Source organism: Saccostrea cucullata, unplaced genomic scaffold (assembly GCF_032062105.1).
Source record: "Saccostrea cucullata isolate Sc308-1 unplaced genomic scaffold, CSIRO_AGI_Scuc_v1 ctg172, whole genome shotgun sequence".
In the NCBI taxonomy this organism is placed as follows: Eukaryota; Metazoa; Mollusca; class Bivalvia; order Ostreida; family Ostreidae; genus Saccostrea; species Saccostrea cuccullata.
In genome coordinates, this window is record NW_026932814.1 from 1 (window position 1) to 126,450 (window position 126,450).

The following is a 126,450-nucleotide window of genomic DNA, read 5'->3' on the forward strand; positions in this document are numbered from 1 at the left end:
CAGATGCAACAGAGTTCTTAAAACTCCTCTAGGAATAAACTGGGCATATTTCATACACAACAAGATTGCGACTTTTCCTAAGTATAATAAATAAAAGTAATATCTGTGAGAGTGCAAGGATGTATCAATCAAACCCATCCAAAAATTTGAAGTTTCAATAACTTTAAGATGAAATAAAATTTTTTAAATATATATTTGTGTGAAATCCTATTAAAATATATGTCATGATATTATGGGGGTGGGGATCTTGGTGGGTTGCACTGAGTACTTTGTCTGTTAAACTTATAAAATAATAGATTAATAAAATGATATGGTCCATGTATTTATCTTATTTTTATTTATAAACTAATTATGAATAAAAATAATCTCTCTCTCCCTTGAAAATGACTTAAAATTCCAATCCAAAAAATGTTTATTGGTGTGTACATGCATAAAGGTCCAGGATATTACTGGAGAAGAAATGGATTAAAATGAAATATAAATATATTATTTTTATTATTACATGCTAAGCGAGCACTCTACCACTTGAGCTAATTCCCCTACACAGGATATAATGGTAATCATAAATTATCTAAGAATTAGTCAGATCTCTTCCTTATTTGTGAGAAGTAAGCCATTGCCACAAAAATGATTTTCAAAAATTCAAATAGAGATATTGTTTAATGCGCGTGTGTCGAAAACCTTGTCTTTTATCGGCATATAACATGTATTAAATCACTTGCTGAAGGGAGAGAGAGAGAAGGGAGTGAGAGAGAGAAAGAAAAAGAAAAGACAGGAAAACGCGAGAAATGCCTTTTTAAAAATATTCTATGTAATTTAAATCGGAAGTATTATTTCATATTCTTTAAATAATCACTTGGCCAGAAAAATATAAATTCATTAAAATCTTCAATATATTAAACTTTTTTAAATGGTGGCCAATGTGTCATAATTTAAATCACAATTGTAATCGAACTTTACTTTTTAGAAAAAATGTTTTAAGATATAATAAAAATCATTCTTACACGTAGTTTCTCTATAATTGTACCCTGGCTTGTTAAAAATATTTCTTTAACTTTAATTTTGATTATAAAAGAGAAAATTTTAACGCCTAAATTCTTTTTATATAATTCTTATAAAAATGTAAGAGTTCGTTGGAGGTTCATTAAATTCTATAAATACCCTCATTTGATTAATGTTGGAAGACTTCAAAATGGCCTGTATATGAACAAATAAATTGCATTTCTTATCTTAAGTATCTTGATGAGATGTAAGTACTTGTCTAACAAGCTCATTTAAGGAGGCTAGGGGGTCAACAAATTATTTTTTTTATTAACCACCAGATATAACTTAAATTCTGGGATATGATATCTTAAGCTGTCAACTATCATTTGGCAAAGAAAAATTTCATAAATTTTAAAATTTGATCATTTTATTATATCTTTATATGGAGCTCTTCTTCTAAAGGAGATCAAAATATTCTGAAAATGGCCACAACCACCCAGCCTCTTTGAATAATATCTTAATAAAATTATATGAGCGACGTACTTATGTTGCTTATAAATTAAACTTAGGTTACCTCTCTCACATTTAATTGAAAATGATTTAATTATTTCTTTATTGATTCCTTATTTCTTATGCGGCAAAAAAAAAGTTTTTTTTCCATATTCCTTCCTGATCGTTAAAAAAAAGTGGAGAATCCGGGTATCGATCCCGGTACCTCTCATGCTAAGCGAGCGCTCTACCACTTGAGCTAATTCCCCTTCCATATTTTGACCTGAAGAACTTCTTTTCTGTAAACAACTCTCTAATTATCTTCGAGCACTTTGTGTCATAATCTAATCCTCGGGCAAAATTCTTTTTTTTTCTGTAAAATAATCAAATTACATTTTGTAATTATTGCAACATGAGAAAACATTTACATTTGTAAACAGACATTTTACGAGTTTACTATTAATTACACATCATTCAAGAAACACTTGAGAAAAAAAAATCACTAATTAAAATGATTTTTTCCCTCTTATTTGCAGGAATATGGTTCTTAATTATTATTCTAAAGAGGACATAAAGCAAACACTGTCTTAAAAGAATTACGTATTCAAATCTTGAGTCAAGTTGATATTTTCTGCAGCTAATTACAATGTAGTTGTCATTATAATAAGATTTACTGATGTAGAATGTTATAGCTTTCATTAATATGTGCACTGCAAAAAAGTCACAGTATACATGTAGATATAAGAACATTCAAATCGTATGTCTATCTTATCAATGTAAATCAAAAGTTCTTTATAAAACCATAATTCAACGTAATTAAACACTGATCAAACAATTAATATACCTGTAGCAAAAATCATATTTGGTAATTTTTGCGTAGAAAATATTCGCTGCATGGGCTTAAATTGCGGATGAAAGGTCAAACAACGCTGTAACTTGCAACTTGGAAGTTATATTAAAACGTGCTTATTTTTATCATTGAAAAAATAAGTGTAAAGCTTCACTGACTTAAGGTTTCTAACAAATACATTTAAAAAATTCATTAAATTTCACTACTCTACAAAATCCGTACGTAATAAATGCATGATAACTGCACGTGTATTTGTTTTAAATATTTAATTCATATGCTTCCCTTGTTATACCCCCGCTTGAAAAGTGGGAGGGTATATAGTGATTAGGATGTCAGTCAACTCCTCTTATACCACTGAATAAACTTTCACAGATTCTTAGTGACATAGTGTCATAGTGACTACCTATTTTACTTTTTGATCGGAAACATATTCCAGGTTTCCCACAGCAAAACATTGACACTTCCATTTTTCCTATAATATTGAAGGGTATTCATCTCTTAATCGCATTTCCTCTTATACCACTGAATAAAATTTAATGATATTTTCACAGATTCTTTATTGCATAATGTCATTGCGCAGCTCCTATTTTACTTTTTGATCTGACGCTTGTTTCGGGTCACATATAGAGCAAAGCATACAATTACTTTAACAATATGGGAGGCAGGGAGTATCATTTAGTAAGCTTATTGCTCACAGTACCTCTAGTTTTCTATAAGAATTTCGGGAAGCGCATACCAGACTAAATACAAAATTTGGGATGTAAATAAAATATGAAATTCATAAAAGTATCCTGCTTGACATCAACAAATTTTTCAAAAATTTATTTTCAACAAATTTTACTTAAATTTTCACAGTTAAAAACCTTTCTTTTCAAATGGTCACACGTACAAAAATGAATAGGAATATACTTTTCTCTCAGAAAAGTTACTGTTTGTAGCTCAAAACCACAGGAGTCTGAAGTTTTTATCGTCAACAAAACAAAACAAAACAAAAAAAAAAAAAAAATCCGGAAAAAATTTTCCCACCTTCAACAGAGTTTTTTTAGTTGAAGGTGGGAACAAAATTTTCCGGAATTTTTTTTTTTCTTTTAGATTGACGATAAAAACTTCAGACTCCTGTGCTCAATACGGAACCAACAAAAGAAGTGGAGAATCCGGGTATCGATCCCGGTACCTCTCACATGCTAAGCGAGCGCTCTACCACTTGAGCTAATTCCCCTGTTCATAACAATCATTTCCCGAGATAAACTTGTCAACTCTCTACTTAACTTCGAGCACTATGTGTCATAAATCGGATCTTCAGGCAAAAATTATTTCTTTTGAATAATTATCTTTCACATTTTATACGTATAACCCCACTTCAAATATGTTTTTTTATTTAACTTGAATTAAATGTTTAAAAATTTAAAAAAACAGTTTTGAAAAATGATAATAACAGCCTTATTAATAGGGACCTATATACATTATATGATATTAAAGTATATGCGAGGGTAGATCCCTGATAATAATAGATATTAAAAATGGCCTTTCCTTCCCATCATTATCAGGCCAATAGTTTTGAAATGACATAAAGGAAAACGCTATAGAAAGATCAAAATCTTTCACGTTGATACTTTTCTGTTGAAAATCAGTTTTCTCCATATATCCCCCGCTTGAAAAGCAGAGGGATATATTGTGATTAGGGGGTGTCCGTCCGTCTGTTACGCTATGGGCAGATTTCACCATAAATGTTTTGATAATCCAAGATATTGTTTAATTTTATAAAAACAAAAGTTTTTATCTTATCAGCACCAATCTTTTAAAAATATTGTAATTAAAGTGCGAAAATTTATGAAAATTTATGTCACATACGCACAATGTCACATACGCACAATGAATTATAAAGTCAAGTTAGTCAGCATTGATCTTCAATTTTAAAACTAATGTAAATGATGAAAAATCTTTTTCGAAAATTAAATACAAGTATGTAATGACCCTTTAGAAAAAAGATAACTATACATATTTTGGTATTGAAGTACTGAAATAAATAATGAAATTGGACAAACATTTACCATTTGTCAGCAATTTAACTATGTTTGGTTTTCAGTAATTTATATTTAGAGAGAGAAAAATAAAATTATCTTCACTTTTCATGACTTTTGGCACAGATCTGCAGATTATCGTTACGTCATTATTTCAAGTAAATGTGTCAGAAATTATTTCAGGTACTCCGATCCTCAGGCTCTGAAAATCACACATTGATTAATTGAAAATGCTCACAAAAATATCTCTGAATTCTCAAAGTTAAGTGTTTTTACTCAAGATAATTCTTCAAACTTCATCTTTAAAGTTAATGATATGATATGTGGAAAATTAATCAATCTCAAATAATTTTTTAGGAAATGCGAATGAAACACCTATTATGCATTTTTCAATTATAATTTGATAAACAAACACATTTTAGAAATAAAAATCTTAGGTATCCAGGCTTTTGAAGAAATTGCACAATTTTTATACTTATAAAATGCTTTAGTTTTTTATTTATTTACTTTAATCATTTTACAATGCATAGGGCATAAAGATTTTCCTTTTATTGCAAAACATTATAAATCACTTCTAATTTTATATCATGTTAATTAACATTGATATCTATGGTTAGATTAAAAAGAACCTCAATTTCTTTAAATTTGTAATTTTGAAATACTTTGACGCGGTGAAAATTTCTACTTTTCATAAGACCTTTCCGAGAACTTTAAAGAACCTTGAAGCACATTAATAGGTATAAAACGAAAATTGTTGCATGAAAAAAAAATAATTTCAAGCTTTATCTTAAGACTTTTTGAATTAAAGTAAACATTAAAGAGTTTTCCTTCTTGGCTGAGTATCGGAGTACCTAAACAGATATTTTACAAAGATGAATAGAAAGATAAACATATATACATGTAGTTACTAAAAAGGGAACCAAAAGGAAGTATAGAATCCGGGTATCGATCCCGGTACCTCTCACATGCTAAGCGAGCGCTCTATCACTTGAGCTAATTCCTCTATAACATATTTATCTGAAGAACTATTTTTCAGTAAACAACTCTCTACTTATTTTCGATCATTTTGTGTCATAATCCAATCCTCGGGCAAAATTCTTTTTTCTGTAAAATCAAATTACATTTTGTATTTATTGCAACATGAGAAAACATATACATTTTTTAACAGACATTTTACGAATTTACTGTTAATTATACATCATTCAAGTAATACTTGAGAAAAAAATTACTAAAATGATTTTTCCCTCTTATTTGCAGGTACGGAAGCCCGTTGAGGCCAGTTCGGAGAGAGAAATATTTTTTATTGCGTTTAATCGCAATAATTATTGCGTTTAAACGCAATCTTTTGCGATTAAACGCAAAGTGCTTTGCATTTAAACGCAATGATTATTGTGATTAATCGCAATGTTTTGCGTTTAAACGCAATAATTATTGCGATTAAACGCAATAAGAAATATTTTTTTCTCTGAACTGGCCTCAGTGTGCTTCAGTATGCAGGAATATGGGTTCTTAATTATTATTCTAAAGAGGACATAAAGCAAACACTGTCTTAAAAGAATTACGTATTCAAATCTTGAGTCAAGTACTCAGTAATTAGCTGCAGAAAATATAAACAATGTAGTTGTCATTATAATAAGATTTACTGATTTAGAATGTTATAGCTTTCATTAATGTGTGTACAGCAATAAAGTCACAGTATACGTGTAGATATAAGAACATTCAAATCGTATGTCTATCTTATCAATGTAAATCAAAAGTTCTTTAATAAACCATAATTCAACGTAATTAAACACTAATCAAACAATTAATATACCTGTAGCAAAAAACCTATTTGGTAATTTTTGCGTAGAAAATATTCGCTGCTCAAATTGCGGATGTTTAAATCTAGTTAAAAAGGTAAAACAACGCTGTAACTTGCAGCTTGGAAGTTATATCAAAACGTGCTTATTTTTATCATTGAAAAAATAAGTGCAAAGCTTTACTGACTTAGGGTTCCTAACAAATACATTTTAAAAAATCATTAAAATTCACTACTCTACAAAATCCGTACATAATAAATGCATGATAACTGCACGTGTACTTTTTTAAATATTTAATTCATATGCTTCTCTTATCATACCCCCGCTTGAAAAGTGGGAGGGTATATAGTGATCTGGATGTCAGTCCGTCTGTTACGCTTTAGTGTACCCATCTCTTATCCGCAACTCCTCTTATACCACTGAATGAACTTTCACAGATTCTTTGTTACATATAGTGTCATAGTGACCACTTATTTTATTTTTTGATCGGAAAAATATTCCATGTTTCCCATAGCAAAACATTGACACTGCCATTTTCCTATAATATTGAAGGGTACCCATCTCTTTTCCGCATCTCCTCTTATACCACTGAATAAAATTTAATGATATTTTCACAGATTCTTTATTGCATAATGTCATTGCGCAGCTCCTATTTTACTTTTTGATCTGACGCTTATTTCGGGTCACATATCGAGCAAAGCATAAAAGTACTTTAACAATATGGGAGGCGGGGGTATCATTTAGTAAGCTCATTGCTCACAGTAGTTCTAGTTTTCTATGGGAATTTCTGGAAGCACATACAAATATAACTTAAATTTTCACAGTTAAAAACGGAGCCAACAAAAGTAAGTGGAGAATCCGGGTATCGATCCCGGTACCTCTCACATGCTAAGCGAGCGCTCTACCACTTGAGCTAATTCCCCTGTTAATCACATTACTCTTCCGAGATAAACAACTCTACTTATCTTCGAGCACTTTGTGTCATAAATCGGATCCTCGGGCAAAAATTATATATTTTTTTTAATAATAATCTTTCACATTTTATACATATAACCCCACTTCAAACATCTTTTTTAAATTTAACTTTAATTAAATGTTTAAAAATTAAAAAAAAATAGTTTTAAAAAATGATAATAACAGCCTTATTAATAGGGACCTATATATATATTATATGATATATAGTACATAGATCGCTAATAATAATAAATATTAAAAATGGCCTTTTCTTCCCATCATTATCAGGCCTATGGTTTTGAATTGACATAAAGGAAAACACTACTGAAAGATCAAAATCTTTCAGGTTGATACTTTTCTGTTGAAAATCAGTTTTCTTCATATATCCCCCGCTTGAAAAACAGAGGGATATATAGTGATAGAGGGTGTCCATCCGTCTGTTACGCTTTGAACAGATTTCACCATAAATGTTTTGATAATTCAAGATATTGTTTAATTTTATAAAAAAACAAGAATTTTTATCTTATCAGCATCAATCTTTTAAATGTATTTTAATTTAAGTGCGACGTGAAAATTTATGTCACATACGCTCAATGAATTATAAAGTCAAGTTAGTCAGCATTGATCTTCAATTTTAAAACTAATGTAAATGATGAACAATCTTTTCGAAAATTAAATACTAGTATGTAATGATCTTTTAGAAAAAAGATAACTATAAATATTCTGGTATTGAAGTACTGAAATAAATAATGAAATTGGAGAAAAATTTACCATTTGTCAGCAATTTAACTATGTTTTGTTTTCGGTAATATAAATATATAGAGAGAAAAATTAAATCATCTTCACTTTTCATGACTTTTGGCACAGATCTGCAGATTATCGTTACGTCATTATTTCAAGTAAATGTTTCAGAAATTATTTCAGGTACTCCGATCCTCAGGTTCTGAAAATCAGATATTGATTAATTGAAAATGCTCACAAAAATATCTCTGGATTCTCAAAGTTCAGTGTTTTTACCCAAGATAATTTCTTCAAACTTCATCATTAAAGTTTATCATATTATATGTGGAAAATTAATCAATCTAAAATATATTTTTAGCAAATGCGAATGAAACACCTATTATGCATTTTTCAATTATAATTTTATAAACAAACACATTTTAGAAATAACTAGAGGTACTGTGAGCAAGGAGCTCACTGAATGATACCCCCCGCCTCCCATAATGTCCATGTTTTGCTATATATTGTTTAACGGTAATGTGTAAAGAGGAATAACTCGTCGTATCAAATGTTATTCAGAAGCGGGAAGCCAGCATATGTGATGTCATAGGTAAGAATATAATGACAATGTCCATGTTTTGCTATGGCAAACCTAAAATAAGTGTCGAATAAAAAAGTAAAATACATGTAGGAGGTGCACAATGGCAATATGTAATAAAGATTCTGTGAAAGTTTCATTAAATTTCACTCAGCAGTATAAGAGGAGATGCGGATAGAAGATGGGTACCCCAAAGCGTAACAGACGGACGGACGGACGTACAGACAGACGGACATAACGATTACTATATACCCTCCCACTTTTCAAGCGGGGGTATAAAAATCTTGGGTATCAAGGCTTTCGAAAAAATTCCACAATTTTTATACCTGTAAGATACTTCAGTTTTTATGCCCCCATAAACGAAGTTTCGGGGGGTATATATCCGTCTGTCTGTCTAGCTGTATCTCTGTCTGTCTCCATGTTTGTCTGTTTATCCGCAAAAACTTTAACCTTGTTCATAACTTTTGATTTAGTGGAGCTATGACTTTCATATTTCACATGGGTACTCCTTGTGACAAGACCTTTCTTTGGGTACCACCAAATTTGACCTTTTGACCTTGACCTTGGAGTTTGACCCACTTTTACATGAAAATTTTTAACTTTTACTTTGGCTATATCTTTTGAACAGTAGATACCAGGACAATTAATCTTAACATATGTAATCTTTGTTAAAAGACCTTTCATTGGATACCAACAATCTTGATCCTTTGACCTTGACCTTGTAGATTTCCGTACTCATGAAAAAACTTTAACCCTTGCCGTAACTTTTGAACGGTAAGGGATAGGGCTTTCGTGTTTCATATGTGTAATCCTTGTGAGAAGACCCTTCATTGGATACCAACAACTTTGACCCTTTGACCTTGACCTTTGAGACTGACCTACTTTAAAAAAAGCAAACCTTGACCATAACTTTTAAAAGGTTAGGACTAGTGCTTTCATACTGTACATATTTAATCCTTGTGACAAGACCTTTCATTTGATAACAAGAACTTTGACCCTTTGACCTTGACCTTTGAGTTTGACCTACTTTAAAAAAAATTAACCTTGGCCATAACTTCTGAACGGTTAGGGCTAGGGCTTCCATACTCTGCATAAGTATTCTATGTGGTAAAACTTTTCATTTGATACCAATTACATTGACCTTTTGACCTTGGAGATTTTTGTACTTATTGAAAAAACTTAAACATTGGCTTACTTTCAAATTTCACAATTGTTTTCCAATGAGAATAGTCTACTTTTGGTACCAATTAATTAAATTTGCATTTAAGAAAAGTTTAATCTTTGCTATGTTGCCATACGGGGGCATCAGTGTTTCACAAACACATTTTGTTTCTATTTACTTCAATCAATTAACAATGCATAGTGTATAAAGATTTTCCTTTCATTGCGAAATATTATAAATCACTTCTAATTTTATATCATGTTAATTAACATAGGTATCTACGGTTAGATTAAAAAGACCTCAATTACTTTAAATGTGTAATTTTGAAATACTTTGATGGGGTGAAAATTTCGACCTTTTATAAGACCTTTCTGAGAACTTTAAAGAACCTTGAAGAACATTAAGAGGTATAAAATGAAAATTGTTGCATGAAAAGATTTAATTTCAATTAAGCTTCATCTTAAGACTTTTTTAATTAAAGTATACATGAAAGAGTTATCCTTCTTGGTCGAGGACCAGAGTACCTTAACAGATATTACAAAGATGGATAGGAAGATAAACATATAAACATGTAGTTACTAAAAAGAGAACCAAAAGGAAGTGGAGAATCCGGGTATCGATCCCGGTACCTCTCACATGCTAAGCGAGCGCTCTACCACTTGAGCTAATTCCCCTGTTATCCATTAACGGTTGGATATACAAGTTTTCCAGAATTTTGTGTCATCCAATGATAAGATCCTCAGGCAAAATTTGTTTACATCTTCCAAATACTTATCCATGCTTTTGAAGGTATTATCTTCTGATGAAACATAGACCAGCAGGTGTATGGCTACCTTTTTTATTTTAGATGAAATTTACACTTTAAAAACATATAAAAGAAGAGTTCTGTTTTATTTTCTCCATTGAATGATAATTTTTTATCCATACAAAATTGTTTCAATTACAATTTACATCTCAGGTTTGAAATACAGCTATGTGGAAAATGTATACGGTTCGCAATAAGCGCATTTAGAGTAACAAGTTATAGTTAAAGTACATTTTATCGAGTGTATCATGGATAATCAATGGGGCGGTGACGAGTTTGCGAAAGACGCTTCTTGAATGTAATTCGCATAATTGTAAGACCTTGCTGCTTTTTGTAAAATGAAAAGTTTCATATACCCATCAAGAAGTATTGTTCTTTTTTATGTGTTTAAATGCATAATTGTACATGGATACCCCAAGGCGTATATCTTTCAAATTTTAGTTGAAAATGTTTTTCCAAATACGAACACTTTGGAGAGGTATAATGAATCAAAAACAAGGATATTATAGGCAATACCAAAACAAAACAGCTCTTGATAATTACTTGAGCCAATTAAAACACATTTTGTTGTTTATGCATGCAGTTGGTTATTTTTGGAGATATTACTAAAAATGTTCCATTATTTTGGACAATTTCTATGAAAACTGGCCACAGTTAACTAACAATGGCTAGTATTTTAGACACCCCCGAAGGTTCGCCTCTTTCATCAATTGGGAGAAAGACATCAGAGGTAGGCAATCCACTGTCCGTCTTAAATAATCTAAGGTACATGTATTATCACAGTAACTACTGATTCTTGAAAGGCTAATGTTTGTTTGTACGATAGTTGTTACTTCTTAAATCTATCTTAACTTTTATTTCAAATATAAATATGAACAAGCAATGGGAAATAGTAAAGAAATTTTGTTGGAGTTATAATATAACCTAGCTGCAGAATTGTAGCTCTCCGAAAAAATATATTGATGATATATTTTTTTTTTTTCGGAGAGCTACAGTTCTGCAGCTAAATATGACCTCGAAGAGCTCCGTATAACTCCTGACCTAGAGGACAGGAAGTTCACAATTCTAGAACAAGACCATTGCTTATCATAACTTTGCATTTACACGTAAATTATTTAATAACCAGGGGCAGGCATAATTTTTTTCCCAAATATTAATATATCTACTTAATTAAGCAATCAATGGAGTCGAGATCCCGCCAATTCAATTCAATTTATTCACTCAAACCATGTAAATGGTACATGAGGTAAAAAAAAAATATATACATATAATACAGTGGTTCTAGCAGAAGGTGATAACTAAGGAGAACAGACTATATTACTCAGTATTAATTTTAGAAATAAAAGTACATAATTTTTTCAAAGAATCCATATCATTTTGGCACATGACTTCACAAAACTTTTGATAAAACATGTATTTAGATTAGAGCAAAATTTTTGGTTCAAATAAACTTACCTCGGTTGGTTTAAAGCACTACATTCTAAGATATAATGATATTAATTTAAACTTTTTTGAAGATTCTTGTCACTATTCAACATTTGAATATATTGATCTTTTAATCTTTGTTTGACTGTAGCAGTTATTCATTCTACATTATATAAATATTGTTCGTGCACATACCATATATTTGATAAACCACATCTATCAAAAATCTTTTGTACAAATGATATATATCAATGAGTTTTTCATTTCCCCTTAATCATGTTGTTTACGTAAATACATATATACAATTCTTCACAATTTGTTTTCTTTTACATTCACAAGTTTTGCCTAATGTTTTATCATTCTTGAGTAAATATTTATGTGTAATGGAAACCGTCCAGTTTCTTCATAAATCATATAACTTGGAATGCTACTTTTCAAATTCAATATATGTTTTAAATAACGTAAATGTACTCGTCCTAAGATCGAGACATTTAAGTCGAAATTTTGGAAGTGGCAACCATACTCATTACACAGTGTACCTACGCACTTAGTATGTTTGCAAATTACCAAAAGGCAGAAAGGTTTTTCAAAGATATAATAGTATCAAAGAGCCTCGTGTAACGATGGAATCTGAGAACTGAAAAAACAATGCATTTGATAACTATATAATCAAAATAACCCCGGCTTAACAAGAATCCTGAACAAGGGTTCATGAAATTCACAATTTAGAGAGAGGAACATATAATGACAAAGAAAAGATTTTAAGAATATAAGCATTTTCACTTTTTTGCAATAGGGCTTCAGAAACCTGTACCAAAATTGGTTAACAGTTAATAAGAGAAAATGTTAAAAGGTTAAAGATTGAAGGAAGACGGACAAAAACAGATAGCAACAGGTCACCTAAGTGACTCGTGTCTCCTAACAAATCATGAAAAATACCTTATTAAAATATTTGGACACACGTGTTTTCATAAGAACAAATGTAACTAGAACTGTCCAATAGGGACAAATACCCCCGCTGGGTTTTTCAGAGTAGGTGCCAATTCAGAAATATTTTATGGATCTAGTAAGAGGTGTTCACTATTGTCTAATAAAGTGCCCCGCCACAGCATGATACGCCCATCAAATATTGTTTGATAATCATAAATTGGTTTGGGTGCAAGAAAATCAAGTAACCTTGATTAACAGATTGACACAGATTTCAATGATCTAATTTCCATTTCTTATCATGTTTAAAATATTGTACATACATCTCTAAGAGACTTACAGCGTAGGGATTAATTAAAACAAATAATACATCATATAATTCTACACTGGCTGTGTTAGAGCTTAACAAATATCCATCTGCAGCTTTAAATTGTTTATTGCATATTTTATGAAATAATGGAAATGCTACAGTCTAATAAAAAAAAATCAAAAATTAATTATTCTTTAGACTATAAAATTCTAAGTGAGACATGACTGCAATTTGTTGCAAATATTTAAAAATTGAAATGTAATTTTTTTTCAAAGTACACATGTATAATTAATTTTAATTATATTATACAATACTAATTCAGTTTTAATCATACACTAAAACATCAATTTGTTTTAATTACATTACATTAATTGAAAGATCTTTATCTGAACTACAGCCATCAAGAACTCTTAATTAACACAAGCAACTATAAGGCCATTTCTTTTTGCCCAACTCCCAAGAGCTGAATTAAGATAATACTGCATGATGCTCTTGCCAGTTAACACCCGACAATGAACTCATTAATTTCTCTCTAATTTGACATGCACATTTCTGCTATCAAAAATTCTCCTTGACCAGTGCTTGATAATTATGCCCATGGGACAAACTGAATTCCTCTCAAATCATTAACATTTGTTACAGAATTTGCTGTAAAGTATATGATAAAAAATAAGTTTTTACTTAATTTAGCATTTTTTAATAAGGATACAACTATATTTTTACATTTTTTAGGATTATGAAATTTAAAATTTTAAAGACTTAGTTTTTAAAAAAAAATCACTTAAATTAAAGGTCACAGTGACCTTGAAATAGGTCGGGACACACCGTCTACCCAAGATCCATAAATTGTCCAAGTTTGATGATTGTAAGTCTAATAGTTTTCTAGTTATGAGCCAAACAAAATCACCAAATAAAAAAGAAAAAACGCCTCTAAAATGCAGAAAAATCATCCAATCATGATGAAAATCCCAGGTGCACACCTTCATATGGTGAATAATAAGTGTATAAATTTTCAGACAAATCCATCCAACAGTTTCTGAGAAACGGTCCGGACAAAATCTTGTCTACAGACAGACGGACAGACGGACAGACAGACGGACATGGTGATTCCAATATACCCCCCTTAACTTCGTTTGCGGGGGTATAAAAATTTAATGTGTTCTCTTTAAACAACAATAACGATGTTTTGGTGGCCCTGTAATAGTATTTTCAGTTGTGCAAAAGTTTATATTAACCGTTTCATTCCAAATCTGTCATCAGGTGTATTTTTATATACAAGTCAATTCACTATTGATAAATAAACTTTTTTTCAAAAAAAAATGACAATGTTCTATTTATATACGTATTTTTTTAGATCAATAACCCATTTCCAAATCAATAACCACGACAAAATTTGAAGAAGAAAAAATATTCCCCATGCAAGCTGTTATTCAACACCTCAAAAGATTCCACCAAATATATTCAAATCTAATCTATTCAAATGAGGTTTTTCTTTGCGACAACACTGTGTAAACGTAGTGATCTAAAAACACAGTGACCTCGGTCTACTTCATAATGACGCTTTAATTCGGTTTTCACAACAACCTTCAATATTCAGATCGTGTGACATCTCCAAAGGCCAACCAATCGTGACTGTCCTAAGACAAGACCCCGGTCATTGAGGCTATAAATAGTTGTTCGTGTGTAGTATTTCAAAATTTGGGTCATTGATCATATTTATCTAATGTATCAAAAACTATAAATCTGAATGCCAACTTCTTCAATGAAAAATTAAATTGAAAAATTCACTAAAATTTTGTTAATTAATAAAAGTGATTTTTAGGGAAAAAAACTCTCCTTAAAAGAAATTAGTCTGTCATATATTAACTAATTAAACAATTTCTTTTATACTTTGGGGCAGAATTAGACGTGCTCTAGCCTTGAAGGACAAAATGATAAATTTACGTTTGGCTTCCTTTGCCTGCAAATAGACATCAGCAATGCCGACAGACGACAACCTTGAGGGCGCGCCAAAACCTGGCGACAATTCCCAGTTTTCTGTGGAGTTTCTGAAGATAACAGAGAGCTAGATGGGAGCACAATTGATTTTTGTCAGCAAACTGCGATATTTGTCTCGATTTACTTGTCGTCTGTATCAAAGAACTTTCTACAAGTACAATGTCCTACGGCCGGGATATTGTGCATTTCCTTCGAGTACAATTTTCTTTTAATTTTTTTTTCAATGATCTGTTGTGTACTTTTAACCATAACACCAAATTTTTTGTATAGACAATAAACATTATTTAATGGATAATTTTAAAAAAAAACGCATATATATGCAAAACATTTTACCAATTCAGTCCTCTAAAAAATTCAATCTTTATAGCATTTACATAATTTTATAATTATTCACCGTTTTTGATACTCATAATGACTTTTAAATCTTTGCAACCCATTGTGAGAAGTACAGAAAAGATTTTTTAAGAATATCAAATATCTGAATGGCCTTGGTGAACACAAAAGGAATTTAAATAAACATTACGTGGTTTGAATTAGCATCCATTTTCCTCCGGAGCTAAAGTTTAAAAACATCCTTCACTTAATTCCTTTTAATGCGTTTTGACATTCCATGACGTAAAATACCTAGATTTTTTTAAAGTGAAAAATTGTCTTTCTCTCAAAATATAAGTACCTGTCAAATGAAAATGTACTTGAACTTTTAAAAAATACAATACATAGAAAATTTTTCTTGGTGACAAAAATGTTTCTGAGCAAGTCAACCCCCCTTTCAAAAAACTATAAGAAACAATTGTCTTCGAATCTTCTTTTACGGTGGCACAATTTTTTTACATCCACTTCAAAGTCTGTACAAACATTTTTTTTCTATGACACTGTAAAATTAATACCTTCACCCTAGGGTGTATATCCACACCCAAGGACACGTAACTTACACTATTTTGTACAAGTTTATTGCTTCTTTGGTCATGCCCACAGTTCGCCTGGTGTAAAGCGGTTTTTTTTTCATAGAAAATAATAATTTCTATTTCACGATCAATCAAATTCCGTGGCAATGACCCCACATCAATGGGTAAATATCAAAATCAAATTATCATACAAATTACTATCTAACACGACGTTTCAATTAAAAAGATACATTCTGTAATTTACAACTCATTCTTTCCTATCAAAATACAAACTTATATAAAATTACTTTTAAGGGTGGAAAAAGTAGTTTTAGTTCTAAAAGTATTGAGAGAGAAAAAAATAAACGTACATAAAGTCTTGAATAATTGGCACATTCAAACTACTGCAGGTTGCCATCAGTTTAATTGCGTGCCGAATAATTTTTAAACTAAGTGCGATTTTCCAAGAAATCAAACGTTTTCAATGGGGCAAGACCTTGAAATGCTTTTATTGCTTGAAAATAAATACGACAGTTTAGCAACAAAAAAGACTTTAAAGTGTAGGAACTCTTCTATTTACTTTAATGAAAAAGAACGCTCCTAAACTTAACTTTTTCATGTTAACCTGATGAGCATTCGTGTTTGCAAGGAATTGTTACTACATAAAGCAGTTACTGGCCCTATTCATTCATAAACACATTTCATTCTTATTTGGTTATATTGATAAGCAATTTATTCAAACAATCATATCTTTTTATATACATTCATTTCTAAATAAATAAATAGCAACAATGTTACAGAAATCAATCCCCAATCTTGCTGTCCTCAATCTGTCGAGAAGCCGGAAAGTACACTTTGAAACTGAAGTCCGTCTTAGGAAAAGAGCCCTGAAATTAAACAATAAAACAAGTGCAATAAAATCTAATGAAAATATGGTAAAGGTCAAACTTTTAATGAAATTTAATCATATCGCAAACGATTTTTGATAAGACTAAACATCTTAAAATTTAGCGACATCCACCACAAATAGATAAATGATACAGAAAAGGACTTTGACCAGATTTATTGTTGAATAAAATTACATTCTATAGGCACTGGTTTAAAGAATATGACCTGTGGGGAGGAATCGTGATTTTAAGCGAACACAGCAAAATTTAACTTTAAAAGGCGAATTTTGCCCCAATTTCGGCAAAAAGAAACAGAACTTACAATTTACAAGAACAAACCCATGGATTCATTTTAAGAGTTGTTTCTTAAATCTGCTGAAAAAAAATTCATTTTATATTTCTTCCTCTGATAATTTTCCATAGTAAAATAATGTGAATAGAGTGCCATTTACTGGGAAATAGAGTCTTTACCAATACCAAAAAAAAAAAAAAATCACAAACATGTGATTCGTAAAAACTAAAAAAAAAATGTCTGACTTTGTGTCATTTATTCCGTAACTAAACGCTTAAACATACTTATATAAAATTGTGACCTGCAAAACGCCAATAAAATATTGAATGTCTTAATTCTAAACCAGCTAATTACATGTATATTCATTTGCATTTAACAACCCACAAAAATTCAGTATATTTTTTGCCATAGCCATAAATACAACCCGCCCCCAAACAAACAAAAAAATGCCACAAAAGTATTTAAGAATAAATACCAAAATTAAGACTGTCATTTTTGTATATTTTAAAAACATAATAAATAGTATACAAGAACACCAAACGATACATGAACTGAAATGATCACAATTATACAATTGCATACAGAGAGATCAAGAATGGGGACGAATTAAAACAGGTTTTATGCGTGAGTATGGGCATAATAGTCTTAATAGATAAATAATACAATTGTGTATTTTCTAGGTCGGGGAATACTTTAAGTAATACTTTTAATAACTGTACACTTTTTCAAGTTCGATTTTTCATTCTTTTTTTTTTCTAAATGTAAACGAAATTTTAAAACTTAGACTATAAAGCGTTACTAGATTGTACAATACATATCCTCAACAATCATAACTACGCAAAGGTCATTATAGTTATTAGATTTTAACAAATATTACAATAAATGTATTTAAACCAGACAACGAAAAAGTATGTACAGTTTATAGACACGTTTTTTTTTGACTGGAATAAAGAGATGAAAAACGCAAAATGAACAAGCAGCAGCAGCATCGGACGTGACCAGTCTTACCTTCGCTACGAATGATTAGAGTAGGAGTACTGGGGGTAGTACGAACTTCGGGAGGAGTAACAGCAGGTATAGTCGTGGTAAATCTCGGGTTTCATGGGACGGTTCACGTAGAGACAGTCATTTTTATATCCCTTTCCCATCAAAATTTGATGGAGGAAAGTGTCCTGCAATGGTGGACGATTGCACGGGCAACTGACAGACGACACGCTGGGACTAGCGAAATCGGGTAGGACGGGGTGGTTGGGAAAGTTCGTCGGGTGACGGTAGTAATATTCCGTGTGCAGGTTTGGTCTGGGGTCGCTCAGTAGTCGAGGTCTATAGTAATAGTTTGTTGGTTGCTGCATACTCCCTGACGTTGTTAACATTTTATATCAAGTATCGGGTATATTATGTTCACAGATTTTTTTTCTTCAAAAATATTGTCACCGGTTACAAAATATTCAGCATTACATCAAACTTTTCCTTGAAAGAAATCTCCTCAAAAGTTCCAATGAATTTATTTTTCTTCAATGAAAATGAAATTAAAATTTCCCTCTAAAAATCATATAACTTTTCATAACGAAGTTTTTCATTCAACTGACAAAACAAACAAGGTTTTCTTGTAATTGTACCGACATCACCATTTTTAAGGTTGGGCAATTCCAAAGCGTTGGAAGAATTTTTTGAAAGTCACATTTATAGAATTCAGTCAAGGATGCATCGTACGGCGTGTCGAAATCAATAGCATGCCCACGTGGAGAGTGGCGTTTTCCGGGTCAGGGTTGACAACACGCGATGCCATCTGATAAAAGGAACACACAAAAAAACTCGGATCCATTTTTAAAACTCTGACGGCAACGTAATTAGTATTGAAAGAATGAAAATTCTTTAAGTCCTTTTATTCACCTTCTTTATTGCTAGGTAATATCGGGGAATAATTAACTAAAACATTCATCGCTTCATTTGAAGTGTTTTAAAATAGTATAATACGATTAATATCCGACAGCGTTTTATCATTTTGCAACCTTTTCTTTTAATTAATCATATAAAATAATGGCGACAATCCTTCTGTTAATTTCTATTAATTGATACATGTACCTGATGGCGAAAATATATAATTTGTTAACATTTGCCATTATTAATTGATAAAGTGCATTGTTGTCCCCGAGCAAATTAGCTTTTCTTTGCATAAGGAAAAAATCAAATACTTTGAATCTAATCCAGTTTTTATTTCCTTTGCTTCCATATTCAGATGCGGTGAAAAAAATACACGAATACCCCAATAGTGATTTCAAACTGGTTCTGAATAAGTCCAAATTTTATTAAACTGATATTCTTCTGGGACATGACATCAGTTAAGAATTTACTGTAAACAAAATCCCTTGGCAGGGGTAGTGGCTAACTTTTTTCAATACCAAATATCTTTCAATTCAAACTTTTTGGGGTTAATTTTCTTATAACACTACCCTTTGCTGAAATGTGGGGGGGCCAACCTTCCTTTATATTTTCTATAGTAAAGGTATATAGGATACTACGCCCCTGCTTGGTTCCTTAAATTTGTTTCCTTTAAGGAAGTTGATTTTATTGCGTGGAGAGTCATACGTATAATTCTAGTTGTTCCCAGGCAATTTAAATCACTGTCATTTATGCATAAGATCCTATAATTAACAATTTCAATATAAACATACTTGAGAAAGCTAGGACAATTTATTACCCATATGACAGTTTTCTTCTCAACATACAATATCAATTTCTTGAGAATCTCAATTTTGGTCCTACTTATCAGAAGGATACGCTATCTAACAATAAACATTTATTGACTGAGGTCGAGGGCAACATGCGTTTTGTCGGACCCAAGAACTAAACTGTCTGTTTGAGGCCGTTAGGTCGAAGGCAGACAGTTTGGTTCGAGGGTCGACAAAACGCATTTTTCCGAGAACACAGTCAATTAATGTTTTGTTATACCTTTTATTTTAATTTTTTTTTTACAAACATGTATTTTGTACTGCCTTTCGCGATGTAACATCTGGTCCGTCACTTTTCAACACATACGAATGGAAATGAGATAAAGCTCCGCCCATTCCGTGACGTAAGCGGTCCAAAACCTCACTCAGCGGTCCAACATCGATTTTTTTTAATGCCCGCTCAGCAAAACATTAGAAATGTACGACTATTTTCCATATAGATTTGTAGAGGAACAATTCTTTAAAGGTATAACAAAATTTTGTGGTTGTTCTGTCTTTTTAGGGCATTAAAATTCAACGCTGACTTCCTATTTATATCGGTTGAGGATGATGCAGTTTATCCGCATTTTCAGGATGAACTTCTTGGAGCAGAAATACCAAGATCCTGTACCCCACAACATCTTATTTATATATAAAACTTTATAAACAATTAAGGAACATATTCTGAGTTTGAATGATTTTTTTTCCTTTTTAGATTATTATCAGCTATTGTTATATTATGCATCAGACCAAGATGAGGATATTTCAAGGGAGGGCAAGGAGATAGAAACAAGCAAAGGGAATTTTGTCCCCCTTTCAGAGGAGATATGGAAGAAGATCTAAAAGAAATGAAGATAGAGAAAGAAAAAAAGTCAACCTTGACTTTTCAGCTTTTAACCATATGAATGTCTGATCTTGACGTTTAACCTAAAACCATCAAAATCAGTAGGATTTTTCATTAGTTCAGAAGGAATTGTAATAAAATTTCATTGCAAAAGCTTCAAGGCATTTTGAGATATTGTCCAAAAATGTAAGTGCTGTTCACAGACAGACAGACAGTTGGAGGAACATGTCCAAATTAATTTTCTCAACTTTCAGTGAAAAAGGGAGCCCATTCTGTGACACAAGCGGTCCAACATCTCACTGACCAGTACAACATCTCACTCAGCGCTCCAACATCCAATTTTTTTTATGCCCGCTCAGCCAAACATTAGAAATGTTAGACTTTGTATTGGAATAAATTTTTAAAGGTATAACAATAATATATGCATATATCAATATTAGATAAATGTTGTACCCTATCATACAACATAAAATGAGCAGACAAAAAAAAAAAATTTTATGGAAGAATTTTAAATGCTTGTGTACTTATTTTAAACTGAAGAGATTCTATTTTAGCTTGAAAATAATATGGGCAAAAAATTAATAAATATAATGCTCTCATATTTCCTGTACTTTTTTATTATCTACTTTTTCAAAAGCTAGTTAATTATGGTAAAAATTTCAAAAATATTCCATTTTTTAACCCTATAACACATAGACCAACTTCCTAAAATGCATACTGGTCTTGCTTCAAGCACTTCCTGTTTCACCCCTTTTTTTTATTTAACCCTTTGAAAAGTAATTATGTTTCCAAATTTGAAAAGTTATTGGTCATACCGACTAAAGAATGTTTTATATTCCCTGGAGAATAATTTTTTTTTTGCAAATGGGAGTTTTTGCACTGCCTTAGTAATGTCAAAAGTGAAATGATAGTGTTTATTCTTCTAAAAATAATGATTTTTTTTAAGACAGCTACTTCACAATCTGATTGAAATACAGATCTCTAAAATAGCACAAAGCACTTTCTGATACAATAGTGAACTGTATTTTAATCAGAGTGGCTACTTCAAATTGCCATTTTTTTTTTATTACATTTAAACTTAATGTGCCTTTCCAGAATGGAATCATATTGAACAAGCATTATGAAATTAACACAATAAAAATATCAAATAAGATTTATCTAAATGTGTTACACTTATAGGCATTCATATGCAGATTTCAGGAATTTGAAGAAAAAAAATAACAGGTGACGTGTTCAGTGATTTAATACATAGCTCACCTCAACATTTGTGGTCTTCAAGTAAGGCAAAGTCCAACACTAAACTAATAATCTAAAAGTGTACATCCCAAGATGAAGCATTAATGCAATTTTGATCTGATACAGAAAGGGCTTGTAGTTACTTAGGATCAGACTTACACAAAAACTTTAAACTAGTCACCCATCCAGAAATTGTAATTCAAATCCAGCATCTGTAGCAAGTTTAATAGTGTTCACCCCTTGATGCGTCATCCATGCAATTTTGGTTCAGATAGGCCTTATGGTTTCTTTGCAAACTTTAACCTAGTCCATCATCTGGAAAATGTCTTGTCTGATCTTGCAGCTGAAGTAAGTCCATAAGTGTGCATCATCCATGCATATTTGGTCAATGTAAGGCTTATCAATACCATATAAGTAGAATTTTTAGCAAGGATTTAATTTTGGCATTATTAGCGAGGGTGCTGACATCGCTAAAACTGAATATCGCTAAAAATTAATTGCGTATTATTTGTAATAGCTTCTTTAGTAAGCACTTTTAAATCGTCAAAATTATTTCTCGCTAAAAATAAAATACCAGATTTTAGATAGAAATCGCTAAATTTGCGTCTCGCTAAAATTTCCACTTATACGGTACTTTAGATAACCTACTCACACAAACTTTTACCTGTTTACGCAATCAAGAAAATGTAAGTCAGATCCTTCACCCAAAGCAAGCCTGGAAGTGTGCATCTTTAAATGTATCATCCTTGCAAATTTGGTACCATATAGGAAATGAGCCCTGCACCAAAAACTTGAATGTGTTCATATATCAGGACAAGAGGCCCAAGGGCCACATCGCTCACCTGAGCACATCTACTAGGAAAGAGCACATATCAGATCAAAACTGAAAGTTTACTGGGGGGGGGGGGGGGGGGGGCTTGAATTTTAACCCTCCTGGGTGTTAAGATTTGAACAATGTACAATCTACACTACCTGAGGATGATTCCATATAAATAGAAAAATATCACTAATCATGGCTTTGAAGTACTTGAAAAGATTTTGAAAGGTTTCCCCATATATCCTTGTGTACAACTTTGGTCAGCCATTTTGGGCCCAAAACTAGCCCCAGAGGTCATGATTTGAACAAGCTTGAATCTTCACTAACTGAGGATGATTCCACATAAGTTTCGTCATGGCCCAAAGGTTCTTGAGAAGAAGATTTTTTAAAAAAATTTTCTACACATTCCTATGTAAAACTTTGGTCAGCCATTTTGGCCCCACCCTAGCCCCAGGGGTCATGATTTGAACAAACTTGAATCTACACTACCTGAGGATAATTTCATTTAAGTTTCATATTTCCTTTCTCAATGATTCTTAAGAAGAAGATTTTTAAAAGATTTTTCTTATATATTCCTATGTAAAACTTTGGTTGGCCATTTTGGCCCCACCCTAGCCCCGGGGGTCATGATTTGACCAAACTTGAATCTACACTACCTGAGGATGATTCCACATGAGTTTCATTTTTCCTGGCATAGTGGTTCTTGAGAAGAAGATTTTTAAAATTTTTTTCTATATATTCCTATGTAAAACTTTGGTCAGCCATTTTGGCCCCACCCTAGCCCCAGGGGTCATGATTTGAACAAACTTGAATCTACACTACCTGAGGATAATTTCATTTATTTTCATATTTCCTTTCTCAATGATTCTTAAGAAGAAGATTTTTAAAAGATTTTTCTTATATATTCCTATGTAAAACTTTGGTTGGCCATTTTGGCCCCACCCTAGCCCCGGGGGTCATGATTTGAACAAACTTGAATCTACACTACCTGAGGATGATTCCACATGAGTTTCATCTTTCCAATTCCAGTGGTTCTTGAGAAGAAGATTTTTAAAAGATTTTTCCTATATATTCCTATGTAAAACTTTGGTCGGCCATTTTGGCCCTACCCTAGCCCCAGGGGTCATGATTTGAACAAATTTGAATCTACACTACCTGAGGATGATTCTTCATGAGTTTCATTTTTCCTGGCATAGTGGTTCTTAAGAAGAAGATTTTTAAAGATTTTTCCTATATATTCCTATGTAAAACTTTGGTCGGCAATTTAGGGCCCACCCTAGCCCCGGGGGTCATGATTTGAACAAACTTGAATCTACACTACCTGAGGATGATTCCACATGAGTTTCATCTTTCCTGGCCCAGTGGTTCTTAAGAAGAAGATTTTTAAAGAATTTTCCTATATATTCCTATGTAAAACTTTGGTCGGCCATTTTGGCCCCACCCTAGCCCCGGGGGTCATGATTTGAACAAACTTGAATCTACACTACCTGAGGATGATTCCACATGAGTTTCATCTTTCCTGGCCCAGTGGTTCTTGAGAAGCAGATTTTTTAAAAATGCTATTAATTTTTCACTAATTCATAATTATCTCCCCTTGGAAGAGGGCGTGGCCCTTCAAGTGAACAATCTTGAATCCCCTTCACCCAGGGATACTTTGTGCCAAGTTTGGTTGAAATTGGCCCAGTGGTTCTTGAGAAGAAGATGAAAATGTGAAAAGTTTACGACAACGACAACAACGCCAACAACGACAACGACAACGACAGACGACGGACAAATTTTGATCAGAAAAGCTCACTTGAGCCTTCGGCTCAGGTGAGCTAAAAATATAGATTAGATCCAGCATCAGAAGCTAGCCTGGAGGTGTGCATCCTTGGATGTATCTTTTGTGCGAGTTTGGTCAACATAATACTCATAGTTATGAAACACACTAGAATCATCTTCCATGGGGCATAGAAATACTAGTACTTCAAAAGAAAATTACACCAAAAACTTTAACCTGGGACACCGACCACAAATCCAAGGGCATTACATAAGCTCCCATAACTTCATTGAGGTGAGCTAAAAATTATGTTAATATTTAACATGTTTAAGTTATTACAACATGATAAAGAGTCACACGAGTCATTATGAAAATTTATTTCAGTATGCAAGCAAAAAATCCAAATGATGTGTCCATTATATTTCTACACTGTAATTACTTCTAAATAAAACATAAATTAGAACTGTCCAAACGGGACAAAATACCCCCCGCTGGGTTTTTCAGAAGTCAGTTTTTCCATAAGAGAGATATGTATCAAACATGAATTATGAAATTTTCCTTCCAGTGACCTTGAAATTCCCCAAATGACCTTGGGTCAAGGTCATGACACACCCTTGGGTCATGGGCAATCTTTGTGTGAAATGAGAACCTACCAAGTTTACCAATAAGAAAGATATGGACCGGACATGAATTATGACATTTTCCTTCCAGTGACCTTGAACCTCCCCAAATGACCTTGGGTCAAGGTCATGACACACCCTTATGTCATGGGCAATCTTTGTGTGGCCCTCCATAAGAAAGATATGGACCGGACATGATTGCACAGACAGACGGACAGACGGAGAAGGTGATTCCTATATACCCCCCAAACTTCATTTGCGGGGGGTATAATTAATGAATCTTTGTCTAACAATGTGCATGAAATGATCCAAACATGATTTTTATGGGTATGGCAATAAAAATTCTAATAAGGTTATGATGTTCTAATTTTTTGTTCCAACACATAGCCTACCCTGTCCCAACCTACTCTACTCTACTCTCCCTCCCCAAAACATCAGTGGCCCTGTTCACAAAAAAAATCTTACGACTAAAACAAAAATTAACAAGAGGCCCAGGGGCCACAGCGCTCACCTGAGCACATCAGGCTTGAATTTACTCCCCCCCCCCCACTCAAGGCATTAATCATTTGAACAAACTAGAATCTACACTACCTGAGGATGATTCCATATAAATATCACAAATCATAGCTTTGAAGTACTTGAAAAGAAGATTTTAAAAGGTTTCCCTATATATCCCTATGTAAAACTTGGGTCAGCCATTTTGGCCCCACCCTAGCCCTGGGGGTCACGATTTGAACAAACTTGAATCTACACTACCTGAGGATGATTCCACATGAGTTTCATCTCTCCTGGCCCAGTGGTTCTTGAGAAAAAGATTTTTAAAGATTTTTCCTATATATTCCTATGTAAAACTTGGGTCGGCCATTTTGGCCCCACCCTTGTTCCAGGGGTCATGATTTATACAAACTTGAATCTACACTACCTGAGGATGATTCCACATGAGTTTCACCTCTCCTGGCCCAGTGGTTCTTGAGAAGAAGATTTTTAAAGATTTTTCCTATATATTCCTATGTAAAACTTGGGTCAGCCATTTTGGCCCCATCCTTGCCCCGGGGGGTCATGATTTGAACAAACTTGAATCTACACTACCTGAGGATGATTCCACATGAGTTTCATCTTTCCTGGTCCAGTGGTTCTGGAGAAGAAGATTTTTAAAGATTTTTCCTATATAATTCCTCTGTAAAACTTGGGTCGGCCATTTTGGCCCCACCCTAGCCCCGGGGGTCATGATTTGAACAAACTTGAATCCACACTTTAGTCTACCTGATGATGATTCCACATGAGTTTCATCTTTCCTGGCCCAGTGGTACTGGAGAAGAAGATTTTTAAAGATTTTTCCTATATATTCCTATGTAAAACTTGGGTCGGCCATTTTGGCCCCACCCTTGCCCTGGGGGTCATGATTTGAACAAACTTGAATCTACATTACCTGAGGATGCTTCCACATGAGTTTCATTTTTCCTGGCCCAGCGGTTCTGGAGAAGCAGATTTTTTAAAAATGCCATAAATTTTTCACAAATTCATAATTATCTCCCCTTGGAAGGGGGCGTGGCCCTTCATTTGAACAAATTTGATTCCCCTTCACCCAAGGATACTTTGTGCCAAGTTTGGTTGAAATTGGCCCAGTGGTTCTTGAGAAGAAGATGAAAATGTGAAAAGTTTACGCCGACGACGCCGACAACGCCGACGACGACGACGACAGACAACGGACAAATTTTGATCAGAAAAGCTCACTTGAGCCTTCGGCTCAGGTGAGCTAAAAACCATTCGCCAACAAGCATCTACATTATAGTAGATCACAAAAACTCTTACTTTTTCATTATTTAAACAGCACTGTAAATAACATCTACGAAAAAATAATATGTCTCTATTACACAAAATCTTACAGAAGTATGAAATTTTTATCTTAGTCATAAGAGTTTTTGTCAAAATGGCCACAGCTGACAAGGCTCAAGAATTCTTGGCCTTACAATGTGCAAAATATTAATATCCAGATATATATTGAATAAAATTCTAAAATGATCCTGATGCCCTAATTTACAATGAACTTTACAGTGAAGACACACTTTTTCTCAAAAGCTGCATTATTTATCATAAGATTTGATAATCCAAGGTCTCACAATGAAAAAGATATAGTATGACCTGGACATACCTAAATTAACAATAAAATTCCAAATTCATGTTAACACACTTTTGCTTTGTTTGCAGGTTAACATCAGATGGGGTGTCATATTTTTTTAAATGTGGACAGAACACTTTGGAGCTAAAAATGCTATAAACTGAATAAACCTTTCCCTCCACATGAGTTATCTGACATAATTCAATAGGATTTAACGTCTCATATAATGTGCAAGAAAAGAAAATCATTTGGAAAGATTTTCACATATTTTTAGCAGGTACAGTGACACAGATCATTAGAATTATCTTATTTTAATAGACTTGTGTACCAGAATTTTAAGAAAAATTTGGGAAAATTTCACCCACTTTCTGATCTTAATTAATCATAACATAATTATCATTCACTTGAATTTTAATATGTCCCACTGTGTAATATAATTGTGTTCCAAGTTTAATTATCTGAAGGAGTAGCATTTAAAAAGAATTCAGTAACCATCAACATATCCAAATATGGAGAAAATTCTTGCCTACCTGCTAATCCTAATTAAGGCCTGACTCTGAGGACAGAAACCCTAGATGGGCTGACTTTTGACCTCAGTCTCACATCGGCAAAGGGAATGAATACTGTGAAATTACTAATTTTTGTGGGGGGTTTAATTTTCATTGGGTACGTAAGATTACGAGAAAGCGTAATATTACAAGTTATCGTAATATAAAACTTATATTACAATTTTTCGTAATGTAGTTAAATTACGAATACGCGTAATATAGCAGATGTAGGAGACTATATTACGAGTTTTCGTAATCTAAGACAAATTCAAGCATTGCAAGAAACTGAGTGGCGGGTTGGCAAAGTATGACGCTTAATACAAGATGTCACGGGGGATAACTTGTACGATTCTTACTGAGATTTGAATTCAGTGTATTTCAATAAGAACTGCACGAACAGTTGAATTATGAGACGAGGGTGTGATTTTTAGGGTAGACTTCGCAAGAAAAGTAGGGAGTTCGGGTGATATAGACCAATGCGACATGCTTAAGCGAATATTGAAATTTACTGGAAAATTGGTCTTATCCTTGGGAAAATTCCTATAAAAGAATAATAAAAGAAATTGTCCACTCACCCATCGCTGGCGGTACTTTCTTCTTGAATTTCCATGCTTTCTGATAGGCGTAACTGACCAAACTGACCGCGTGCTATCAGTAGCCGTGGAATCTGATATATTACTGACGTCATACTTTGCTACCCACCACTCAATTTCTTGGAATGCTTGAATTTGTCTTGGATTACGAAAACTCGTAATATAGTCTCTTACAATCTGCTATATTACGCGTATTCGTAATTTAACTACATTATGAAAAATTGTAATATAAGTTTTATATTACGATAATTTGTAATATTACGCTTTTTCGTAATCTTACGTTTTTTCGTAATATTACGAATTTTCGTATTGGACTGGACTGGGTATGGAGAGACATATGAATTTATGACCACCACAAAATGTGAAATTATATATGCTTTCCTACTAAACATTTTCCAACCATGAAATCAACCATCCACAAAGGAATAGTTTTTCGTCAACCTTGAAAAAATGACCCTACGTAATTATGAGATTAAACAGTAGCAGAAAAGTGAGAATGAGATCAAAATTGAGCTTGTCTAAGTTGTATGGCTCATGTATGGGACATGGACTTTTTATTTTTAATTTTTTAAATAATATACTTTCACTTACAGGATTCATCACTGTGCAGTCTGCTGCTGTCGTGTGGAAGGGATCAAATTTATCAGCACACACCACAAGATCAGGTAGAGGGTAGAGTCGAAGTCCGTTGTCATATGGCCAGTAAACAGGGCAGACATGGAGAGGCAGGGGGCATAAGTGACCCTGACTTATCAGAGTCTTGGCAAACTGTAGAAAAGAAATATATTGTTTTCATTTTGTGTAAATAAAAGTGTAATAGTCTTTCAAATAAAAAAAAAAACAACTCAGTAAATATATGTGCATTCAAGTTTTGTCTTTTTTTTATATTGAGGTCATATTCATGCTTGAAACTTTTAATCCAAATTTTAAATCTTTATGAACAGTAGATAACACAGGTAAGTTAAATATATGCTCCATGCATCTTTAAAAGTCAATACTCAGTTTATAATTGAAATTCCAACTCTTGCTCTTGACATTAATTTTTTTTCTTTAATTTCATTTTAAAAGATTCATGTTTTGAAATCCTTGCATTCACAACAGTTTGATTACTCATGTCTTAATGATTTATATTGTGCCATTAATTTGTTTCATCTTTGGAACACTAGACACCATATAGTCTGATATATATGCATTACTAAAAAAGAAATTGACGGATGTAATTCATCTGTTCCAATACCTTGACCTTAAGTATTTAACTTTTTTTGTACATTAAGCTATTTTTGTTCATTTTATTAGAATTTAAATGAATAGTATGCTTTGATAAAATTAATAAAAATCTATGTAAACTTTACAAGGTTAAAAGAGGAGAATGGTGTTTTTGTAAAACTGCATGGTCCCAAATAAAGATATTGTGTATCAAAATGTTTTGAAAATCCAAAACAGAATATTTTGGTTTTGATTATTAAAGGTTGGGGATAGTGTGCAAGACTCAGGATTAAAATGGTTTATCAACTCTGAAAAAAAGTTTTTGGATTGACATTACTATTTTTAACTCTTCGTAAAACAAGTCAAAGCTTAATAGAGAAGAGGCCAATGGACTTTAGAGCTCATCTGAGTGTCATTTAACAACTTTTTCATGATTGAATAAGTTCTTGTTTTAAAGACAAATTACTTTTGGATTGCAGAAACATTGATAGACTAAGTGGTCATGAAGGACATGGGTAATTTTTTTTATGTTCAAGCAATAATCCTTTTAATTCTAAGTCATCTTTAAGCTTGTGGCCGTATAAAACAAAAGGGTTTGTCTACTCCTAGTTTAAAGACGCCCCAACCCCCCTCCTTCAGAACCCCTATTATTGTTTTCTGATATATCTAAAGAATAAATTGTTGGACAGATGCTGAACATAATGAGAAACAAGATGTGTTTGTTAAACACTGATGCCCCCATATGACAACTCATGGCAAAGGTTAAAGTTTCTCAAGTTCAAGTGAAACTCACAGTTCAAGGTCAAGATATAAAAAAAATATAAGATCTAATGAAAGATCTTTTCACAAGCAATAAATTATTGAAATATAAGAGGAGTTGGGGCAATCATTCATATTTATGGTCAAGATTTAATTTTTTTTTTAAAAAGATGGTGAAATACAAGGTCAAGGTTGAAAGGTTAAAATTTCTGGTACCCCGAAATTTTAACTGGTACCCTGAAAAAATGCTTGTCATAAGGAAAACGCATGTGAAATAAGAAAGCCCTTGCACCAACCATTCAAAGGTTATAGCCAACATGTGTTGGAATATCACAATCAGCTAGAACTTGACATACAGACTACTCCGGATATATTGAAATTCAGGGGACCATGCAAATTATTTCAATATATCCGTAATTCAATATAAGTGAAATTGTGAAGCCGCCATTTTTTTTATTAAAAGTTCAATCCCGATATTAAAATATAGAACCCTATCAAATTAATTTTGTCATCGTTTACCTATAACAGTGTACAGACTACATGGAATATAAGTCCTTGAAAGTTTAAATAAAATTGTTTCTTTCTTTTTTATTGATAAGACAATCTTCTACTTAGTTATTATTCCCCGATCACATCTATTTACATTTTGGAGAAAAATCACCTATGTCAAACTGTTCATCTTAAGTGTACTTGGGTTGATCTCTTAGCTATTTCAAATTTAGGTTTATCATTAGCCATTAACAATATATGTATTTAATTTGAAAGTTAATTTTTTTCTAGATCTGTGGGGGTTACTATGTTGCCCTTCAGCTTAAATACTTCTGTATGAAAACAACTCATTATCACCTGTGGGAACTGATCAGTGGCTTCAATATAAGCGAAATTTCAATATAGCCATTTCGGGAGGTCAACATTACCGCTACATTGCCAAAAATTTCAACTCATTACCGCTACATTTTTTCAGATTTTCGACCGATCATTACCGCTACATTTTTTCGGCCAAAAACAACTCATTACCGTTACATATTAAATCGGCCCAAAACAAATCATTGCCGCTACATATCGATATAGCCAGGTATGGATCGGTATATGAGTTCTAATCAAAAGAATTCACTCACTATCTACATGTTATCAGAATGAGTATATTTATATAAATAACTCTGCAGTCGAAATTTAATTACTCCGGCTTACTTATCGATGGTTATAAATTTAGAAAGCAACAATATGTCAAGCAAATGGCCTTCAAGGCTTTAGCATGGTGTAAAAAACATTTGACAAAACTTAAAATTTTATATATGAACAGAGCTTGATTTGAATTTTTTGTTGCGTTTTATGAAATCAAATTGATTTAAATAATTAAAAAAAAACATCCTGCTCAAAGTCCTACATTAGCCTCCCCGTGATGAGCAGGGGAAACGGGTCTCATGCATTTATAGGTTGTACTGTACACAGTGTAGCGGTAATGTATACTTTTTTATGTAGCGGTAATGTAAGGTTTTTTGTAGCGGTAATTACTATGTAGCTGTAATGAAAATTTTGAAAATGTAGCGGTAATGATACGCACCCAGCCATTTCAATATAACTGTTGTTTTAATGCAAAGAATATGAGAGTCAAAAACTGGGGATTTATTTTTATTTCAAAATAAGCCGAATTTCAAAATAAGCGAGTTCAATATAAGTGGAGTAAGCTGTAGTTTCCTTTTAACTTACATGTGTTGGAACATCGTTGTCAGCTGGAAACTTGACACAGTTTCGACACATCTTGGTCACTATGTCCTCTCTAAATATCACAATTTCCTGTGTACAGTACTGTATACGACAGGGGTTAGAGGTGAAGGTCGAATTAGGAAGCTTCCTCCTGACCTCCTCTGTTACAGAGTTAGGAATGGGAGGTCTGTAAGCAAGAAATACTATATAAAATACACAGCTATGCAGCATACATACATTTTAAACCACTTATAAAATAAGATAATAAAATAAAAAGGTAAATGTACATGTACATGTAATTTAATATCTAAAATTAATATTGAAAGCATTTAGTCTTTCTTAGAGTTATGCATCTTTCTAACTAAGGAAGATCTATACATGTACTTCTCTGGGTGTCTTGGAGCATAAAACAATTAACAGGAAATATATCCAGCAATCCTTCATATTCTAACAATAGTCTTCATCAATTGCTGTGCTTACCTTGGTAAAATTGTTGATGGCCCCGGGTCTTGTGAGCCAGGAACAAATATAAATCTGCTGTTCTCTGCAATGCTGGGAAACTCCAAGATTAAATCTACTAAGGTGTGAAAACATTCTGAAATGTAAGAAGAATAATTCATACAGCATTTATTAGAGCACAATGTATATTTCAAGATGAAATGTTCTTATGGTGTTACAAGTGCAAATATCTGAAATTTATTTCTCTATTCTTTATGATATGTACATTATACAAGAATACTGAAAATGTTGTTTCATCTGTTTAACTTTTCATTTATATCATTAATGTGTAAATGACCACCTTACAAACAAACAAGCAGAGCTGTGGAAAACTGCCGGTCATGCCGGTGTAACGTTGAATATTGACCCGAGTTGAAAATTGACCCGGGGGTCATTTTTCAACGTTGAATATTGAACCGGGGTCGTTTTTCAACGTTGAATATTGAGACCAAAAGTCGTTGAATTTATACCCGGGGTCATTTTTCAACAGCTTGATATATTTTTTTTTCTTACACCTGATGACGTCAACAAGTTGAAAATTGACCCTGTTGAATATTGACCCCACCTCAAAGTTTGAACATTTTTTTTAGCTGGGAAGTTGTTTTACGGGATTTATCAGTATCACTTTATTTATATATCGGTTTCAATTTTTTTCCCTTTTCAAGAATAATAGAAATAAACATACAGTATCACCCCGTGTAAACATGTACATTTTGAACAGTGCACGGTTTTAGTTATCTTCAAGCATGACAACTTTATTTTTGACAATACTTTCCAAAATCCATGGCATCCATAAATAACTACAAAAAAACGAATAGGGCATAAAACAAAAATCTTAAAAATCTGCAATCTAGAAAGTAGCCCTATATATATTGATCAGGTGGGTGGAACATCCCATCTAGTCAAATTCAGTATAAAAATAACAAAATTTATAGCCTAAAAATTAGAATGAAACACATCGACCAAAATGATTCCAATGATAGGTTATATTTGTGAAAAGAGCAATATAGCGACCATGGCATGTAAGTAATGCTGACTTTAAATATTTTAAATTGTTGAAATCCCTGTAACAATTAACTTATTTGTCGGTAGACTGTCTCGGCTTCATCGCTTTCGGACCATAACCTTGAGAATGAGATTATTCTTATTCTAAAACATTCTTATTCTATAGAATGTGATTACTGTTTGATTACTTGTTATTTCTATTACATTATTTGTAATTTGTATTCGATAAATTGCTCTTCCAATTACAGGAAAAGTGACAATATTATTCATATATCATAAAATTTACATATTTTTTTTTTCTCGAAAACACGCATTTCCTATTCGATGTCATTAATATTTAAAACAATCGGTTGCAAGTCATTTTTGTCATTCATATGCGATATTTTTTTTATTTGATAATTATTTGGTTTATATGCAATAAAGTTGTTGTTCGAAAACATACTAGCATCCATTTCTATTCGAAAAAATACGATTCCTATTCGATAAACTTCTCATCTTATTACATAATTTTATCTCTATGATCTCCTATGCGATGTTTTTAATTTTTTCTTTTTCAATAATTGCCATGATTGCATTCTGGGAAATATGACAAATTAAACTAGAATTGGTTGTAAACTCAATTAAATAGGAATGTAAAGTTTCACATTATTATCGAATATAAATCAATTTATCACATAGATTGACAAAACAAAATTTGAAAATTTTGGGAAAAAGGCACAAGTTTTCTCTCTTCAAGACTTAGAGACTATGGATCAGCATAAATTAAGCTGTTGCTGTTTAATATTAAATAAATGTGTTTCGTTTTATGCATTGATGGAGTAATTATAGAGGATTTAGTTATTCAGAATGCTAATTTAATTATTTGATTATGTCTCGTATCAATTTTTGACAAAGATATCCAATATGTTTTAATATAAAGTACATGTTGATCCTAATTAAAGACTTCAAGGCATTGTTACGTCTCATCAATTACGGAACATTAAAAAATATTAATACAAGTTGTAGTAATTTTTTTTTCAGAAACATCAAGTCATATTCTATATTACCTTTAATTGAGAAATCAATACTATTTCTGTTTTTACAAAAAAATTATCTCCATTTTAACACTTGTTCTATGAGAAAAACAAGGCGGGGGGGGGGGGGGGGGGGGGGGGGGGGGGGGGGGGGAGGAGGGGGATCGATGTCACTCACTGTAATGAAATTTTCTAAAAGGACTCCTGCAATATAGCATATGATCACAAGAAAAAATAGTCATAACAACAAAGTTTATTTTTAAATAAAATTTGTGGAAAGACACTATGAATTATTAAGTCACAGTAGTGAAAACCCAATCATAAATATGTGTTTTTATGCTGTTGAATTTTGAACCGGTTTCATGATCAAAATTCAACGACCCGGCTCAGTTTTCAACGGATTAGGGTCTAAATTCAACACCTTTGGTCTCAGTTTTCAACGTTGAAAAATGACCCCCGGGTCAATTTTCAACCCGGGTCAAAATTCAACGTTACACCGGCAAGACCGGCAAAAAATGCCTGTGACCGGTAAAAATGCTATTGATGTCGGCCCAAATGACCGACCTCTTTCTTTGTTAAAGGTTTTAGATTTTCCATTTTGATTTAGGCCTATCATCGGCACACTTCCCAGCTTAGTTATCGTACCTTATAAACGATTGCGCAATACTTTTTCTTTGCACGAGATCGAGGCTACAGGAAATGAAAGCGAAACCAGCATTGTTTCGCATGACCTATTAATTTACCAATGGCACATAATTTGTAAAAAACATTTTAAAAATTAAGATAAGGCAGGCTATATACATGTAGCTGGGTATGTGAAACATTTTGACAGAAAAAATTCAAACACAGTTGAGTAAAGCGGTAAACCTATAGTTCTTCCGTCGTTCCGACTGTCCCCGATTTCGTTTTTTTTCATCGATCATGTTCATGATGTTGGTATCTTTATTATCGATGCACAGAGTTTCTTGGACTCATTTTCAAGACAAAATACAATTCCCAAATGCATTAATGTTTAAAAAAAATTACGTTTACTTTGCAGAATTATCATTCATTGTTACCTGCTAAAAGTGATGAAATGTAGTATTGTTATAAATGCAAAAAACGAAAACGGAGGAGGATGGACCTGGAAATGGAGACTTTTTAAATTGTTTTATTAAGTAAAGTGTACTTAAGAAAATAAATGTAATGCTTTTCTTTTAATTTTTTGATTTTGCAACTTAACTATTTCGGACCGGCAAAAATCACTTCGGACCGGCATATTTTGTCTTCTTGCCGGTCCGAATGACTGACTATCTGAAAAAGTTTTCCACAGCTCTGAACAAGAAAAGAGTGGTGTGAAAATATAAAGTAAAACAAAGATCAAGTGAAAATATGTTTTAAACAGAACAATAATTTGATCACCCTCTTCTTAAAACACTACAATAAAACTCGGTTATAACAAAGTCACTGGGACCTATGAAATTACTTGGCTATATCCCTAATTCGTTATATTCATATAAGGAATTTGTTAAATATATATAACTGGGGATCCAAGATAACTTCACTACATCCATGAATTCGCAATATCCGTGTTTGTACTAAACAAGTTTTACTGTATGAATTACTACCTGGATACGACTCTATGAACTATCTTCACCTTTGAGAACTTTTGCCCTATGGCTCTCCTGAGGTGCAGAAATAAAATTACCACACAAAATGAAACATGTTGGAGGAAAGTCTGAATATCCTGTAAAAAGCATCCTTAATTTTTCTATCACCTGAAAAAAATCAATAATGAAGTGAAAACAAGTTACATATAATAACAGTTTTCAAGGTCTAAAAATGTAAAACACATTTAAACAAAACGCGCGGTATGATAATTTGTCGGCACGGCCAGGTGTGTTACAGGACCGAAGACATCCCAAAATATGAATTCAATGCTTATATTTACATTTTCTAATTTTTTCTATTCATAATTGCTTATTTCGGTAAACTTTAATGTGAATTTGGTGCCCTTCAAAACTGGTGTGCTTTATAGAAGTAAGAGCCTTTTGTGACGTTGCAAAGTTAAATAACGCAAACGAACATTGCGAGGAAAAAGTGACAAATTAATTTTAAACGCACATTTGTTGCATTTTTACGTTTAATTAACATGGTTAATATTTTTCATTTATTAATTGTGTCAAAAAATATACATTTTGGTGTTCCTAGAGTATTGAAAATGCATATAGTTCCTTCTGTGTATTCTAACGCGCAGTGACAAGGTTTCGCGCATATTATAGAGATTTGAACATCGTGGATTTCTAATGGATTTCATCAAGAAAATTACACTGAATGTAAATATTTGAATTTTGAATACATTTCACATGGAATCTTTGTGCAAGTGGTAGAAGACAATGGTGAATAAAACACAAAAACGCCACTTTCCATTACTGTAAACGAACTTTTATTTTGCATGCGAGAAATATCCGCGAGTTCCATGACCTCCTTTAACTTGCAAATATTAATAGCTATGAACCATTCATTTTGTTAAGGATTTGTAGAGAATGTTTTCTCAGTCGCGGAAATTAATCGTCGCGGATTGATTTTAAAATGACGAATTGCGAATAAAAGATGATGCAAATAATAGTTGGTTTACAGTATTTAAAAATTTGAGAAAATTTAAAACGATTTGGGATATGACCTACTTATATTTATTTGAAATGTCCTAGTTATTTGTCTTACCTTGACCTGGTCCAGCCAGACATCTGATAAGAACACAAACATGGCGTCTCTGTTGTCCTGCTCCACCTGTTTCAGTTTGGCTGAGGCTTTGGCACAGACACTGGACAGTCCACCGAAAAAATTAATGTTTCCAAAATATGCCCTGTTAAAAGCAAAATAGATTTTCTAAAAACATAAATAAATGTAGTTTCTTTTCATATGCATGCATGTATGTGTGCATCAACAAATAGAAAAATCTCCTTGGCATTTTGTATACATTACTGGACATATAACTTATAAAATGAGGCTCATAAATTGAAAAATCCTCCATCCTAGAAAATTTGTGATTTCATAGTACATGACTAGACATTCAAAAATAATTCTTGAAATGCCCTTGACTTTTACTGTACCTTGTGACCTTTGCTGGTTCTGGAGGAGGGAAACCAAAAGCGTTGACATGGAACACTTCATCCTCATACCAGCCCTCAGCCAGAACAAAGCAGTTCTCTGTGAACAGCCCTGTGTGGAAGTTCTACAGTACGGTCAAGAATGTTTCAGATTGACCAGTTCATCAAGAAACAAAATACTTTTACCATATAATCCTTATTGATCGCCCTGGGCGCTTAGAAAATTGCGAAAAAGGGGGCGGTTATTTTGGTATTCTCTTTATAATACTTAATGTCATATTTTAACTTTAAAAAAATCTTTGAAAAAGAAACATAAATTCAAAGAACCACTAAAATAATGTTTAACTTTAAGTGAAGATAATCCACCCAAATTATGCTAAATGATTCATTATCCACCGAGAAACTGAATAATAGACAAGTTTCAATTTCCCTTTCTTCTAATTTTGGCAGACTTTTGAAACAATTCTAAATGATTTTAATCACTGTACAGGGGGCCCTTATTTCCTAACAATTGAAAAAGACGAAGGGGGGCACTTATAGGGGCAGGGGCAGTTAAGAGGGATTATACGGTAATAGACACTGTATTATTCTTATCCATGCTCTGTTAACTGTTCAATCAGACTACAATATACAGTGTCAGCATATACATGTACTAGGAGACAAAATTTGTGTCAAAATAAATCAGGTGTTGTATTATAAAGGGTTGAGAAATAAAGGTTCAAAGTAAAAAGTGAAACAGACTGCACATGTGCCAGATTATACAGATTTCACTGTATGCACATATATCATATATATTTTAAATTCAGTCGGAACCTGAAGTCCAACTGATAACTTCTGATTCTACATGTAAACTCCTAAAGTAATATGAGGCAGAGTAAGACAGGCCTTTCATGAATAAATAAATTATCCCCCCAAAAAAAATCCAAATTCATTTTTATAATAACAGAAAATCATTAACATCAGCTATGGTGCTATTGTTGTTTGTATGACAGTTACTCAAAGGATACAGCATCACTGAGATCTACTTGCACTGCGCCTGTTGGATCCTCCACATACCATTTACCCTAAAAACCCATAAATTAAACATAAAATTTATTATGAATGTACCTGGCGGGGTGGGGGGGGGGGGGGGGGGTATTAACATACAAAAATTTAATGAATATAAACATAAAATGTATTTAGAATATGCACATTTGATCATTAAATGAATGCATTTGATTTTTTCTTCTGTATATCATTATAAAATTTAGAATAAAGGTACATTTTCTAAGCTCTTCTTTTAACTTGGGTTTTTTTTATGTCATGGAATAAATATCATAATATCTTTATTTTGTAATACATGTAGGTGACATTAATAAAAACATGTGCAGATAAAAGGATGGGATACTACTCGTATACATGGGATAATAATCAAAAACATGTGCACCAAAGTCCTAAAGACAAACATGAAAGATGAAAAGAGACAATAACAGTAAAATAGAAAACGGATAAAGTACATATAAAATATTTTAAAATTAAGAATTTTTTTTACCTCTCTAAGTTGTGTTAACATTCCAAGTACAATAATTTCCCCTAGTCTGGCAGTGCTTCCAAGCAAATACTCTATAGGTTTTAGCTGAAAACAATGTATGTACATATTTGTTAAATGAATGATAGCAGAACATGTATGACTCACCCATTCAGTTTTCACTGATGACAAGCAAAAATCACGGCCAGGAACACGTTAAGTTCCAAGACAGTACCGTTGTCAGAGACCTTTAAAGTTAAGCACTGAATATTGCTCGTTGTCATGAATTTACAGGTGAGGTTATGACAAATCCGTCCGATGTCATTACTTCAGAAGACAGGCCGTGAGCAGTTTTTCATTTTTTAAGTTAAATCCTTTTAACCAATGTCTGAAATTGCAATGGGGAACAGGACTGACACCCCTATTGATGTTGTATGAATTACAGACATTAAAATGAAGTAATAAAAGAGGAGTTTGCGTTGGCGATATTAAACCCCTGTGAAATGAAACGTGGATTTCATTCATTTTCCTCCTGAGATGTTATATTTTTTGTAAATAGAATATTATTTATATATACCAATTAGTGCAGTCAGTATTAAGACATGTTATAAGCCTTTGCAGAAAAAATAGAACAAATTAAAACTGAAAATTTCAAATTATTATAATTTATGTCCGTTGTCATGACAAGATACGAAAATTCAGTCCGTTGTCATCGGTCCGTTGTCGCTACTCTACTGTATGTATACACTTTAAGGAGGTCGATTTCAGTTTTTTATGCTTTGATAAATTTCAAGCATGCCTTCAATAAATGGGTGATTAGTCATGAGGAACTAAACGTATGTTATTTTCTATATTTCATATAATATTCAGCTTTTCTTTGTCATACATAAGGGCTTTTTTCCTTAAAAAACTAATTTCAAAGTGAAGGAAGAAATGCGCACGCTAACTCTCGATTCCCACCTACGTTTTGAACCCATTTAATTCAATATTAATTGTAATTAATTATATATTAATGGCAATTTGGCCATATTATATAAAATCGTTGTTTAATACAAAAAACAGTTCAATTGTACATGTAATTGATGAATTGTTTTAATAAATATGAAATTATCCCTTTTTCCAGCTCTTGAAAAAAGGGGGTATAAGATAAGAACACCATATTTTGAAATAGTCTTGGATATGATTAAATGTTCCTACTATCTTTTCTTATGTTTTAGGCAAATAATGATAAATATGTTAATAAAATATAATGTTTCAGCTGTAAATCGCTTCGAAATTGATGACAAAAATAAGCATTTATGCCTCCTATGAGAAATATCAGCCAGAAAGTGCAGTAAAAGATAACCAAACACAGATATTCAGTTTTGTCGATTATGTCATTTGCTTGAATGGCATAAAGTAAAATGTATTATAACGAATCATTAAGGGGTATCACCTGATATTAAACAAAACCGGATAAAACAAGTACATAGGTGCATGAAGGGTACAAGTGTGTTCCCCCTGAGACTGACTAGAAATTTACATGCATTGAAAATATAAGATTACTCGTACATGTAAATATTCATAAGATATAACATAAATGAGTTAATCCTTGGAGGCGTCCAAACAATTGCGCCAAACCCAGAAATTTATGGCAAGTTACTAATATAAGAAAAATACAGATTTTGACTAGAATGCAAAATAATACAAAAACGAACCCATAAAAAGGGTGGGGGAAGATTTTCATCGCACTAACATTATAACAGAAATGGCGCAACAAAAAAAAATTATTGGATTTAAAAAGTCCGTAACCATGGTAACTCTCCGACGGTGTAAGATTAAAATACATTTCTCATAGCGGCATATATTGAATTATCTGTGATAATATTGTTTTTTGTCTATAAACATATTTGTGATAATATTGTTTTTCGTCGTTTTTTTTTTTTTTTTGTCTATTATCGATAAGTTTGAATTTTTGAAATAATAGTCCATATTACTTGTAAAAAAGAATTTTTGTTTCACCGGGGAGGGGTGTGTGTTTTAAAAGTATTTTCCATTGATTCCTATTGTGAAAAACACAAGGTTTTTAGTTTTCTCTCTTTGTTTTCCCAAATAAGTATTGTTTTATGAAATCCATATAATTATCTATAAAAAAAAATCCTTCGAATATGTTAACTTTTGAAAATTGACTTGGCGGTAGGCGGGAGAACAATGCTTTCGTTCGCAGTTCTTGAAGATGAGAAAATATTCAAAGACATGCAAACGCTAAGAGCTATTATCTCAAAGTTAAAGATCCCAGTTAAAGATCCCAGTCATTAGCTCATATTTCTGTTCATTTTGAATTTCTTTGCCCATTAGAAAAAAAAAATCTTTTAGGAGTGAGCATCGTCTGTCTACCGTTTACACCCACCATGTCCTCCTTGTCTTGATCGGGAAATATACCGAGAAAAATCCGTCGACAATACAGTGTGTATAAGTGGCCTAACAATAATGAATTAGTATGAAAAACGTCAGTCAGCATTTGTCTCAATGATAAATTGTATTTGCCGACAAAATCATTGTTTCGACCAAAGAACTTTTGAAATTATGACTTTTGCAAACCAAGACTTTTGATATTCTTGTTTCAGAAACTTGTTTGTCAGTTAAAACCTCTGTATTTAAAGTACATGTATATGTATCCAACATTTTAATTTTGTTTTACTGATGATATTTCAGGAATTGTTAAACGTTTGCACTCTAGTATGAAAATGAATTGACTAAATAACATCACCGAATGGTTAGCATGTTAGCATATATACACTACTCTAAAGACGATCCCCAAAAAGATTAAAAATTTTCCCCAATATGCTTTCTTTTTCTTAAGAGTATACATACATTTGATCATTTTTAATATATATGCATTTTCTTGATCAGTCTGACTTATAGTAAATACCGGCCCCTACTATTTCACCTCTAACAAAGTGAAATAGTAGGGACTGGCTTTAGTCAGACTGTTTTATTGATAAACTTATATGTTAATTAAGAAAAAGACACCGGACTGGAAAAACTTAACACGTACTGACAACGGACGTTTTGCTCATAAATAACGATTTCTCAAAGCCTGTTCTCAAGAATAGGCTGTCAGTTGTCTAACACATGTAAATTTAAGTTTTTATTCATATTTTAACATAAAAGGACCATTTTGATAAATTTCACATAAGAAATATATAATTTTCAAGCTGGCGATCATGACTTCACACATGGGCATGTGATTGCCAAACAAAACTTCTCAAAATGTATTGTGGATATCAAATACATTAATCTTTGTATGGAATACTGAATGTTGTATCTGTTCCCCAAAATTTAAATTTAATCTCGAAATTGGTCAAAAACGTCATATTTTAGGCATTATTTATAAATTTTGTATGTTTTTAATGACAACGGACGGATATTATCATAACCTTAACTGTATTTTCATGACAACGAGCCATTTTCAGTGCTTAACTTTAAAGATTTCTGACAACGGTACTGTCTTGGAACTTAACGTGTTCCTGGCCGTGAAAATGAAACCTTGGATACTTATCAGAAATGTACATTTAAATTTTATTGTTTTCTCTTTTTACCTGGAATTTCTTTGCACTTTCATCCCTTTCTGCTCCAATGACAGGAGGAGTGAATAAATCATGTCTCTGAGTTCTCTGTCAAATAAGACGGTGGTGATTAGTAAATTATCACTATATACCGGTAAATAGAAGAGACTGTTCAGTATCATTCAATGAATTACTGAACACACAGAGCGCATAATGAACAAAATAATTCTGGAGTTATATTAATAAATTTCAGTTGTCTCTTGCATATTAATTGATATGTCTCAATTTTTTCAGTATCCAAGATCTGATACTAGAATAGAATAAGTGCATTTATATTCTTATGATATATACATGATATAAGAATATTAATTCAAAAAGTCAATTTCAATGTTCCTTGGAATTTCACATTACAAGAAAGATAGAAAACTGAAACATGTGTGAAGAAATTATGAATATCATAGATTTCAGTCTGTCAGTGTTCAAAAACAAATTTTTCTTAGAATCCAACAGATTGAGCATTTGTCACAAACCTGTTGAAGAATGGTATATCTGTCCAAAAACAGAGTCACTTTATCTTGTGCTGTTCCATGCAGGCAAGGAGGAGGTAACCCAAGTGTGGAATTTCTTTAAAATACAAAAAACATAGTTTTCCAAAATCAAAGTTTTGAATTCTCAAAACAAAAAAACTGACTACTGACGTACAAATTTTACATGCATCCAATGGAATAAGGAACAGTTGACAATAAACACTTTTGATGTATACATGATGTAAAATTTAAGAGCGTTTTTGAAGGAATGAAATAGCTTAATTGTATCAGGGTGTATTCAACATTTTTTAAAATAAATTTGATATTTTTCATCATTATCAACATACATTCTTCAATCTCACTAAGATACATCATTGCTCACTTTCTTTCATTTTCTTAATTCTCCCTTTAATCTATTACTTATTATAGCTCTATATCCTTACTGTATAAACTTCTTGCGATCTGCACTGTATGTATATCTGGGCACAGAAAAGGCATCAATGACACAGAAAACATTGTCTCTGAAAATCAGAAATATAAGTACATGTATTAAAGAACAGTTCAAATCAAAATTATCAACTGAACAAAAAATGAACTTTCCATCAAGAATTCCAAAGTTTGCAATCATTTGAATCTTTCTTTCTAATATACGACAATAAACTTCATGCTTTCCCTAATTTAATGTTACAGGTGACTCTCGATCTCTCGAAGTTCAGGGGACCGCAAGAAAAGTTCGAGAGATCGAAGGGTTCGAGAGATGGAAAGTTAATAAAATCCGGAATTTTCCGTTCCGATCAGCGATGTTCTACTATTATATATACTGGAAGTATATGTAAATAAAGTTATTGGACGTTTTCAATCGTATTTTACAGGTAATATACTTGATATCAACAACAATGATCGTGTTTTGAATAAATAAACGAATTCCTGAAGATTCAATAGTTATTTGTTCTTATTTCATAATAATTTGAAACCCGAATACAAGCAATTGTCGGATTGGCTATTCCGCGGCTTGATCGGGTCATTCACTGTGTTCACCATATTTTTCTTAATCGGCATTCAGTCCTTGACAAAGGAATTTCTTGTGCATTATTTGCCATACTGGGATTATGTTGACTCTAATAAAAGTACATAATCTATGGGAACTTATTGAAACGAACGTCTATAAATTTATTTTCAAAATTTTATCATCTCGGTTACAGGTCAAAATAAATTAAGATTTCGTTTATCATGTTTATAATTTATCAATAATAACCAATTAATTATATCAATTCACGGACGACCCACAGGTGTAGTGTCATCTATGTAAACACCCAATTAACACCTCCATGCCATCCCCAGGCGATAACTGTTTTTCCAGGTAAGTCCAGGCTCAATTTCACGCTTGATCGGCGTGTATACACGCACTATCAAAACTTCGAGAGATAGAGGGTCAAATTCAATGAAATACGTGTAACGGGACCAAGGTATTGGTTCGAGAGATAGAGAACTTCGAGAGATAGAAGTTCGAGAGATCAGGAGTAAATTTGCTTAGTTATATAGAGGAAAAAAACGGGACCGGAGGTTCACTTCGAGAGATCGAGAACTTCGAGAGATCGGAGTTCGAGCCATCGAGAGTCACCTGTATATGTTTTATTTTACCAAAAAAACTTTATCATGATCTCTTAAAAATGTCAATAAAATGAAAGAGTTATTTCTATAATTTCCCTCATTATCCCCCTACCCCTCTTCTTGTTCAGCGTTACATTCTTGAACTGCAGCTTCACAGGCGTCTTTTCCAATTAGGGAAGATTTCACTGGAACAACCAAAAAAACACAGGAAATTAATTACAAATCATTGCTTTTACAATGTACTTTATAACATGTATCACTTTTTTCTTCAATGATAGAGAGTTGACACTCTGCTATTATTTAGTATAAATGGAAATCAAATCATGACATCAATTGAAAATTTATCCTATCACAGCTACAACTGACAATTTTTTTCATTTTTTATCTTGGAAATTAATTACCCAAAATCATCAGTCTATTATTTTAATTATGTACTTTTTTTACAAAACAAATCAAGTTAATAGACCTGTATGGGTGTACATAATGTTTATATGCATCAACTTATACTGTAAATCACTTTCTATTCAAGAGGACCTTTACTGTAAAATCACTAATTTTCGACGGGTCAATTTTTCGTGGTTTAAGGAAAATATATTGTTTCATGGGGATTTGATTTCGTGGTTGAAGAATTGTTCAATGGTGATATAGGTGAAAAATTTCATTTCGTGATGGACATAAATTGGTGGGTCTCTTCATACCTTGAAAACCACGAAAATTAAACCCCCACAAAAATTAGTGATTTCACAGTATTTTCACATCATTACGCAGGATAACGTGCTCATGAAAATAGCATTCTTACAAACATAAGTATTCCTAAGGATTATTATACACAGCATGATACACGGAAGTAATCACTGTTTGTGAAAATTTAGTCTTGTTAATAAAGAGTAGATGTCTATCTCGCAAAATTTTTAGCAATTTACAGTACTTACAGGGTTGTTTCTGGATAATCTCAATCATCTTATCAAGAATCTCCTCTCTCTGTGTTTCTTCGACATGATTGAAAACTTCAATCAAGTACTTGCTGGCTTCACTGAAACAGAAAATTAAGACAAAATTTAGATAAATCAAATTATTTCTATTCAAGTTGGGTGGCGCCAGGCGAAAATTATTCATCTGATGGTCACCACTTAATTTTCTGGTTTTCTGGCAGCTACCATATAATTTTCTAGTGGACACCGGATAATTATTTGATTCCATCAGATTGTTTGGTTAACTGTCCTCTCTATTGGGCGCGGTGAGGCATAAACGAGTATGATTACTTCACATTGTGCTGAATAATTACCGACCTATTATCGTGTTAACCAGAACTGGACTTCTTTGTCATTTCTTTCAAGGAGTAACTGTTCTGTCATACACAGCCTCAAAACTTTCAGAACTTTGATTGCAATTGCGCAGAAAAAGACATTTTTCCAAGAGCGATTTTTTCATGAGTTGTTTTCAGATGAATTCAAAGTTGAAAATGATCACTGCATCAAAATGATATTTTCTGCACACCCCGAGAAAAATGCTTTTTAATATAAATAAATCAATTTGGTAGCTAAATAAAGCTACCTCAGGTAGGTAAATAAAGCTATGTAGGTAAATCAAGCTACGTATCTAAATCTAGTGATTGTGCCAGACCTGATTATTATTAATTAGTCGACAGATGCTAAAAATTATATAGCAGCCACCAGAAAGTATATGGCATCAACTACTATGGTAAAGTAGATACATCTTTATTTAACAATGAAGCTGGAATTGGAACTGCCTAAGGTCTGACTGCATCTTTATGAAGGCTAAACCGTCAAAATACCACCCAGTCTCTAAACAGAAAATATCACAATCGTAAGAAATATATATCAAAGTATTATATCAATTTTTACCTTCGCAGTGTTAGACCATGCATTTTAAACGTTGATGTTAATTGAGACTTTAATTTTGCAGCCATTTTAATTTCCCGCCAAATTAAGTACGTTGAAAAGTGTATCACAGGCAGCTTGAATATGCACCGTCAATAAAACTATTCAACCGATCCACTAGAACGAAAAGCAGTGTTTCAACAGAGTGTGGGACATAACTAATCTTTAAAATGCAATTATGATGAAAATCACTTTTATACAAAAGAGATCATTACAATCTTGATTGTTTACAAATGGAATACGAACCCCGATCTCGATCAAAATAGGCAAATCGGTATCTGCATTCAATCATAAAATTGTAAATCATTATAAACATTGAAAGTGAAATAAATCTATATGGCAAGATATCTGTTCCATTTAATTCATTTTCTTTTCTCGGATATGACATTTTCCCATTGCATAATAATCGAATCGGGTTCATTGTTTGTTATAATTTAACCATACAAATAAAAAAGATGGCGAACGTAGAGGACGCACAAGCACGTGTGCGAAATGCATTTAACGACATGATGGCAGCAATTGACAAAGATATTATAAGACAGAGACAGGTATGACATCCCGAAGAATCTTATATTTCGTCGTTTACGTTTTAACTCTATACTTAATTTTCTTATGCAACCATCTTAAAAAGGCATGCAAATTAACTAGAGTTTCCTCGAAAATACCGGGTAGTATGTGTACAAGTACTAGTACAACATGCATTCATGTTTACACAAATCTTTACCTTACAGTTGTTAACTATTTTGCTTTTTTATTACAATGAATTTTAGAAAATGAGGGAAAGGGGTAACATTATATTCCCTATGCTTTTAAATAAGTATTTAATGATGAAATTTACATATTGAATAACTCTGAGAATGATCCACCAAAGTGAAAATAATTACATTATTACAAGGGATGACTAAAGTTTACTGGTAGAGTCTGGTTAACTGTTAGCTGCAGATCTGTAGCCTTATGGTTTTATATATTTGTCTTTGACCATAACGCTACAGATCCCGTAGTGCAAAAAAAGTGCAATTTACGGCGCAATATTTTTTGCGCTCTTTTCTCCACTTTCCAGCATCGTTCAATCAACTACCTTTTAACTCCTAATTCTAGACACATTATTTAACTAATCTGTGTATTTTATCCATCTCCCAACCCTTTATAGTCGTCTATACAAATGATAAACTCGTTTGATTAAAATTATTTCTTAGATAACTGAAAATTCACTTCAAGCGAGTTTATTGCCTGTAGAGACAACTATAAATGGTTGGGAGGTGGATAAACTATACATATTGGCTACAAAATGTGTCTAGAATTAGGAGTTGAAAGGTAGTTGATTGACCAATGCTAGAAATTGGAGAAATTCCCCCCCCCCCCCCAAGAGCGCAAAAAATATTGCGCCGTAAATTGCAACTATTTTGCACTACGGGATCTGTAGCGTTATGGTCAAAGACAAATATATAAAATCATAACGCTACAGATCTGCAGCTAGTTAACTGTATAATACATATGCTACATATTCTGCAATGCAAATGGATGGCATAGGATTCTCTGCACATGGTTGGGGACAATTTCTCAACTTCCAGCATTGATCATTCAATCAACTACCTTTCATAACTTATTTCTAGACATATTTTTTAACCAACCAGTTTATCTTATCCACCCTCTAACCATTACAGTCATCTCTGCAGACCAATAAACTGCTGTTTTGAATTCTGTATCGGATGGCAGAAAATCCAAAACAATTTTTGTCAATCTGAAAGGTAATCGATTTACCAATGCTGGAAAGTAAGAGAAATTCTTCCAAGACATACACTTATTTTTTACTATAAATTGCACCCTATTTGCATTACAGGATATTTAGTAATAATTTAATTTTGTTTATATTCTAGTCTCTCATTGGTTGATTTCCAAAAAGGAACGCAAACCATTTCTTGATAACCTGGTTTGGTATGGGGACACACCCCCTTGACAACCAGCTGAATCATCTGTATCCATGCAGTCCTCTCATTTCCAGTCCATGGGGTTCATAAAAAAATCCAGATTTAATAAATGTGCCTTTAACTTCAAACAGTAGCTCACTCTTACCTCATGTAAACAAACATCATGGCTGCTAGATCTGTGTATCAGTTATTACGTCCCCTTGTTTCAAATCACTTCCGTTACTAGGGATGTATTATTGAGCGGCAAATTTGAACTCATAAAAAGCACTACAATTTTACACCCAAAGTTGTTCAATTATTTAAAAATTAAATTATAAGGAATGACTCTAATTCTTGGCCAAATTATTCGATGATAACCTGGTTTGGGTCAGTTTACGCTTTTTCATAATCCGCTTCGCGGATTATAAAGGGTAAACTGACCCAAACCAGATTATCATCGAATAATTTGGCCAAGAATTAGAGTCATTCCTAAATCATTAACTCCATTTCATGAAAGAAAATACATAAATCTAAAATTCAAACGGAAAAGACTTGTGTCAGTGGATATACCTGGTAAATAAGAAAGCTCAATCACCAACCTTTCAAAAGTTATGATCAAGGTTTTATGTTTTTTAAAAGTGTGTCAAACTCCAGGGTCAAGGTCAAAATTAATGGCACACAGGTAAAACCTTGACATAAGAAAGATACATGCAAAATACAAAAGCCCTAGTACAAACTGTTCACGTGTTATGGCACAACCTGTTCAGATGTTATGGAAAAGGTTCAAGTTTTTCAAAAGTAGACCAAACTCCATGGTCAAGGTCAAGATTGTTGGTTCCCATAGGAAGGATTTGTCACAGGACATTTGAAAGCCCATGTATTAACTGTTCAAAAGTTATGTCAAAGGTTTAAGTTTTTTAAAAAGAGAGTTTATTTCTAAGGTCAAGATCAAAAGTTAAAAAATATTTACACCCATGGAAAGGTCTTCTCACTATAAATACACAAATTAAATATAAAAGCCCTAGCACAAATTTTTCAAATCAAAAGTTATGGCCAAGGTAAGAGTTAGGTAAATTTTTATTAAAGTGGGTCAAACTCCAAGGTCAAGATCAAGAGGTCAAATATGTTTGAATCCAAAGGAAGATCTTGTCACTTTTAAAACAAAAATTGAAATATGAAACTCCAGCCAATCAAAAGTCATGGTCAAGGTTAGCATTTTTGCGGACAAACATACAGATAGATGGACAGGGCAAAAACTACATGTATACCTCACAAATCTTCAAATACGGGGACATAAGAAACATTTTCTTTCATTTATGAGCATTGTTTCACTATTAACTATAGACATTTTTTTCAAATTTTTATGCAGTGTACGAAATTAAAACCTAAATTTATTTTCAGGCAGACATGCATACTTGTGCAGCTAAATGTTACAGTGATAGAAAAAGTCCAATTGAGGACATTGAGAGATGTGCACAAAACTGCAATGCCAAGCTAATGGAAGCATCAAGCTTTGTTCAAAGAGAGGTTGAAGGTTTTCAAGTAAGTTTAGAAGAGCTACATGAAAGTGTGACAAAATATGATCAATTGGTATGGCTTTAAAAAAAGATTCTAATATATATATGAAGAACCATGATCAATCTCCCCCAAAAAGGGGATTATAAGCTTATCTCAATATACAGCTTACTCTACTTATATTGAACTCGCTTACTTTGAAATCCCGGTTATTTCGAAACAGAAATAAATGGCCAAGTTTTTGCCTCTCATATTCTTTGCATTAAAATAACGATTACATGTATATTGAAATCGGATATATTGAAATTATATTGAAGCCACTGATCGGTCCCCACAGGTGATAATGAGTTGTTTTCATAACGGTTATATTGAAGTACTCCCTGTCGGCTGTCGTTACGGTTTGTGACTAATTATGCCTGATTGATCAGTTGTTATACAAATGTGTGAATAATGAAGTTTTCACCTAATGTGTTTTTATACTGCGTGCTCTTAGATTCTTCACTGTTAAATTCTTTGCGTCCAGGTATATAATACGGACATATGAGACTAAACAGCTAAGATAATATAGTAACCCCCACAGATCTAGGAAAAGAAACATAACTTTGAAATTAAATACGTACTGTTAATGGCTACTGATATGCGTAAATTCGAAATAACTAAGGTATTAACTCGAGTACACTTACGATAAAATACAAGCAGCGTTCAGCAGTACTCATCCGTGTAAGTCCGCTGAATTTTCTCGAAAACATAAATAAATGCGATCGGGGAATAATAATGAGGGGTAAAGATTGTCTTTCCAATGAAACAGAAAAAAGAAATAAACTTTCAAGGACTCATATTCTATGTAATCTATTCACTGTTATAGATAAACGATGACAAATTAATTTGTTCGGGTTTGTTCTTCCTTGTTTAAGATAGGGATTGAACTTGTAAAAATGGCGGCTTCACAATTTCGCTTATATTGAATTACGGACCCCTGAATTTCAATATATCCGGAGTAGGCTGTATTTCTCCAAATATAAGGCCCCCAAACTGTAATCATAATTAAAGGGGTGTAACTCTTACTTGTATACAAAAAAAACATATGAAAGAAAAGTTTTGCAAAAAAAGAAAGGAACATATTATATTTTTTTCAGTATGAAAGTCCTATATAAAACTGAAGTATTTATTGTGTAAACTGACATTTTTTGAATGAGAACCTACCAGTAAATGCCAGTTTTCAATTTAACGTCAATGAGATTGATGACTCAGTTAATGTATACATGGTATCACAGTGATTTTTCCATCTTCTGATCAAAGTTTACAGTGTTTACTGACACACTATGCTTTCGCTTTACAGAATCGAATCACTAGATGTGCTATGGATTGTCAGGATGCTGCACGAGACAAAATTGGTCCCGATACGAAAGAGAGCGAAATTCAGGGCTATAAAGAAGGCATGGAGAAATGCGTTATTAATTGTGTGGACACTCATATAACAACTTTACCAAGTCTAGAGAAGAGGCTACGACTAGGACTAACCAAAGGAAAATATGACTGAAATTAACATGCTGTTAGATTTTTTTACAATTACTTAATTTACAAAATGCTACCACAATGGACATTCATTAGCATTGAAATAGATTTTTTTTAATAGAATGTTGGATGCTTGTGTTCATTTTACACTAGTAAAGGCTGTGTAGAGTTTTACGGCATATACATGTACAAGCAATTATTTTTTGTAAAAAGTATAGATTCATGTTATGTAACAGGGATCAGAATTTAAAACCAGCACTGAGCACAGAACAATAGATTTCTTATCTGATATATGAGAACTTTTTTTTTTATGTACATGTACATCATTCATACATGTTGATGAATTCATTCGACAACCAACATAACAAAATCTATATAATGATAAAAATAAATATTTATTTGATATTGTCAAGTCACATGAGACTTTTTGTGTTTTAATATTTCTGTAGTGGTGAATCTAAATGTTTTATCACACTTTTCACAGAAGTAATGTTTTCTGAGGGGGTTCATTTGAGCCTCCTTTTCTTCTTCCATCTCCTGAGCTTCCTCCTGCTGAGTGGGCTCAATATTGCGACTTTGACACTCACTTTCATGCTCGAGTCTCTCTTGGAGGGACACTATGAGACTAGCTTGACATCTGGGACAGACCCAGTGTCTCTGCATGTTACTGGTGTATTCACCCCACACACTGGCTTCTGACTCCTCCAACAAACTGAAAATTTTCAGAGTTGATTATGAGTACAGTTTCATCAAATAATCAACAAAATGCTAGTATAGTTCAGCTATTTTTTTCATTAATTTAATTGAAATTGGGTTAATATGTCCTAAGAGGAGAGAAATGAGAAGGGAGTTAACAAACTTGCCACAAGTGAAAGGACTCATTCTGTATTGAATATGAGATAACATTACAAATTAGACCTGATTACATTTAATAAAGGTCAAGTACACCAAGCTGGTGTATTCACTAATGTTAACATTAATAAGAATGTATGGATGAATATCTCATTGACAAAAGAGATGATCTTTTGTAAAGTTTTATTCCATAAATACAAAATATTAACACCCTCCCATCCCCCTTAAATATTTATGTATGTGTGCAAACCAGTTTAGCTTAAGTCTTATGAGAGACTTCTGGTAGACTCAAGATGATTTTTGTAAGAGAGATGTGTCTTGAATTATAGTCAAAGGTATTACATGTACAAAATTGAAGGCAAGAACATATTTAAGTGGGGCAGTTTTACGACCCTTTAATTTTTAACTGTGACATAATATTTTCATTTGAGATGGATAAAACTTAAAATAAAATCAAAACTTGCCAGTTATAGACCAGATAGTTATTGATCTGGACTCCTCCTTTTACTGGATGAGTTCGCACCTCAGAGCTGGATTTCAGTACACCTGTCAGTATATTACTGTTCCCCATACAATCTACAAATTAAAGGGAAGCAACAAGACTTTAACAATTAACTATGAAGTCTCATTAATCTGTTAATGGATTTAAGATTTTAATGAATAATGTTACCATAGCCATGGAAGGAGAAAGATTACATCAAAAAGTTTTGGTTTGATTTCTATGAAACTTGGTATATACTATATAGGTCTACAAATTTGAGTTAATACATAATTAAATTTTTATTACATTTATGAATACCAACACAGCAAGTTTTCTTGTCCAGTAAATGACTAGTAATTTTAACTCACAATGGAAAAAAAACTGCTACAAATAGTTTCAATATATCAGATGATTATTTGATTCTTGCCTCTGTCTGGTCCCCTGTATAGTCGGCTCTGCTCGGCGGCCATCACTCGACGGATCGCGTAACAGACATCACCGGACAGGTACTCGCTCAGCTTCTTAGCCAGAATTTTCTCCAGCTGCCGAGCTCGGGGGTTTATCTTTCTGTCTTCATCCAAACTTTTCATGGTATCTTCAAGATAATTGTAGCATTTTGTATCCAGTTGTGAAGTTTTGAAACAAGACTTATGACTTACATTTTAAAATAGTGAAATATATAAACTGATAGAATACTCATTTATTTAGTAATATTATACAAACAGGTTCAAAGGAAACAAAGATCAAAATTCAGAAAAAAAAATTTCCAAGACAATCGCATGAATAGATTTTTTTTTTTCCCTTTTATGTATTTTGCCTTGGAGTAATTCCCTTTGGTCCCATCTTGTAGGACAAGGTAGTGACTTTTCCTCTTTGTGCAACCAATTTTAAACATGCATGACAGAAGAATATGGTGGAAAATATTTACAATCTTGAAAGTATGAATTAAAAGAGGCTTTAACAAATATAATTCATAGGAAAAATAGTGTTACCTTTACCTCAGTAACCAGTATAACAAATTGAACTTGGTTGAATAATGAAGGGATCTAGGAATGATGACCTACAATATGGCAGCCATGAGGAAATAACTCTTGCCTAAATCACATCAATGGAAAACCATCTATATACAAGTACATATTGTACCTTGTAAATAGATTAAATAATCCTGCTAAATACAAGTTCGTTTAAATTGACCCTAATAAAAGTTCAATCTTATAAACTGACAGAGTGCAGGTTATACCTTCCAGTCTAAGCTTCAGTAAGTTTTGCCAGGTGGCTCGCAGCTGTATAACACTGGACAGAGTGTTGGATGCTGACTCCTCATCAGCAAACTTTATCTCCAGCCAACCATCACACACAAGTCTGTCATAACAAATCAGTCGAGTACAATGAACTGCCAATATAATATTCTAGAGATTTATGAGGATTGCTTTCAATGTGCTTTACATTTTGAGTAATCAGTACACTACATTGTAGTATTTTCATTTTCTTATCACACTTCAATCTCTCACTTTGTTAGTTCAAACACAAATAATAAAATAAAAAGGCAAAAAATCCCGTAAATAATTGTCTCTTACATCAGCAAGATATTGTACCAGATACACTTCTGAAATAATTATAGCCCTCACCTCATACATGAGGCATCAGTGTCAATGAAGTTGGAGAACATGGTGACTGTCTGTAGAGCTGGGACTCTCATTGTGTTGATTAGATACGGCTTGTTTGTTTCCAGTAGTGATCTGTCAATAGGATAACAGTCTAACAAAGTTTGTACATGTAATACACAACAAAATCTAGTCATTTGGAAATATTTAAGAATATTTACAAACACATTCAGACAGGAAATTTGGCAGTGTTTTAAAATGTGACTGAATCTACATGTACAGTCTCTATGAATAAAATATTATATGAAACAGATTTTGATTGTTTGCTGTTGAAGAAATACGATTTCTTTTCACTGAAAAGGGACATGGATGCAAAGGATTTATACACAAATACTGAGTCACAAGAATTTCCACAGTAACAGCAACACCTCCAGGAATAACCTACACATAAGCTAACAGCTGGTGATGATAACTGAGTTTTCCCCGTAGTTCTGAGGGACACTGGGGATCATGTTTTATCTCTGTAGACCTCAGAAGCTCTGGCTGACAGGCAAACACACAGGTAGGGTGAAGCAGCAGGAAAGGCTTTGTCTGAAAAAATATAAAGGACAGATCATGCATCTCAGAATTTTTTTCTCTCAAGGTGACTCCAAGTAAAATCCCATTAGATAGATCCACATAATGAGCTCCTTGTTCAAGACTACCTTTGAAGATTTTTTAGTTTTTGGTAGTTTCTAACTAATAAAAATTAAACCAATTGGTAAAATATTTTTCAGATCATATTATAACCTTGAACCATAACTTCACTGACCTTGGTATGAAAAGCCTGTTCGGATTCCGATTTATGGGGATTATTTTCGTCTGCTATGGCCACCTGTGGATAAAGCCCACTACACAAGATAATCTTTAACAAATTGATTTCTCCCAGGGTAAAACTTCTGTTCTTGTTGGAGGTTTCCTGTCAGAGAAAAATACGATTGTTAACTCTCCCGTTGTAATTTTTGAGGCAGCGATACACTGAATCATAAAAGTGAAAATGTAGATGTTCATTTGAGTTTCAAGTACCATAAATTAAAACTGAACAACAGTGGACCAGGTCTACTCAGGTGATTGTGTCGTACCTGTAACTTGGAGAGATTGTGAGAGAGACAAATTTCCGGGGAGAAATTTGACCGCGTCATCGTAAATTAATACCACCTTCTCATCATCACTGATAAAATTGAATACCACATTTCAAAACTGGAGAGATTGTGAGAGAAAAGATGTCATCATCTTCCTTCTCATCATCACTGATGACAAAATCCTACAACATTTCAAAACTCAGTATAAGATCATCATCACTAATGATGAAATCCTACCAGGAATACAAAACATATCAAAACTCAGTAAAAGATGCCAAATCCTACTAGATATATGCAACATTTCAAACTCGGTAAAAGATAGTCTTTGCCAGAAAACAACTTTTATGATTCATTTCCATTAATATGGTCATAAAGTTCCATTACCTTTTACTAAATAATTCTTTTTTTAATTATCACCTTATCTTTAAAGATTTAAGTCTAAGAGAACATGCAACATAAATTTTAAAATAATTTCAAAATCAATTTTGGTCATACAATATCTTGTAATAAAGAAGGCAATGATTACATGTACATCTTCCTTACACTTTGATTTGTATTTTTAAGAGCCAAGTAAATGTCTTACATCATCCTCTAACTTTAGGACTTTCCTTTTCTTAGCTTCTCTGTTCTTCTCTTTCTTCAGCTGCCCTAATCGTTTCCTGTCTCCATGGTGACGACGTCTCTCGTCACTTGTCATAAAAGCTTCCCTACCTTCAGTCTTCACCAGTAAATTATGGTCCTTAAAATGTTGATATATTAATATTTTAATTTTACCGATATTGATAATTTTAAAATTTGTATTTTTCTGGTGCCATTACTTTTGATTTGCTGTACCTGTAGAAGTTCTTTGAACTGCCCCTTCAGTTTCGTCATTTCATAAAATCTCTGTTCTTCCAAACCTCGTCTTCTACACCATTTTCTGGTATCCTGACCCTTTCCTTTCACCTGTTCTCAAAATACATGTATAGCAAAGTACATAAATCAATATAAATATAATTCACTATTAAAGAAGACACTGAACAAAAATTACAATTAATATGAAATGACTTTGACAAACTTTTGACAAAAAATCACTGTTTATATCATTTTGAAAGTGATAATCAAAGCTGGGAACAGGCAAACCCCTTTTTTACAGTACCACATTTAACACTAAAAAATATGTCAATATTTAATGCGAATGATCTAACCTGTATCCACTCATCAAAAGCATTCAGTAATGTAAAGGGGTCTCCATGGTCGGATTCTAGTGGTTTTCTTGTAGACTGTAAGTATTTTATAATTTAAAAGAATGGATTTCAACAAAACTTAAAGTTTAATTCCTCAATAAGAAGCATTACTCCTTCTTTGGCACACAGATATAAGAAATAAACTGTGCCTCTAGTATTTCATATAAAGAATATAAACGATGTTTGTGCATTTTTGCTTCCTTGTTAGAAAATTATCAAAACATCGTTCTTTTTTTAAAAGTCAAATGGTCTCATGAAAAATACTTTTCATGTTAGTGGGATGCCATGCACTTTTAAAAGAAAATAAGCTCAGCAAATAATTCCTTTGTAGTTACTTGAGTAACCTTCATGTTTATTTACCACAGCATCATAATCTGTGTGAGCTTTACTGGTAAATGGAGACTGAACACTCATGGCTGCTGCTATAGACAACACAGGATCTATCATCTGTAAAATTAGTACATGTACCATATAAATAAGTTTTACAATAACTTACATGTATCAGACAGAGATCCAAAATCCTTTAATTGTGCATGCTTATGATTTCAACGTACATCTATCACATAAGATATCTATTTTACGAGAGTAAACTCCTAATCAGATAAAAGATCATAAAAATTATGTAATACATGTATTTTCCAAGTTGCTAGAAACAGCTCTTTATGTTCCGAGAGAATTAGCAGGTTAAGTTTATGCTGTTAAGGTAGATTTCTTCCGATGTTGATATTAAAAGACTCTTACATGAAATATTGATCCCATTATGAGCATCTTTCCTATAATGACATCTACTGGTAACCGTGACAACATCTGACCAATAGGAGTTAACTTCTCATCCTCAGTTAGAGCACTCTATTAAAAGAAAATTGATTTGTGTACATTTTTGTGAAGAAAATTAATTTTTTTACAAATTTTTGTCGGATATACAAGGGAAAATTTTTTGGATACCCCAATACAGTCAATTCTCGAATTATCGCCATTCGATTCATCGCCATTTTCGCAATACCGCCATAATTTCCCAAGAACGTTTTTCCTGCTATATAAAATTCTCTTTATAACGCCAAATTCGCATACCGCCATCCGCCACCCTGTTTTCACAACAAACGTCCATTTTTAAGTGTCAATTATCTCGATATACTGCCACAGGTGCATGTGGTCAGTGAAGCGCGGCTAATTAGTTGACTCTATTCCTGTTGTAAAGCATGCAAACGCAGACAAGGTACATGCAATTAAGTAATTAAACAAGAATTAGAGAAACAATAATTATAACATGAACTGTTATAATAATTTTGTTTTCTGTTTAATAAAATCATTTAGTCATGGCTTCGCCACGAAAGCGGTCGTTGTTAAAGTACGCCGATCACGATATTATTTTGATGATCTCTGCTTTAAACAGTGCAAAGTTTGCTGGAAAAAATAATTGTACAGTATAAATTGTGAACGTTCCATCAACAATGATACCATAAACAATGAACATATTCAAGAATTCATTTTACTTATTATCGGCAATATATCACGATGATTGACCCAGTATTTTTTTTTTCAATATTGAACGTGCAGATTTACTTTCATATACAAATATTTGTCTTTATTTCATAACTGCACATTTTGTTTTAGCGAAATTGTACATTAAAAAAATTACTTGAAGTATTTTCAATCAGAAATATGTTTTATATATATGTACATGTAATAATAAGAATAGAAACGCTAAATGGTATTTCTAAGAACGATAACTCTACTTCTTTTTTTCTAAAAGATGGGAAATTCAATTCATCGCCAAATTCGTTATACCGCCATGATTTCTAAATTACAAAAGGTGGCGGTATATCGAGAATTAACTGTACTACATAATCTCAATTACATGTACTTAACAGGTGCAAAATTTATTGACATGCAAGTTAAAATTGAAACTCAACATTAAAAAAAATCCCAACAATTGCTCTTTCTGAATAGGCAGCTAAATACAGTCAACATACCTGTTCTTTCAGGAAGTGGACAGCATTTTCTATGCTACTCATCTCTGGTTCCTCTAGAAAAGGAAATCTACAATTAACAAAATTTAATTAGTATTATTTTTTAAATACTAGATTTTTAAGATTGGGTAAAAACATCGTTTACTAATCATATGGCTTCAAAATAATGACCTGGCATGATTTAATAACAGACAATTAAATGGAAAAACTAACAGACAGACAAACAAACAGGGCATAAGGAATAGATCTCTATCTTTGTTGTGTTGAAAGAGTGAATAACTATTGCTGCACATTTAAGAGTAACAACACTGAGACACCAATGTACATGCACAGTCTTTGTAGATCTTTATCTGTTGATATGAATTGACCATTTTTCAAACCTCTTACTTTCTGACATCTGGGAGCCCCATGGATATCATCTGTAAGATCAGTGAGTCTAGTGGTACCCTCTGTATCTCTGGTGTGGCGTACTCCTGGAAGGATTGAAAGTCTGACTCCTCATACAATCTGTAACAAACACCAGGGCCTGTCCTACCTAAAAAGCAAGAATTGTCTTATCAGCATTATATAGATATAACAAATACATTTATGACTTGTACATATTATATTATAAATGCCTATATATACACTATAGTGTACATGTACCTCACTTTTACTAAAATCTTTTATATGATATTGAATGTAAAAATGCAAACTTTTTAAAAGCAATGATTTCAAAAGCCTTTCTTGCATCCTTAAAATTCTGCATGTCATATTTATACATAATGTAGTCCAGTGGTGTTTTGTTTTTCTGGACAGAAGTTTAAGATTTCAACAAGTTTAAAGGTCTAAAGTCTCTCCATAACTTGTAATCATTACCTGCTCTACCCTTTCTCTGTTCTGCACTGGCCTGACTGATCCAAAATTCCTGCAGTCTCTGCATTTTATACTTAGGGTCAAAGGTCATTTCCTTCACCTGTAAAATATTAATATGTACCGTACATCAGATTTCAGGTCTATCTTTAATCCCCTTCAAAAGCATAGTGTATGTTCACTTCTAAATATATAGTGTGTACATGTAAAAGCATATCATCAATTTTTTAAATGTGTGTTACAACAAAGTTAATATATAATTGTATAAAGTTTGACATAAAAATGTATTCAGTGATTAGCAGAAACACATTTGTGCATGTAGCTTATATATAATACTTGGATAAAGATGAAAGCAGACCTTTCCAGAGTCGATGATGAAGCGAACTCCATCTATGGTCACAGATGTCTCTGCGATGTTAGTGGATACAATACACTTCCTGACACCCTCAGGTGGAAAATCAAACACCTGACAAAAATTGTTAAATATTCATTGCTAAACCTTAATGTTCTAATGTTCATGTTTGGCAGCTGGTCTTTACTCATCAAAGCATAATTAAACAATTTTTTATCAAAGATGAAATCACCTTTTAAACAAGGTTTGAAAACTGAAAATTTCAGTAGTTAGCAATTATCTACAAAATTAAATCTCACTTGAAAATTTTATATGACTATATACTGAAAGGTTGATATATTCAACATAAAGAATAAAACCAATGAATACATGTACCATAAAACATGCCAAGTGAACTTAAAGAAGGACAACCTGATACATGTCAGCCTATAAATATCAGAAAATTTTCAAAACATATTTATTACAATATGATCACACAAATGAAAATCGGTTAAAACTGTTTCATCAAAACCATCTTTAATCATTACAACAAATTTGAAAATCCCTCTCTTTACCTTGTCCTGTTCATCTACAGACAGAGCCCCGTGCAGTGGAAGCACGATCCACCTCCTCGTGTTCTGAGCGTACATCTTGGCAGCCTCTACCACGGTCATTATCTCAGACATCCCACTCAGGAAAATCAATAGATCCCCTCGCTCAGTGATAGGATACTTTAAAGGATACAAAGTGTTTTCTAAGATTGTAAAGTAATTTTTATTATTCACACATAAATTTATTTTCTTCAAATAACATGTATAAAAATTGCAAGATGGTAACCCTTCTCAATGGTTAATGAACAATTCTCAATGACAAAATTTTTAAAAAAAACAAACTAAAAAATATTCTTCAGACATGAACAAAATGTTGGAAACCATTTACTAACCTTTGTATCAATTCACAACAGTCAATAATGGTAACAATTTTCAATTGTAATGAAGATGCAACAATTCTAATTGACCAAATTTTCCAAAAAACAAACTAAACAAGATGTGTTTGTGAAACACTATGCGCCCCGCGGCAACAAAGTTATAAAATTCTTTTTTTAGCATATAGGTCACAGTCAAGGTCACAAGGTCATTGATAATGTCATTTGAAAGAACTTTAGTAGTGGAGTAAGCATACCAAATATGAAGTCAATATCTCCTATGATTCAAAATTTATGGCAAAAGAAAATATTAGCATTAAGGTCACAGTATTTGATGTATAATTAATGTGAAGTAAGCATACCAAATATGCACAGTTCAAAATATGAAATTTTTAGAACCTTCACAAGGTCAGTAATTGCCATATAAATCCAACTGTACAGAAGTACATGTAATATTAAACTGTGATTTGCATAAAAATCATAATTCTCGGATCTAAAAATGGGGTGAACAATATTTTTAAATATTGAAAAAATTAAAAACTTCATATTTTTCCAAATATGGTGTCAATCTTGCATCAACTGTCCCAAACTACAACACACCCTTCATCTTAATGAAATTTTTTAATCTATTTTGTGTTTTTTTATAAACATACTTGCCCATTCTAGTTCTCAACACTATGTACTTTTGCAGCTAGCTTGTTTTATAAAAGAAATACAAAGTTTACCCTTTCAAATCTGCATAATTCAAAACCCCAAAAGTTCAAGTCCTACATGTATCTACACAAACCTTGACAACAGGGGCTCCATCAAAGTAGCTGCTGAAGAGGTTAATATTAATGGTAGCAGACATTAACACCAGCTTTAGATCTTTTCGATGCTGTAGCATACATTTCATCACCCCGAGCAGGAAGTCAGTGTGAATGTGACGCTCGTGAACCTCGTCAATTACGATCACATTATACTGGTTCAAAAGTGGGTCAGTGGTCATCTGTCGAAGTAAAAGTCCTGCACATAAAATGAAAAGATTCAGTTCAGGGAGAAAAGATGCATTGAAAATTCTAAGACAACACACTAGTACACTCTTAATTCAGAGAAACCCAAAGTCCAATATAATAATATAAAATATGCTTGTATAAATTACACATTTTCACACTACTATTTCATGCACTAATACAAAGACAGAAAATCTGATTTACATACCTTCTGTCAGAAACAATATCCTGGTAAATCTTGTTTTTGTCTTTTCAAACCTAACCTATGTTTTCAAAAGCAAAAATGAATCAATTTAATATTTTGTACAAATTTATTTCTTTAATCTGAAACACTACTAACATGTAATATTAATTTTACATATAGATGTATTACACACTGACAATTACAAGACCTTATTTTTTAGGCCTTGCCATGACCTTATTGAATTATTCAATAAAAATATGTTTAAAGTATAATTACAAGACCTCATTTTTCCTTTATGACCATAAAGATCTTTCTCCTGTATGCTAAACAATCTCATAATATTTTATACAGCCATTGATTCACATGCACTGGTCCTTTTTTTTTACCTGGTAAGCCACTTCAGACCCATATTCATTCAGTGTCTCATAACCCACTCTTTTGGACAGAGATATACATGCGATACGTCTGGGCTGGGTACACGCTATCCCTGTGTAGCCTGCCGCTAACAAGTACTGAGGAACCTGTGTTATGTAACAGACATACAATTTTTTATGACAATCAAGATCAATGCTCCTTCAAGATAACATGTACATTTTAGTGTAGTTCACATCAATTGATCTGTGTAGCATACAGTACATGTTCAAATATAATAATTTTATGATTATATAATACTCATGAAAAAAGAAGAGTTTTCTCCCTTTAACACAGTAATCTTGAATGTGCTTTTATTTCTTCTTCAAGCTTAGAGTATCCACTCTGTTTCTTCTATTCTTTTTCCTTATCGTCGATTTCTACCTTAGAAAATTTTGATTTGGAGTGGATTTTACTCTTTTTACAAGGATTATCTCTAAAGATGTTGATTTCCCCAATGCCTGTGTTGATTTTTCCATAACAGTGTTAATTTTTTTTCCATATTCATGTGTTGATTTTCAATTTTACTTGTGTTGTGTATACCATACTTGTGTTGAATTTCTCCATACCTATGTTGATTTTTCCCATACCTGTGTTGATTTTTCCCATACCTGTGTTGATTTTCCCCATAAATGTGTTGATTTTCCCATATCTGTGTTGTTTTCCATATTCCTGTGTTGATTTTCTCCATACCTGTGTTGATTTTTCCCATACCTGTCTTGATTTTTCCCACACCTGTGTTGATTCTCCCCATATCTGTGTTTTTTTCCCATGCATTTGTTGATTTTCCCATACCTGTGTTTATTTTCCCCATACCTGTCTTGATTTTTCCTATACCTGTGTTGATTTTTCCCATACCTGTGTTGATTTTCCACATCCTGTGTCTCCTGCCACCACAACTATTTGGTTTTGTTGAAGTTTATCAAGAATCATTTGTTTGTACTGGAAAATTGGCAGATTTTCCTGATCTGTCCGGATCTTCTTCAGCTTGTTGAACTGTAAATTTAAATTAAAATCATCATAAGAAGATTTGGTGTTATCTGAATTTCATATTTTTCTTTCCATTGAAATTATATTCAATAATATGTAAATACAAAATGAAAGCTAAAACTTTAAGATTTCAGCAAAGAGAACTTTTTTTTAAATGAAAAAATTAAAATGATTTTTACAAGTATTTACAAAGTATTTTAGAATACCTCCAGTACATGGTATACACACCTTTTGTTTCTGTAGAAAGTCTAGGTAGTATAACAAGATGTGTTTGAACTGCCTTACTCTCTCTATGGTCAATTCTCTCTCAATTTCACAATCTGAAATATCACATACATTATAAGTATCTGGTAATTAATTTTTCTTCCTTTTTCCTCAGATGACTCTCCATCACTGACTATCCCCTACATGGTCTAGTATAATGTTTTTAATTTTTGTTACACATTCCCTCTCCCTATTATCTACAAGAAAACTTGTGACATTTACCAGCAAGTTTCCCTCGTCTTAGAAAGTCATCTACGTTTTTGCTGATGATTCCGATATTAACTCGGTACCTCTTGTCATAATGAAGTGGAAGCCCTAGCTTCCCTTCCTTGTCATCTTCAACCTTCTTACCTGAAAGACATAATAAGAGGCATATTCATAGAAAATATCCTTTAAAATGTAAAAAGATTTCTTTTGTGAACATCATTTTGTTTATTTAGATACATGTACTTTTAAGACCAAATGAATTTAAAAATGAACTCAGTGCTTTCGTGCAGAAAAAGTAAAACTTTCAGCAAATTCATTTTCATTAAAATGAACTGTAACTGCATTTCTGCTGAATTTCATCTTACTATGTACAAAATACTACCCGGTAGTAATCTAATACAAATTCTTCTGACTGCAGCAGTATAAATCCTATACTCTACCTGAATCTTTACCAGATTCATTTTTCTTCCTCTGGAAATCTTGATATCTTTTCAAAAATATCCAGAAATCATCATAATTTTTAGTTCCTCTGCAAACAAAGAAATTATACCTTGATCAAACATGGATCTTATTAAAGTTGAAAATATGTAAAAATATGGTCCTTTAAATTAAAAAATTACTATGCGCACTTAATTTATACTTCTCAATAATTTTCACTGAAAATCACTTTCTAAAACAATTGGTGCATCTCTTGGATAACAACAGTAAGCAAAAATACTTGCCTTTTTAAGAAACTGTCCTCTCTAAAAAATATTTTGTTGAGAGATGATCTGTAGTCGTGAAAGTTGAAATCAAAATCAACACTTTCCTCTTCAGCCTTTGTTTCTCTATCTTTATCATGTTTATATTTATCAGGTCCGGCACAATCTTGATTAAGCTATATAGCTTGATTTAGCTTTATAGCTTTAAGCTATTCAAAATAGCCTTATCTAGCTATTTTATCAGACCTTTTTTCTTAAAAGTGTTATTTCTTCAACAGGTGCAAAAAATGCAGTGGAAATATAAACTTTGAACTCTTCTGAATATAATGGATGTAAAATCACTACCAAATTGCATCTCCTTGAGAGACTTAGTACTCAAAATATCAAAATGTTTTGGGGCTATTGATGAATGACCACACAATTATTTCCTGAATGAAATCATAAAGGAGGTCAGATATGGCCAACAGGGTACTTGATTGGTAAGAGTTCAGCACAATGAGAAGCAATCATACTTATACCCATGCCTCACTGCATGCAAAATAGTGGACAGTTACTCAAACAATAGACATTCATATCTTGCTTAAAAGTATTCAACAGCAGCAATGTTAGAACTTTCTATGTTTTAGGTTGTATTTTTGATAGCCCATTGTACATATATGAATAGTCAAATATTTTGACTTTGAGAGTTTATTTTTTTCAAAAAACGTTTTTGTTAAGAATTGCATATAAATAGCTTTATCAAGCTATTTTGAATAGCTTAATAAAGCTATATAGCTTTTTAAAGCTATATAGCTTAATCAAGAGATTGTGCTGGACCTGTTTATAAGATGAAGACTGTTCCCTCACATACTCAGCATCTATCAATGTACAAATTAAAACTTTTAAAATACTGTCTGATTGTAGGATATATTACCTGATTACTGCTTTTGTATGGTTGAATCAACTGCAATCAAACTTCAATTTTATTGAAGGGACTAACGCCCAAAGAATTGAGAAAAAGTGGGGGAAATAATATAGAAAAAGTGGTTGGAACTTCCACACCACTTAATTTTGGCATATCCCTTCTAGACCAGGTCCAGCACAATCTCTTGATTAATTGTATAGCTGTATAGCTTGATTTTGGCTCAAATGTGTTCAAAAACGTTTTAAACTTCATTTAGAAAAGAAAGCAATACCTTTAGTGTTGTCTTCATCTTCGCTGTCTCTCTTGTATCCATATTTCTCCCCTTTATGTTTCTCTCTGTCGGCATATTGCCTGTCTTTGTGTTTTTTATGCTTTTTCTTATGTTTGTGTCTCTTTTCGTGAGAAAATGACTCCATCTTTGTTTATACCGGAAATAGATTTGGATTTATCAGTTTACCCAAATAGACTCAAAAGAGGTTCGAAAGGATTAATTTAGATTATAGTGTATAATTTTTTCAAAATTGTTTTGCAATAATATGAAAAGATACTAAATAAATCATAAAATATGCTAGAATATAAAAAAGAATTCTTAAAAATAGCTCAAGATATGTAATTTATTTATTTTTTTTAATATCATATTTCAAGAAGCCATTTTCTTTATTTCTTTTATTTCCATAAGGTGGCACAAAAAAATCTGATAGAATCCTAGCTCTTATCGCTGTTTAAAATCTCACAATATATGAAAACTAGCAATCTCAATTTTTTTTAATCTTGAAACAAAATTTTGGGAAAAATACATTTCTGACTACATTTGCACTCATTTGGGTAAATAGTCAAGCCTATTTCATTTTGTTCTTCTAGCGGTATTTTCGAAAAGGAAGATGGACGGAACAGATACTGATATGAAAAACCATCCAAGGGATAATATACAGGAGTAATTTTTAGTCGTTTTTATTATTAATTTAGCATTATTGATATTGTGTCATATCTGTACCAGGAAATTTCTGTATATCAAATTAAAGAATGATCGATAGTCTAGTGTAATGTCAGTAATGAAAGGCAGGTCCTGCACAATCTCTTGCTATTATTTAACTTTTTGACTGGAAATAGTGGTATATATTAACTTAATTAAGCTATTCAAATTAACTTGATAAGCAATTAACTTTGTGTTACTCATCGACCCGACAAACTCTTATTATATAACTCTTCCCTTTTTTTTATCAGCATCTGATCAGTAATAGAAATTTTCATTTTAGATTCCTAAATGCAGTTGAAAATCACAAATTTTATGAGGGTACAGAAGACATTGACGGAAAAGATTTGTCCGTCAAATTTGCTCAGCTCAGCCAGGTTTGTACAGTGGACTGAATCCTGTCAAAGATTGAGTAGGCCAGATTCATGCAGTTACAATGATCTGATGATGCGGTCCTACTAAACAGAGTACGCTAGTACGATAGAGTACGTTAGAATACCTAGTAAAATTTAATAATCTAATTCAATTAAACTACTTTCTATATGTTTTTCTACTTTAGTTTAATGTATTGAACATATATCTTAAATAGAATTCGTATGTTTTCCTTATTTTATGATTTATTTTAATTTTTGATTTCTGGTTACCATCTATTGTTTGATCCCGATCTAATTTAACTTAAACATGTTAAAATGTTTAAGAAATGAATGTAATATTTTTTTTCTTTGATCGATATGTATCAAAGAAAAAAATTGGAGTACAGGACGGAAAACTTCATCAATGCGCATCATTTAATTATTATTTTAAATTAATAAAATGAAAGTTTCTTTCACTTTTCTATTAAATTTACACGTCAAAAACAGTGCGCACGAATACATCACCATAACGTTAACGTTGCTGAAAATTCAAAATGGCTCTAACGATACTAACGAAAAAACGTTCTCAAATATTGTCGTATGATTACCAACATTCTCTGAAATAATTTACAGTTCTTTAACACAAAAACTTAACCTGTTGTGTTATCCCTCTGGGTATATTTTTCCCGGTAAGTTATCTTAGTTCGTAAATATAAAGGGAAGCTACTCAAATATCCTAACAGTTCTCGGTCACAGAAATTTTGGATTTCATTTGCACATCTGAATTTCAAACCAAATATGTAAATAAGTATCTCACAACCTGTCAATGCTGTAAAACCTGAAAGAGTCTGCTTCCGACTGTTCAAGATGAAAAGAATTCCGTCCTCATTCATGCACTGTCGTTTTTCTCAATCATTCGTTTCCCACAATTTAACAGATTTACGATTTTCCCCGCTTTGGAGTTTGGTAGCATAATAAAACATTTTTTCAGTTCTATTGTTTCATACCAGATATCTCAAAGTCAAACATTTAAGAAGAATATGCCGATTAAACGATTTCTTCCCTTCTTTCCCATAACTGTATTGTCGTCATGCAGACGATTTGATTTGTTTAGCAAAGGGGGATAATTCAAAATGAAACGAAAGTAGAAAATAAGTCAGGAACGTAACGGACAGGTTCCGAAATTCAGGAAAATATTTATTAAAGTAAAAGTATTTAATTATTCCTTCAAAAAGTAATCTGGGAGCGGGAATATACATGTAAAGACTGCCAAAGTAGTTCCGGCTGCTTAGTGCAAGAGAACTCTAGATTTTATTGATGCAGTTATCAAAAGAATTTTTTATCCAATCAGAATCAAGTATTTTATAGAAATTAAATGATTTCAATTTTAATGTGAAAAATATTTACATAATGCAATGAATTTAATGTTTGATAAAATTTAGTTGAAATGATTGAATGTGAATCAAAATAGTAATCGAGATTGGGGGTTTTATACTAGTAATCTTCTTGCATTGAATCATGAATGTCATGTTATTTTCAAGTCAAAATATTGCTAAAAACCAAATATTTGAAGCAAATATTGAAATATAAGGTAGTTTATAGTAATGTTTAAACAATTTGTATGATCATGAATAAATAATCTAATTGCATTAAATTATACAATTTTTCTAATGTACTCTAAAGTACTCTATCGTACTCAATTGTACTCTGTTTAGTAGTACCCCTGATGATGATTAAAAACATTGTACAGTACATGCAGTTAAAAGTCTTTTTCATTTGGAGAGATTGTAATAACCCTTAACAGCTGTTAAAACTTTATGAATTTTATTTATTTTTACTGCAGCTTTAGGTTACTCATGTAGTGGATCAGCTGTTCATATGTTTTTAAAGTGAAAAATATTTGCTTATTATTGTGCAGTGCAATGCTCAATGTTATAAATGTTACCCTTAAATTTTAGTTTTTCTTAATTGCAGTTTATGAATAGATTACTTCAAATACTGAGATATTATTTCATTTCTTTTTATAGAGGTTTTGGAAATAAATTTGAAAATTTTATATCTTATTAAGCAGTTTTAGAAAGAGATTATAAATGTAATTTTCTTTGAATAGGCAAAGACACAGATCAAAGAGGCTTTTTCATTACAAACAGTGTCCAAGGAAATGTTCCTCAAATATCTGTGTCAAGACTTCAACAGCTGGCCAACACAACAAAATCAGTCAGGTAAAATTAATGGTTTACAACAGAATCGGTTCTGCCTTAAATTAAAGGACCCCTTTGGTCCTTTTTTTTGTAAATTTCATGTTCTTTTACCTGTAAAAATGCATGTTTTGAAATGCATATAATTTTTGACAATTTTGAAGTTGAAAATTGATTTCTGCTAAAGCAAATATAATTTTTGTGACTGGAAGGTGTTCATTTACCCATACAAACTATAGGAATGTTTGAAGAGTTAAAAATGTATTATATCTATGATGATTTATAGAGGATCCACAGATGCAGGAGGTCTCACAAAAATTAAAGTCCAGTAAAGCTGCCATTGAACAAGAGAAGGCAACCGCAACAGAACTAGCCTCTTGTGCTGAGGATGGTAATTATAAGCTGTAATGAACAAAAATTTGTGTAATGATAAATACTAAATAGCTGTAATTGAACAAGAGATGACCTCTGCTAATGAACCAACCACGTGTGCTTGAGGATGGTATTTATGATAAAACAGCTGTAAAGCTGTAAATTGAAGATTCAAGGGCATAGTGTCTTTGCTCTGTGTGTCTGTCTGGTTGTCTGCAAGAACATTAAATTTGCTCATATCCAGCTAATTCCATGTTTTCCATTTGTAGGTTACGAAATGCTGAAGTCAAAGATCTCAAGCTTGAAAGAAATTCTTGTCAAGAGAGAACAGAAGGTATTTGGTTAATCTATCCTTTTGTGCCGAGAGTATTTTAAAAATAGTATTCAATGTAAGGAATATGACCCTGATAATGGTATCCTCTTTTACAGTATACATGTTTTATAAATGTATGTATAATGGATGTCTTATAACTGCCTTATTCTTTCATCTATGTACTATAACATAATTTGATATAGAAAATATCTTCAGCATGTTTATAGATTGCTGACAGGAAAGTTCATTGAAATGAACATTTTATACCTTAGCGAAAAGAGTTACAAGAGCTGAGGAATAAGATGAATGGTGGTGAAGGAGTTCCAAAGAATCTAAAGGAAGCCATTCAACAACAGGTTTGTAATATGTCTATTATCCATAGTAAGGAACTGCTGCAAAGAACAAAATTTTAAAATTGTGTAGCTCCAAACAAAATTATTATTTTCTTTAATATCATTGTGGAATATGACAAAGATTGAAAAATCAGCTCTACAAATCAATGAAGTGTGCTGTCCTCACTCATACACTTTATTGATAAAAAAGTAGATTCCATGTTTGCATCAAAATTTTTCAAGGAGTGAGATATAAACCTTTAAACAAAACCGATTTTTTCTTATGAGCATTTTCCACAGATTCACAATGCACATATTAATGATGACAATACACATGGCATTTAGAATTTAATTTTCATTATAGAAAGAGGAGAAAGCACGATTAGAGGCTGAGATAGCCATGAGAGAGGAAGCAAAAGTGGAAGCCAAAGTCGACCACGACAGACTACAACAAGACGTGACAACTCTCCGAGGGAAGATCGAGAGACAGGAAGAGGATATCCATAAATCTCACTCCGAAGCAGTCAAGAAACAAACACTCTTAGCAGAAAAAATCAAACAGTGAGTAGATCATATAACTGTATAAAGGAATGTTATACATTTTATTTAAATTATATATACCAATACATAGTGAATGATTTTTATTCTGTTCAGTTTCTTAGTTCACTTGAGCCAGTGAATCTTTTCTGATCAAAATGTATCATTTGTCTGTCCTCCCATCTGTCTGTTGTCTGTACACTTGACATTTTCAGCTTCAACCCCCCCCCCCCACTTTCTTTGGAAGAGGACAATGTAGTGTTGTTACTTGTATGATGCATGGCTTCCTGATGGTCTGATCTAATGGGTCAATCTGTTAGAGGTCCCTCATTCAATTCCAAACAGAGAGACAAACTAGACCCTCTTACAACATTGTAATGAACAATATCATCTGAATATCATTTTATCCTTATAAAGAAATACATGTAGAACTCTGTGAATACATTATGTAAAGCACTTAAGACAGGCATGATAGAGGTCCCAAATGCAATGCAAAGCAGACGGGTAAATCAATCTCTGGTACAACATTTCAGTGAACAATACCACCTGAGTATTAAACAATTATTCAATCTTTTTTAGGGAAACAGAACTCCATGAATACATCAGGAAGTTGTCTGGGATCCGAGAGATCCCAACAGAGGATGCAGATTCTGTGTGCCTGGGATTTGTTCAGGGAGAGGAAGAGGATCCCAGCCTCATTCTGACAATGCACCTGGCTGCTGATCCCACTGACAGAGTGTACCTGAAAGGAGCAGAGGTATGGCCAGTGTTTAAGTTGAAATGCATTTATCATTTGTATAAATTCTTGGTTCAGTGAGCAAGTGTGCCGAGAGATTTTTTAGCATTTAAAATTCTTACCATGTGTTTCAACAGATATACTAGTATTGTTATTTCCCCTTTTCTAAATAAAACTCTGTGAATTTAAAAATTTAACTTTGTATTATTGATACATGTATACAAGTCATATTAAATATTCCCAGTGTAAACAACTTCCACTTTTCCCAATAAACATGAAATGAACCTTATTGATTTTTTTTTTTTTTCTAATTACTTAAAATCATGGAATGTACATGTAAATATGCATATAATTTTTTCAAGTTGAAACTGCATTTTACATACAAACAAGGCTAAAAAAATATTTTTCACATTGATTTAGAAAAGGTTTGAAATATTTTAAGGTTAAATCTGGCAGTGGATATTATGTAAGTTCAGTGCTTATCTTTGCATTTTAGATTTACGGCTGAAAAAAGCACATTTTTAAAGAAAAAATGCATGAAAAAAGCTTCAGATTTCCTTATATTAGTTATTTTTTACAATGCGCTTAATTTTTTTTTTGCTTTTTTCTGTAATATAGTATGATTGTGATTTTTTGTTGTGATGTACTGTACATGTTTGTTTCCAACAGAGTTGAGTTCAGATTTATTTTGCATATATTGTCTTAAAAGTTTGACTATTCCCAAACAGACAAGACATATAAAGTCGTCCTGTGTTTCTGTTGTACTGTCAACACATGAATAGTTGTTGTAATTGCATATTAATGGTCCTATAACATAAAACATAAAAGAGCAATGGTGTTGAATGAAAGAATAAAAAGCATAGTACAAAACATTTAATAACCAGAGGAATATAAAGGAAAAATATAGAGCATGCCTTGTTTTACCTAAAACACATACTAGCTAAACTTTTAGATAATAATTATGTGTATACAATATGTACAGGTGAATGTCCAGTCACTGCCCACAGAGGAATTGATCAGAGTGGCCGTCCAGAAAAATGACCCCGTTTCCCTGGTTCGCTCACTAAGGGAGCTGTGGATTTCCTATCACCCTATTGTGTCGGAAGTCAAAAAGCTCTCAGAGAGGTATGATGTCAAAAGAATTATGGTGTAATGATAAAAAGGGATTTCCTGTTAAGTGAAGGCAAATTATTATATATCAGTAATCATAATGTAATTCTGATAATGATAATGTAATCTTGGTAGAAATTATGCATTTCTGGTGATAAGAATGTAAGTCCAGTAAAAACAATATACATGTTCCCGTAATTTAGGTAATAATATTCTACTGTTTTACAAGAGGTAAGGTCTAATGTTTGCAAGACAAATAATTCAACCAAATATGCATGTACAAATATGTGTATGACTTTGGGACGTGATAAACTACAAAGTATATTTTATATGGCCCTAAATCAAATTGTAAGATCCATCCATTTGTTAAATTTTTGTTTCACAATAGTTTCAGTACCGGTACTTTTAAATCAAAGGACATTAAATTATTTATATGAGATTGTTGACTGTGCGAAAATTTAGATTAAAAAAAAAAAATTAGCATCTTCTTGCGTTTGAATAATAATATCAAGATTAATTCTAACAATATGATGTTTTAATGATAACTTCTGTTAAATCTTACAAGATTATATTCAACAAATAAGAGGAATAGAATATTAAGACATCTGTGAGTTTTGGGATTTAAAACAGTTCAGAAAATTTATGATATAGGTTCATGAACATCAATGATCTTTTGAATTTTCTAGTTGACATTTGGCTAATACTAAAGCCAAGACCTTTTTTCCTTCAGGCATGCAGTTGATTGGATCCAAGAAGAGGGTGTGGTGAGGGTCCTTATGGGGAAAAGGGGGACAGTAATATGTACCTTGTCTGTACCCAAGACATACCCCCAGGAGGGTAGTGTTTCTCTGGTCAGTGTACATGGAGGATATGGAGAGGAAAACACTATGGATGTTGATGTTAGTATACTTGAAATACTTACAAAGTAATAGCCATAGATTTATACATGAATGAGGTCCAAGATTTTGTAATTTGTACATTTTTTTCTCTCTCTCCAGGAAACAGTAGAGAACAAAACACTACAACAATGGATAGACTATTTAGAGGCAAGATATGGACATTGTTGACAAAGCAGAGAGGAGGTTCTAAATACATGTACTTGTACCTGAACATTGTACATACTTCTAACATGTAGTACTTTAGCCTGTGTTAAACTCTTTCTAGAATTTATTATGGGTATTTTTGATGTAATTATTTCAATTGTAAATTAAACAAAATTTCTGTGTATACAGTCAATTCTCAAATTATCACCATTCGATTCATCGCCATTTTCGCAATACCACCATGATTTCCCAAGAACGTTTTTCCTACTATGTAAAATTCTCTTTATAACGCCAAATTCACATACCGCCATCTGCCAACCTGTTTTCACAACAAACATCCATTTTTAAGTGTCAATTATCTCATATACCGCCACAGGTGCATGCGGTCAATGAAGCGCGGCTAATTGGTAGATGCTGTCTGTTGTAACACTGCAAAGCCAGACAAGGTACATGCAAATAAATAATTTAATAAGAGTTAAATAAACAATAATTTTACTATGAACTGTTATAATGATTTTGTTCTCTGTTTAATAAAAATCATTTAGTCACGGCTTCGCCTTGAAAGCGATAGTTGTTAAAGTACGCTGAATACAATATTATGTTGATGATCTCTGCTTTAAACAATGCAAAGTTTGCTTTAGAAATAATTATATGGTATAAATTGTGAACGTTTCATATTTCACGACGATCGACCCAGCATGTTTTTTTTCAATATCAGACGTGCCGTTTTACATGCATACACATGTACTTGTCTTTATTGTACATAACAAAATTACTTAAGGTACTTTCAAATTTAGAAATGTTTTATATACATGTACATGTACATGTAATTATAAGAATAGAAACTCTAAATGGTACATGTATTTCTATATATATACTTGTTTCCTAAAATATGGGAAATTCAATTCATCGCCAAATTCGTTATAACGCCATGATTTCTAAATTACAAAAGGTGGCGGTTTATCAAGAATTAACTGTATTTCAAATTTGAAGATATATGTATATGCTAAAATTCTATTTAAAAAACAACAAAACATAATGTCACATTTTTTCCAATAGAAATTTAATATTATATAAACATAGGTAATCAGAGATTACAGAGCTCACCTCAACGAATGTTGTCTTTAAGTAAGGCAAAGTCACACAATTAACCAACAAAAAGTGTACATTCCAAAAATGAAAATATTTAAGCAATTTTGATCTGAATTACTTTGAAATAGACCTACATAAAAAAATTAAACTAGTTCTTCTTCATGAAAATGTAATTAAAATCCAGCATCTGAAGCAAATTTGAGTTTTCATCTCTTGATGCAACTTTTGTGCAAGTTTGGTTTATACAATGTTAAATAAGCCTTATAGTTTTTTTGGTAATAGACCTGCACCCGTAACTTTTACCTGGTCTATTATCTGAAAAATGTATGTCGAATTCAGCATCCGAAGCAAGTCCATTAGTGTGCATCCTAAGATGTATCGTCCATGCAAGTTTGCTCATTATAGGGCTCATAGTTTATTGGAAATAAAACATGCATCAAAAACTAACATTAAATTTCACTCATCCACAAAAAGTAGGTCAGATTCAGCATCCCAAGTAAGCCTGGTAGTATGCATCCTTAGATGTATCATCCATGCAAGTTTGGTAATTAAAGAACTCATAGTTACTTGGAAATGAAACCTGCACCAAAAACTTTAACCTGTTCACTCAACCGGAAAATGTAGGTCAGATTCAGCATCCGAAGCAAGCCAGGTATTATGCATCCTTAGATGTATCATCCATGTAAGTTTGGTAATTAAAGAACTCATAGTTACTTGGCAATGAAACCTGCACCAAAAACTTTAACCTGTTCACTCAACCGGAAAATGTAGGTCAGATTCAGCATCCGAAGCAAACTCGGTAGTATGCATCCTTAGATGTATCATCCATGCAAGTTTGGTCAACATAGGACTAATAGTTACTTGGAAATGAAACCTGCACCAAAAACTTTAACCTGTTCACTCAACCGGAAAATGTAGGTCAGATTCAGCATCCGAAGCAAACCCGGTAGTATGCATCCTTAGATGTATCATCCATGCAAGTTTGGTCAACATAGGGCTTATAGTTACTTGGAAATGAAACCTACACCAAAAACTGCACCAAAAATGTTAACCTGCCCCAAAAACATTAACCTGGTCATTCCTTTGCTGAAATTTCAGCATCTGAAACTTTGACTGGTTCAATGAAACACAATAGAACCGTCTTTCATGCATGTCTAATCAATATAAGACATAGAAGTACTTAAAAAGAAAACTGCTCCAAAAAACTTAACCTGGGACGCCGACACCGACGCCGACGGGGACGCCGAGGGTATTACATAAGCTCCCCCAACTTCGTTGAGGTGAGCTAAAAATTGATTTCAAATACAGGCAATCACTTCAATGTAAATATCATTTTCACACATTGGTTAGAAAATTGTTGATCTGAGATGTACATATTCATGTATTATAATAAATATTTATCACAACATAAATAAGCTTGGTTTCATGAGCTATACTTAAAGTCAGAATCGAGTTGGTTAATTTTATTGGATCAGAATAATTTATGACAGTTTCTGATCCTCATAAAGAGTTCATATTGGTCACTATGTTAATACACAATTCCAACTGCATACAAATGCAGTAATAATCGTTTTAGTAGATATTGCGTATTCATGAACAAAATTATTCATAGCAAAATTATCTTGGATCCCCAGCTATATAAATTTAACGATTCCCTATATGAATACTGGGTATATCAAATTACATAGTGAAGAAATTTCCTAGGTCCCAGTGACTTCATTATAACCAAGTATTACTACACAGATATCCACAAGCAATGCATTATACAGTCAAACCTTGTTATGTCAAACTTGATGGGGTCAAGAAAAAACAGATATCCCAGGATTCAAAATACATGTATATATGGTAAAATACTAAGAAATATGACGTGTAATGGGGATTTTAATATTTGAGATGTCTGTGTTCAAAATCCCGAAGTTCAATTGTATTTCATGGACAATTAATTTACATTGCTTTTCTGCTTTGGGTTCTCAAGTCTGCTCTGACAGTTCTAAAAAATATTGATTGATCAGCTAATTATCAAGACAGCTTCTCATCAAGATAACTCTAATAAGCAAGGATTTCAATTTTTTGTTCTTATTGTCACATTTTGATGTAAGTGGAGAGAAAAAAAAGCAAATGATTTATCATGTATACTAGGGAAAATTTTGTATCGCGATATATCACCATTTTTTTCCCAAAATATCACGATAACATCATGATATTTTTACAAGGAATTTTTACAATGATTTTGAATGAATTGTCATAATTTTTCTTAAAAATATGCCAGAAAAACAAAAATTTAACTTTTTTGAAATGTTGATGTACATAAAATTAATCATTTTTGGATGGTAAGATGCTGTTCTTTTCACCTTTTACAACATTTTTTAGACTTTCTATAATTGTAATTTGAAAGATTGAACAAATAAATGAATAATTTCTGGACTTTATAATATGTAACTTAAGGCCAAAGTTTTTTTTTTCTTGGTTTACGATTCCGCCGACCCTATTTTTCCCTATTTACAAAAATAAAAATAATGTGTCTGACTCTAGAAACTGGACCCTTAATCCGAAATTTTCTCGACCAAACGACAGTTTTTATAATTTACAACACAGATTGTCAAACCACATGGCTGGAAAGCGCAAGGATCAACCTAGGGGGCGACTCGCTTACAGACTGTTTCTGTACTATTAATGACCAGTGCATCGAATACTCCGTCGGAACTCCTCTCGATTTTACACTTCCATCGTTACAAGATACACAAGCTGGACAGCTATCGATGTCATGCCAAAGATGTTGGGGAAGATTTTAGATCTTTTTATTGTCAAATAATTAATTCATGCTGTGAATACAGACATATTGTGAAGTTATTAACTTCTTCAGAAGTCGCACATCGGATCCGATAAACTTAAGTGTAGTTTAATCGGTATGCAGAAGTGCCTCAAAACTTTTATTAGAAAATAAATTTTATATTTAAAACAAAGTTTGAAGAGAAATTAACAAAATTATGACTATGCCAAAAGTCTGGAAATTTAAATAAGAAGAGAAATTTTCGAAGTTCAAGGTCGTGCTACTATGTAAGAAATGAAAAAAAAGATAAACAATTAATCTGATAAGAAACTTTTACATTTTAATTGTAGTACACGTATTAGTAAATTTTATTTAATGTCAATGTTGTTTTTTCTAGATATTTATATATTGTAATTGGGGGAAATTTCTTTTAAGATTCTTTTTCTCTTATTAAATCATTTTAAATACAATGTTTATACAGAAAAAAATTATAGAAATGTTTGTAATTTATAAACAATGAAATAGTTTTATAACGATTAATGTGTGCCACATATGCGCCAAGAAGTCTCGATCCCTAAATTTCAAAACTTCTCCCTAAATTTCTTTGATGGAGATCGAAATGTCTCCTTAAATTTTGGGTCTGGGTTAATTGGTCCCTGCATGGACACACGTATCTTATTTAAGGTAAAAGTCTGTTGTGAAAGCAGTCCATGACTTTCCATGACAGAGTTTCCAAAAACTTTTTCATATGTGGAAAGGTTGACCAGAGAATAGCAGATTCACTTAATTTCACCCGTGCAATGTGTCTATCATGGAAACTCGGACTTGTAAGTCAGAAGAATGAAAACCATCAACAGTAACAAGGCATCTGAATACATTTCAATGCTACCGGAGAAAAAAATATGTCAAGGTTCCAAATTATTTTTATTTTTATTTTTCGACGGCCCAAAGCATATTTTTGTGTCAAAAAATCGTAAACCAAAAAAAATAAAAACATTGGCCTAATACCGGTATTTAGGTCTCCGTATCACGATACGTATCACGCAACAAAAGATTGCGATATACCGGTATACTGATAAAATCGCACATCTCTAATGTATACACAAAGAGACAGGAAATACAGCTAATGAATGCCCATATAAGTGAAAAAATTAATTCCCAATTAGAATCCAATCTTGGTAAAAATATCTTGTAAAAAAATAAAATTAAAAAGGATGCATATGTAAAATGTTAAATCAATCTACAGAAGAAAAACTCATTATAGCTTAATTACTGTAGATCACTAAATTTTCGCGACATCTTATATTCGCGAGATAGTCATTGACTCTTGATTAGCGAGACAAAATTTTCGTGAATTGTGGTTATTGCTCTATATAATCTTAAGGAATACTACTATACGCGAGAATTAAATTTTCACGAGTAAAATAAAGTTCTCGCGAAAAAAAAGTGATTTACAGTACTTAAAATTTTTGGCCTCAAATAATAATGCTCTCAATTTCAACTAATGCCACATATTCAGATTTTGTATGTTTGCATGCTTTTGACAAATTTGAGAATTCATACCTACATCTGACAAATCCAAATTCAATATTTAAGAAATGTTTACAAACCCTTAACTCCTTTTCTGAAAGATTGAAAATTTCAGTACACATTTTTATATTAATCCTAATAATTTCACAAGTCCTTAGTTCACTCATGGATGTCTGACAAACTCAGTGTGTGTGTTTTTTCCTGTTTTATGAGCTCTACGCAGCATTGTCTCTCACTCTCCATTTGAAATTATAAATCCTAATTTTTTTTTTCATCTTTTGACCAATCACATAAGCCTTTTTATAACATTCAGCGTCAGCTGCTTACCAGTACTTTCTGTTTACTTTTTATGTAAAATTATGAAAGCTGAAATATGATTAGTGGTTGGAAATGAGAGGAGCTGCCCCCCCCCCACCCCTGTGAAATTTGTCAGAGGTCTTATGGTCACAAGTGAACTTGAACACATGAAGTTGTGAACATGATCTACATGTATGTTAGAAAATATAGACGATGAAAAATCAAACAATTGTACAAAGAAGTCAAATTCAGTAGAGACATATATGCACTTGTTCCCTATATAAAATCAAGTACTGATAGTATATTTTATCTACTTAAAGTAGACTTTTATGTCCAGGGGGTGAAATATAGAGTTGTCCATTTTCTGCCTAAACAGCTGTGTGTGTTGCCAGGCAACATCCCCTTTTCCTCCACTCAACATGGCTGTCAGTGTCATTTCGTCTGCACCAGAGAGGTCACTGTATGATGTTACTTCTGGGGCACCTGAAATAGCAGGTCCATTGAGAATTTAAACAGGAAAACAAAACAAAGAAACAGAGATACTTCACAGAAACATAAGTTATCCCCCTTCAAAATCTTCAGGAAGTTCGAAATGAAATCAATTTACAAACAGAGATGGATCTACTGCTGCTCATAAGCATTTATGCACAATTCCTAAAACATGATCAGAAATTTAGTCAGTGTTTGACATTTCATACAAATATATTCATGTCAAACATTCAACTTTCTTATAGTACAGATGTACAAGAAGAAAATTTCCATGAGTTCTGAATCTGTAAAACACTTTATGGTTGCTCCAATGGCAATATGAAAATTTTAACCCCCTCCCTTCATTGAATCATTATCCCAATAATATATTTGAATCAGGATTAATAAGGATTGTTAGAACCATTTTCAGTCAGGTTTTGGGGTAAAAATTATCTGACATCAAATAGCCTGGTCCAAATAAATGCCTATAAAGTCTATTTGATCTTTCAAAAGAAAAACTCAAATCTTTATTATTACAACGTACATAAATGTAGAACTGGATTAAACCTATAAGAAATTCTTACCGGTCAACATGGCACACTGGTTTTTGCTACAAAGACGCCATGATATAACACCATCCTCAAAAGTTTGACTAGATGTACAGATCTCAATTCTGTCAATTTCCATTCCTTAAAAAAAATCCATCAAATTTTTAGGTGAACTGTCTAATACAGACACCAATAGTTCCAAAAATTGGCCTACATTTTAAACAATTGACTTTACTAAAATGAACTAAAAATTCCCATCATATAAGCCAAGATTTCAGATTATACAACACCAGGATTAGACAAGTTTCACTGTACTTTTCTAATGCATAATTCCAGCTAATGTCCAACTCACCAGAGAAATCAAATTTCCAGGAGATGGCCGCCGTGGCTGACCCCTCTGTTCTGGCTAAATACACCATCTTCCAGTCCCTCTCTTCCTTCCTAAATATATTCTGTTGTTTGTTTACGCAGGCTGAGTATGATTTTGTCACCTCCCCATTGTTGGAAAGTCTTGTATACTCATCCTTGGTACAACTGTATTTGATGTGGAAGATCTTGGCCTCCCTTTCTTTATCAGTGAGTTTAAATATATAGGGCTCGGTGTTTGATGATGACTGGGACCCTGTCTCACCTCGAGCTAGTCGCCAGGCTAAAGATCCAGTGGTTCTTCCTAATAAATGTTAATTGTTTGTTAATCAAAAAGATTTCTTCAATATGCATTTCTATTTTCAAACAATGTTTAATTTATACACTCAGATATTTGTTTGTAATTGAACACTTTAAAGTTAGCTTGCCAACTTATAGCTATTAAAAGTATTATTCACATTTTTCATTTTGTGAGGCTCTATTAAAAAGTATGATGAATCCTGAAACCCGATATTCACAATCATTTATATGTACATGTATACAGAAACTTATACAGATAAATCCCATGCATTAGATAGGAAGACAAAAATCAATATAGATAGGCCCCTATTAACACAGAATATATACTATAAATTGATAGCAAGTTATATGATGTACTACTTGGCAATAAATTGGGGAAGAGGGGAAGGTCCTACAGAAAGCAAATTTATGAACCAGGTATCATTATTTCATTTGAAATAAATATAATTATAACATTTTATAAGTAATTCCTACATTTTTATTTTTACCTGACAAATTTTGTCCTGCGCTGGATTTCGGAGTCATGAACTCCACTAGTTCTGTCAGCAGCCTCTTTTTCATTTCCTCATTTCTCTGCGGTGAATTACTTGGTTCTCTAGCTTTCCATAACCTATGGATAACCTGCACTAGCCAAGACTCCCGGCATTCATTTCTTCTATTCAGCATTTCAGAATGATTAGCAGAATACCTCCATGAAACATCTTGAACTTCATCTTTGGAAAATGCTAAAACATATGTCAGTTTTTTGCCCCAGCCTACTTCATACAGGAGAGGCTTATCACAGACATTCTCACATGGATCACAGTGCAGCCATCTTTTCTGGACTTCCGAATAAACCTCAGTCCAGACGTGGTCAGTCCAGTCCAGCACGTATCTGGCCTCGAAACCGACCGCTCTGCAGCAGAGAGTGAAACAATTGGCCCACTCCCCACACCTCCCACAGCGCGTCTCCAGCAGCTTCTCGGGGTGGTTGTACCGGGGAAATCTCACAAACTTTTGGCACTGGTTGCATTTATAGTTCTCTACCCTGTTGGCCTGCCAACGTAGTTCCTCGGGAGTGGGTTCTACCATCCCTTCATTCCTTGTCTCCCCACCACAACCATCACATTTTGGTGCATCCACCCAGCTGAAGAAGGAATTCTTAAACCAGGACAGTAACCCCAGTAACATGAGGTCTCTAAAGTCAATGCTTGCCAGGGCTGAGCTGTCTTCTTTCTTTATTGTTTCTAATTTATCGTGAGCTTCTTTCTTCAAGGTTTCCAATGGAATTACGGATCTTGCTTTCTGCTGCAGTCTAGGATCTTCATACAACAAGACATGGACAAGGTTGCTTTCTATTTTGGTGAAGAATCTCCTTTCCATTTGCTGAAATAGCAAAATTAAGAAAAAGTGTGAAAGAAATTTAATATTATAAGGTCCTTAACTTTGAAAAATTCATAAAGCTTGTATTTTTTTAGCAATCATAGTTCAAAACTACACTGACATTGCATTTTGTAAATAAATAAAACATTTTAGGTGATTTGAGATGCTGGTGAGTTGTCATTAAATAAAACATGAATAAACAAATAAATTATCTCATGGAATTATTTAGTTTACATGATATGATAAATAAGGATTTATCATGTTTATAATAATATTTTATCTCAAAATTAATTTAACTATTGCTATTTCAAATATGGTGAGACTGACAAGATAGCTCAGTTTTACATCCAAAAGTTTATCTGTTAATATAAGAAATACAAATTAATAAATGTACATTTATCTCTTGTTGGGACTTGTTTTGCAATGGATTTGGTGCTGTCCTGGAAGAAATGGGTGTTTGGGGTGATGAATTTGGTTTCGCCACGGAGGGAGGTGGTTGCTGAGGAGTCCCTGAAGCTGCAGGCTGCGAATTTGAAGGTCCATTAACTTGTCCCACTGATTTTATGTATTTATCCAACTCAGAGCGGATTTCTCTGATTGTTGCCAATGGCGTGTTTTGAGGTAGAGTCAAGAATTCTCCATCCTGTAATGATATTGATAAGAATGAAATCTTAGACTAAATAGGCACATACCATTTCATGAGTTAATTCAACTTTTCCACTTGGCAAGCAGAGTTTTGATACTGTTTACCTAGATACAAGAAAATAAAGACAAACATCCATTATATAAATTATCATAGAAGGCAGTGGTAATGAAGGTTTTATCAGTGCCTTTTCTCTGAAGGTGTAAATAAATGCAATTCTGGGGAGGGGGTTATCCATGTAATCAGGAGTTGGATATACTGTCATAAATATTGGGTTTTTTTCCGAAATAAATGCCCGTTTCCCAGGGCTTGGTATTGATCTACATGAGTTTTACTGTATTAACAACAGAATTTATCTGACATGTACGGATTATGGAAAAAGAAATCCACAAAATAAAAAATAATGCTTATTACTTCTACAAAGCCCATCTCAAATAAACACTCCAGTGCCCCAACCACTGGGATAAGTTTAGACTCCACCGTTGGGTTCCCAAGTCGTATTTTGCGATACTTCGATTCATTTGGGTTATTTATTATATTGTCTGCAAATTTAGTCAATATTTTGGCTGCATCCAGAAATTGTTGCTCCGAATTTTCCTCCAAAAGTTGTTTGACAGTTGTAAACACAGGGGCCATGTCTGATAACGGAAGTAGTGAATGTTGACGTTGCATATTAGATAACTTGTTCTTAAAAGTATGCCAAGGATAAAAGAAAAGTGGCAATACAGTGTATCATAAATTACGATAATTTAAAGAGTGGGAAAAACTCTGTAGAAATCAGTTATTTGACAGTGTTCGTGTTGTCTAAGATATAGGCTTCTTTCGTGCGATATTTCACAATTAAGATACGAATACACTACTGGACGATTTGTTTAAAAAAGTTTTGTTTACAACATGGCGGCAATAGTCAAGGAGGTGAAGAAACTTGCAATATTTTTACCGATTTTTGTGATTATTTTGTGAAGGGTTGTTTTAATTGACTCTTATTTATCAATATTTGCACTCTGTCTATGTATTAATTCTATTTTTAATAATGTCTTGATTGCTTTTTCCTTGTGCTGCCATTGCATTTGCTGATTAAATGGATGGGTGACAAGTTTCAAGTTCACGATTCAATTGACAGGCTTCAGTATAACACTTCTTTGTCAAAAAATGTTCAATCTTTTTAAACACTTTTAAACTTATTTCAGTGAAAGTAATTTACTCTTAGGCAGAAACCATGAGAAGGCATTTGGGATAAATATAAACATTGTGATGTTTGGGGCTGTGGCATAGGTAGCTGTTTGCAGAGCACCTGACCAGTGATGCACTCTGCTACAGGGGTCCTGGGTTCAATTCTTTATTTCCTATGAAGCTTGTAACATGAGTTTTGATTGGTTAGCAAATCAGCTGTAAATTTTGGTACAGGCCTAGAAAAAAATTATGTTTCTTTCCTGTAACCAGACCGACTCATTCAAATTACCCCTGGGTGGATTTTTTTTTCTGCCAAATGTCAAAACTGAGTTTGATCAATCAGCTGATTCCATTTATTCAAAAAAAAATTAATTGTACATAGCTTAACTTGAGACATAAAATATGTCAAAATAGTTAACATTTACCTTAAATATAGAAAGAGTAATCATTACTGTAACATCAATTTCCCAGCACAACTTTTTGAAGTTCGTTTTCTGCGGATAGGCAGCCATGTTGGGTGTCCACTGTAAATATAACACTTAGTTTATTCAGTCTGGGGATGTTTGACCATTAATAAGCAAAACAAAAAATTTAAATAAAAAATTTTTAAAAATCCTGACCTACCGACACTTGAATTTTTTTTGAATGTTACAGGAAAGAAACATATTATTTTTTTAAGCCACATCAGACTTTGAGTTGGAGGTAAATAACATGACATCACAATGCATAGTCTCTCAATATCAAAAAGCAATTAATATGACGTAACAATGTCACATAGTACATAATTGCAAGGCTCAACACTAACTTTTTTAGGCCTTAGTCCAGCCGGACTAGTGCTTCTTTACTTTTACTAGTCCGCGTGCAATTTTATGAGTCCGTCCAAAAAATAAATAAATAAATAGAATAAACATTGCAATGTTAATTTTATACTCTTTTTTTCAATAAACAAAGCATTAACGTGAAATGTTTTATTCCAAGATTTGTTGAAATCTTGCAATCAGGAACTACCATTATATATTCACAATCTCATTCATTTTTCTGTGTACATGATTACATCATCCAGACATCTGGCATCTTCTTTATGTGTCATACTAAATCATGATTGCTAATGTGTTTTATTTCGTACTAATGAGTCCTAAATTACAAATTTACTTGGAATAAGCTAACTTCCCACAAAAAAGCCAGAAAGCTAAAAATACATACAGGGTTTTCCAGTGAAAATTGTCGAGAATTGAACATCTGTAAATTATTTATTTAAGAAAATTTTATTAGTCTGAGACTAAAGGACTAACATTAATGTCGAACCCTGTAACTGTAGTACAATATGTATGTAATAATTTGAAATACCACTGATAAGCCTTAGGTGTACCTTTGGTCTAAAAATTTACTAAAGAAAACTTGCAGTTTTCATTATCATTAAAGGTACATGTAGCAGTGCTCGAGCTGTGATTCGCCATTGTCGCCAATTGCGAATTTTTTTCAAAAGTGGCGAAAAGAAATTCATAAGTGGCGAAAATGATTTTTTTAGATGTACCATGTACAAAATTTGTGTAGTCCTGGTTAGCTCCTTTGTTTATTCAATGTACCTGGTATACAGATAAGTCCCTTTGTTTATTTAATGCAGCAGAGGTGTGAAAACTGAAACCTACATGTAGGAAATGGGTGCGTATCATTACCGCTACATTTTCAAAAATTTCATTACCGCTACATAGTCATTACCGCTACAAAAAACCTTACATTACCGCTGCATAAAAAAGTATACATTACCGCTACATTGCCTCTTTGGTTAGCCAGTCACTTCTGTGTGTACAGTACAACCTATACATGCATAAGACCCCTTTCCCCTGCCCACCAAGGGAAGGTGAAAGTAGGACTTTGAGCAGGATGTTTTTTAATTATTATTATTAAAATCATTTTTTTTTCATAAAACACAAAAAAAATAAAATCAAGCGCTGTTTATAGATAAAATTCTACGTTTTTTCATATGTTTTTACACTATCGCTAAAGCCTTGAAAGCCATTTGCTTGACATATTGTTGTTTTCTAAATTTATAACCATCGATAAGTAAGGCGGCATTCCCTCGATTTGTAACAACTTCTCAATTGTGGTCATAATTAAATGATTAAATAATTAAATTTCGACTGTAGAGTAATTTATATATATATATTCTACGTTTATGTATATATATATATATATATATATATATATATATATATATATATATATATATATATATATATATATATATATATATATATATATATATATATATATATATATATATATATATATATATATATATATATATATATATATATATATATATATATATATATATATATATATATATATATATATATATATATATATATATATATATATATATATATATATATATATATATATATATATATATATATATATATATATACTCATCCTGATTAAATTGTGAGTGAATTCTGTTGATTAGAACTCATATACCGAACCATACCTGGCTAAATCGATATGTAGCGGTAATGAGTTATTTTTTGGCCGGGAAAATGTAGCGGTAATGATCGGTCCAAAATCTGAAAAAATGTAGCGGTAATGAGTTGAAATTTTTGGCAATGTAGCGGTAATGTTGAACTCCCTAGGAAATCATGTCTCGCTTGAACGAACACAGCTGACTAGGAAACTATCCTGGAGCAATAAAGGGTTACAAAATTGCTGGAAGTAAAATAATTTGGATTAAACAAGGGGAATAAAGTGTTTTTAGGAGCTGAAGTTCGTAAATAAAAGATTTTTATCAACAAAATCTGGATCTATGTAGATCGTTTTTTTTTTACCGAAAATAGGGAAACATGACGAAAATTGTAAAGAATAGCTTCAAATTTTACCTATTAAAAATTGAAAATGTGTACATTATACAATGTGTACCATAAACTGACAAAGAGTGAAAAAGAAATTGGTTTGGAAACAGAATTATCTTAGTAAATTACACTGAGTTATTTACAATTACATGAGCTTGCATATAATTAAACACTGGAGTCTCCAAGTTGTTAAAATAAAGTCAAGTTTTGAACCTAATTTTCATTACTTTGTAATTAAGGTCTTCCGTCTTCAGCGGACGACCTTCTTGTTATTCATTGGTTTCTTTTCCACTGTTTTTCTTATTATTGTTTTTCCTACCGATTTTGTGCACGCAATTTCTCAAAAACGGCTGGTTATATTTTTATGAAACTTGATGCATTCTTTTTCATTTTGATGGCGTCACTTCCGGTTCGAAGATTTTCGCAATTTTGTGATTTTTAAGGGTCAGTTTGTCCGTCGCTCTTCTTAATAACCGCTCATCACAGGAAGATGAAACCTTTTCTGGAAGATAGAGCAACATATGTAGATTTGCATTGTGTTGTTAACTTTCACCGGAAGTACTGCACGTTAACGTTCAGTAGGGTCTGAAAAAAGTCATACTGAGCGTTTCAAAATTTCTAACACCTTTTGTATTATATCGTTTTACTTGTAAATATTTTGTTAAAACATATAGAACAAAAGTTGTGAAAAATTTTGAGATCTTTAAAATGATACCTCGAAAAAAGGGCTGGCCCCTAAAATTAAAGCCCTAGAGGGGCCACAAGTTTTTCCTTTATATCTCAAAAAGTATTGAGAATTTATAATACGTCAAAGAAGCAAAGTTGTTCAAAATGTCAAGCTTAATCTATTGGAGTTTTCGAAAAACGTCCGGCGACGTCACTTCCGGCCAAACCGGAAGTAGTCGGAAAACGCGTATTTCTGCCGTTCTTGACAAGTTTTTTAAACAATATCTGTCACTGGGAGCATAAAAATTATTTTTCCGTCCGTCGACGTCACTTCCGGTCAAACCGGAAGTGGCAAAAAACTGGCTTATTTTTGCATAAATTAACATATACTTAGAGGATTTAAACCATTTTTTACTCATTTTCGTAAAAATGAAAGCTACTTCTGGTCAAACAGGACGGAAGACCTACTCGTTGCTTTGCAACGAGCTTTGCTCTAGTTATACTTCTTTTATCACTTTCCTTGATTAATGAAATGATTAAAAATTCCATTTTTAAAAAATGTCATATATATTTACTAGGTCTGTACCCCCCCCCCCTTTCCCAGGCAAAAAAAAATATATTACATATATAAACAAGAGGAAATTTTCTGTCAAGAGTTGGCTGATATCAATTCAATATCAAATTAATTGTATAAATGGATACTACCATAAGCTTTAAACATTTCAATTTTAAATCAATGTCTGTGATAAAGATAATTTAAAAAATTGAATAACGTAAAGTGCATTGCATTGTCGAGAAATCAGATGTAAGGATGCCTTAAATTTCCTTTTGTCGCTAAAAGTGGCGAAAAGTATTTTCGGTACAGTGGGACCCCTGACCTGTAGCTACTATCAAGCCAATATAGTGCTGTACCAGTGCACAATTAAAAAGTAGCTGAGCTTTATGAAATTACAGGTTATCTGCAATTTAACGCTTTAGGTTTTCGTAAACTTTAACACTTCTGTTTTATCTGTATTTTTTTCAGAATGAAGAGAGAGAGAAAAATGTATTGGCATGGAAAAACAAAATGGAAAAAGCAAAGAAGGGTGAAATCCTCAGAGAGTTAAGGAAATTAAGTGTACAGTAAGTAAATTATTCTTATTTCATCAACATTTACGTATCTCTCGACCTTTTTTAAAATGTGATAATGAAAATTTGTGCTTGAAAAAAAGTCATTTGTTCCATTCTGTTAATCAGTTTTTTTGGTTGTAACCTAAAAACAGAAAAATTGTGCAAATGATCTGTAGGTTATGCTTTGGCTGCATTGTTGCACATGTATGACTAATAATAGTTCAAGGGAATCATTGTATCTTTGGACAAAATGTTTAACTGAATTACTAGCCTTGGTAGAGTTTGGTCAAATCTATGTAGAAGAAGATCAGATCTGGGCACATGGGAAACGGGTATAACATAGCATTGGTATTTTATACTGCTGTGAGTACAGTTAGTTCAATGGGCTTTACCTGCTGTATTTGAATAATATTTTTAGGCATCTTTGCTTGAAGCCTACTGAAAGTTTGTGTCCTCCATTTCGCTTAAATTACACTGAAAGATTTCTAAGATAAATATGATAATATGAATCAAGCTATACATCTAAAACCTCATTAAGTCATACATATTTCTCATGTAAGTGTGTGTGTAAATTAAATTCATATCAATAACTTTATTTGTGCAAAAAGTGTGTAACACGAACGACAAAAAAAAATACACAATACACTTATGACATTATTACAAATTCAGCATACATTTGAACTTATTTAGGGTGGTTGCTATGGAACGTGAGAAAACAACTCACCTTTACAGTAAGAGGAGTGAATTCAGACATGACTTTGCTTCCCTTGAGGAGATGGATTCCAAAATGACAGCAGAGATCAAGTCAGAACGTAGGCATCTGAAGATCTTTAGATTTCTATAAACTTTGTATATACCGGTATCTGTATGCTTGTTCCTTGAATTCTCTAGATCTTTCCTAGAGCCAGATCAACTTGTTTTAGTTGATGCATGTTGAGTCACCAAACTTGGCACTTAAGGAGGAACAGGACCTCTAGCTTAAAAAATTCCTGTCAATGAATTTTTTTCGTATTTTTTATATTACTAATTTAATATGTACTTTACATTTTAAAACGGTCCTGTCAAAGGATTTCTTGACTTATTTAAAAGATATCGCCCCACAAATACCGCCCTGTGTAGAGTTTGTATGGAGTTTAGATACTTCATGTTTACGGGCCCATAACGGAGTCCATCATGCGAATTTTTACGCACAAACGATAAATATTATAGATAACAGTATATACTCAAATATTTCAGAATATTCATTGTGTTTAAATTATCTGAAAGCAATTGTTTTAATTTTATCTAGTATTTGGGTGGGATAATTTCTGCATTTTTCAAGGCAGCTTCAACGACAAAAACCTCACTGGGAAAAAATTCTGTTAATAAATATTTCTAAATTTACGATTGAATGTCAGTCCTTCATCGTAATTATTTACTGCATAAATATCACAGGGTGAAGCTTACCTCAATTTCGCACAGGACATCGTTGAATTAGACGTAAGCATGATAAAAACGCTGAACATGTTTGTATTTTCCGAGTGCGGGAAATCAATTGTGACGTCACACGAAAACATAAACATTCAAAATTATCTAAATGGAGAGAATCTCTGCTACTAAACACGAAAAAATATTCATTTTAAAAAATCTGCTTTAGAAATGTATCACGATACATTGACTGTGACCTGTTTATTATGAAATTAAACTGATCATGATGGGTGTGTGTACTTGATCTCACTGCACTGAAAATTCAAACACTACGTCTATGACGTCACTGACGTCAAACTGCAGGGTAAAGAGAAACAAATGTGTGGACTGGGCAACTTCACAATATCTAAATGATGGCAAGATCTTTAAAAATTTTATGAGTAATAATTTCTAAAATTAAACATGTTAAATGTTTAAACAGCAATTGTAGAATTTAGAATAAAATTCCACAAGAACTGTTGATTTTAACAACGTTTAACATGTATATCATCACCGATTATGACGTAATATGTCTTTTTAGTCATGTGACATGTGCCCTGTCTCCCCTTAATGATTGGTTGTCAAATCAGTCAATTTATATTTGAAATTCAATTCATCAGAAATCTTAAATATTTCAAAGGAAATTTTTTGTAACCAAATTTTACTTATTTTTTTTATGTAGAGGTGAAAGTGAAGCAGCAGCTTGAAAAGATCAGTCATATGGTAAAACGCTTTCACAAAGAGTTGAAAGATGTGAAGCCAACACCAGAATGTAAGTTTTCTTCATTTAAGTATCAAAGCCCCTCAGAAGTTTACATGCATTGTCTGTGATCAATTGTTTTAGTATTACTAAGACGACTGATAACAGAAAATGCACGTAAATGTCAGAGGAGCTTAAAAGAATTTTAAAAAACTTTTATCAATCATAACTTCAAAAACAAAATAAAATTACTAAAATGTCAGCATACCATAATAAAATAAGGAAATAAATTCATTCTAAGTAACAAATTTAAAGTCTTAATCTTTTTAAAGTCAATTGTGAGTTAAATGTTAAATGGATAACATTGATATACTGTAGATCTCCACAATTTTGCAACACTTAATTTTGTGACAAACCCATTGAATAAGTTTTGAAGGAGACAAAATTTTCATGAATTCTTTTTTTTTTCTGTTTTTTTTTTTGGGGGGGGGGTTGTTTTGTTTTTTTGCATATAATCACAGTATTTAACGAGAGGCCCATGGGCCACATCGCTCACCTGAGCAATGTGGCTAGGAAAAAAGCAGAAATCAGTTTATAATTGAAAAGTTTAAACCCAACAGTGGTCCCAACCAATCCTTAAAAGGGATAGGGTATGATCAGAAGAAACTAAAATCAAAACTAACTAAGGATGCTTGCATATTTCTTTGACTACCTGTGGCTTTATTGCCCTTTTCATTTGAACTTACATTGTGGCCCCACCCTACCCACAGGGGTCATAACTTGAACAAAATTGAATCTACATGAGAATGCTTCCATATGAATAGGACTAATCATGGCTTTGCTATACTTGAAAAGAAGATTTTTAAAGATTTTTTTCTACTTGTTTCTATGTAAAACTTAGATTCCATGTTGTGGCCCTGCCCTACTCCCAGGTGTCATGATTTGAACAAACTTGAATCTCCAGTACCTGAGGATGCTTCCATAAGAATATGATCATTCATACCTTTGCTGTTCCAGAGAAGAAGATTTTAAAAGAATTTCCCTATATATTTCTATGTAAAATTTTGATCAGCCATTGTGGGCCCGCTCTACCCCCACGGGTCATGATTTGAAGAAATTTGAATCCACACTACCTGAGGATGTTTCCCTATAAATTTCAACTTTCCTGGCACAGTGGTTCTTGAGAAGAAGATTTTTAAAGAATTTTCTTACATATTTCTATGTAAAACTTTGGGCCAAGACCCCCAAAAAAACTTGAATCTACACTTGGCTTCTATAAGTTTCATCTTTCCTGGCACAGTACTTAAAACAAATTTTCACAATTTCTGCAAAAATATGGCCCTTATGAACAAAGTTGACTCCCCTTCACCTAAGGATACTTTGTGCTAAGTTTGGTTGAAATTGGCCCAGTGGTTCTTGAGAAGAAGTCGAAAATGTGACAAGTTTACGCCAACAACAACGACGACAATGACAGACAACAGTGAGACAAATTTTGAGCAGAATAGCTCACTTGAGCCTTCGGCTCAGGTGAGCTAAAAACTTATTAACAAATGAATTTTTCACACAATTACCTAAAAATAAAAATTTCTTGTAAAAACATGTAAAAATGGATATAAATGTAACTGGTAGAACAAAAAAAGTTTAATGTTGTACTTGATACATGTACTTAAAACTTTATCATTGGCAAAAATATATGATCAGTGAATAACAATTGCTTGATTAATTAGTTGTAGAAAAACTGAAAGTGACCATGGAAGAGATAGAGGGCACTATAAACAGCTTTAAAGAAAACCAAAGAAAACAGTAAGTAGTTTATATTAACCAGAATGTGTTATATATTCGAAGACCTTTTGAAAAAAATAAAATAAGTGATGGAAGGAATTGGGATGGGGATAAAGAAAAAAAGAAATATATCTTTTTTTACAGCTTTACTTCATTGTACAATGTACTGGTTATTTGCCTTTTAAAATACCCTAATTTATTCCACTTATATTAAATGAGCATCGCTTCTTATAATAAATTTCCTCATTATATTCAGATTATATTGCAATACATGTACCAAAATATAATTAAAAACGTGAAGATATTAGTAATCAATCTCATAAGAAACTGCAAACAATACAAATCTATAAACATGGATGCCAGAGAATTCCAGAGATGGGATCAGGTGCCAAGGAAGAGTAAGCATCCCTGCTCTGATCAGAAATTTTCAGCTAACGGATCTCTATATTCCTATACATTAAAATCTTACAGTTATGAAGAGTTAATCAGAGATGAGAGGGTAACGTCTCAGGAAATCCAGGCTCTAGAGAGGAAGTTTGATGCCTGGAGTCAACTCTCAGAAAAATCCAACAACAAAAACAAACCTTCCCCAGCTCCATTAGCCAGTGCTAGAGACATCACCAAAGATCTGCCACCACAAGTAGCAGCATTTGAGGTTGGATTTATATAAAAAAAATATTTTTCAATTTCAAGTCATTTCTGACACATGATATGGATTAAAAATGAGAAAATAAACTAATTTTAAAGGTCCAGATTTATTCTCTTTGTTGTTTTACATGTAAATGATTATTTTTTTTCCATTCTGATATCTTGCTGTTTGAGTTTGATTATCAACACTTGTTAATTACAGAAATTTCTGGAGGAAACAGGGGGTATAAGAGGTGGCTGGGATGAATATGATCATGGTACATTCCTCAAATTCAGGAACAGATATAAGGTATAAATGGGGGTGCATTTTTGTATATAGACTCTTAATTAAAACTGAGCAGAAGAAAATATCTATGAAAGTAGACTTTGTAATATACTTGTATTGTTTTGTATTGTTCTATTCTTTGAACTCCTAGAATCATCATTTTCAGGGGAAGACAATTTTTATAAAACATGCACTGGTGGCCATACCAACTAAAACAGAGGAGGAAATCACAGATCATGAGGAGTGGTATCAGACATATCTATCCATGAATGAGAAGAAGAAAGAGAGCATTCGGAAGTGGAGGGAGCGAAAGGAGGTAACTTTCATAAAAAAATACAAAGGAAAGTTTTGAATCCATTCCATTCAGTATGATACTTTAAATTTGTCAAAAATCTTTAAAAAGGGTGAGAAAGAGGATGTTCTAAGTAAAGTGGAAACAGAGCTAGCAGAGGAGCAAGAAAAAGAGAAACAAAAACAAGAGAGGTTAAAAGAGCAACTAGAAGAGGAAAAAAGACAGAGATTTAGTCAGTTGAATGCTTGGAAGGTATGTAGAAACTAAGATGGACATTAATTTTTATTTAGTAAATTACTCAAGAGCAATACATGTAATTTATCCCTAATTCTTTTTTTTAAATTGCATGTTTTAAATTTTTTATTCTATAGACATTGTTTTAAAAGAGGACATAGTTTCTGTCATGGTTAGTTGAAATTACATGTATTGGGTTTCAGAGCTGACTTTTGTATGAATTTGAAATTTCAGGTGCAAAAAGAATTAGAAAGGGCACAAGCAGAAGAAAAAAAGCTGAGAGTTGCATTAGAGAAAGCAAAGAAAGAAGAAGAGAGAAAGAAAGAAAAGGTCACTTTTCAATAAAAATAATTTCATATAAACTTTTAAATAAAGTTTTAAAAAAATATATGAATGATGGTACATGCATGTATCAGATAGACCAAATGATGTGAAATGTTTTATTGTTGACAAGCTCCTACATTTTAGTTTATGTATAGTTTACAAGTTAGGTAGTTAAGAGTATGTAGATTTTAAACACAGAGTAGAGACACTGTTGCTGAACTGGAGTGCAAAATGATGGTAGAGATAAGTAATTGGCATTTTACCTGCAGGTTGAATTTAAAATGAGGAATTTTGCTTTTTATCATAGGCTGAATTGAAACAGAAAGTAGAGATACACAAGAAGGAGAGAGAGGAGGAGGAGAGGTTTTTGGAGGAACAGAAGAGAGCGTGGGAGCAGGAGGACAAAGAAAGACAGAAACAAATCTCGGCCAGGGAGATTCACCGATTCAGGGACAGGGTCAGTTATTGTCTCAAATTTCAGATACATCCTCAGCTACATTTAAACAATAAAATGTCTTTCTTTGGTTGTTAGTATGAGAATTAACATCGCAGATGTTACAGAAAAATGTGTACTTTTTCAAAATCACAGTATGAGTAGATTGAGAAGAGGGCCTACTTAATTATGGTTAATTTGCAAGATTTCAGAAAATTCTTATTACTGATGACCTATATCCTTTATAAAAATACATGATACTATATACTTTATACTGTGTATGCCACCTTTGAGAGAGTTAGAGTTAAAAATTCTTCTAGACTAAGACTACTTGATTACCGTACTAAGCTGTAATGAGTTACAATTTCTCTCTTTTATGCCAAATTTACGTTACTATAGTATTGAGTAGGAAATTTTGTTTTGATTTTTAGGACCAGAAGAAAATGCAAGAAAAGTTAGCAAAGGAAAAGGAAAAAGAAAATGAAAAAATAGAGAAGCAAAAACGTCTGGATAGACTTAGAGAACAGGTAAACATCACCTCTAATAGTAAAATGGTGGTAGTTTTATGATATATGTCATGTAAATGAGCTTTATCTACTGTAAAACGAGAAAATTTGGCACATACGTATTTTAGCACAAATGCAATTGGGAATACATTGGCGCAAATAAAATTAGCGCTTGCACTTGTCATTAAAATATATTAATGTGATAATACTTTTTTAATCCATGCCTGTATTTGACTTTTTAGTTAGTCAAGCACAGAAACACAATAGCACTCCCATATATAAGTAAACAATCATCAACTTTACCGTGGTGTTGCAATCACATAGACGTGGCACATTGGTAATTTTTTAATTAATTTTATTTTAAATAAAAGAAATGGAGTATTCACGCATTTTAATAAATTAAAACAATGCATGCATCAAAGGAAAGTTACTTGGATTAACGGTAATCATAATCAGGTATTGTCTGCAAGCTCAATCGCCATGCTTGATTGCATTGTTTACCTCAAGGCGATAGATGATTGACACGCCGAGAAGCCATACTTTGAAGGTGCTAATGATAAGTATCGGGTAACAACTAACAATAGTTTAATTAAATAAATTATGATTTGGCAGAACTTTCTCGATTGATCCTAATATGTACAGTACTAGTGTTTATTTAAGGAATAACTGTCTTATTTTTCGATTTTATGATGTGATCAATCGATTGGGTTGCGTGATAATTTGCAGAAACGCCAATTGATTGATCATAGTCATGAAATTGAAAAATAAGAGAGTTATTCCTTATATTTACATGCTTTGATTCCGCCAATCCACGTGCTCCAAGCCCTGCTTCTGTCTAGCTGTTTGTTCTGCCCTGCACATGGTTTTTTTGGAACAGCGCCAATACATTGATGGGGAAATAAATACATTTACAATTTGTAATTTTTTCTCGGACAAAGACATTGGAAATGTAAATATATAAAATTCAACGACCCTTCGACATTACGTAATTGCGCGTTCCGGTTTACATGTACTTATGTGAAAGCTTTGAACATAGACAACAAAATAATATTTAGAATTCCATTAGCGCACAATAAATTTTAGCGTTCAGGGGCTCTTGCGCCAAAGGCGCTAAAATTAGTAGTGCTCCAAATATTCTCATTTTACAGTATTAAAATTATTCTATCCTGAAAAATGATGGATATGTAACATTATATGTCTGTTTAAATAAAATTGTGGCAATAGACTCATTTTAATATAATACTATTTTACTACATTGGCCATTGCTGCCAAAGAAAAGCAAGTCAGCTGTTGGTTAGGAAGCCTTTGGCCTTGATTGCCGGCAATTGTTTGAACACTTACTTTTCATGTTATGGTTAAGATGTATGTTAATTTTCATTTCAGTGTAAAAAGTTAAATGCTTTTTAGCTCACCTGAGCTGAAAGCTCAAGTGAGCTTTTCTGATCACCCGTTGTCCGTCGTCCGTCTGTCTGTCTGTCTGTCCGTCCGTCTGTAAACTTTTCACATTTTCAACTTCTTCTCAAGAACCACTGGGCCAATTTTAACCAAACTTGGTACAAAGCCTCCTAGGGTGAAGGGGAATTTGAATTTTAAAAATCAAGGACCAAATCCCCTTACAAGGGGAGATAATCAAGAAAAGACAAAAATAGGGTGGGGTCATTAAAAAATCTTCTTCTCAAGAACCACTGGGCCAGGAAAACTGAAACTTATGTGGAAGCATCCTTGGGTAGTGTAGATATTAAATTGTTAAAATCATGACCCCCGGGGGTAGGGCGGGGCCACAATAGGGAATCCAAATTTAACATAGAAATGTATAGAACAAATGTTTAAAAATCTTCTTCTGAAGAACCACTGGGCCAGGAAAGCTGAAACTTATGTGAAATTATCCTTGGGTAGTGTAGATATTAAATTGTCAAATTCATGACCCCGGGGGTAGGGCGGGGCCACAATAGGGAATCCAAGATTTACATAGATATACACTGTATTTAGGAAAAATCTTTTTAGAATCTTCTTCTCAAGAACCACTGGGCCAGGAAAGCTGAAACTTGTGTCGAAGCATCCTGGGGTAGTGTAGATTCTAAAGTATTAAAATCATAAAAGGGAAAAGGGTAGTGGGGTACGATAGGTATAGCAAGAGGGAAAATCTGGTAAAGAACTGCATCACCTAAGTTACTCAGGTGAGCGATGTGGCCCATGGGCCTCTTGTTAAGTGTTTTGACAATGTTTCTGTCGTTGAGTCACATTAATATGCCTTCTTCCTCAGGTTGATGTAGAAGTGGACAGAGACCCAAACAGATTGTTAAAACCTACGGCAGGCTGGACATCAAGACTGAAGGACAAGGGACCCACTGGATCAGGGCCCGTCATAAATATGCCCCACAGGTAATGTTATAAATAGACAAATATCATAAGTGAAATCATAGACCTTAGAAAAATCTGCAGTTTCAGTTTGCTCAATTTTTATGTCCTACATTCCATCTAGCAAAGTTTTTAGTCAATACTGTGCATTAGGATTTTTTCTTTGCTTTAAACACAGTTCATCATACTATAGGTGGAGAACTGTAGCTCTGCTTAAGAAAATTCAGACAGATAAGGCTTTATCTGACCAAATTTTCTCTAGCAGAGAGCTACAGTTCTGCAGCTAATCATATGATACATATTTAATTAAAATAGGTCCATTGCATACTGATTTTGTCAAAGAATTTAGATTTGAATTATTTTCTTTTTTAGGGCTATTCCGTCCTGGCGTCAAGGAATGACATGACGTGCGGCTACTGGTCTATTTGTGATGTTTATTGTGCTTTCTTTTTTCCTAGAAAAATAAAATTATATTTTCAAGATTATTTTATTGTCAATTTATATGCATATCATTTTGTAGCAATATAGTTTTTAGCTCACCTGAGCTGAAAGCTCAAGTGAACTTTTCTGATCCTCCGCTTTACGTCGTCCTTCTAGCTGTCGGTCCACCTGTAAACTTTTCACATTATCAACTTTTCTCAAGAGCCACTGGGCCAATTTCAACCAAGCTTGGCACAAAGTATCCTTGGGTAAATGGGAGTTAAAATCTTAAAATGAGGGACCAAGTCTTCATACAAGGGGAGATAATCAAGAAAAACAAAAATAGGGTGGGGTCATTAAAAAAATCTTCTCTAGAACCACTGGGCCAGAAAAGTTGAAAAATATGTGGAAGCATCCTGGGGTAGTGTGAATTCTAAATTGTAAAAATCATGACCCCCAGGGGTAGGGCATGGTCACAATAGGGAAGTTTTAAAATGAAATACTCGATCAGTATAGGAAAAATATTTATGGAAGTTTTGAGAGAACTAGAACTGAAAGTTGCTATAAATACACTTCAGATAAATATTTTTCTGAACAATCAGAAAAGGGTATTTTTACTCACCTTGAATTTCAAAGAAACAAAAAAGAGAGAACATGTTTTTGTTTTATTTTTCCTCAATAAATTTTTTCACAAAAAATCTTTAAAAGTAAAATAAGGTAAGAAGAAGCAGGTACCATCAAATATAATTACATCCACTGAATATTTTCACCTGCATTTCTTAAGAAAACCACTTTCGTTTATTGCTAAGCATATCACCTAGCTGTACAGATCTCTTGAGCAGTGGCTGTTGCATCAACCAAACATACAGTGACCACGTAAAACAGCTGCACATTAATTCCAGACCGTTCTAACAACCAAAGAAAGAATCGTCTATGAAGTTCATACATATATGAAGATATTTGCTCTCTGCATGTTTATATAATAGAGATATACCACACATGTACGAGGGTCATTTAAAAAATACGTAGACAATGCTTCTCATCGTCAAATAATTATTACAAGATTATAGATCAACACATTTCCGTAAACATAAACATTTATTTTATCGAAGTGTGAAGTTTCATTCCATTTGATTAAATAGAACTCATGTTAACCAAAATTTAAACCAACATGTTTTGTTACCACGGAGCACGGTTAACCAACATTGTAACGTCAAAGACAACGTTGAGAAAATTTGTCAAAATTATACTAATTTTCTTAATTTCATAAACGGTTTGTAGCGTCTTCCCCATTTAAAAAAAAAACAACATATCCATAACACTTAACACCTAGGTTGCAAACGATTGTACAAATATTTAATATAAGCTTGAATAAGAATGTCATTGTTTTCAAATTCTTTAATTTACCATGTAACTCTATTAATTCTGCAACAGTGAAGCACACTTCACGTGCAATGACGTTCCTAACTATTTCAACAATATTTTTAACTTTAACCTGTTTCTTTGCAGACAATTCATTGTATGATTCAAACTCGCTACCACTCAAAAATTGTATTTTTCATTTAATACAAGTACACAGATTATTTTTCACACAGATCCTGGTTTATACGGATTTTTTAAGCTTGTAGAAGAAGTTTCCCGAATGAAAAGTTGAAAAGTACAATTTTATTGCTACTTGCTGCTCCGTGACGTCCTCCAACGTCATAGTTTTTTGCTTTTTTAAATCAAGTTCATATGTATTTAGAAACTGATATCTTTTAAACGGAGCGACATATTACATAACCTGATTTCATTTTAATTAATACAGCAATACTTTATTTAAACATGTAGATTCCATTTCGTTTCAGCTCCATTTATTAGAGGTATGGCTGTAAATACTATAAAGTGAAAATCAGTAAATTACTCAATTGTGACGGTGCTCCGTGACCCCATTTCTGCTGTTCTAAATCCTTGATAATTTTAATAAATATGAAGATACATTCCAATTTTTTTACTAAAATTATTTGAATCTGTTGTTAACATATTTGTACCAAATTTGGATATAATATAACGTTAAATAAAAAAGTTGGGACAAAAGTCTACGAACTTTTTGAATGACCCTCGTATATATTTGTTTTTATTGCTCCATATAATTCTTTTGACTACACCACTCTTTCGCTCCCCGATTATCAAGTCCCCATCACTGACAATGGACACAGCTCGTGGTCTTTGAAGTCCTTGTATTGGAATAATGTATCTCAAGAATCGCCCATCCATGTCCAACATATGGATCTTGTCTCCCACAGAGTCAGTTATGATATGTCCCACTGAATCAGTTATGAGTGAACAGGGAAAGAAATTTCTTTCTTTCCCTTTGTAAGAGAAACGAAATATTCCTAATTTGTTGACAGCAATGGCAGATTCTTTCTCGCAGTCGGTTACTATGATGTCTTCATTGACATTCTCGGCAATGTAGAACGCGTTTTCGTACAGAGGGTGATACTGCGAGTCATACTGTATTTCTTGGCGTACAGTGCTAGTGCTGCTATATCGCACGACTTTGGACTGAGGTTTCTTATAGAGACAGACCAGTTGGTCACTTGACAAAGTACTCGTGATTCCACATGGCTTCCATTCCCTGGTTTCAAACAGCATCACTTCAGCGTTGTCATTGGATATTTTTTTTTCAATCCATTTTTAGCAGAAAAGACCATTTGCATGTTGAACATAGTCAAGTGCAAGCCTGGTACTGGAATGTGGATTGTTTTATAATGGATTCCTTCGAGATCGAACAACTTGAGTTCTCCATTCGTTCCACCGACCCATACTCTGTTATTAGTTGTTAAAGCAATGTCATAGAGGCGCTCTTCAAATTCACATTCAGGAAACCCGCAGTCTATTGTGGCGATAACCTCTGGTGGCTTTAACCTTTTCTGACTCGGAAAATCGTCGTCCGTGTCTAACAATTCAGGGAGGGAAAGTTTTCTTTCTTGAATTTTGTCAATGTAACCAAAAAAGTTCTAAAATAGTTTTCTTCAATTTCACATTTATAAAAGACCGGAAATGACCTTTCCGCAACATGTAAAGACTTTTCATGCTTTTTCATCACCGATATGCATTTCTTCATTTCCCCAACATTCTTTGATTTTGTCAATTTCTTCGTTTTCATTTTCATAATATCCATCTCCGCCATCTCTTCCTCTAATTCTTGTTTCTGTGTTTGAAGTGCTAATTCATGCTCTACTGCATCTTATCTAGTTCCTGGTGGAGATTCTTCACTATTTCTTGAATACGATTTTGCCATTCTTCATCCCGTTCTGTCACTTCATTCTTCCTTCTCTGGTATATCTTCGGTAAAGAAGACAATCTTTGTGTTGTATGACGAAGGATTTCGTCCACCTCAAGCTTGAAAGACTGAAGACGCTTATTTTCATGCATGATAACTTTCAAGAGTTCTTGAATTTTTTTTCAGACAATTCAGATATTTCATGATGACTGTGCTTCGTTGAAATGCAAACCACACATGTTGGACATTCGCATGTTGCGCAGTAGGTATAACATTCCTGTTGTGGATGGGTATCACAAATACAAGACTCGTCATATCTACAGGCATACTCCACAAAATCGTGTCCATTTTTTGACTTAATGTGGAGATGAGTTATCACACATGGATCGCAAAGACTGACTCTGCATCGTTTGCAATAAAAGAAGGGGACTGGTCTATCTTTGCATTTTTCACATCCAAGGATATGATGGAATTGGCTCATTTCATTGGTCGTCATAATTCTTTAAGTATATAGCCTGTGGGGAAAAATGCTATAATTAATGTTATGTCTTTAATATAACATATTTAAAAATTACAGAAAGTTTCACAATGTGCATTATACAGGTCTTGTACAGTATAGGCTTTCCCTTTAAACCCACCCCATCCCCTTCCTCCAAGAAAACTGACTCTGGAGTAGGATCCCCCTTGGAAAGCAGGCTCTAGGTAAGGATTTCCCCCACAGAAAATTACTCTAGAGTAGAATTTTTCTTTATGGAAGTTCTACACCAGATTCAAATTTACGGGGGGGGGGGGGGTGTTAAATCCTACTCTGTAATTAAGCTTTCTCCCAGAACCAATTTAAACCCAAATAAAATGTCTTGGCCGTATTTGTGTATTAGTGGGAGAGAGGGCAACATATTATTACAAATGTCCTTTCTTCGAAGTGCTACCAGTTCCCTTTAGCATACAAAATATGAAAGTTAAACTTTCAAAACTTTAAAATCTCATTTTTCTCAGTAACTATCCAACCATTTCTGTTGAGGTATTAAAAAAAAAACTAGTACTCATTCTTTTGTCAGATGAAGTCAAATAACCTGATGAAAAAAATATGGGTACAATCATGAATGCAAATCGGTTGGACATTTTTTTTTATTGTATCGGATAACCTGAAAAATTGGATGTTTATCATTAATTGCTTATTGTGACTTTGTACTCCATCAATATAAAATAAAATCTGACAGATAAAAACTCACAGAACAGAGGAAATTGACATTTAAAAAGCTTGAAACGAGTTGGATTGGAAACGTAAAAATTCTTTAAAAACGAAAGAGAAGAAATGGTGACCTAATATCTACACATTCTGTTAAATAAATTAATATAGTAAGACTGTACAGAAAATTAATGTCAAAGAAAACTTACTGTCATTGACGGATAAATCGTTTCTAGGAAAAAAATAAATAATTTCATTTATAAATTCAGATATATTTTTAATGTTAACCAGTTTCAGAATAGCTGATGTTTACTTGATCTTCTAAAAATTTCTTTAGCTTTATTATATTAAGCAAGAAAAAAAGAAGAGTAATTGTTTGAAATTGCGTTTTTTAAGATTTAGTTGCAGGATTTAAAAAAATCTTATTAGGATAAGCATGGGGCTAACTGTTTTGGACAATCAGATAAATAATACAAGATATATAATAAATAACTAATGGACTACAAAATTTACCTCGGAAAAAATCTGCCCTCAGAATATTGCTTTAGCAGACCTGGAAAACAACCTTCTTATTCCTAATTCATACCCCTTTTGTCGGCCAAACCGGCAAGATATCACCTCAGAGGCCCTTATAAAAATAGCATTATTTCAAAGTTAAACATTGTTTAATTTCAACTTTTCTATAATGGACCAATTCATGAGTTTAAGATTTTTTCCAATGTAAAAAAATCATTTTTAATGCCAAAGCATTATTGTCTTCAGATATAACACAAAAAGCACAATTTCCCAACTGAACCCCCATTATTACTTTTCTTTCTAATTAATCGATGGTAAAGATTTAAAGTGCATTTTAAACCGATAGTTCACTAAGCAATGTATAACAACTTAAGAGATATCCAAGAAAGTCAAAACAGTTTTGAACATTTCTAGTTCTTTCTCTAACTTACATTTTCCTCTTTTTCAAGTAATCAGTTAAATTAAAAAAAAAACATTCGAATTAAAATTGCTGTATCATAAGTAACAATAAATCTGAGAATATTGCATTCATTTACACACGGTCTGCAAATTTCACCTTTACGCGAATATTGCACCTTATTGGGAGTTTAATTTAGGCGCAAGGGAACGGGGTAACAATTTTTGCTTCTGAGCTCAAATCAAGTTAGGTGCACATCATATTTTACATATGAGCAAATTAACTCCTGGTCTGTCTACAGAATTCTTTTTGTACCTTTAGCACGAGAAAGTATCCTTGATTGCTGCAAGATTGAAGAATTTTGCATAAAATATATCGTGAATTGAGAATCATTGACACTATATTTTTGAGACAAAATTACTTAAAATAATCTTTTACTTTTAAATAATTATTAATGTTATTTCCTGTGCACCTAACTGGATTGCATACCTTTGTTGTCAGCTTTTGGCGTTTTTTTTACTGCCCGATATCCTCGCTAGATTGTTCTGTTTTTGTTTTCTTTTTCTTTTTTTTAAACAGGACATGGATTTTACGGTCAGCTAATATCCCGAGGAAAACAAGAAACTTTTTACTCCCAGCCTGCAAACTGATTGGGGTCCGTCTAGCTGTCTGGCAATAACTTTGCAATATACCCAAGCAACATTAGAGACTACGTACTTCAACAGAATGCTTTAGGTCAAGTAATCAATCAATAAAGTAAAAATCATACCTACTAAATCGTCAGAAGTACAGATAACATAGAAATTTATCATAAATCATATTGATATAAAATCATCCTTAGTTAGTGTAAATTCTATATATTTTGTTTAAATTAAGACTCGATTCTGCATGGGGGTAGGTTGGGACCTATATACAGTCATAGAAAAAAAATACTGCTGTTGAAGAACAGCCATATTGACTCAGGTGTGTGTTGTGGCCCATGGGCCTTTTTTGAAGGTACATGTAACTGGATTGAATATTTTTGTTGTTAGATATCTTAAACATTTCTATCAGAACTACATCTACTCCTTATCAGCAGGTTTTCTTCACTTAGATTCCTTTAAATTTAAAACATATTTTTGTTCACTGCTTGGTTGATAAAGGAGATTTGCTTGATCACTATTTTATAAGCTAACAACGCGTTCAATCAAGTGATTGAAAAAATAAAGGAAAATCGTTTCAAAATGAGGCTGCTGTTCATTGGGTTTTCTTTGCTTTTTCTCATTGGATCTACCTTTGCAATGGATGATACATTAAGAAATGTACTACAGGAGTTACATAGGTTGAAAAAGACTGTTGCTGAACAAGGGCAGATAATAGATTCAGTGACAGGTCAATTACAGAAACAGCAAAAGGAAAGTGTGCTGTTAAAAGCCGAGCTTAGTGCAGTAAAGGAAAAGTTAAACTGGCAACAGAATGAGATTCCAAAAACAATGCAAGGAACCAAACATGATGGTAAAATCTTGAAGGAAACAAGCCAGGTTCACAAATTTGTATTAAGCCTAACAAAGAATAAAAATTTAAGGACAAATAAATGGATTTTTGAATATTTGATATTTTTTTTTTTTACATTTTAAAAGCTTAAAACCCTGTGTCTTAATTTAAAATCTTATACTAGTATCTTTAATACTCATTCCACTAATAAAGAGAAAAAGTTATACAGGACCTAAATTGTCATTTATATAATTTATTTTCAGAATGCAACAAAAGCAGCAAAAATTGTTCTAAGAAGTGAAAATAGACTTTCAGGGCAATTGTTGCATCTTAGAACAAAACGATCAGGTAAGTAAAGGGAATTTCATGAAAATGCTTACTGTGCAAAAAAAAAAAATTAAATGAATCAAACTTCATGTATTTCTAATGAAATAAGATTTCACAGGATTTCCACACTTCACATTACAGTGTAATATTCATTGTGACAAGACAAATCATTATTTATGACCCTTTGTCCCAAACCTTTGAGTTTAATCCACTTTGAAAAAACTTAAACCTTGGACATAATTTTGATCAGTTAGTACCAGAGCCTTCATAATTCACAGGTGTATTCCAAGTAACAAGGCCTTCCTTGGATAACAACAATATTGATCTTTGACCTTGACATTGGCGTTAAGCCTTCTCATAGACATAAAGTGGATTTAAGGAATAACTGTCTTATTTTTCGAATTCATGAAGTGATCAATGGATTGGCTTGTGTGATAATTTGCATAAACGCCGAAGGCGTTTATGCATAAAATTATCACACAAGCCAATCCATTGATCATCTTCATGAATTCGAAAAATCTGACAGTTATTCCTTATATTTACATGCTTTGATTCCGCCAATCCACGGGCTCCAAGCCTGCTTCTCTCTAGGTGTTGTCCCGCCCTGCACGTGGTTTTTTTTTTGGAACCGCGCCAAAACATTCATGAGGAAATCAATTACATTTACAATTGGTAATTTTATCTCGGACGAAGACATTGGAAATGTAAATATTTAGGTCTATGACCTTCTTTAGCAAAAAACTTGGGCATAACAGTTTGTTATAAATTAAAGCTCTCTTGGAACCTTTTAGATTGACCTTTCGATCTTGACCTTGGAGTTTGACCCACATTTAAAATAAACATTGACATTTACATTAAGGTTTTAAAGTTTGGTGCTTGTGCTGTCATATTTGGCAATTATATTTATTGAGACAAGTCCTTTCTTTGGATAACAGCATTTTTCATCCCTTGACCATAAGAGTTTGGCTTGCATGAGAATCTTCAACCTTTTCCAAAAGCTGTCATTTTGGGACATCAGTGTTTCACAAACACATATCTTTTCTTTTTCTTTTTTTTTTACCATTAGCATGGTCAAATATCATAACAAAGCAGTGCATTTCTGTAAGAAGTGTTAATTGATTTCTTTTTTGTTACCTTTAGTTTCTCCTTCACTCGAAATTGGATTTACGGCAACCAGACAAAGTGGTCATCCTGTTCATGAAAATGGAATTATTGTTTTTGATGCGGTCACAACTAACATAGGTTTCGCCTATAACCCAACGACCGGGCTCTTTAAGGCACCATCTGATGGACTTTACGTCTTCTTTTTCAACATCGAATGCGCGAAAGATAACGGTGATACTGAAGCAGAACTTGTGAGAGATGGGGCTCGCTTAGGAATGCAGACATACTGTCACGGACTGGGGAACAAGGATAACAGTGGTACATTAGGGGTACTTCATCTGCACTTCGGTGACACTATCTGGGTTAAATTATACGGTGGTGACAACAGAGTTTTTGGAGCAAAGACACTTTTTTCTGGATTTTTAGTAAAACAGAACTTGTTTAAATTCATGATTACTTTAGTAAATGTGTACATTTAATATGTACATCAAAAGAATCATGACCACTTAAAGTTTTTAAACTGAAAATAATGGTTTTAATTGAAAAAAAACGATAAGCAGTTTGCTCAAACAAAACTTATCGGGAGGTCTGAGCCCCACTGAAACAATATTTTGTTGTTAATAGTGAGCCAAACTTTCCTCTGAAGCGAATGCAAGGAGACCCTTCAATGCATATCCAGGAGTTCTGATAATGGAGACGCTTTCAAATCATATACCGGGTATTTGAATTGGTTCTAATTTAGAGATATATAGGCCTATTGGTGCCCTTGTTGCTGTCAATAAAACCCTATACAAGAACACCGCAATCTAAACTGTACGATAAAGAACTTTAGTTATCTCTGTTGTCATTCTTGTAGCTATTTGAAAAATAATATAAGAATACTCCTCCTGCAGCGTTGACTTCTATGGCAACAAAATTTTCAAACAAAATTAAGACTTCAGGATGTCCAATTCTGTAATAAAGAAATTGTGTGGAGTCTTCATCGTACGTAGTTGCAACATCAACACGTGTAAACACAAACCAGTAGAGCTACAATCTCACTAGAGACTTCTGATTTTAAATTAATTCTAGGAATAAACAGTAATATGCATTATTGTAGAAAAATTAGAATATTGTAAGATTATTAGGAGTAATTTTTATATATAGTGTACTATGTATATTGATGTCCGAAAATTTGTTTCAATTTTCAGTTTGCCATCGTAAAATAATTTAAATATAAAATAGTTTTAATTCCTGAAGTGTGTGGCAATGTACCAAAACCATTAATATTCTCAATGGAAGTCAAAAGAAGGCAAGTTGCAATTGGTTCCGAATTAAAATTTTCAAGCATTTTTACTTTTAAGGTGTAACAAGACAAGTGATTATCCAACTTATTGCTTTTTTAGCGCTTAGATTATATTTACAGTAATGAAACATGCTAATAACAAAATGCCAGGAACAGACTTAAACTTGGATTTTAACTTGGAATTCGTGATCGAAGGTTTAAATCCGAGTCATAGAGTAAGAAGTTGAACCTTACGTTACAGGTTCAAATCCATTACGGGATACTGTTTGTGAACTTTTCACATTTTTTTTTATTTCTTTTCCAGAACAACTGGGTCAATTTATAGCAAACTTGCCACAAAGCATCTTTTGGGCAAATGGGAAAAATGGATTCAAGTTTGTATAAATTAAGGGCCACACATACTTGTAAATAAGAAATAGGGAAAAAATGGCAGCATCTTCTAAAAATCTTTCTTAATATGACATTCTGGACCAAAAAAGTTTGAATTTAAGTGAAACCTTCATTCAATAGTGTAGATACAAATTTTCTCAATCATGATCCTTGAGAATGGGTGGGGCCAGAATGAGGACCAAAGTTTCCCATAGGATTTTAGAAAGCTTCTGAGGAACAGCAAAACATAATTAGTTATGTTTTTATGGAAGCATCCTCAGGTGGTTTACAGATTGTTTAAATCTTGATTCCCTGGGTAGGATGGAGCAACAATGAGAAACAAACTTTTAAAGGGGAATGAGAATGTATAGTTAAAAATTCTCAGGAACTGCAAAACCATGTTTAAGGTAATATCTTAAGGAAGCATCCTAAGGTAGGTTTTTTCCAAATCATGGCCCTCAGGGGTAGGATGGGACCACAATGGGGGACAAAAGTTTTACATAGGTATATTTAAAAAAAAAACTAAATTGAAAAACAGAAAAGCCATTAATATAAGTCACATTGATATGAAATCATCCTTAATTAATTTGTTTTAATCAAGACTCCTAGGGGTAGGTTGATATTGTAATAGAAAAAATACTGCTGGTGAAGAACAGCAGAGCAATATTGACAGGTTTGTGTTGTGGCCCATGGGCCTTTTTGTATGTAACTGGATTAAATATTTTTGTTGTTAGATTTTTTAAACATTTCTATCAGAACTACCACATCTTCTCCCTATCAGCAAGTTTTCTTCACTTAGATTCCTTTGAATTTAGAACGAATTTTTTGTTCACTGCATGCTTGGTAGATAAAGGAGATTTGCTTGATCACTATTTTATAAGCTAACAACGTGTTTGTTTAATCAAGTGATTGAAAAATAAAGGAAAACTTTTTCAAAATGAGGCTGTTACATGTAATTGGGTTTTCTTTGCTTTTTATCATTGGATCTACCTTTGCAATGGATGATACATTAAGAAATGTACTACAGGAGTTACAAAGTTTGAAAAAGACAGTTGCTGAACAAGGGCAGATAATTCAGTCTCTGCAGACGACCTTAGATTCAGTGACGGAACAATTAGAAAAACAGCAAAAAGAAAATGAACTATTAAAAGTCGAGCTGAGTGCAGTAAAAGAGAAGATAAACTGGCAACAGAATGAGATTTCAAAAACAAATCAAGGAACCACCCATGATGCTAAAATCTTGAAGGCAACAAACCAGGTTCGCCAATTTGTATCTACCCCCACGAAGAATAAAAATTCAAAGACAAATAAATTAAGGATTTTTGAAAAATTATTTTTTTTTCACATGTTAAAGCCTAAAGCCTTATGTCTTGAAACCTTATACCTTTAATGTCCATTCCATAAATTAAGTGGAATTTTAGTTTTACGGGACCTAAATTGACATTGATATATATGGATTTCATTTTCAGAATGAAACACGTGCTGCACAAAAAATTTTCAGGGAGAAAAGACTTTCAGGGCAATTGATGCATCTTAGAAGGAAACGATTAAGTAAGTGAAGGGATTTTAATGAAAATGCTTCCTGTGCAAAGAAAAAAATCATAAAATGAATCAAACTATTTTTACTCAAATAATAATACACACAGGGCTTCCATACTTGAAATGAATATTCATTGTGACAAGACAAATAAGCATTTATGACCTTTTAAGTGCCTAATCTTTGATGAGTTTAGTCCACATTTTACAAACTTAAGGTAGGACAAAATAGATAGGCCAAATTTTTCCTCAAATTCAACTTTTCTGAGACTTTGATATTTTGTTCTAGGATACAAAATTTGTCTTTTTGAAAGATATATGAAAGAAATTCAACCACACATTTTTTGCCCACATAGTTTGAAATATTGCCTATCAGACCCCTGTAAGAAAATTGTAAAATCAGACATTCGACTTGAGAATGAGCCGTATTTTAAAATTATCAATTGATCTGTAGCGTTATGGTCAAAGACAAATATATAAAGCTACAGCTCTGCAGCTAATTTATTGAGACAAGTCATTTCTTTGGATAACAGCATTTTTCATCTCTTGACCTTAGGGTTTGACTTGCATATGAGAATCTTCAACCTTCGCCAAAAGCTGTCATATTGGGGCATTGGTGTTTCAGAAACACAGATCTTTTCTTTTTTTTTCTTTTTTAGCCATGCACATTGTCGAATATCATAACAAAGATATACATGTATGCAATTCTGTAGGAAGTCTTAATTAATTTCTTTTTTTTACCTTTAGTTTCTCCGTCACTCGAAATCGGATTTACAGCAGCCAGACATAGTGGTCATACTGTTCATCAACATGGAATTATCGTTTTTGATACGATCATAACTAACATAGGTTCCGCCTATAACCCAACGACTGGACTCTTCAAGGCACCAGTTGAGGGACTTTACGTCTTCTTTTTTGACATTGAATGTGCGAAAGACAACGGTGATACTTACGCAGAGCTTGTGAGAGATGGGGCTGGTTTAGGAATTCAGACATACTGCCATGGCTTGGGAGATTTTGATAACAGTGGTACATTAGGGGTACTTCATCTGCACTTCGATGACACTATCTGGGTTAAATTATACGATGGTGAAAATAGAATTTTTGTAGCAAAGACACTTTTTACTGGATTTTTAGTAAAATAGAAGTCCAAAATCATGATTAAATGTGTACATTTAATACGTACATCTAAAGAATCATGACCACTTAAATGTTTCTAAACTGAAAATACTGGTTGTAATTGAAAAAATAGACCAATAAATTTTATTTCTACAATTATTGAGTGATGGGTATCATATTTATTAATTTTTTAACCAAAGCAGGCTACTAACAGATAAGTGGATGTACAGTTATCAGGGATTTTTAAACCTTGAAAAGGAGGGCTACTGACAGATAAGTCTGATGTACATGTGTAACTGAAGGAAATTTAATGAAACCAGAATCCTTATTACATCGTGCCATTGTGCACCACTTTTTGATCTGACATATTGATTTTCCAGAGTAAAACACAACTGCCATTATATTCATATGGGAGGCGGGTGTATCATTTAGTGAGCTCATTGCTCACTGTACCTCTAGTTTTTAAAGTCACCATTTCGTAAACAATTGCTCTAGATTGTATCCAAATGATATGAAAACCTTTTCGATAAGGTATAGTATCGGGATTTCCAAATTCGAATATACATTGGAGGGACCTTTAATTTGGCATTGCTTCGGAAGAAAGTTGATTTTTTTTTAAATTGGTCCCATTTTTGCATAACATATATTCCACACTTTTCATTTAGTTATTGCATCATAATGAGAAGCTTGAGCTGAACTCAATGTTGAAAAGACGCCAGAACTTTTATTCTGCGAGTTTCCTCCAACAAAACTATAATCGGGGCGCCCAAGACCTACTGAAACAATGTTTTGTTGTGTTGTTAAAAGTGAGCCAAACTTTCCTCTGAAGCAAATGCAAGAAGTCCTTTCAATGTACATGTTGTATATCCAGGAGTGTCAATAAGGAAATGCTTTCAAATGCTTTCAAATCATACATTTGAATTGGTAATAATTTTGAGATATAGGCTTATTGTATCCCTTGTTACTGTCAATAAAACCCTAAAAAAGAACACCGCAATCTGAACTGTACAATAAAGAACTTTAGTTATCTGTGTTGTCGCTCTTGTAGATATTTAAAATATATACCGGTAGGCCTTTATATATTAAGAATACTCCTCCTGCAGCTTTGTCTTTTATGACAAACAAATTTTGAACAAAATTAAAAGACTTCGGGATGTCCAATTCTGTAATTATTGAAAACAACTAAAGAAAATGTATGGAATCTTCCTTGTAGTTCCTTCTTCAATACGTTTAAATACAAACCCAGGAGCTATAATCTCATTAGAGACTTTCAAAATGAATTTTAAGAATTTACAGTTCTATATATTATAGTAGAAAAAAAATTAGAATATTGTGGGGTTATTAGGTGTAATTTTTAAATATTGTGTATGTATATCAATGCCCTAAAATTTGTTTCAGTATTCTATTCCCTCCTCTATTTTCCTCATTTATGATTTTTTATTTTCTCTCTGTCAAATTACCATTATCAAATAATTTAAATTAATAGTTTTGATTCCTGAAATGTGTGGCAGTGTAACAAAACCATTAGTATTTTGAGTGGAGGTCAAAAGAAGGGAAGTTGGTTCCGAATTGAAATTTTTACTTTAGGTGTAGCAAGACAATTGATTACCAAACTTGTTTTTTTTGAGCGCTAAGATTATATTTACAGTAGGTGTAAAGTCAAGGGAAATGAAAATCACTTCCGATAAACTTCAATTCATTATAAATGTGTTCGCTATAAGCTTGTTTTATATTTACAGTAAAACATGTATATAATTTTTAAACAAGTGCCAATTAGGAAGAACCTTTTTGCTTGTTAATAAGCGGGGGAAATTATTTTTCGTTATATCCCTTGGAAAACAGTCAAGATCCGCGAATGATATAATCATATCCGTCTCACAATAAGCGAAAATTACATTATAAACGTGTTCGGAAGCAAATTGAAAGTTGTGTTATTGTATCAGAAAAATTTTTTTGTACCTCCAAAAAAATTGACAAGTGATAAAAGGAAATGTCTATGCACGAAAATCCTATTTCGTGGGGGGGGGGGGGGGGCGGGGGAAATTAAAAATTTTCTTCCAAACACCAACACCCAATTTTAACCTATACTATGCCTTCTGTGGAAAGTGGGGGGGGGGGGGGGGGGTGCCGAAGATATGCAATGCCTAAGTATATATCCGTCTCCTCAGCCTATGGTAAAAAATTAAAATGTAAACAATTAAAATGTAATCCGTACTTATTCCGTATTCCATAGACGTATTACAAATTGTGTTGTAACGATCGGGTTCACAATTGACCGATTGGCTGCATTTGCCGAATAAAATTTAATTTCCGCCTTTTTGTTATTGCGCTCTGGTCAAGAACGGACGAATGGGGAGCAAGCAAAAATAAATCATTAGTATCGATACCAAATGTATCATGCTGTTTTGATTTAGGTATGATCTTGTGCAATCAATTTTTTGTCGGTCAATAATTATCTATTCATTTATTTTGATCAACAATTAAAGGATATTTCTTTTTTTTTTAAATCTTGTACCAAACAGCAAATTCGATATAATTATTTGTTCACTTTTTTTTTTACTAGGTGAACAATGCTAAGGCAAATATTTACTGAGTTGTGTCGACAAAAAGCTTTCGAACATGTAATTATCAGTTTAAAAGCACTTTTGTTTCTTTTCCGAAGATCAAAGATCATTATATTGCAGAAAAAATTCTATTGACCTTTATGCCCTAAATGTTGATGGAATCCGCGCATTTTGTGGCCAGAATATCAATAAAAAATTCTCCCTATTGTGATTAAGACAACGGAGTAATATTTTGACTCATAAATGGATTGTTGGGTATCGTATGTTGATCGATTACGAATACACTGAATGGCAAGGTTTTCACATGTACACACACACAAGTGGGAAAACCGAACCGAAACACAACATTTCTATCCATATTATATCTTGGATGTGTTTTCCATAAATCGGTCGCAGATCCTGCTCAAAGAGTACCTTTTAGACTGTGTCCTTTTCCGTTAATTGGTATTTGAGTGCATTGTCTTTTTAGAGAGCAGTTACAACTCATGGAATTATGCAATTCATTGTTGCAGGTTTAGTGTATTTATCGATATGCTGACAGGAATTGATGAGATTTTCACACATCGGGTAAGGTAATGGTTTTAAGTTTTCTTTCACTTTTTCACTTAAAAAAAAAGCGTAAAATTTCATCCGAGGTAGACAAGTCATTTTTCCCAATAGAAAAACAGAAGAGAAGGTTAACACGATTATTTGGAACGTAATGTTCAGCTACACATTTTTAGCTGACAATGGGGTGATTGGTATTATTGATGGACCACGTGTTTTGTTATAGTGAACTGATGAAAGTAAATGCTTTTATGATGGTGTGTTACACGAATCCCTAATCTCTTATTCCTCATCTCTATAATTCAAGTCTTTCTACGAAATATTTTTTACCACCAAGAAGTTTGAATTTGTTTTAATATGGAGGCAGAACATTGGTGTCGTTTTTATATAAATTAATTTAGTTTTTTTTCTTCTCATTTTACTTCCAACTTATAATGAAAATTGACATTTTTTTAATAAAATAGAGAAAGTTATATAAACATCAGTGAATAAAATATTGTTTAAATTAAATTAAATCTAAAAATAAGTTAAATAAACATTTGCAACAGGTACACACAAATGCTGCTGCAAAATCTGGATGATGACTATGAAAAATTCTTGTTTTTTTTTCTGACAAACTGTTAAAATAGGATTTATTTTTATTGATACAAAATGTAAGACGGGTAGTAAGGTGAAATAGGACAATGCTCTAAAAAAGCCAGGCACAAAGAGAGAGAAAGGGGGATAATTATGTCAAGGTCGTGTTGATTATTACTCTATCCAGTCTTAATTCAATTAACTATATCATCAATGTGTGTAATTAACCTTTTGCTCTTCATCTGTTTTACAAGTGTATTTGATCGATATTGTATGTTTCTGTATCTTTTTCTGATTTGTTAACCTACTATTCAGCAATAAGCCAAAATTTTCAATTATCTAGAATCAATTGTTTCGATTTGCAATCCGAAAGGCTCTGTTTAATAATCGATATATCAGATTAAGAGGTATATAAATCATCAATCATAACACTCCCACCAGGATTATCAATTATCTTAATTTTTAAAAATATAGATTAAACCGAGAAAAAGGTATATAAATGTTCAAAAATCAGGCATATGATATCGTCATATTCATCTCTCTCTCTCTCTCTCTAAATCTTCGATTTCAACCTTTAATTATCAGGGGCTAAAGGAGAAAATAGGATATTACAGTCAAGTACATTGCAGTTTATCCATAGCCCACGCACCTGTATAGCTAACTGATAGAGACTAGAGTAGTCCGCGTGCTGAGAAAAAGAGGAAACGGAGAAACGGAAAAGCAAATTATTGTATTCTGACGGAAGCTGAATAAAATCATCAAAAACACCCTGTCTTGTTTGTGTAATAACTGTGCTTTGGTTCCTTATTGATAAACATAGGGGGAAATCATCACCAAACCCTCTCAAAGACTCTTCAATGATGAGAAAGTCTATAGTAAGAATGAGTGCTTTCCGACGATGGTCAACCAGGCAGAAATGAAACATATAAACGATTCTACGTCAAGGCGACAGGGAGAAAATTAAAGATGCTTTCTTAGTTCCTGAAGACAGAAGTGTTTATGGATATATTGACCATGTTACATGAACGCTTTTCATAATCCGTCATAGATTTGACTTTCTCTTGGAAAATGAATATCGTCCGCTTTGGATTATACTGTACATCTTTACATCAATGAAATTTTCTTTTCTCATCAGGAAAAGTCGGAATTATTGACACAAGAACTGGATACTTTTTGAAACCTGAAATCTGGACATGGCTAATGCAGTTGTGGCAGTAAAGGGTAAGTCTTTTTAAAACATTGATGTTGGGGCGCCTGTGTGTTGGGGTACACTTTAGACTTCTTGTTTCCAAGTTTTAATTGTCATGATTGTCGAACAAAATGAAAAAAAAACATTTATAATCCGATTTATTTTGATAAAATTTATCAGGACATATACCGGTATATACATACATAAGTTCATATCCTCATGTCATGTGACCTTTTGAATTTCTTTTTTTTGGGGGGGGGGGGTCCCTATTTGCGGATCGTCATGTTGCATCAAAATGTGTGGAAAGAAAGAGAGATAGAGGCCAAAGTTGGGGAAAGCAAATAAAATACAAAATGTTTAATTTTCTTTTCTGTAAATAATACCGTATGTTTCGAGTCATCGTCTCAAGCCATGGTTCTGAATCCGCTTATAGCTCTCCTCTACCCGGCCAGAATGGGAGAGGATCTTACATTTTAGTCGTGGTTTGCGACGATGGTTTCAGGTGTTATTAAGATGATACGTTATTATTATGTCAAGTATGAAGGCCCTAGTACCATCTATTAAAATTGAGTCCAATGTTTCTTTTAAAAATGAGTCAAACTCTAAGGTCAAAAGGTAAAAAGAAAATCCTTGAACACTGTAAAAAAAAACTAGTTAATGTCACGAAGAAAACTAGTAGATTCACTGTCCATACAATCACTACCTTAATAGTAGTTTTAAAATTGTATATTTACTAGATAAGATGTAAATTTAGAATTGATGAGTAATTTTCTGTTAGTATATATATGACCCCCGCTCCACAAAACTTTCAAAGTTTACTAATCACGACCAACGCTTTACGAAACACGCTATAGTTAAATTCACTAGGTTTTTCTTTTAGTGTAAAGAGTTTCACCAGAACGAATACATATCTAAAGTATGAAAGCCCTTGCACCAATTTTGCAAAAGTCATGGTCAAGGTTAAAGTTAAGTGATTGTTTTGCAAAAGTCAGGTTCCAAGGTCAAGAGGTAGACTTTGTACCCAAAGAAAGGGCGTCACAAGAAATGTACGTGGCAAGCAAAGATAAATATAATCATATACAAAGTACATGTATGTATACTTCAAAAAGAAGTTCCCTAACATTATGAATCAGAAAAAGGCAAATAATTCAATATTCGTAGACTCGGAGCAATTTCATATTTTACAAAGAATTATGGTTTCAATACATGATCGGTGTTCTTCTTGATATAAATTAATGCTATTTTCCTGGCAACCCCCCAAAGACCAATATAATCACGGAAAAATGTTACATAAGGCCATTCCAAGTTTTTTCAAAATGATGTTCCGCGTAGCTAACATTATGATATCAGAAAAAACACACAACATAACTGAAATTGATTAATTTAGTCGAAATTTTTTACTTTTGTCATTTTTAAAAATGACAGTTTGTATTTTAAGCATTTAATCCCTTGTTTTTGCTTAAGAATAGATTTCTTCTATTAAAGCAATTTAGTTAGATCAAATCATTTGAAGGGCATCATTTTTATGACTTTTAAGCATGTGTTTTAAGTTTTGGCTTGTGTGTTTTTTTGTGAAAAAAAAGGTGTTTTTTTTTTAAACAGAGAAAAAACTTGGAATGGCCTTACTTTGAAAAAAAAAAGTAATTACAAAAATGCAATAAAAGCATTTTGATGCAATATGGTCTTATATATCTTTTGTGTGGTCATGCTTAATTCGCAGTTATGGTACTAGTATAACTGCGCGACAGGTTAATCTGATCATTAATTTCCATTAATCTTAGATGAAGATGTTTGATATAAGCTGATAGACCATTCCTTTACCCTGATATGTCAAGTCGTGGGACGAGAACATGGGATAGGCTTACGTTACTAATGATTGGAATCAAATATGCAACACACATTTCCTCTCTGCGTTTCTCTATTTTATGATTTTATTTTGATCGGAATAAAAACCCTTTTATATTATTTTTAAAAAGTATACCGTTGATTTTTTTTTAAATACCGGGGTATAAAATTGCTTCAATATACGGGTACAATGTATGATCGATTATTTCCTCTCTGCGTTTCTGTTTTTTAAATTTGATTTTGAATAGAATAAAAATCTTTTTATTATTTAAAAATATATACGAGTATATACTTTTAATTTTTAATACAAAATATCTTGCTTATACGGGTTCAATGTATGATCGATTCATGATTTGGATATATATGTTTTCAGCAATGGTTCTTTAATACGTAGTATCACAGACACGGAATTATATTTCAAACATTGCTTCATTGATCAACTTCATGCATACCGCTTTTAATCAAATATTTACACATTGTTTTTAATATAATAGCCCTTCCCTTACGTGTTGACGAATTTCTCCATTAATCATAGAACATTTTTCAATACATTTAAACATTTTCAGTAATGAGTAGTGTGATTTATTTTCCTATATGCTTTCGTTGTATCTTTTATTTGCATATTGGCAGAGATGTATATATGCAGTTATCACTGTATTACATACAGTTGCAATCTGTCCTTCGATCGATACTTGGATATTTTTCTGATAATAATTCTGATCCATATCTCAGTTTTGTCTTTAGTTTCATTTTGATAGAGAGTCTTGATCATTAATTTGTATATCTTATTTTAATCAAAACTTGAAACCAGAACATATTCGAAATTCCGAGTGCTCCTTATTCATAATCCGTACTGAATGTAGCTTAGATCACCATTTCATTACATTCCGAACCTCGGCCAGGAAGGATAACTCTTTAATTTATTATTTGATGAAAAACTATCAACACGAAGCTTGCAATTCAAAAATTTCAAGCAAGATTGTCAATTTAAGTATCTTTGTATGATTCAGGTGTTTTTGGAAGTCTTAGAAAGACCCCAATGCTTATTAGCATGATGCAAATTTAGAAGTGATCCTTATTTAATACCCTCCCTCCCCTGAAAGTATAGATAATTTTGACATCGTTCTCTCCCACCTATTAAAACTACCATACCGCTATATCAAGCTCGCCTGAGCCACGTATAGGAGATTTTCCTTTTGACTCAGGACTGTGTTGGTTGGGGTGGTTGGGGTGGTCGTGGAATCAGGTGCTAAATTATTAGACAACGAAGTTATAACTATTTTTATTATTAAAACCAGAATATACTCATCGGAATATTCCATTCAAAAGATCCTTAACCTTGAAGATCTGAGTTAATCAAGCGACTTCGTTAGCCCCAGTTGTCGAAATACTTGGAAAAAAATGCAGCTTACATAACAGGGTGATATAATAATCAAGTTGCGTAAGTAAAATGCTGTTTTAGTGAGTCGTAAATCACATTTAACATCGATCGATGCTCCTGTGGGAAAAATGGGGAAAAAGGTTTTCATTGATGTAGGAGCTAGCAGATTATTTCTGTGTACTTACAATGTACTTTCATTGTTTAAATAGCCCTCCGATTCTACTTTTCCTTGAACTCAATTTAAGGAACATACGCAACGTACCTTACGGTACCTACTGATAAATTTTCAAGATATTCTAAATTTAAAACATAGCACCATTACATTACATGCTCTTGGGCAAAAAAAAAAAAAAAAAAAAAAAAAATCAGCATGCGTTACCAGGGGGTTTTGAACGTATTTGAAATGCATGATGAAAATTCTTGCATTATTCAAAGAAAAATATACAAAAATTATTAAATATAAATTTCCATAGTTTCACCCAAATTTGTTTTAAAAGAGCTGGTGTACAAAGCCATATATATAGACATTAAAATTGTATTGTACACAGGTCTTTCATTTAGTGGAACTCTTCAACTCCAGGGAAGAAGCCTATAAAGTTCGAATTACGTTGCGTATACGCCCTTAATTGTGTTTCCCGACAGGTATATATATTTTAACTAATGACTCCCCGTGTTTTATGTCTTAACCTTCGTAATTGGTGACGAGACAAATTTCCGTTTAATCCCGTCGAATCTTCCATATTGAACAAATGAGAAAATTCAGAGTTATTTGCCAGACAATTACAGCAGCGATTATATTTACTCTAAATAAGATGTAATGAGCCTTATTTAATCCATTCATCTGGTGATCTCGAGTGAACGATTGTGGGAATTGAAGGAAGAGGCTATTTGCACGAAAACCATCTGCAAACACAGAACATTTGCATTACGTCTTTGGCAGTTTTCTATAATTGGGATTAGAAATCTACAAATAGTGTGCAGTATTATTTCGTATTTTTGGAAAGATTTGGGGAGGACAGATCTAGTGTTCCATATTCTGCATATAGTTGCTTAGAAAAGAAAAATGTTTAAAAAGTGAATCAAAACAGAAACAAACAAGGAAAAAACTATTAAAGCAGCAATAAAACATTTAAGAAAGTGTTAAATGTTAACTTGTATTAATATACCACATATAATTGTAGCATAATGCTTATCATTATTTTCTTTCTTTTTTTAATACGTTTTTAAAGACTACACACAAAGATATTGATTGATTGATTGATTGTATGTTGATTAACGTCCCTCTCAAGAACTTTTTCACTTATATGGAGACGCCACCACTTGCCGGTGGAGAGCTACAAATTTTGTCCTATACTAGGCACTTAGGGCCATTGAACAGTGAGGGACCTTTTTCGTGCCAGCACCTACTTCGACACAGGACCTCGGTTTATACGGTCTTATCCGAAGGACCGTTCTCCACGTCCCACAGTGGGATCCGAACCCGCGATGTAAGGATTGACTCCTTTCTTCAGACGTTCTAACCAATGCGCCACGCGGGCGACCAAAGATACTGAAGTGAACGTATTTATTCAAATAAAACTTGTGAGCATTAACTCGTTGGAATTCTTTAATTATTGTATGCAGTTTTGACAACATTAAAAATGCACAAGATTTGACTTATTTACGTAAAAGAAAGAATGATTGAAAACAAATGCACTACTTGTAACCTTCGTTGCAAAAGAGCTACACATATCTCCGATAAAAAGATTTTATTCTTGAATTATTTCCAATCTTCAAAGAACAAAATCAGTTTTTACTGATTTTAAAATTTGTTCTTTTTTTATGCCCCGTAAACGAAGTTTCGGGGGTATATACTTTTTGTCGTGTCCGTCTGTCTGTCTGTCTAGCTGTCTGTCTCTCTATTTGTCTGGCTGTCCGCAAAAACTTTAACCTTGTCCATAACTTTTGATTTAGTAGAGCTGTGACTTTCATATTTCACATGTGTATTCCTTGGGACAAGACCTTTCTTTGGGTACCACCAAATTTGACCTTTTGCCCTTGACCTTGGATTTTGACCCACTTTTACACAAAAAATTCAAATTTTTACTTTAGCCATAACTGTTGATCAGTAGATACCAGGACATTTATACATGTACTTCACATATATATTCTTTTTGGCAAGACCCTTCATTGGATACCACCAACCTTGACCTTTTGACCTTGGAGATTTACGTACTAATGAAAAAACTTTAACCTTGGCAATAACTTTTGAATGGCAAGGGCTAGGGCTTTCATACTTCACATATGTAATCCTTGCAAGAAGACGCTTCATTGGATACCAAGAGCTTTGACCCTTTGACCTTGGACTTTAATTTACCTTTAAAAAATAAACCTTGACCATATCTTTTAAAGGGTAAAAGCAAGTGTTTTTATACTTTACATATTTAATCAATGTGACAAGACCTTTTATTTGATATCAAGACCCTTTGATCTTGACGTAAGAGTTTGACCTACTTTTAAAAAATCCTTGGCCAGAACTTTTGAAGGGTTAGGGCTAGAGCTTCCATACTTCACATTTGTATTCTTTGTAGCAGGAGCATTTATTGGATACCAAATACCTTGACCTTTTGTCATTGACCTTGGAGATTTCCGGACTTATGAAAAAACATTAACCTTGGCAATAACTTTTGAAGAGTAAGGGCTATGGCTTTCATACTTCACATATGTAATTCTTGTGACAAGACCTTTCATTCAATACCAATAACCTTGGCCTTCTGACCTTGATCATGGAGTTTAACGTACTACCGGTTAGGGATTCCATACTTCAAACATGTGATCTTTGTGGAAAGACCTTTCATTAGATACCAATAATCTTGACCTTCTGACCTTGATCTTGAAGATTTATATACTTATGAAAAAACTTTAGCCTGGCCATAGCTTGGGAACAGATGGTGATAGGGCTTTCACGTTTGACAATTGTATTTCCAGTTAGGAGACCCTACTTTGGGTACTGCAGTATTAAATTTGCATCTAAGAAAAGTTTAATCTTCACTATGTTGCCATACGGGGGCATCAGTGTTTCACAAACACATCTTGTTTACTATTAAAACTTTACAACTTTGTTAATTTTTTTTCAAGAAAGACAATATCGAAATGCACATGTTCTGTTGATTACAAATTCACCTTTAAATCGATGTTTGGATTCACTAAGGAAATACTATAATGATGTCCTAAAATTTTAATGGAATCACCCCTACATAGTCGTGACCTTTTTTGATTCTGTTTCTATTTTTTGATACAGCGGTGTCTGTAGTTAAGTAGACTGCATAATTGAGAACGCTCATCTAAGTAGTGAGATTAACTTGTTATAGAAAAACGCAAGGAAAAGTAGATGTCGAAGATAATATTGTATAAAAAGGGTCGGAATTGAGGGATTTGGGCCGAACTTGTGTAACTATGTTGCGCAGTAATTATGTTCCCCAAACGAAGTTGGGGAACATATTGTTTTTACTCTGTTTCTTATTAAGGTCTTCCGTTTCAACGGAAGACCTTCTTATTTTTCTGTTGTTTCTTTTCAACTTTTCTTATTATTATTATTCTTACCGATTTTGTGCACGCGATTTCTCGTAAATGTGTCGATGGATTTTCATGAAACTTTCAGCATTGATGACAAATGATATGAACTTAAGGCGTTTTTTTTTAATTTGATGACGTCACTTCCGGTTCGGAGTTTTTCGCGATTTAGTGAGTTTTAGAGGGTCATTTTGTCCGGCAGTTTTCTCAAAAAGCACTCAACGCAGAAGCATGAAATTTTCAGTGCTGATAGAGCAACCTTTGGAGATATGTATTTGGTATATCTCAACCACCGGAAGTACGCAGCGCCGACGCTGGCTATGGTCCGAAAACAGTCCTATTAAGAATTTCAAAATTTTTAACACCTTTTCTACGATAACTTTTTATCTAGAAATATTTTGTTAAAGCTTGTAGAACAAAAGAAGTGTAGAATTTAAAGATCTTTCAAACGATATCTCGAAAAAGGGCTGGCCCCTAAAATTAAGGGCCAAGGGGGGCCGAAAGTTTTTCCTTTATATCTCAAAAAGTATTGAGAATTTGTAATACCTCAAAGAAGCAAAGTTGTTCAAAATGTCAAGGTTAATCTACTGTATTCAAAATAATACGTCCGGCGTCGTCACTTCCGGCCACTAAAATCGCGTATTTTTGCCATTCTTGACAAGTTTTGGGGTAACATATGTCACTGGAAGCCTTAAACTTAATTTTCCATCCGTTGTTGTCACTTCCGCCGGCGTCGTCACTTCCGGCCAAACCGGAAGTAGTCGAAAAACGCGTATTTTTGCCATTCTTGACAAGTTTTGGGGTAACATATGTCACTGGAAGCCTAAAACTTAATTTTCCGTCCGTCGTTGTCACTTCCGGTTTAACCGGAAGTAGCAAAAATTGCTTATTTCTGCATTAATCAACATAGCTTTAGATGATTCAAACCATTTTTAGGCGTTATTTCTTATTTTTTGTTAAAAATTAAAGCTACTTCCGGTCAAACAGGAAGGAAGACCTACTCGTTGCTTTGCAACGAGCTTTGCTCTAGTTATTATTATTATTATTATTTTTCTTCTTCTTCCTGGGTACTTTTTTGTCCGGGAATGATCTCGTAAACTATACATCCGACTAAGGTGAAATGTTTTTAGGGTCAGTAGACATGTTACGTAGATTTGCGGAACGAAGGTCATTTTGCGCGCACGTGCTTGCAAGAGCGTGCACGTGCAACATGTGAAATGATCGATTTAATTGATATAGGCGTAACTTTTTTAATTTTTGATGAAATGCTTTCAAACTTATAATATAAGGATATATTAGTAGCATAGACAATATGACGTGGTCAAAATAGCAAGATCTCACGCGCATGCACGTGCGCTTTGCTCTGATTGGCTGAAACTAAAGTCTCAATATCTTTCTTGTTTTTTGACGAAATCCTTTGAAATTTTGAAAATAGCCATGCATTAGGATATCCCACAACATGATATATAGCAATTATTATGAAAACACGTGCATGCACGTGCGCTGCAATCTGATTGGCTTAAACTTTAAATAGCTATAACTCCCTTGATTTTCAACCAAACAGGATGGGATTTGGAACATAGAGAGATATACTGGACTACTACAAGAAAATATGGTCATCATGCACATGCATACACGTGCATGTACGTGCGCTGCAATCTGATTGGCTGAAACTTTAAACAGCTATAACTCCCTTGGTTTTCAACCAAACGGGGTGGGATTTAGAACATAGATAGATGTAACGGACATCTACAAGAAGGTATGGTCACCATGCTCATGTATGCACGTGCGTGCACGTGAAATGAGCAAAATAAAAAAAAAAACAATTGAATGAGCGTATCTTTTTAATACTGTTGGATTACATACTTTAATATTAAGTATATTAAAATATATAGATTGTGTAGACAAGATGATATGGTCATTACGCACATGCATTCACATGCGCACGCGTGCAATGCTAAAATTTGAATGAACTTTGTACACTACTAGGTAAACGTTTTTAAGTCTCAAATGCATCGAGTTTGTCTTATTTAATGAAGCTTCCAGGGAATATGGCACCAAAAGGGATTTGGGGAGCGTTTGGGGAACATCTGTAACGGTCCCCGTTACAATTAGCACTAGTTGCCTCCGTGTAATAAGAAGCAGTCAATGGTATTGACAAAACCCTGTATCAGTACAATGATGCTTTATCCCAAAGGGGAAAATTCTTAATAATGTGTAATAAAACAATGCAATATGCAGAGAAAAATCTATAGATACGCCACTTGTATATGCTAAAGAAGTTTTACCATGTCAGACTGATCTCTCTCTCTCTCTCTCTCTCTCTCTCTCTCTCTCTCTCTCTCTCTCTCTCTCTCTCTCTCTCTCTCTCCTAGTAGTAGCATCATTGTTCAAGTGAATATCATTTTTTAAATAACAATCGGACTTTTTAGAAATGTCATGCAATAAATGATATTGATAAAGGACAAGGAAAATTTGAATTATTTTGTGATAATATTTGAAATCATTTGCCTACAATATCCTGTAATTCTACCCTTGTCCGTTGATAAATGGTCTTTTGTTGTAGAGCCTCATAAAAAGTGGAGATCCTTAATTCCTGCATTGTATAATCTTTAACCCCCACAAAGGCTTTCATTTTCCACCAACGCTTTTATTCATTTTTATAATCACGGAACGGAATCATTGTAATTAACTATTTGATTTATTGACTTTGTTTAGGGTTTCGATCAAGAAAATTGTAGCTCTTCAATAAAAGCAATATAGATTCCTGGAATTATGCAAGTCTAAATTGAAGGAAAGATTTCACTTTTCGTATCATATGTTTATTTCGCCCCGGAAGTGATCGATGGTAACACGTAAACGAAGACTGAATGTCATCTAATGCCTCTGTCCCTGAACAAAAGCGCTCCATCTTATCCTGCGGGGAAACCATCTTTATAAAATAAATTTTAACCTCTGTAGCGTGGAAGCATACTGTCAAAGTTTGATATCAATAACTCCCATATAAGTGACGGTTATATAACTAAGGCTCAGAATTTAATTTCATGTTTGGGTTCTCTTGTTTAATGCGACATTTTGATCAATATTAATACACTAAAGAACTGTAAAAATGAAAAATAACAAACGTGAGAAACCAATTAAATTTAATGGTTATCCCAAAGAGAATTCACTGAAATGGAATAAAGTTCAGTGTATCAATTTTATGCAATTGTGCAGATGTGTTTTCATTGAAATTCGTTCCTAAAAACACCTTTGGAAAATTATTTTTTGTTTAGAAACTTTTAGCAAAGTTTGACCCTTTACCCTACATTTTACAATTACACCTACTTTTTATTTATTCCATTATTTATTTCTTGTTTTGTTTTGTTTCTTTATTTGCATTGTTTGTTTGTTTACAGAATAGTAAAGTCAAGGATTACACGTTCTGAGAAGGAAATACAGTGAGATCAGGTTTGAAGCTAACCCAAAAATAAAAAAAACAAAAACAAAAACTTTTAGAGTATTTACCACAAATTGCATATGAAGCTATGGGCATTCTGTACTCCTTGTTCGCCCATCTCCTTTGATAGAAGACAATTTCTGTAGCCAACCTTATGTACATGTTGCAAATGCAATCTTCCATGGATTTGATTAACCTAATAAGTAACTCATGTGACATATTTTGCTATCTTTTGATAATGTACAAATAATGTAATTAATGTTTTGTTCTTTGGAAATTCTCATTTCCTCCTCTGAATATTAAGCAAACAAACTAATAAATGCATACTCAAGAGTACCTCTTCCAAAATTGTTAAAAATTCCTTAAACGTCAGGGGTTCTAATGCATCGGTTGGGCTTTGTTGATCATATAGTAAAAAATGCACATTTCTATAGAAACTTTCCCCTCTTTCCCCCTGGGTATTTAGCAAACAAGTGTAATGTTATGATGAGCTGATGAGCAAGAGTTATTTTCTGCTAAATACACTCGCCTATTTTACTATGCATTGGAAATTC

The 126,450-nt window shown here is 32.9% G+C and overlaps 8 protein-coding genes, 3 non-coding genes and 1 pseudogene across 12 annotated transcripts; 5 read left to right on the forward strand and 7 right to left on the reverse strand.

Moving 5' to 3' along the window:
- Positions 1 to 3,469: 3,469 nt before the first annotated feature.
- On the reverse strand, positions 3,470 to 3,542 carry Trnaa-agc (transfer RNA alanine (anticodon AGC)). The gene has a single exon. It is a non-coding gene; the product is annotated as a tRNA-Ala (tRNA).
- Positions 3,543 to 6,993: 3,451 nt separating this feature from the next.
- Trnaa-agc (transfer RNA alanine (anticodon AGC)) lies at positions 6,994 to 7,066 on the reverse strand. The gene has a single exon. It is a non-coding gene; the product is annotated as a tRNA-Ala (tRNA).
- Positions 7,067 to 10,178: 3,112 nt separating this feature from the next.
- Trnaa-agc (transfer RNA alanine (anticodon AGC)) lies at positions 10,179 to 10,251 on the reverse strand. The gene has a single exon. It is a non-coding gene; the product is annotated as a tRNA-Ala (tRNA).
- Positions 10,252 to 16,511: 6,260 nt separating this feature from the next.
- LOC134236206 (DNA polymerase epsilon subunit 2-like) lies at positions 16,512 to 46,969 on the reverse strand. Its single transcript, XM_062718366.1, has 15 exons — positions 46,688 to 46,969; positions 45,755 to 45,855; positions 44,935 to 45,007; positions 43,655 to 43,732; positions 43,215 to 43,308; positions 42,718 to 42,792; positions 39,161 to 39,244; positions 38,637 to 38,693; positions 37,633 to 37,754; positions 37,244 to 37,385; positions 36,177 to 36,297; positions 32,505 to 32,619; positions 32,028 to 32,211; positions 28,944 to 29,120; positions 16,512 to 16,813 (listed from the first exon to the last, which is right to left on the reverse strand). Exons 1-15 carry the CDS (start codon positions 46,750 to 46,752, stop codon positions 16,730 to 16,732), a joined length of 1,572 nt encoding a protein of 523 aa, XP_062574350.1. The 5' UTR covers positions 46,753 to 46,969; the 3' UTR covers positions 16,512 to 16,729.
- Positions 46,970 to 47,143: 174 nt separating this feature from the next.
- On the forward strand, positions 47,144 to 52,076 carry LOC134236207 (protein FAM136A-like). Its single transcript, XM_062718367.1, has 3 exons — positions 47,144 to 47,271; positions 50,032 to 50,172; positions 51,485 to 52,076. The coding sequence occupies exons 1-3, from the start codon at positions 47,179 to 47,181 to the stop codon at positions 51,683 to 51,685; spliced, it is 435 nt and encodes a 144-aa protein (XP_062574351.1). The 5' UTR covers positions 47,144 to 47,178; the 3' UTR covers positions 51,686 to 52,076.
- LOC134236200 (probable ATP-dependent RNA helicase DHX34) lies at positions 51,977 to 66,096 on the reverse strand. The gene is given in 29 exon segments (XM_062718362.1): positions 51,977 to 52,372; positions 52,977 to 53,088; positions 53,421 to 53,588; positions 54,234 to 54,355; positions 54,622 to 54,732; positions 55,043 to 55,188; positions 55,409 to 55,555; positions 55,719 to 55,755; positions 55,851 to 55,900; positions 56,302 to 56,457; positions 56,553 to 56,663; positions 56,906 to 56,980; positions 57,305 to 57,391; positions 57,686 to 57,793; positions 58,918 to 58,984; positions 59,302 to 59,449; positions 59,773 to 59,869; positions 60,125 to 60,232; positions 60,673 to 60,938; positions 61,806 to 62,027; positions 62,223 to 62,277; positions 62,585 to 62,719; positions 63,468 to 63,605; positions 63,828 to 63,919; positions 64,086 to 64,214; positions 64,511 to 64,599; positions 64,793 to 64,947; positions 65,588 to 65,628; positions 65,947 to 66,096. Coding segments are annotated over 29 exon segments (3,621 nt in total). The 5' UTR covers positions 66,092 to 66,096; the 3' UTR covers positions 51,977 to 52,068.
- Positions 66,097 to 66,528: 432 nt separating this feature from the next.
- On the forward strand, positions 66,529 to 74,717 carry LOC134236208 (uncharacterized). Of its 2 annotated transcripts, XM_062718368.1 has the most exons (12): positions 66,529 to 66,609; positions 66,932 to 67,025; positions 69,112 to 69,223; positions 69,486 to 69,590; positions 69,841 to 69,905; positions 70,157 to 70,240; positions 70,581 to 70,777; positions 71,333 to 71,510; positions 71,932 to 71,955; positions 72,472 to 72,614; positions 73,330 to 73,498; positions 73,598 to 74,717. In XM_062718368.1, exons 1-12 carry the CDS (start codon positions 66,557 to 66,559, stop codon positions 73,664 to 73,666), a joined length of 1,293 nt encoding a protein of 430 aa, XP_062574352.1. In that variant the 5' UTR covers positions 66,529 to 66,556; the 3' UTR covers positions 73,667 to 74,717. The 2 variants fall into 2 exon arrangements, with proteins under 2 accessions (XP_062574352.1, XP_062574353.1); XM_062718369.1 differs by lacking the exon at positions 71,932 to 71,955.
- Positions 74,718 to 79,310: 4,593 nt separating this feature from the next.
- On the reverse strand, positions 79,311 to 83,696 carry LOC134236209 (peptide-N(4)-(N-acetyl-beta-glucosaminyl)asparagine amidase-like). The gene is made up of 6 exons (XM_062718370.1): positions 83,433 to 83,696; positions 82,770 to 83,018; positions 81,502 to 82,378; positions 80,700 to 81,017; positions 80,384 to 80,488; positions 79,311 to 79,814 (listed from the first exon to the last, which is right to left on the reverse strand). The coding sequence occupies exons 1-6, from the start codon at positions 83,688 to 83,690 to the stop codon at positions 79,642 to 79,644; spliced, it is 1,980 nt and encodes a 659-aa protein (XP_062574354.1). The 5' UTR covers positions 83,691 to 83,696; the 3' UTR covers positions 79,311 to 79,641.
- A 210-nt stretch (positions 83,697 to 83,906) lies between these two features.
- LOC134236210 (coiled-coil domain-containing protein 112-like) lies at positions 83,907 to 98,282 on the forward strand. The gene is made up of 14 exons (XM_062718371.1): positions 83,907 to 83,933; positions 88,731 to 88,828; positions 89,507 to 89,628; positions 90,945 to 91,034; positions 92,690 to 92,765; positions 93,216 to 93,399; positions 93,595 to 93,681; positions 93,824 to 93,973; positions 94,061 to 94,201; positions 94,418 to 94,513; positions 94,815 to 94,964; positions 95,372 to 95,467; positions 97,710 to 97,828; positions 98,177 to 98,282. The coding sequence occupies exons 1-14, from the start codon at positions 83,913 to 83,915 to the stop codon at positions 98,208 to 98,210; spliced, it is 1,464 nt and encodes a 487-aa protein (XP_062574355.1). The 5' UTR covers positions 83,907 to 83,912; the 3' UTR covers positions 98,211 to 98,282.
- Positions 98,283 to 99,037: 755 nt separating this feature from the next.
- LOC134236201 (uncharacterized) lies at positions 99,038 to 101,985 on the reverse strand (annotated as a pseudogene).
- A 2,810-nt stretch (positions 101,986 to 104,795) lies between these two features.
- Positions 104,796 to 106,974, forward strand: LOC134236202 (multimerin-1-like). The gene is made up of 3 exons (XM_062718363.1): positions 104,796 to 105,111; positions 105,328 to 105,412; positions 106,532 to 106,974. The coding sequence occupies exons 1-3, from the start codon at positions 104,815 to 104,817 to the stop codon at positions 106,972 to 106,974; spliced, it is 825 nt and encodes a 274-aa protein (XP_062574347.1). The 5' UTR covers positions 104,796 to 104,814.
- Positions 106,975 to 109,085: 2,111 nt separating this feature from the next.
- LOC134236203 (uncharacterized) lies at positions 109,086 to 115,454 on the forward strand. The gene is made up of 4 exons (XM_062718364.1): positions 109,086 to 109,407; positions 109,619 to 109,700; positions 110,433 to 110,725; positions 115,311 to 115,454. The coding sequence occupies exons 1-4, from the start codon at positions 109,087 to 109,089 to the stop codon at positions 115,452 to 115,454; spliced, it is 840 nt and encodes a 279-aa protein (XP_062574348.1). The 5' UTR covers position 109,086.
- Positions 115,455 to 126,450: the final 10,996 nt, after the last annotated feature.

What these genes read in the sequence shown, in the direction of transcription:
- LOC134236206 (XM_062718366.1), bottom strand. Translation starts at nt 46,752, where the DNA reads ATGGCTGCAAAATTAAAGTCTCAATTAACATCAACGTTTAAAATGCAT. An exon ending in TAGGGCAAAAGTTCTCAAAG is followed by an intron (nt 32,620 to 36,176) that starts GTGAAGATAGTT and finishes CTTACATTTCAG; the next exon opens with AATGTTTTCACACCTTAGTA. An exon ending in ACAACGATGTTCCAACACAT is followed by an intron (nt 29,121 to 32,027) that starts GTAAGTTAAAAG and finishes TCTTTTCTACAG; the next exon opens with TTTGCCAAGACTCTGATAAG.
- LOC134236207 (XM_062718367.1), top strand. Translation starts at nt 47,179, where the DNA reads ATGGCGAACGTAGAGGACGCACAAGCACGTGTGCGAAATGCATTTAAC. An exon ending in ATATTATAAGACAGAGACAG is followed by an intron (nt 47,272 to 50,031) that starts GTATGACATCCC and finishes ATTTATTTTCAG; the next exon opens with GCAGACATGCATACTTGTGC. An exon ending in GAGAGGTTGAAGGTTTTCAA is followed by an intron (nt 50,173 to 51,484) that starts GTAAGTTTAGAA and finishes TTCGCTTTACAG; the next exon opens with AATCGAATCACTAGATGTGC.
- LOC134236208 (XM_062718368.1), top strand. Translation starts at nt 66,557, where the DNA reads ATGGACGGAACAGATACTGATATGAAAAACCATCCAAGGGATAATATA. An exon ending in AGGAAGCCATTCAACAACAG is followed by an intron (nt 70,241 to 70,580) that starts GTTTGTAATATG and finishes TTTTCATTATAG; the next exon opens with AAAGAGGAGAAAGCACGATT. An exon ending in AAAACACTATGGATGTTGAT is followed by an intron (nt 73,499 to 73,597) that starts GTTAGTATACTT and finishes CTCTCTCTCCAG; the next exon opens with GAAACAGTAGAGAACAAAAC.
- LOC134236209 (XM_062718370.1), bottom strand. Translation starts at nt 83,690, where the DNA reads ATGCAACGTCAACATTCACTACTTCCGTTATCAGACATGGCCCCTGTG. An exon ending in CGCAGGACAAAATTTGTCAG is followed by an intron (nt 81,018 to 81,501) that starts GTAAAAATAAAA and finishes AACATTTATTAG; the next exon opens with GAAGAACCACTGGATCTTTA. An exon ending in CCAGTGTGCCATGTTGACCG is followed by an intron (nt 79,815 to 80,383) that starts GTAAGAATTTCT and finishes CTGCTATTTCAG; the next exon opens with GTGCCCCAGAAGTAACATCA.
- LOC134236210 (XM_062718371.1), top strand. Translation starts at nt 83,913, where the DNA reads ATGGCGGCAATAGTCAAGGAG. An exon ending in TTAAGGAAATTAAGTGTACA is followed by an intron (nt 88,829 to 89,506) that starts GTAAGTAAATTA and finishes GAACTTATTTAG; the next exon opens with GGTGGTTGCTATGGAACGTG. An exon ending in TGGATAGACTTAGAGAACAG is followed by an intron (nt 95,468 to 97,709) that starts GTAAACATCACC and finishes CTTCTTCCTCAG; the next exon opens with GTTGATGTAGAAGTGGACAG.
- LOC134236202 (XM_062718363.1), top strand. Translation starts at nt 104,815, where the DNA reads ATGAGGCTGCTGTTCATTGGGTTTTCTTTGCTTTTTCTCATTGGATCT. An exon ending in TCTTGAAGGAAACAAGCCAG is followed by an intron (nt 105,112 to 105,327) that starts GTTCACAAATTT and finishes ATTTATTTTCAG; the next exon opens with AATGCAACAAAAGCAGCAAA. An exon ending in TCTTAGAACAAAACGATCAG is followed by an intron (nt 105,413 to 106,531) that starts GTAAGTAAAGGG and finishes TGTTACCTTTAG; the next exon opens with TTTCTCCTTCACTCGAAATT.
- LOC134236203 (XM_062718364.1), top strand. Translation starts at nt 109,087, where the DNA reads ATGAGGCTGTTACATGTAATTGGGTTTTCTTTGCTTTTTATCATTGGA. An exon ending in TCTTAGAAGGAAACGATTAA is followed by an intron (nt 109,701 to 110,432) that starts GTAAGTGAAGGG and finishes TTTTACCTTTAG; the next exon opens with TTTCTCCGTCACTCGAAATC. An exon ending in ATAACAGTGGTACATTAGGG is followed by an intron (nt 110,726 to 115,310) that starts GTACTTCATCTG and finishes TGATAAACATAG; the next exon opens with GGGGAAATCATCACCAAACC.